The sequence below is a fragment of the Cornus florida genome, unplaced genomic scaffold, assembly GCF_030987335.1.
Source record: "Cornus florida cultivar Cherokee Brave unplaced genomic scaffold, ASM3098733v1 CherokeeBrave_3.0.0_Hap2_Chr02, whole genome shotgun sequence".
Lineage (NCBI taxonomy): Eukaryota > Viridiplantae > Streptophyta > Magnoliopsida > Cornales > Cornaceae > Cornus > Cornus florida.
Genome location: NW_026775572.1, coordinates 1868733 through 2012911, shown reverse-complemented (window position 1 = coordinate 2012911; position 144179 = coordinate 1868733). Strand labels below are relative to the sequence as shown.

The 144179-nt window shown below is 35.4% G+C and overlaps 9 protein-coding genes, 1 long non-coding RNA gene and 1 pseudogene across 13 annotated transcripts in view; 8 read left to right on the top strand and 3 right to left on the bottom strand.

Moving 5' to 3' along the window:
• The window catches only part of LOC132292113 (G-type lectin S-receptor-like serine/threonine-protein kinase SD3-1), a 3632-nt gene extending 47 nt beyond the window's left edge, over nucleotides 1-3585 (top strand). Inside the window, exons 1-3 of one of the 2 annotated variants that reach the window (XM_059790329.1) lie at nucleotides 1-300; nucleotides 794-886; nucleotides 1189-3585. The exon at nucleotides 1-300 is cut by the window's left edge and continues 47 nt beyond it. In XM_059790329.1, the coding sequence (XP_059646312.1) occupies nucleotides 1249-3531 (2283 nt within the window). In that variant the 5' untranslated portion in view covers nucleotides 1-300; nucleotides 794-886; nucleotides 1189-1248 and the 3' untranslated portion in view covers nucleotides 3532-3585. Of the gene's footprint in view, nucleotides 301-793 lie in introns of both variants that reach the window. The other variant, XM_059790328.1, reaches the window with a different exon arrangement.
• Nucleotides 3586-7854: 4269 nt separating this feature from the next.
• Nucleotides 7855-11536, bottom strand: LOC132292096 (guanylate kinase 2-like). Its single transcript, XM_059790327.1, has 11 exons — nucleotides 11318-11536; nucleotides 10906-10941; nucleotides 10641-10748; nucleotides 10433-10509; nucleotides 10216-10345; nucleotides 9691-10053; nucleotides 9143-9264; nucleotides 8924-9059; nucleotides 8738-8786; nucleotides 8527-8632; nucleotides 7855-8437 (listed from the first exon to the last, which is right to left on the bottom strand). The coding sequence occupies exons 2-11, from the start codon at nucleotides 10906-10908 to the stop codon at nucleotides 8320-8322; spliced, it is 1212 nt and encodes a 403-aa protein (XP_059646310.1). The 5' UTR covers nucleotides 10909-10941; nucleotides 11318-11536; the 3' UTR covers nucleotides 7855-8319.
• Nucleotides 11537-33294: 21758 nt separating this feature from the next.
• LOC132292080 (uncharacterized) lies at nucleotides 33295-35273 on the top strand. Its single transcript, XM_059790326.1, has 2 exons — nucleotides 33295-33925; nucleotides 34837-35273. Exons 1-2 carry the CDS (start codon nucleotides 33658-33660, stop codon nucleotides 35004-35006), a joined length of 438 nt encoding a protein of 145 aa, XP_059646309.1. The 5' UTR covers nucleotides 33295-33657; the 3' UTR covers nucleotides 35007-35273.
• A 22-nt stretch (nucleotides 35274-35295) lies between these two features.
• Nucleotides 35296-37000, bottom strand: LOC132292064 (remorin 4.2-like). Its single transcript, XM_059790325.1, has 2 exons — nucleotides 36224-37000; nucleotides 35296-35706 (listed from the first exon to the last, which is right to left on the bottom strand). Exons 1-2 carry the CDS (start codon nucleotides 36833-36835, stop codon nucleotides 35515-35517), a joined length of 804 nt encoding a protein of 267 aa, XP_059646308.1. The 5' UTR covers nucleotides 36836-37000; the 3' UTR covers nucleotides 35296-35514.
• A 10418-nt stretch (nucleotides 37001-47418) lies between these two features.
• Nucleotides 47419-49633, bottom strand: LOC132292048 (uncharacterized). The gene is made up of 2 exons (XM_059790324.1): nucleotides 48672-49633; nucleotides 47419-48569 (listed from the first exon to the last, which is right to left on the bottom strand). The coding sequence occupies exons 1-2, from the start codon at nucleotides 49272-49274 to the stop codon at nucleotides 47754-47756; spliced, it is 1419 nt and encodes a 472-aa protein (XP_059646307.1). The 5' UTR covers nucleotides 49275-49633; the 3' UTR covers nucleotides 47419-47753.
• Nucleotides 49634-51145: 1512 nt separating this feature from the next.
• On the top strand, nucleotides 51146-69649 carry LOC132292022 (putative elongation factor TypA-like SVR3, chloroplastic). Of its 2 annotated transcripts, XM_059790322.1 has the most exons (14): nucleotides 51146-51481; nucleotides 51841-51950; nucleotides 53264-53467; nucleotides 54507-54683; nucleotides 55073-55225; nucleotides 56203-56292; nucleotides 58150-58284; nucleotides 62773-62889; nucleotides 65126-65277; nucleotides 65355-65439; nucleotides 65923-66017; nucleotides 67408-67573; nucleotides 68234-68429; nucleotides 69084-69649. In XM_059790322.1, the coding sequence occupies exons 1-14, from the start codon at nucleotides 51247-51249 to the stop codon at nucleotides 69215-69217; spliced, it is 2049 nt and encodes a 682-aa protein (XP_059646305.1). In that variant the 5' UTR covers nucleotides 51146-51246; the 3' UTR covers nucleotides 69218-69649. The 2 variants fall into 2 exon arrangements, with proteins under 2 accessions (XP_059646305.1, XP_059646306.1); XM_059790323.1 differs by lacking the exon at nucleotides 54507-54683.
• Nucleotides 69650-73087: 3438 nt separating this feature from the next.
• On the top strand, nucleotides 73088-78265 carry LOC132292006 (calcium-dependent protein kinase 32-like). The gene is made up of 8 exons (XM_059790321.1): nucleotides 73088-74183; nucleotides 74577-74700; nucleotides 74804-74947; nucleotides 75469-75621; nucleotides 75743-75858; nucleotides 76014-76181; nucleotides 76986-77219; nucleotides 77805-78265. The coding sequence occupies exons 1-8, from the start codon at nucleotides 73683-73685 to the stop codon at nucleotides 77946-77948; spliced, it is 1584 nt and encodes a 527-aa protein (XP_059646304.1). The 5' UTR covers nucleotides 73088-73682; the 3' UTR covers nucleotides 77949-78265.
• Nucleotides 78266-82017: 3752 nt separating this feature from the next.
• LOC132289026 (uncharacterized) lies at nucleotides 82018-85422 on the top strand (annotated as a pseudogene).
• Nucleotides 85423-89131: 3709 nt separating this feature from the next.
• On the top strand, nucleotides 89132-89713 carry LOC132289011 (uncharacterized). The gene has a single exon (XM_059789900.1). It carries the CDS (start codon nucleotides 89132-89134, stop codon nucleotides 89711-89713), a length of 582 nt encoding a protein of 193 aa, XP_059645883.1.
• Nucleotides 89714-90831: 1118 nt separating this feature from the next.
• Nucleotides 90832-93375, top strand: LOC132291990 (small ribosomal subunit protein uS5x-like). Its single transcript, XM_059790319.1, has 2 exons — nucleotides 90832-91586; nucleotides 93033-93375. The coding sequence occupies exons 1-2, from the start codon at nucleotides 90918-90920 to the stop codon at nucleotides 93204-93206; spliced, it is 843 nt and encodes a 280-aa protein (XP_059646302.1). The 5' UTR covers nucleotides 90832-90917; the 3' UTR covers nucleotides 93207-93375.
• A 15605-nt stretch (nucleotides 93376-108980) lies between these two features.
• Nucleotides 108981-137915, top strand: LOC132291974 (uncharacterized). Of its 2 annotated transcripts, none has more exons than XR_009476758.1 (3): nucleotides 108981-111005; nucleotides 111132-111384; nucleotides 136307-137311. It is a non-coding gene; the product is annotated as an uncharacterized LOC132291974 (long non-coding RNA). The 2 variants fall into 2 exon arrangements; XR_009476752.1 differs by lacking the exon at nucleotides 136307-137311 and adding an exon at nucleotides 137319-137915 and having other exon boundaries at nucleotides 108982-111005.
• Nucleotides 137916-144179: the final 6264 nt, after the last annotated feature.

Below are 144179 nucleotides of genomic sequence, written 5' to 3'. Positions count from 1 at the left end.
TATTCTTGTCACATTCTCAACCCACTGTGAAAAGTCCTACATGTCTAGTCTAAATCTCACATCCCAAAGTTGACTGAAAAAATCTATTAAAAAATATTTGTCATTAAACATTAAGAAAAAGTTGAAAAACAAAACAAAAAAACTCAGACCTCTCTCTGACCAGCCCTCCTGTCAATAGAGTCTCTTTCTCATTCACAGACTTTCTGGCAGGGCATTTTTCTCTCTGGCCACTTTTCGTCAACTTTTCCGGCGACATTGCGTTCAAATCTACAATGGGTTTCTAACCATACTCTTTTTCTGGTGAGTTACGTCTTTGTGGCTTTATACCTCAACTATTCAACCTGGGTTGATCTTCAAATGCCACTCTTTTACTTACTTCTTCAGTCTAGGGTTTTCATTTCTTTATCTCTTCACTGAGTTTCCACCTATTTATATATATATAAATACAGATGAATGTGTTATGTATGACCTTATTTTTTATAGTCTCAATTCATTTTGGACGGTAAACAATTTCCTAAAAATGTCACTTTTGAGCTTTTAAAGTGATTACATATACCCAATTTCTCATCATATTGACCTAAATTTTGGGTCCCATTTGTGCCTGAATTTTCAAACCAGAGCCCAATCAAGTCATTATGTGTGCGTGTGTATATCTGTGTGTATTCATTTTGTTTATTTGCAGTCAGCTCGGCGTTGTCCTGCTTTGAATTTGTTGTTTAGGTCATACTTTCTTTAGTTCAATCACCATTGGTCAATTCTTCATTTGTAGCTCGTGTGCTCATTTTTCTTATAGGTTTGGAGGCCAAAACCAGCATTTCTAGGTATTGCCCATGGTGGTATTCAATCCCGGTGTCTTGAATTATTGGGCCTTTGATTGTCTTTGCGGGTACCAAACTCTCAACGTCACTTTCTTCAACTTCAATTGTTTCTACATTTACATATATATAAATACATTGCTTGATTTTGGATTTTCAACTGCTTTTACCTAATAATCATGGAAATGTGGTTATATGTACTGATTGCCATTACGATTTAAGTCTTCAGTGTCTTCTTTTTTCTTGCTACTAGAATTTCTGAGCATCTTTAGAATTTCTTGATCTTGAAAGTTTGCAAACTTAGTCCCCTGTTTTAACCTAATTATTGTTGAAATGGGATTCAATACCTTTAGCATGGTTTGGTGATTTGCAGAACTTAGAAGTGGTTGTCACTCTTATGTCTTCTTTTCTGCATCGCTAAGCAGTTTCAGAAATGCTTGGACAAGAGAGAATGCTCTTTGATTTACCTTTCCTACTCTGTATCTCCATAGCCATTTTGCTTTTTCCAGTAGTCATTTCACAAATTCCATTGGGTTCAACAATTTCTGTAATGAAAAACGATGATTGGGTTTCTTCCAATGGTGATTTTGCAATTGGGTTCTTCTACCATTCAGATCAGTATGTTGTTGGGATCCGCTTCAATTCGAAAACTATTCCAATTGATAAACAAACAGTGGTTTGGGTTGCTGGAGCTGACATTTCAGTTGGTAACAAGTCTTATTTCCAGCTGACCCAAAATGGAGAACTGGTTTTGTTTGATTCCATGAAGGGGGTTATAGCTTGGAGAAGCGAAACTAGCAACTCATCTGTTGCTTCGGCGGTTCTGCTTGACAATGGGAATCTTGTCCTGCTGAACAGAAAGAATGATATTGTTTGGCAAAGCTTTGATAATCCATCAGACACACTACTCCCAGGCCAGAATTTCACTGCTTCTCGAATGCTTCGAGCTGCTAGCAGGAATTCTATGTCGAGTTACTACAGTCTTGAGATGGCCGTGTCAGGTCAATTGCAACTCAGGTGGGAAAGCAATGTTGTTTATTGGACTAGTCAAAGCCCTTTTCAATCAAATCTCCGAGCTATATTCAACTCTGAGGGGATCCTTCAGATTCTTGACCAAAGATCCAAATCTGTTTGGTCTGTGTTCGGAGATGATCACAATGATTCAAATGTGAATTTCCGATTTCTTAGGCTAGATGTTGATGGTAATCTTCGGCTATACTCATGGCTAGAAGCTTCAAGGTCATGGAGATCGGTTTGGGAAGCTGTTGGGAACCAGTGCAACATCTTTGCTACGTGTGGCCTCTGTGGCATTTGTGTTTTCAATTCATCAGGATCCCCTGTTTGCAGATGCCCCTTCACACCTACAGGTGAGTCCAAATTGCAATGTTTGGTTCCATACCGACAGGAGTGCAAATCTGGTTCTTCCATGATTACATATGAGCACACTTTCCTGTATGGAATTTACCCACCAAATGAAACGACCTCACATCATAGTTTACAGCAATGTAAAAGCTTGTGCCAAGAAGACCCACTTTGTACTGCTGTGACCTTTAGAACTGATGGGACTGCACAATGCCAAATGATGGCAACACAATACATCAGTGGTCACTCAGACCCTTCTTTAAGTTCAATATCATTTGTTAAGAGATGCTCAGATCCGATTGCGGTTTTACCTATTTCCCCCAGGCCTCCATCATCGTCTGCTAATGATACTACCCAAAATCAGTCGAACGACTTTTGCGTTCCTTGTCTTGTTGGAGTGGCCTCAGGTACATTTGTTGCATTTCTTGTAATTCAGTTTGGAATTGGCTTCTGCATCTACAAGAGAAGACACTATATCAGGAAGAAAGCTGCTTTAGCTTACACAGGTCCTACCTCAAATTGTTTGATCATTTTATCCTATCCCGAAATCAAGGACCTCACTGGAAATTTCAAGCACCAGGTCGGACCAAAGATGTTTAAAGGCATGCTTCCAGATAACCGCCCAGTTGCAGTCAAAGAACTGAAAACTTCTATTGAGGAAAGGAAGTTCCGAAGTATAGTTTCAAAGATAGGAAGTATTTATCACAAAAGCCTTGTGAAGCTGGAGGGTTACTGTTGTGAGTCCGGTCACAGATTTTTGATTTATGAATTTGCCAATAGTGGCTCACTGGGAAATTGTATAGAAGATCCTAAGATGTGCAAGAGACTGACTTGGGGAAAGAGGATGGAGATGTGCATAACCGTGGCGAGGGCCATTTCTTACTTGCACACAGAATGTAGGGAGTTTGTAAGCCACGGAAATCTGAAATGTGAGAATGTGGTTTTGGATGAAAACTTAGAAGCAAAGGTGAGCGAATTTGGGCTAGGGCTCGTTTGTGGTGAGGCATCCTACACTGGTGGAGCAGCCGAGATGGATGTAGGAGATTTCGGCAAGATGGTGTTAGTGTTGGTAAGTGGGTGCCGAGAAGCCAATGATGTTTGCCAGTTGGCTTATGAGAAGTGGGCAGGAGGTCAGGCTGAGACGTTTGTAGATGAAAGAATACGTGGGGTGAATTTGGATGAATTGGAGCGTCTATTGAGAATTGCTTTTTGGTGTTTGCAAGCTGACAATCGAATGAGGCCTTCAATGGGGGAGGTGATAAAGGTGTTGGAGGGAACTTTGACTGTTGATCCTCCACCACCTCCTTTCGTTTCCCGCAGTCCTCCAGAGGAAGAATCAGACACAGAAATGTAGAACTCAAGCAAAACATTAGGATTAATTTCATTTATTTGATTCTATCTTCCTTTCCATCTCCTTTTGTATAGTAGAGCTAACTGCAAGGTAGAAGCAACTTAAATTCTTGTTGCAATGCATGGTTATGACATTTTGACACATACTCTTCTGAGATTGGCATGCCATTGTTTGTTCCCAACAAGTATGGGTGTTTGCGCCATTGTGAGGAATTTGTTGTTTTGATGATGGATGTATGTATCTGAACTTAATTTGTAATTGCAACAATTTTATTAGAATGTGCATTTGAACTCTGCTCCATATTTAAATGGACGAATCTGTAGAAAAATCTGCTGTTTCCGCGTAATTGCCGCCATGGTATATATTATAGAAAATTTGAAAAAGATTCACCAGGATGAGTCTGTTATGTAAGATCTGGAAGCACCCTTTCAAGCATATACATATGCAAATTTAAGTGTGTGTGTGTGATAGTGAAAGGAACGATATGAGCAGTTTTTGGGTGGTATTCCCCAAGTCTTTTCATATTTTTGAGTTGTACTCCTATTTAATCTGAAAGACTGCATATAGATTTAAGCACAATTTAATTTGGATATGCTTTTGTGAATAACATTCAGATGACCTAACCTTCTTCAGAATGTCTAGTTGGCTTTACCTGACTGGGCTATGTTCAAACAACATTTCTCTCATCGGAAGACTGCAAAGGCACAATCTGGGGACTGGTTTAAGGTCATTAAAATCATCCTGAAGCTGAAGGTACCACAGATTTTCTTCAAAACCAATTACAGGACCTAATGGGCCTGAGTAGGCCCAGTTATAAGTTGTGTCTCAGAATCGGATCAGCAAAAACATAGGCCTGGTGAACTGCAGTTTCGGCCCATTAAATCGAACATAAATCAAGTTCGGCCTCATCTGAAAGTTTCTTCTGGATCCAAAGTTGGTTTTTTTGAATTGCACCTGGGCCTTTCGTGAAAGTTTCACAGGTCCTTTAGTAAATTTTTTTTGCTGGTAAATTGAAATTAACAGACCCCTATCACAAAGCCCAAACGTTTTGTAAAAGCAATCCGTGGTCCCTTTTCTTTTCTTTTCTGTTTTTTTTTTTTTTTTTTTTGGGTTAAAGAAGTACATTTTTGGCCAAATCAATGTGACTTCAATTTGAGCAGTTCTACTTTATCAAAGTTATTCGGCTTAGCAATTCCCAATCCATCAGTTTCTTCTGAACTTCAAGTTAATTTCTACTACATAGTTTATGATACTTTGGTTACAAATGAGCTAATCGTCAATGAATAATTTAGGCTTGATTTGACAAAAGTTTGATTTGCATTTGCTTGTTAAGCAAATAATTCAAACTCAAACAATATATTGGAGATCGCTATATATTGCCCGTACTCGAATCTCTTCCCCTTATTTTTTTGGATGGAAAGAAGAGATGTAGAAAGAAAATAAGAAGCAAAGGGACAAATTTTCTTTTTTCAGTAGAGAAATGAGAAAGAAGAATAGGAAAAGTGATCCATCTTTCCTCCTTTACAAATTTTAATTCACCTAAAAATGGGCGAAAAAAATAAGGGAAGAAGACAAGTAGACTATTATAGAAGTTTTAATTAAATAATATCAACATTTATACAAATTTTAAATTATAATACTATGATCTATAAATTACAATATTATAAATATTATTGAATATAATGGTAAAAATAATTAAAACTTTCATTTTCCTTCTCTCCTAACCTAAATTATGAGTTTCTTCTTTTCTCTTTTATCAAACCGAACAAAAAGAAGGGAATATATAATCACTTCCCTAATGATGTCCCATCCATTTAATTTTTTTTCTTTCATGTCGAACAGAAAAATAAGGACAGAAAGTATATACCGTTGGGCTAATTACCTCCCATAGGTAAATAAGTTGAAATCATAATCATGTTGATAAAAATGTAACTGTGATAATGACTTTTTCAAGTTTTATTCTCAAACCAATTGAGTTTGAGCTGGTGAATATCGTAGTTTAGTTCACACTCAATATATACTTACTAATTTAAACTTGAGCTTGAACTCCAATAATAATTTAATTAATTGGGGAAAAGTAGGAACATCAGAAAAATAATATTCACATAGTTTCAGCCAATCACAATTCACAACCAACAATCTTTGCTAAGCTTAGATAGGCTAGACTTGAAAGTAACCCTAAAGACACTACCACGTGGACAAAATCCTCTCTGGCGAAACTGTAATTTTGTCTCCTCTCATTAGTAATGTACATTACCAAAATATTATTATGTGAAGCCGAATATCACAATATTTTTGTGAGATATATCATTAATTAAACGGGATATAATACCATTTGGCCTGATAGAATTTTAGTACACCAAACAAGCCTCAGAATAAGTTAGTGGAACTTTCCCAAAAAGAAAAAGGAATAAGTAATAAGTTAGTGGACCTTATAGGTTGTGTAGTCCGTTGCATGTGAGAGTGTAGGGGTCCAGTGGAGCTGACAAACGACTTTTCGAACACCCACTTGCATTCAAGGAAAAAACCAACACATCCACTTGCATTCTGCGGCTGCTGCCGATCTGATTTCAAAGTAAAGTAAATGACCGCCCAAGGAAAATTGATGGAAACTTCCGAACTGAGTACATCTTAGTTCCTTTCACACATAAACCAACTCATGCCAGCAGAGTTTGGCGCATTATGTGGAACAATTCAAACCATGTTGGTTGTGTGATGTAACCGAGCCAACCAGGGTCCCACCCACCCTTATTAGCATTCATTTCCTTTGCCAGCCAATTTTTGTTCCCATCCAAGTTGGGGTCATCGGACCGAGGGGTCGTCTAAGCTAGGCACTCACTCTCCTCCTCGTTCGGGGTGCAAATCACCTGTGCAATTTCCATGCAGCTTCCTACGGTGAGTAATAAGTGGTCTTGATTTGATTACGTTTTACTCCACTTAATAAATATTAATACGGTATTTGACAATTGCACCACTATTTATAAGTAACATTTTATCACTATTTTAAAGTAATGTCACAGAAATCTAAACATAATATCACATAGTTTAAAAAGTAACATCACCACCATTTATAAGTATCTTTCACCCTCAAAACGTGGTGATGTTACTTTTTAGATTATGTGATATTACTTTTAGACTTTTGTCACCACTTTTAATTTCAAATAATAACATAAATGATATGTTGCACTGAGTTATACTTATATGTGATATTACTTTTTAGACTATGTGATGTTACTTATATATGGTGGTGAAATGTTACTTATAAATAGTGATGTAATTGGCCAAACACGGCCTTAGTGTTCGTTAGTTGAAGAATAATGTGACTAAATATGGACCACTTAAAAGTTACAGCAAGAAACTGTATGGAAACCTCACTGTAGGTGATTCGCGCATGTTGGTGTTATGTCTATGTAACATAGTTGTTTGCACTCGCGCAATGTCGGTATGCATAGTTCTTCAAACATGTGGGAACCATATCTAATTTTCAGGAGGAGTGGGGGTTTACCGTGGAGCATCTAAAATCAAAAGATATACAATGGGTCTTGTACATGTTGGTTATGAGAACATATACCTTATAATAATTTCCGAAAATTTAAAAAACATTTACGTTTGGATGGTGGGAATTGTGGGTGGTGGGAACACAATTCTTCAACACTCAAATATAAAATTGGTTCCTTTTTGGTTATGCTGGCGACTGTTTCTCTATCCTCCACTTGCCCACAAAATTAGGTCGGTCATGACCAGCCCACCCACTCTCACTAATCCACTCTTCATTCATCCATAACTTCCAAACTACATTTTATGACCAGTGACCACCATTACGAAATAAACCTGTGTGTCACTCTTTTCAAAATTTTATTTTAAAATACGAGAAAGCATCATGTCACGAGATTTTTTAGGGAATGGTTCCAAAATTGTTTAGGATGCTCCCGTACCTTTCTAGAAATGTTTGTGGTGAACAAGGAGTAGGGTTGTCAAAAGCAATGTGACCCTTTATCTCCTTTTCTTTTTTCATATGTTACAGTTTTGGCAGTTTCACATGTATACATATGCCCTCCTACCCCAGGTAACCAAACATGCCAATCAACAAAATAAAAATTTGGAATTTTTTAAAAACAGAAAATCATTTGCAAAATATTGAACAAATCAAAGTTATCAAACCCAAAACCAATATTAATTTTCAAAAATTCTGAATTCAAGCTTAAACTATTATGCTACTACAAAAAATTATTATAGAAACTAGTCATTCTTAGAAGCTTAGCAGAGCTGACAAGGAGAAACAATGAATAATATAGCTATTACCTAAATTCAACTCCATCAATAATATGTTAAAAAGCATAAAGCCATAAATTAAATATAGACTTCAGAATCACCTTTGTTACACAAAAAAAAACAAAAAAACAAAAAAAAACCTTTAAAATCACTTAAATTTCACTGAACATTGGCCCCCCCTTTAACAAACATAAACCAACTGAAATAAAAATTCCCATCATAATATCCAGAACCATAAAGCTATTCCTCTTGTTTCGTTTGATTCTTCATGAACTAGAAGTCTAACACCCACAGGGCTTGATCTAAATAGCTGCATTCGCCATGCAAATCATAACCATCGGTCATTTCACGTCTATCGGGAAGCAACTGTCCAAATCATCTCTGTTCTCAAATAAAGAATGTTGGGCACGTAAAATGATCATACCTATAATTTCACCCTCCTTACTTCCAGTTACGAAAAAAGAGAAAATTCAAAACTGATAAACCAAGTTAGTACTGAGGACCTAGAGTAATCAGTCGTCAGCTAAGCTGTCTGATTCCATTTAAGCCATCTGCAAAAGGGTCTATGGCATAAAAATTTAGCCCCCGTGTCCGCCCTGGCGCCCCTCCTTTGAGGGAAGATACATCCAGCACAAACCTGCTTGATCCACAGGAGTGATATGAGGAATACAACTTATACTACTAACAATTAAGTAGCCGCTAGCAAATGATAACTCTGAAACTTACATGAGTTGTGATGCTTTCTCAATTTTTGCTGTTCCGCAGTTCATAAGGATTTTCTGATCAATTTTTGATATTGAATTGTCCAGAGGCAGAACGAACATTTTTGGCACTGTATTCACATTTTAAAACTTTCATTACTTCTCATGTCAAAACCCATAACAGAAAAATCAAAAGCAAAGGTAGGCAAATCGGCTCAGGGCTCCTTAGTCCTTACATGATTTAGGGGTGGTAATGCCGCTGCTTCCATCAAGACACAAAAGTTTCTACATCAAAAGGGAGATTCTTATAAGATGAATATAATATGAATGGAAGGTTGGATTATCCGGCTGTAGGAAAATGAAAAAATAAAATAAAAATAAGATGAATGTATGAATGGATGCCAATAAGGAGCAAGAACAACCTTGAGATTCTTATAGCAGGTATCGAGGTCATCATTTACTAAGATATGATCAAAAAGGCCAGGTGATTGTCCCTGTTCAAGCTCTGCCTTAGCATTTCGGAGTCGCTTTTGGATCTGTTCTTCTGTCTCAGTCCCCCTGTTATACAAAATAGAAAGATATGTTACCAATTGAAGGGGAGTACAAGAGTGAGATTGTTCAAATGTATTGCTTTAGCTAACCTTGCACGAAGGCGCTTCTCAAGTTCCTCAAACGAGGGTGGACAGATGAAGATGAAAACGGCTTCAAGAGGACTAGCCCTCACAGACCTTGCGCCTTGAACATCAATGTCAAGTATGCATCTCTACATCAAAACCAAACCAACCATTTCAACTTTGAAGAAAGGAAATATGACATAGAGAAGTGCAGCAGTTCCCTTGGTTTTTGGCATTCCACACCTTTGATCCGTGCTACAAAACTGAAACCCACCTAGTGAATTCTATTCCCACAACTATCAACTAAGTCTAGTCCTTCATTTTTGAGACATTGCATGTTCAACACACACACACACACACACAAAAGGAAAAAGATGCCTCTTGTTTAGATCTATTGGATTGTTAAACTGAACCACCTCAACGGAATTCTAGTTGGATCCATTCAAAAGGGGATGATTTTGGACAGTGTGAAAAGCTGAAAACACATCTGTGTCCCAACATTTAAATCATTAATACCAGAAATTTAATTATTTTTTATTTGAAAAAAGAAAGTAGGTAAAATGTAAAGTATATACCTTTCCTGCATCTGCAACCACCTCAACAGCTTCAGCACTGGTTCCATATAGATTTCCATGAACAGAGGCAAATTCAAGAAACTTTCCATCTTTTATATCTTTCTCCATTAGACTTCGCTCAGTGAAATGGTAATGGACTCCATCCTTCTCTTTGTCCCTCGGGCCACGTGTTGTATGGCTAACAGAAAATCCAAACATGGACGGGAATTCCTTCATGAGTTCGGATATCAATGTTCCCTTACCCACTCCAGAAGGACCACTGATAACAATGGGCTTCTCAACATCACCTTTAACTCCTCTACTCCAAGCAACCACCTCAGTTTCAAAATTATTATTGTGCTCTCTAACAAATTTTGTGTCCACCTGAACATTAAGACGACATATCTTAAAGTTCGATGAACAAAAATAAGTAGGTCACTAGATCAAAGTTAGAACTGCATAATTGAGAAGCAATCCAATAACATATAGAAGAAACTAAATACTTCCATTTTTAATCTTCAAAGTTAAGATCCTCAAAATACAAACCTCAAGAGACCAAACGCAATCATCAGGAGTGGAATCCCCCTTAACAATCAATATTCGGTCTTCATTTAAAAGAACAGCCGAATGGCCCTTAGACAGCTTTGGTTTTGTTCCCAACACAGTGGGAATGACCCTGCAAATTTGACCGGAAGTCAGTAATCCTAGTTCTAAATTGACATCCAAGTGCAACTCACTCCCATGGCTAGAGTTTAAAACTCACCATTCACCCGTAGATTTGTATAAAATCCGAACGTCAATTGTTGATGTTGATTCGTCATCGGTCCCACCAATTACATACTGATTCAAGACACGCATGCAAACACATACACATCGAATTTTCAATGGGATGTACAATTTCTTGATTAATCACTACATATCAAAAAAGACATTGTAGGACAATATCAAATCAGTATATTCAATGATCATACTATTTTATCACCGACAACGGTAGCCGTCTCCAATCCCTTGGATTTTAAATCAAACCCATCCGAAAAATCCCCCTGCAAATCTTCTTCGAAGAAAGCTGGAGCTTCCCCCTAGTAACCACAAAACAATACAGATCAAAACACAACAAAGTAACCATTTTGATCCAAATTTAGGACATCTTTTCCAATTCCACTGCGTCAAAGTTCACATTGTTTTGTAATTCTGTTTCATTTCAATATAAAGTCATAAATTTAAAAATGGACTCACCATAGAAATGGATATTCCTCCACTTCAAGAACCAACCTGATCAATATACAATGAGTGAATAGATCAGAACAAGAAGACCCAATATCTGAAGATAAGGCTTTCCATTGAATACAGTAAAGGGTGGAGATTACAATGGGAAATAGACCGGGAAAAAAAAAAAAAAATAAATAAATAAATATGCCACTTGACATCCAAATGCAATATACACTAATCAAACAACTTCGGAAACATAAACAAGAGAAATCCATATTAATTTTAGTACGCCTTTTGTGGAATCTTTCGAAACCAATATCTAATAATCGATTATATATCTATATATGAGATATATATGTATATGCATACAAATATGTTGGAGCTCCGAGGAGCTAAAAAAATCAATATAAAGTGAAGACTAATTAAAAAAAAAACCCACCTCAATCTAGTTGAAGACAACGGAGCAAACAACTGATCTGTGATGAAGAGAACGATAAAAACCAGATAAAGGTACTGATAAGCTTATGGAATTCAAAGAAAGGGTCAATCAAAGAAGAGAGTTCTTTCTTGAATCTCAGATCCCTAAATTGTCAAAGCATAACAAACTTACGTTGAAAAAGGTTGGAGAAGAAGAAGAAGTAGTTGTTACAAGAAGAATTGAGAAGCATTCTCATATATGTAGGAAGGAGAAAGAGAGTTTTGGAAGAAGGTGGCCCTCTCGGTCGCAATCAATTCACGGTATTGACTGACCGACTTTCTTAGGGTAAGATATTTTTTATACTTTTACTTTCTATTTTTATGTTATATAATTCCAATTCTTGTGAGGTACCATGTGAAGTTTTTTGGAATCTTCTTCATGAGAGAAGGAAGCCACCTCTTTTGAGGGTTTTCTTGTAGAATCAAGAATCTCTGGTCATTGTATGGTCCTCTGCGGTTTATATTTTGACGGTTTCAGCCTAATTTGTATCACTTTCTTTTGCTTTAAAAAATTATACCAAACACAGTATTTCATTTCCTTACATTATCTTTCTTTTCTTTCTCTTCCTTTACTCTCCAATCAAACAGGGTCTAAGCATTTGATTCGTATAACATTTTTGTCTTCGTAAAAGAGGAAGGGAGGTTCCAATTCCTATTCTCGCAAAGGAGATAAGGGGTTAATATCCGAGCATAGGCAAAAAGTGGGTGTAATATTTACCTATTTAAAAGAAATTTTCACTAAATTGATAATCTAATTGAAGATAAATCAGATACTTAATTTGTTTCCTAAATTGAGTTGTTGCTTTGCTTTTAAAATTCAACAAAAATCCAATTGGTCATTTAAGATAATTCGCCTAATAACTGTTATGCAAAATTCCATAACTATAAATATCTAAATACGAGTATTAATATTCATTAAACTTTTTCTCTAGTAAATAATTGAACCTCTAATTCTATTTTGGGAAGGTAAAAATGATGACACTAAATTACAACTTTGTAATTTTATGGTGTAACCCTTTAAATTTAACCCACCACACGCTTTTATTATTTCAAGATTCCATGAATCCATAGAACTCATATTTAGTTTGTGATAGGGAAAAATAAACCTAACCTAACTTAACCTAACGATAGAGGCAACTAAGTGTTGATCAGTCGCCAGACCTCTTCGACTTCCGAATGATGATATTTTCATTGGATAAGAATGATAATATTTCATTCTTATGGATAATGAAAGATGATGTGGTTTAACAGGGTAAGGATAATCTTGGCATAATCTAAATGATGGTGGACAACATGAGGAGGACCGAGAAAACAATCTTTCTCACAAGTTCGAGGTAGAACAAAGCCAAGTCGGAAACCGAAACAGAGAACTTCCTTCCCCGCTTCCGTGGAATCCCCAGTCTCAAACAGGCACAACCTTCTGTGTTAAGGAAAAGACAAAGAAAGTTACCTATTTCAACCTACAGATAGAGGATCTCAAGGCAAAAATGGAAGATGTAACGCAGGCTATGAAAGGGAAAGGTCCTGCCGCCATAGATGACCTGGTGCAGAGGACTAACTTACCGTTCAACCCCGCCATTATGAAATGCCCCCTGCCTAGCAAGTTCAGGATGCCCTCGTTTGAAAGCTTCAATGGGACCAAAGATCCCCTCGTTCACCTGGAGACCTTTTAAGCTCTTATGTATTTACACGCCGTGCCAGATGAAATCATGTGCCAAGCTTTTCCCACTACACTTAAAGGATCGGCAAGAGTTTGGTTCAACAAGCTAAAGCCAGAAACCATCAACACCTTTGAAGAATTGAGTAAGCAATTTGTGAGCCACTTCATTGCAGGTCAGAGGCATAGGAGGCCAGCCACCTACCTGCTTACCGTGAAGCAACAGAAGGGAGAGTTGATTCGGGAATACATCACCCGATTCAACACAGAGATGTTGCAGGTAGAAAAGGTGGATGACAAGGTGGTTTTGACCGCTTTCATAGGAGGACTTCAAATCTCCATATTCTTGTTCGCCTTATCTAAAGAACTTTCCACCAGTATGCCAGAGTTGTTGATCAGAGCGCAGAAACACATGAACGCTGAAAACGCTATGAATGCACGGAAGGGAAAGGAAGGAGAAGATAAGAAGAGGTCATCCCCTCTCACCAAGGATGAAAATGATACCAGCTATAAGAGATTATTCTTCAGCCAAAGCGATAGGACATATCGTGAGGAAGACTCAGATAAGTATACTGACTAACAATTGTCTCACAGTTGGAATTAGCCTTATCAAGTCATTCAAAATAAAGACTGGGGGCATCTCAGTTCATCATTTTAAATGGAAGGTAGCTCCCTCACTTGTCATTTTGTTTTCCAATAAAGTCACCATCACCAATAAGATAGATGACCCTCAATTTTTACGCAATAAAATATTATGTTTTCAGTTACCTATCTATGTGGCAATCTTAAGCTCATAGTAATCTACTTATCTTATTAAAGGGACGAGAGGTCGACTACACCTTATTAAAGGTTTTCTCATTAAAGGGACCAAGGGCCAACAACACATTCTTCCCTTATTAAAGGGACAAAGAGCCGACTACTCCTTCTGCACAGAAGGATGAGATAATTACAACTTCCTTCATTTACTAGAGAGATGAGACGACTACCTCTCGTATTAAAGGTGCCACCCTCCTTCAGACTACACATCTTTCCCCCATAAAGGAACGAAATGTCAACTTCATCTTCTTCCCTCGGTAAAGAGACAAAGGGTTAACTACTCCCTTATTAAAAGGTGAGCTCACACGCTCGAACAAATCTACTTCCTTTATTAAAAGGGGCAAGAAAGTAATCATCACGCATGCTTAGCTCAGTAGGACTTGGCATTCTCGACGCTTGACAAAAATCTAATTCCTTTACTAAAGGGACGAGCTGAGTGAAACTCGTAAAACTTAATTCCCTTACTAAAGGGACGAGCTGAGTGAAACTCGTAAAATTTAATTCTCTTACTAAAGGGACGAGGTGAGTGAAGCTCGTTTCCTTATTAAAGGAATGACAAGCTGAGTGAAACTCATAAAATTTATTCCTTTGCCAAAGGGATGGGCTGACTGAAACCCATGAAGTTTACAACTAGTATATTGGATTTTTAAAAGAAAAATCCAGTTTTACATCACTAAGAATCATTGACCGTGGGTTTGAATCCATACCCTTCCAAAAAAGAACATTGATTTGGTATCTGTATTAATTCCACCACTGGGAAGAGTACCCAAAGAACATTACCCAAGGGACGAGTACCCATGGGAAGATTACCCAAGGGAACAATACCCAAGGAAAAATTATCCAAAGGAAGAGGACCCAAAGGAAGGGTACCCACGGAAACATTACCCAAGGGAATAGTACCCAAGGAAAGATTACCCAAGGGTAGAGTACCCACGGGAACATTACCTAAGGGAAGAGTACCCAAGGGTACTAAAAAAAAAACTTTACTGATCAAGTGAACAATACCCGCGGGAACTGTTCCCGAGGAAACATTGCCCAGGGTAAAAAAAAAAAAAAGTTTACTGTTCAAGTGAACAGTACCCACGGGCACTGTTCCCGAATAGTGCCCAGGGATATATATATATTTCACATTCCCAAACTTAGATGAGCAAGTTTGGAAATGGGGGGCAACTGATAGGGAAAAATAAACCTAACCTACCTTGACCTAACTATAAAGGCAACTAAGTGTTGACCAGCCGCCAGACCTCTTCGACTTTCGAATGATGATATTTTAATTGGATAAGAATGATAATATTTTATTCTTAAAGATAATGAAAGATGACATAGTTCAACAGGGTTAGGATAACCTTGGCACAATTTGAGGAAGTCAAAAGGGTTAAATCATATCCCCGACAAATCTAGCAACAAACGGATCTCCTCTGATCTCGCATAAGCGGATCTCCTCTGATCTCGCACAAGCGGAGCTCCTCTGATCCCGCAAATGAACTGAGGGAGAGCGATGTAATGCCCTTAATTTTGTAAAGGATACAATTGGAATTAATTTTTATTTTTTGGTGCATGTTAGGTGCTTACATGATTATGTGGCTTCTTGTTTTTATGTTTAAATAAATTCATTGTTTAATTATTTGGTTTATGTGATTTATGTGTCTTAAATTAAATTATATGCTTTTGTAGATGTTCATTAATGGTAACTTAATTATTTGTTTAACTGTCATGGTTTGTTTATTTGAAATTATAGGATATGTGACTTGATGTAAATGGATACAGTTTTTACCCATGAATGGAGATACATGTATTTATGGGGATATATGTATTTTTGGGTTAGTTTAATTATTAGGAATTATTAATAATTAAATTAGAATTAATTATTATTTAATGAATATTATAATTTTAGGGTTTCGTTTAGTCTCACGAGTTAGCCGACTTAGTATAATTTTATTTTTTCCCGTCTCCTCTCAAAATTAGAATTAGGTTTTCTTTAAGCCTATATAGATACAACATTAAGTCGTCTTAAGGTTTTGAAAATAAACACAGACCCTATTCACGTATACAAGGGTTTATGTTACAGAGAGTTTTTAGAGAGAAAACAGAGAGAGAGATTATGAGGAAACCAGCTGATGTTCCGTTAGGGTTTCGGCTGTGGATTAAAGGACGAATCTAGGAGGAGGGAAGGTTTAGTAGAAGGAGGTTGATAGTGAATGGACGTTGTCGGAAAGATGTCATCGGAAAACTTAAGAAGGCGGCGAAGAGGTTTTTATTCAAAAACCACAGAGGCAAGTTCTTTCCTTTCTTTCTCCCGTTGGTCTGTGTTCTGTGCATCCAAAGATAGTCTCTAGGGTTTTAATTGGTCATTAAATTTTACATGCTTATTATATGCTTAATCAATTATCTGTATGCGTTGAATTAACTGTGGTTTCAGTTCTTGCAAATCTGGGTTTCCAGTTTGGTTTTTAATCATATCGGTAGCAGTTTTTATCACTGTATTTCATTCCAACTACTGTAAACAAACCATTGGGATGCTATTGGGTTTAAATAGGACTCTTCGGTTCAGTATTAAGATGAACAGAAGGTTGGGAATGGCCAGAGACGAAGCTGATAGTCGAAACGGAGCAAAACTGGACAGAGGAGGCTCTCAAAGAGGGAGAGCCGGCTATGAGAAACCAAGAGCCGGCTCCCACTCTTCAAGAGCAGGCTCTATACTTCTAAGAGCAGGCTCCATGCATCCAAGAGCCTGCTCTTGTGTTTTAAGAGCAGGCTCTCTCCGTTTGCGCGTTCTGGACTTTGTTTTTTTTAGAACTGTTTGGATGTTTGGACTGTATCGATTAATTTTGGGATTTTACTGGGGGTTTTAATAATTAACTTTGGATGTTATTAAGGTCTTTAATTACATAAATTACCCCGTTATATTAGTGGAATTAACAGTATAAAAATAAGCAATTTTGCATGCTGTTAACGAATAAGGAGTAAATTGTGCAAACTTGTTTTAACAATTGAACGGATTGTAGCATGGACTCAAAACATGATATTATGCTATATTAGAGCCACGTTAAAGAAATTAATGTCTTTGTGCTCATGGATTTAACCGTAGGAAAGTATATAACGGTGCGAACTGTTAACGGATGGAAGGAGTTTAATTGCCTAATTTAATTTTAGCAATTTAACGGAATCTATATTTAATTATAAATCTTATTTTGGTTGCATGCTAGGGTCATTTATTTATCAAGTTTGATCTGTGCATACCTTGGATGTTAATGGTTGAAATATTAAATTCTTTTCTGAAATACATAGATTTAAGCTTGGGATTTTAATTGCTGTATTATTAAGCACTACTCTGCAATTATTTGGATTATGATTTTGTAATACCCCTAATTTGAAAAGGTTAGTCTTGGTATTTATTTATTTGTTTTAATTTTATTTTTAATTATTTAATTTTATTTTCCTAAATAATTAATTATTTAATTGATTATTTGATTAATTGCTTATGTGTTTAATTGAATAAGGTATTACTTGATTATTTGATTATATGTTTATATATTATTTATATTTGTCTATGTGTTAATTGTTTAATTATATTATGTGCTTAAATGGTGTTTTGATTAATTGTAAATTAAATGTTTTCTTTTCTTTTATTATTTTTTTTTTATGGTTACGGTTAGTAGTAATGGGCCAACCAATTAGGTTCCATGAACTACTTGGATAGGAGATTGGATGTGTATGGATTATTATCCACGGATAGTTGTGTATGTATATATATATATATATATATATATATATATATATATATATATATATATATATAAAAGGGAAAGTAATTTATTAATTACTTTTATGATAACTTGGGTAGTAATATTTAATCTGATGTATATGTTTTATACTTAAATAATAAAAATATACATAGATTTGATACGTATTATGTTTTAAGTTACTTTATAATATTACAGTAACTTAAGTATTATTGGATAATCCATTAATAAATAATGGAATGTGTATAATTTATTTATTTAATAAAGATATACATAAATTATATACGTAATATATTTTGCTTACTTTTTTAATATATATAAAAGGGAAAGTAATTTATTAATTACTTTTATGGTAACTTGGGTAGTAATATTGAATCTGATGTATATGTTTTATATTTAAATAATAAAAATATACATAGATTTGATACGTGTTATGTTTTGAGTTACTTCATAATATTATGGTAACTTAAGTATTATTGGATAATCCATTAATAAATAATGGGATGTGTATAGTTTATTTATTTAATAAAGATATACATAAATTATATACCTAACATATTTTATTTACCTTTTTAATATATATAAAAGGGAAAGTAATTTATTAATTACTTTTATGGTAACTTGGGTAGTAATATTTAATCTGATGTATATGTTTTATATTTAAATAATAAAAATATACATAAATTTGATACGTGTTATGTTTTAAGTTACTTTATAATATTATGATAATTTAAGTATTATTGGATAATCCATTAATAAATAATGGGATGTGTATAATTTATTTATTTAATAAATATATACATAAATTATATACGTAACATATTTTACTTACATTTTTAATATTTATTTTTTTTTAAGTTGACTTGGATTGGGAAAAAGGGTTAGGGTTATTTTATTTAGTCTATAAATATATAGCTATAGGTTATAAAAGGGGGTTAGAAATATTCACGTGATATATTCTAGAGAGAGAGAGTTAGAGAGGGGAGGAGGAAAAGAAAAGAATGAGGAGAAAAACCCTGTAAAGAGAAGATCAAGGAAGAAGAAGTTTAACTTTCGATCTGAAAGTTTAGGGCAAATTCTTATTTTATCTCTTTTCCCTTTGATTCGTGTTTCTGTACATGCCTAGGAAATTTCAGGATTTATTAAACATATAAAATTAAATAATTATACATGTTTAATTGGATTGGAATATATATTTTATGAAATTGGTTCATATCTGTTCTTGTGTTATGAATTGATAAATGCATGATTTTGATTTGATTTCTGGTGTGAATTTTTACATGTTTAAATTATGAATTTTTCGTATCTGTAGAATGATGGAACGTAGAAACATGCCTAGGATTCCTGAACATTAAATAGGGACTAGGTGTGGGTTTAAATAAATTTAAATAGACTCAATCATAATGATGCTTACTATTTAAATGTTTTAAACAAACGAATTGATTTAATCTTTTAAAATGTTTTAGCAATTGAGATTAAATATGTAGGATGAATTAGATATGGAGAATGCTTATTTAACGGTATAATAAAATATCATCATGTATAAGATTCAGTTTGCGTAGGACATATGATAAAGGAAGCTTAAATAAATAATAAGCCGTTCCTATTATGTAATAACTTAATATCATATTATTATAGTTATTTCTGGAATGTTTGATGTATTTCCTTAATTGTTACATCAATTGTTGGATTGCGTGGTTTAATGCACCGGTATGGGACGGTGGGGTTCTAGGGACAGATTAACTTATCAGTTAAGTCCTACCTATTTTATATAAGGGAATGGATAAACTAAAATATTAAGTCCTACTTATATTCAAGTCAGGTCAGCTAAATAAGTTGAATGACTCATGGAGGATTAATTTATTATACAAGGAAATGGATTAACTAAAATATTAAGTCCTATTTATATTCAAGTCAGGTCAGCTGAACAAGTTGAATGACTTATGGAGAATTAATTTATACTGGATAGGATGGTTACTAAATTTTATATATATAAGTATGGTGACATGATATGAGCTTGAATCTCAGGATCAGTGGTTAGGGTGCGTATATCACCAGGGAGTGTAGCTAGATATAGTGTAGTTATGTACCCTGGTAGGTCTAGGTACTCATGCCCACTATATGTGCGTTTTGCATGTTACCTACTATTCAGGTTGAGACAACCCTATAGTCTAGTGAGGTTCATTTAGTGTGTATATATATATATATATATATACGGACTACTAGTTTTTGTTGGACTGATTAGGATGTATACGTGTATTGAATCTCTGATTGGACTGTAGCATAGTATAATTTGTTTGTGGGTCTGACCCACCATTATTTTTCAATTGTTCGTCAGGAGTAGAGGTTATTCGTGCTGAGCAGGGATCAGTCTACTTCACTCTTCCGGAGTCTACATAGGAATTTCTTTTACGTTTCAGTTTTCTGATGTAGACAGTTATTACTGTCACTTGTTTTATTTTGGATTTTTTTTCTACGGGTCCACATAGTATGGATTCCCGAGTTGTATTAATGGATAATTAATTGTATCAGAATATTTTTATTATTAATAAGAATTTATTATGAGGAGTTATTGGATTGTTATTTTAGTTTTCTTTCAGCAAATTATTTATTTCTATTTATTCTTTTGTACTCTGTGTTCGTTTATTACCGATTTGTTTTTGATATCCTCAGGTATTCGGGCGTGGGCCTGGCTAACCGGCATTCGGAAATCTGGGGGTATTACAGATTTGGACTTAAATTGCTAAACTAATACTTAGGTTTTGTCAATCTTATGGATGTTGGCCTGGAGTTAATTGAAGAATTAATTATATATTTTCTGTCAATTACCTAGATGGATGCTAGATCTTAAATTGGCGAATAATTAAACTTGGTCTCGTTAATTACATGGTTATTATTATGGATATTTAGTTGATGAACTGTTTCAACCCTGTATTTATCAACTATGTGGATTATGTGGACTTTATTTGATGTACTGCTTAAAATGTTGCATTATTTACGGATCATTTGCATGGTATGCATCGATATGGGACGGTGGCATACGGAGGGACGAATTAGGTCACAACCCTAATTCCTACACATTCATACATACAGAATGGATTAACTAGAACAGTTAAATCCTACATATGAACGGTCAACTAAAACAGTTGAACGGTATATTGGATGGTTGTTTATATTTCTGTAATAGGAAGGTTAGGGATTTAATTAAAACATTTAAATCCTAATTATGTGTCGTATCTGGACGACGAACAGTTGACCGACACAACATATTATTTGGAGGAAATTTATATACATAATTTATGTTAGTCTGTGCGGCTGAACAAGCTGAACGACTAATTAGATTTCTTATGGATGGATAGGATCGGACTTTAAATATATATTTATGGTACCGCGGTATGAGCTTGAGTCTCAGGATCGTCGGTTAGGAAGCGTACATGCAATAAGATGCGTAACATGCCCACTCAGGTGCGTTTTGCATGTTACCTTCTATTCAGGTTGAGACCCTCATCATAGTCTAGCGAGAGTCCTGTAGTGTGAATATATATCTATTTATGGACTATATAGTTATGGTTGAGATATATAGGATGTATCTGCGTATCGGGTCTCTGTTTGGATTGTAATTAGGATAGAACTTGTTCGTGAGCCTGACGCACTATTATTTTTCAGGTAACGGACGGTTCCAGGTTTTAGAGCTTGTTCGTGCTGAGCAGAGACGGCTACTCATTCTACCGACGACGTATGAGGTTTCTTCATGGTTTAGCATTGGACTTCTTTTTGGTTGTTCGCTTTCCCGTGTTGGTTTTTTTTAGGGGTCCACCATATGGATTCCTGAGTTGTATTAAAAATGGAGAAGTTGGATGTACCAGAATAATTTCTTATTTATAAAATTTTATTCTGAGATTTCAGTTTTGGATTATCTTCTTAGTTTCTTTTCAACAATTTTATTTATTCCTATTTATCTTAATTGTATTATGTGTTTGTTTATTACTAATTGGTTTGATATTATCGGGTAATTGAGCGTGGGCCTGCCCAACCCGCATCTAGAAATCCGGGGGTATCACAAGCGACTATAAGAATGAGATCCTACTAGTCAATAAAGGTACGACAAAAAACTATTATTAAACCCCTACCTTTCTTTTAGACCTCCGATGACTGACTTGATCGTCGGAGAGCTCTTAACAAGCACCACATCAGTACCGTCGAGATTCATCAATCTTTTACTCTTTTCTTTATAGGAAAACGGTATCGTATCAGATTGTATGCTTTTCTCCCTCAACAGTTTGAAAACTTAATAAGTTGATAGACACTCCACTCACACACCACTCTTAATTACATACTTATTTTACTCTTTGATGACTTGAACTCTAGATTTTTTAAAAACAAAATTAACCGCATTATTAAAATAAAATAAAATAAAATAAAATAAAAAATAACTAATTGCCAATCAAGAGTTCAAGAATCAATACCAATTTAAAGCGCGTGGGATAAAAGCAATTGAAAATGCATCTTTGTCACTTGCCGACTTGGTCAAGTTGATGTGACATAAATTGCGTAGGTAAGTCGAATGTTGAATACCATAATATATGGTCGTACAAATATATTTTTTGGCTGGACCATAGATTGCAAATTCCTTATCGAAGACCAAGTCTACAAGAAAAGAGAAAGGGAAGTTTCAAAAGATTGACATTGCAGCTAAATGTTATCTATATTTCTATTTATTCATTAGTGTATTATAAAATGTCGAGCTCAGTGTGATCTTATCTTTATATCAAATTGCCAATTTGTCATGCCTCTCCACCAATAATAACTGTGCCACAACTTATATATCAAGTTGCTTGTGGAAAAGAAGATTCCTTAATTGTTTTTGATAGGCAAGCTAGAGATTAGATTAAATAAAACAAATGAGCACACAACATCAAAAACTGACATACCACCTCCTTGTTTCCAAAAACAAATTCTAGAAAGGAGATAACTGGTTATTGAACTTGTCCCGTATGAAATGACACCTGGTAAACTGTTATTGTGATTAGCAATCATGACTTAGATATATAAATTAAGCATGTTGTTTAATATTGTGGGCCGAATTTAGTACTACGCATCACACAGTCGTTTATGATTTGTTGAATGAATTTTGTGTAGTCTCAATTTATTTTGTTTGTGAGCCGTGGACCTTGATTATTATTTTATTGTAAACTGATATATAAGGGTGCTTAAGATTTGACGTATGATTGAATTAAGACACTGAAAATTGTAAAGAAAGAAAGTAAGGGACTGAAATTTGTAATATCCTATTTTTTGCATAGTAAAAACTTTTCTCGTATTTTTATCGTGGATATAAGCTTTGCCGAACCACGTTAAATTTGTGCGTTCTTTGTGTGTAGTGTGATTACTTTTTTGTCGTATTTTTTGATTTATTCTTATGGTCGTTTCGTTTTTGTTACAAAATAATTTGAAATAATCATTTGTCTGGTTTGAGAGGATTGAATTCGCGCTTTGATCTTGAAATATGAAGAAATTTAGTATTATACTTGATTTAATTTTCTTCAATTTCAAATCTAAATAGTAAATTCAGTACTTTCAAACAAAGCACTGATTGAGAATAAATGATTTTGACAACATCCATTCATTTTTGAGTAAATGTTTTTCCCTAATATAAAGAAAATAAAATTATTTCCATCCATCCATTAAAAAAAAAAAAAGAAGTAAATAAACCAATATAATAAATTAGCATAATCATTACTATTATTGATAATCAATGTAAAATAAAAATCACAATATAAATTATCTAAGGAAAACTTCCCAAGATAGATTACAAAATTCAAAAGATTGTCTAGCGAATAGAATTGAGAGTAAACATATTATTGATAATCAATGTAAAATAAAAATCACAATATGAATTATTTAAGGAAAACATGCCAAGATAGATCACAAAATTCAAAAGATTGTCCACTAGTGAATAGAATTGAGAGTGAATAGATTTGCATGGACAAATAAAAATATTTTACTTTAGTGAGTTTACGTGGCTATTTATGTGTCAAATATATGGAACTTATTTTTAAATAGAAAATAATTAATTATTTGGAAAGTTGTAGTCTCCTTTCTAAGTTTCATCTTAATCTAGTATTTTGTTGTTATTATAGTTTCAATCACCATATATATCAAATTGTATATTTGTTTATGCGATGCACGTGAGTTAATAAAGTATAATTTGTCACAAAATTAAAAAAATGTAAATATTTTTATGTCTTTCTTACATCCATCCTAATAAAATACAAAAAGAAAAATGAGGTCCATCATATTAATTAATAATAATAAAAAAAGAATCATAATAATTAATGTTAGAAATGACTATTAAGTGAACGGGACCTTTAACAATGTTGAGCAAATAAGATGAGGTGGTGCTGGTTCCCACAAAAATAATAGCATGCAATGGTAAAATTGTTGCAATGAACTGAAAGCACACAACATATTAATATTTGTGTTTTTAAATATAATTTTTTTCTATTGGTATTATAAGGATATCTCTTGGTATGCTAAATATATGGACACATTTATTGATTTTAATATTTTTTAAAATATATTCATGATTAAAATTTTAAAATTGTATGATGAAAATCTTTGAATTTTTTTTTTTTTATTAGCACAAATAACAAATAATAGCATACCACACAAATAAAAATAATTAAACCAAATGAAATGAGTAAACATCTTTGACGCTAAGATAAAAAGTTTCACTTTTTTTCTTCTAGAAGAAATTTGACTTGAACCATTCAATACAAATATTTGATAAGATGTGAAAAACTTAATGAGAATGAAATTTGGTTGCACCAAACATATTTTCAACAAAAGTAAAACTGAATTAAATAAAATATGTTTAAATACAATTCATAAACTAATTTAATTCGCATACTTCACAATGGATATAATTGCAAGGGAAATAAAATATAATGAATATAAGTGAATTTATAAATTCATAACAAATATATAAAAATGTAATTTTATTGACATTAATATAGTAGTAGAAGTAGAAAGAGATTTAGAATGGGGTTTTTTTTTTTTTTTTTTTTTTTTTTTTTTTTTTTTGTAGATTTATTAAAATTCAATTTTTAGCAAAATGAGAATTCTGAACTGCATATATCTTATTGATGTACCAAATTGTTTTCACACTAAGCAAATATAGACATGTACAAATCTACAGATATATATATAACGCCGTATTTTGGAAGCAATTAGGAATTAGTACTCTATTGATTGTGTTTTTAACTTATTTTTATTTTGGTTACTTATTGTGTTTGTTCTTTATTGGCTAGGTGCATTAAGCCAAGGGAAGTGGCTAGGTGCATTGAGCCAAGGGAAGTGAAGTGAAGGAAAATTCTAAATCAAGGAGCTAAGTTAAGCAAATCAAAGGCACAAAAAACAAGAAATTAAAAAAATATATAAATTATGCCGGTCCGACAGTGGATAAAACCTCATCATGCAATCCCCGGAATATACTTAACAAAGCAACCCAATTCCAAATAAATCTGTTTTCACTTATTTTAGTGACAATGTGAATATAGTTTGAAAAAATGACTAAAAATAAAAGAGACACAATGAAAAAAATAAAAATACCTAACAATGCAACCCCCCGATTATACCTAACAAAGCAACCCGAATTCCAAATAAATCTGTTTTCACCAAACTTATTTTAGTGACTGTGAATATATTATGAAAAAATGATTAAAAATAAAAGAGGCACAATGAAAAAAATAAAAATACGTGGTCCATCTCTTTGTATTGAAAAAAAAGAAGAAGTTAGAACGAATTACAACCAACCCTTATTTTATCATTGATAAAAAGTTCTATTTTTTTTCCTGAAGGAATCAATAAGTTTTACTTTTGAATAGAAATTACGCCTTTGCTAAACAGAATATTGGCAATCTATTTTTTTATATGTATTTATGAAAGATTTATTTACTTAATAATATTGCATTATGAACTTAAATAATAATCAACCTAATGAAAATTCAATCCAAAAAATTATTGGAATGACTTTAATAAAAAAAAATATCTATTCTATAAAAAGAATTAATAAAATATATTTTATTAAATCAATCTCTCTCATACTATATATATGTTGTATAGAGATGTAGATTTGATCAATTTGCAAATGAGACCAATGTTTTCGTTTAAATTTTAAAACACAAACTCATTTTCTTTTAATTTATAATCTCCATTATACAAACCCATTTTTGTTTACATGAGAAAAAAGAAAACAAAATAACATGTGGTGCATCACTTTATGTTGAATGATTATCTTTTTTTTTTGCCATCAAATAAAGGTCCCTCAGTTGCAACATAATTCAATCAACATCCAATTTGATAAGTTCCGAGTTCTCAATCCTGGAATTGCAAAAATAAAAAATAAAAAAATAATAATAATAAATCATTAAAACTCAAAGATTACAAAAAGTGGCACAACTGAGTATTTTTTTTCAAACATTGAGACACAATTAAATACTTACCTTGTATTGTATTGTAATCTAATGAAAATTTCACAATCTAAACTCAATTTGCATTGAAGTAACATTTAACAATTTTAAAAATTTCATTACAAATATTGAACGTTTTGAGAAAGTAAATTTAAATCAACAATACAAATTAAAAAAAGAAAAAAAAACAAAAACAAAAAATAAACACATGCTCTCTTTCCTTTATCGCTATCAATTGGTCCCTTGCAGCATAGTTTCAATCCTGGTATCGCAAAAAAATAATAATAACAATAAAAAATAAATAAATCATCAAAACTCAAATATACAAAAAGAGGCATAACTAATACTTTACCTTATTGCGTTGCAATCTAATAAAAATTATGAAATTAACACAATCTAAACTCAATATGTATTGGACTAACATTTAACAATTTTTTTTTTGCATTACAAAGATGAATGTTTTGAGAAAAATAAATTTAAATCAATAATATAAATTGACACCCAAAAAAAAAAAAAAAAAATAGAAAAAGAAAAAAAAAACCAACACGTGGTCCATCTTTGTGTTGAATGATTACCCACCCTTTCTTTACCCTCCAGTAAGGAATTTGATCAATTGATAATTCTCAACCTCCTCTTTTTTTTCATCATTCTCGTTACCTTATATATATATATATCAATGTTTTCCTCACGGAACTTTAGTTCTATCTTATTAATATTTTGTGTCTTTTGGTTGTCTTAATTCTATCTTATTAATATTTTGTGTCTTTTGGTTGTCTTCTTCAAAAGGAAGCGTATTATACAATTATAATAACCACAATTTAATTTAAAAGGCATTGACTCGTATTAAAAATACTGTCCATCATCATAAAAGGAAACGTTTAACAATGTAATTATTACATAGGAATAAGATAGCGAAACATTTTTAACCATATAATTTTAGAAATAAGATGCTAAAGAACATTTGTGTCCTTTAAGGGTGGTCTTCACCACAAGAAAATATAGTATAAAATTAATAGTAACCTAAATTTAATTTAAAAGCTATTAACTAATGTAAAAAAATACTAAAAAATATTTGAAAATTAAAAATATCCAGCTCATATTAAAAATACAATTGTTATATAAGAATAAGATGGAAGGAAATGCATTTAAAAAAAAAATAAAAAATACATCCTTGGGGTGGTCTTCACCAAAAGAATGTAATATAAAATTAATAGTAACCAAAATTTAATTTAAAAGCTAAGCTATTAACTAATATAAAAAATAGTAAAAAATGTTTGAAAATTCAAAATGTCATACTCATATTAAAAATAGAAGTTTGTGTCCACCATAAAAGGAAATGTATAAGAATACAATTATTATATAATAATAAGATGGAAGGAAATGTAAAAAGAAAAAAAAAAAGTATGATAGAATTATAATCTTATTAATATTTTGTGTCTTTTGGTTGTCTTCTCCAAAAGGAAGCGCATTATACAATTGTAATAACCACAATTTAATTTAAAAGGCATTGACTCGTATTAAAAATACTCTCCATCATCATAAAAGGAAACGTTTAACAATGTAATTATTATATAGGAATAAGATAACGAAACATTTTTAACCATATAATTTTAAAAATAAGATGCCAAAGAACATTTGTGACCTTTAATGCTCTCTTCGTTAGGAAGGAGAGAAGATAGGTGGAGGGAAAATAGGAGAGAATGAACAAAATTCATTCGTTCCATAAAAAAGAAACACGTAGAGAAAGGAAAATAGGAGGGATGACTCATCCCTCCTTCTTTACAAATTTTCATCCGTCCAAATTTGGGCGGAAGACAGGAGAGAAAATAAGTAAGCTATTATAAAAAGTTCAAATTACATAATTATCCTTCACAAATATTAATAAACTCCACAATTTCATCTCAAGCAAAACCCTATCAAGAAGAACTCTCCTTAGTTGGACTCTGTCAACCGAATCTCTCAGCAATCTCTGTGACGCAGGTAGTGAACTCTCTCTTGCTTTCACTCAATCCATACCCACACACAGATTTACATATAAATATGGTTAGTCTCTTGATGTCGCTCTATACACATAAATCGACCAGGTTTCTTATGTTGGAAACGGGGGCATTAAAAACATAAACTTTGGATGAGATTTGGAATAGATTCCGGTAATATTTTTTGCGGATCTCTACACGAGCGCATTTCTCTCTGTAAGGAGATGAACGTGATATATTTACTTTCTCAAATCCGTTTCCGGGTAAATGAGAAATTAGCTCCAAAGTGTGGTATTTTGATAAGCTTAAATGGGTATGCAAAATGTGGGAAGTGTTTGTCCCACATGAAAAAAAAATGTTGAAACAAATTGAAATTTAAATAGAGTTTAGGATTTGGGCTTGGGCTTGGGCCTAATTGTAAAGTCCAGATTATTCTTTTTTTGGAATTTTGGATTGAGCCTAATTTTAGGCTGGGCTTATTTAAATGAGTTTCACAAATGGGTGGGTTTTTTGGGTGGTTGGTTTTTTGAATTAAAAAAACTACTTTTTAGTTTTTCTAAAAGGTTGCACCTTTTAAATTAAAAAAAAATCATATTTTAGTTTTTCTAAAGGGTTACACCTTTTAAATTAAAAAAACCACTTTTTAGTTTTTTCAAAGGGTTACACCTTTTTCCGAACCATCATAACCCATGGTTGCACCCACTCGAAAAGGCACATTGCAACCTATTGGAATGGATGTGTCTATTGGTGAACAGACCCTATGTGAACCATTGCAACCTATTGGAATAGATGTGTCTAGTGGTGAACAGACACCATGTGAACCATTGCAACCTATTGCAATGGTTGTGTCCAATAATGAAAAGATACACCCCATCCGAAAAGGCATTTCTGTTTCTATAATTACCCCCCTTTGGATCATTTGCAAGTGGTTGATTTTTCAGTTTCTTCTATCTCCCTCTTTAGACTTGAACCCAACCCAAGTGGGTTCAAACCATAGGTTAAGTGGTCCGAACCACTTCGACCCTAATCCAATTTCATCGAGCCATATTAAGATTAGTCCGAACCATTTGATTCGGATTGCATCCAATTCAGCATTTATATAGTATAGATGCATTTTTGAGTCAGAGAGAGTATTACACGGAGAAGGTTCGCCATATCCACGAGTTTGTAGTGCTGCTACTGGTGGATGTAGACCGTTGTATCCTGGGAGATAGACGCCATTGAGTCCGTTAGCACCATAGCGGGGCAAATCTATCTTAAGGACATAGTATTCAATACTAGCCTCGGTCCAGGTTCTTTATTTATTATTTATTAATTTATTACTTTATTTTTCATATTTAATTAAATATATATTTGCATATTTAATTAATCATTTGTTAGCATATTGTTAATTATCTCATAGCATATTAGTAGGGTTGTTATATCTTAAATGTCACATGAAGCATATATTTTTACGAACATCTTATTTATTGAGATTTGGGCTTTATCTTGAATGTTCTTTATTTATATATATATGACTAAATATGATTGAGCAATTGCCCACTATATGTCTCATGTTTGTTTATGAATTTATTAAATTAGGTGAGATGCTGCAATCAAAGTCGATAAACAGGAGGTGATGAACCCTTTGATGATGACCAATTGATTGATCCACGGTTAGAGTTAAGCGACCAAAAACTATAAATAAACAAAGTAAGTTGTGAGCTTCTTTTCTTCTTTTCCATTCAACCGAACGAAACGAAAGAGGTTCATAATCTCTTCCCTAGGGATGTTTCATCCTTCATTTCTTCTCTCCCTTCCATTCAATTTTCTTCTTTCGTGTCAGACGAAGAAAACATAGTATAAAATTAATAGTAACCAAAATTTAATTTAAAAGCTATTAACTAATGTAAAAAATACTAAAAAGTATTTACAAATTTAAAATATCTTACTCATATTAAAAATACAATTTTTATATAGGAATAAGATGGAAGGAAATGTATTTAAAAAAAATTAAAAAATACATCCTTGGGGTGGTCTTCACCAAAAGAACGTAGTATAAAATTAATAGTTAGCAAAATTTAATTTTAAAGCTAAGCTATTAACTAATATAAAAAATAGTAAAAAATGTTTGAAAATTCAAAATGTCCTAGTCATATTAAAAATAGAAGTTTTTGTCCACCATAAAAGGAAACGTATAAGAATACAGTAATTATATAAGAATAAGATGGAAGGAAATGTAAAAATAAAAAAAAAAAGAGTATGAATTATTAGATGAATTATTAAGTGTTGTAATTTGATATGGGTCATTAGGTGCTTTAATGAGAATTTTTATTTTTAAAAAAAAATCTAAAATGTTACGAAATTAGCTACACTTTTAGAATAGTATAGAGATATAGATATACATTTCGTTATATATAAAAGAGACTATGTAAGGACTTTTGAGATACTTCAGATTGCATCTCTTATACAAAATTAGATTGTGTATCCTTTTGTTATATATAAAAGATTGTGTCTTTGATAATTAATATCAATCTATTACTTTAGGTATTTGTTAATTGCTATAATGATTAAAACTAATGATCTGACACCCAGAAACAAAAAACAAGAAGAGAAATAAATAAAAAAAATTGTAAAGCATTAAAAAATAATAAAACATTGCCGTTTTTGTTTTAGATTTTGTACAAATCAAATATTATGTTTGAGTACCATGAAACTTGATGTGAAAACAGAAAAGAAGATGATACCGCTATGGAAAACTAAAAAAATAAGAGCATCTGTAGCAGTGTATTAAAATATTTTTGTGTATAAAATATACACGGCTACATATGATGTGTAATTTATTTATTTATTTATTTATTTTTTTATCTCCAACAGTCTGTTAAGATACATTGCCACGTCGCCAATGAATAAAATTATTATATATTTTACATAACTAATTTACACAACCACATCAACATATTTCCTTTCTTCTCCCTCTTTCTCATTTCATCAAAGCATTTCAAACCTTTGTGTATATTTTTTATTTTTTGTAAATCTAATGTATCATAATAGATTTACACTTAAAATTTGGATTAATAGTGCTGAAGATGCTCAATCGTTGTATATATATATTTTTTGTGTAAATCTATGTATCATGATAGATTTACACAAAAATTTTGGATTATTTATTATTTTATATTTTTTGCGTAAAAATATATCTCCCAATAACAATCAGCCACATGCATGTCGGAACCACATAACTTTTACAAACCCACTTAATATAGGGTTGATTATTTAATGGGAATGAGAAAGAAGGAGGAGAAATAAAATATGCTGATATGGCGGTGTGAAAAGGTTGTGTAAAATGCACAACAATTTTACACATTGATGAACATTGATGATGTGGCAGTGTATCTTAACACACTGTTAGAGATAAAAAAATTTACACATCATACGTGAGAGTGCATATTTTAACATACGGCTGTAGATGCTCTTAAAGAATCAATCCTATATTAAGTAGATTTGTAAAAGTTATGTGGGTCTGGCATGACACATGGCTAATTGTTATTAGAGATATATTTTTATACAAAATGTATAAAACAACCGCGAGAGCTAAAAATAAATAATCCAATTTTTGTATTTTTTTGTATTTTTTTTTTTTTTTTGTCTAAATCCAACTGCTGGAGATGCTCTAAGTAAATGAGTTATAAAAAACTGAAAAAATAAGGAAAGAAAAATAAAAGTATTTTATGGAAACAAATAATAATAGCAATAATGCCTATTTAAGTTGGTATTAAAGTTGCCAATAATATCATTTTTTAACATATTATTGGTAACCAATGTAAAATAAAAATCACAATATAAAACATGCCAAGATAGATCACAAAATTTACAAGACTGTCTAATAATGAATTGAGAGTAAATTAATTTTGAGAGTACTTACAAGATGTAAGTACACCAGCAGAGCAGACAAAATACACATTTCTAACATGGACAGCCTCACATTTGATTACCAAATTTTATTTTCACACAATAAGAAAGAGATCCGAAAAAGTTTGAAATACACACGAAAAAAAAAACAACAACTGTAATGCTTCTTTGTTAGGTACGAATGAAGATGAGTAAAGAGAAGATAATAAATAAAAGTAGTTTCTGCATTAATATTCACTGGCTAACAGTGAGCTGTAAAAACAAAAGCAAGTATTTAAATTGCAGGGCGAAGCAACAAATTAGATTCTTTGACACCTTGTTTTGCTTAGAAACAAGTTTAACAAAGAACCACTTCTCATTTTATATTTAGTTTACATAATAGTTTTTCATTACCAGACTAGTTTAGAAAAAAGACTAAAGGGTATCTTGCTTTTGCAACAGAAGGTTAAAATAAATAAATAAATAGAAGTGCATCTCAATTCTCAACAGTCCTTTGACTTTTTATTTTTTATTTTTATGTTTTTATGGGTATGTGAAGAGATGGATTGTCATGGAGTGGATATAAGTGGAGCTGCTATGTGATGAATATATCATATTATATAGAAGCAATTGCTGATAAGTAACTAATTAATTATTTGCCATCATATTATATATATAGAGAGAGAGATCTTGTGAATGCCATCAAGCCATGCGGCCATGCCTCTAAGCAATTTGAAGCCTGTTCTTAGAGATGTGGCTGCACCCCCATTCAAATAAGAGGATGATTATTATCATTAGGAGAATGAGAATGTGGTAGCTATACTTAAATGTTGTACTCCTAGAACGTCAAACTAGCAAGAAACAAAAAAGTGGCAAATTATTAATTATTGGGCGATAATATTGAGAATGTCACGATTTATGGGTAGAGTAGGAAACTTACAGTTACCAACTTTTGGTTAGTGAAAATACTATATATTAGGAAACTAATCAATGAACTGAAGCATTAGGTTGATATACCAAACATTATTTATGTATGTTGGTAACTACTACAAAGTGTATGGGGAAAATAAAATTAAGTTATTTATACATTTCACTAGCTTGTTACGTGCGCTTACATTTTGCTGAATTAATCTGCGAGAAAAAACTACAAATAAAATTTTTATATGCATGTGTAGTACATCATCTATATATATAATTACACTGGATATCAATCACTTTAAACCGATGATCATTTCTTTGGTGAGAATTTCCAGTGAACAGAAAGTAGCAATAGTGCTAATGAAAAAGCACAAGAAACAAAAGAATTAACGTCTCAAGGCCTCCATTTTTGTTTCTGAGTTAATATTGGGGTGGGCGTGGATTATAGAAACGTGGTCCGGGCTTCCAGGCTAAACATTCTTCATTCTCGTTGTATGGGCCTAGTAGCTGAAGTTTAAGGCAATTCCCCATTTTCTAACATTTTTGTGTCTGAGTTAATATTGGGTTCCCCATTTTCTAACATTTTTGTTTCTGAGTTAATATTGGGTTCTTCTTCTTCTTCTTCTTATCATTACTATTATTATTATTATTATTATTATTATTATATGACATGTTTTCTTTACTTTTCTCTTTCTCTCTCTACCCCACTTTTCTCTCACCTCTCTCTACCTTAGCCGCCGCTCCTCGCCTTCCTTCATCTACTTCCTCCTCACTCCCTCCATGGGTAGTTGGTTGCTGGGTCGCTCTTCTTATCATTACTATTATTATTATTATTATTATTATTATATGACATGTTTTCTTTACTTTTCTCTTTCTCTCTCTACCCCACTTTTCTCTCGCCTCTCTCTACCTTAGCCGCCGCTCCTCGCCTTCCTCCATCTACTTCCTCCTCACTCCCTCAATGGGTAGTTGGTTGCTGGATCGCTGGAGTTGGGTTTGTTTGTTTGCTTATTTTTGAAGCTTTTTGGTGTTTTGCGCTGGGAGTGGATCTGATGCATTTACGTCTTTTGTTGACGTATGTTGTCTTTGCCTACACTGGTGTGTTTGGTTCTCTCGCAGGTGGTTTTTGTCTATGATTTTTTTCTTTTGTTGTGGTGTTTTTCTTTCTGTAGCTGGTACCCTTTTTCTGGTTTGTCAAGACTGTTGATCTTGACTATAAGATGTGTTAGTTAGTTTGAGATGGTGTTTTATGTGTTTTGATCTTCTGTATCTGCCCAATGATCTTGTTGTAGATGCCCTATGGCGTATGACATGTTTTCTTGCTAGGGTTAAAAAAAAGAAAAAAGAAAAAAAAAAAGACATGTTTTCTTCTTCTTATTATTATTATTATTTATTATTATAATAATATTATGCATTCTTATGATTGTAATGCTAGCACCTATGTTATCAATAGAAATATTTCAACTATTAATGCTTAGTTTCAAAAATATTTTAAGGGTTCTTCACTTTAACCCTATTTAATTAGGTTTACTTGTGTGGAAGAGAAAAATCTTAATGCCATGAGTGGAGTCCGAAAAGTATATAGGCATGTTGCATGGATTTTTTTTCCGGTTAATTAAGGAAGCTATATTTTATTCATTGTTTTTCTCAATGTATTTAAAAATTTCCTTAGGAACATTTGCATTAATTAATCAAACCTTTTAATTTTTTGGACAAAGTAAACTATATTAACCCTTGCTTGAAAATCTTTTGAATTAAACTTTTCATTAAGTCTCAAGTATGAGATGTCTTTCAATGCTGCCCATTCTCCCAAAACTGCAAACAGTATAAGCAGGCGGCATTGGACAAATGCAATCATTGATCTGCTTGAAGGGTGAAAGTATAGTGCGTTAGCTTTATATTATTTGTTTCATTATCTCATTTTTTTGGAAATTTTAACGGCACATTATGTTAGTTTTTGGGAATTTTATAACTTTGAAAAATTTTCAGTAATTTGTTCATGAAACCCCGTTATTTTGTTTTTAATCCAGGGCTTCAACCCCAAAAAAGGTTTCTGCTGTTGGGACAGCATAACCAAACCTTGCTGATTTTGCTTCCAAAGTTGAGGACGCCATCATCAATCCTCTGCTGTTGGGAATGGATTGATGATGATGGTGCTGCAGATTCATTTAGTAGGAGGTTCCGGACTTTCTGGTTTTGACGGTGATGAAGTGTCTTCGTTAACCACAAGACCTTGAAAAATTGGTACTCACACATCTGTCTCTTTTAAGACTTAAACCTCTGACCTCTCAAAGAGAGGTAAGAGACTGATAATGCTAAGCCACTGACCCGTTGGTATCTTTTTGTTTTCTAAGCTATGTTTTCTAATATGTTAAATGTAGCTGTTGTCTAGCATATTATATCTGGCTGATATTTGTAACAATTGCCCTGTTTATCATTGGAATTCTGATTTTTTTAGTTTTGCAAATTACCATTTCATTAGCAGCAGATGCACAAAACTGAAATTCTTAAGCTTACCCATATAGGATACGGATGCTGTACAAGACAAGAAAATTGGTTCCACACTATCACTCACAGACCAAAGAAGTCCACATACTTGAATAGTTGAATCTAAATTAAAAGTATGTAGTTCTATGTTTGTTTGAAGATATTCCCCTTTATATAGAATAACTATACTTGAAAGGTGAAGGGACTCTTGTAGCATATGCTTAAAAGAAGGCCCTCTTGGCAGGAGGTCTTCCAACAGCTCTCATCAAGTTGGCTATTTCAAGAACCCTAGCCACTTTGGAACCCCTCTTGGCCTCTGCTGATGCCTTCCTTTCCTCTGCTTTCCTGTGTGCTTTTGCTACTTCGTTCTGCATTTTTTCCAACGCTCTTGCTCTTTTCTCCTCCAGCTTCCTCTACAAAGAGAAAATTCTCCATGTTATTATTTAACTGTTTTGTATCCATTAACATATCCTCTCATTATTGAGGAAGATTTACAAATAATATGCTGAGACATGGAAATTATTGAATCATCCTTCTTATTTTTCTATTTCTTTTATTCTAACAACTTCTGTAAACTTTATAGGTGAAAAAGGTAAATTTCAATTCCAATTCCAATTCCAATTCAAGGGAAGCAGTGAACAATTGGGACTGTAAAATTAGACAAATCAGATAAAAAGATGGGGAAATTAATTGGATATATAATTTCGATTGAGTTAGCAAGTAATTAAATTGAAAAGTTCGGCTTTGTCAACAAGTAAATCAATTCTTGAATACATAAATGCCACAGGTCCGTGGAAGTAAAGTGAACCTTACTCACATGTACATGTATGTAGGCACTTTGGCATGAAATATGTACATACACATATATCACATGTGACATAACATGATAAACTAATTAACAAGCATGAAGTTCCATTTATTCATACATACCTCAACTTTCTTCATCCGTGAAGTGGCCTTCTGAACCTGCTCTCTCTCCCAAACACTGATGATGGCGTCCTCACGCTTCAACCTGTTATTAATCTTGGCAATCTTAGCGGTCTGCCACGCAGATATCTTCGTCTCAGCTTCCTCTTTCTTCACTCTCTGCACAGACACCTCACTATGGCTACTTGCACTACCGGTATACCTAGGGGATGGTACAGGGTTCATAGGGTTATTATCGGGTACAATAGCCAACGGGTTGGTTTCCTCGAACATATGATCATCATCCTCGCCAATCCTAGCCAAGTTGTTTGATCCGTTGCTCGTGTCATCGTTGTTGTTGTTGTTGTTGTTGTTGTTTCCATTAATATTGTTCCCTGTTATTGCAGACCCTGCAATCACTAAAGCATTGAATTCTCTACTTATGCTTGTAAAATTCTCACTGGAAGCGCCATCACTGCCTGTGGAAAAAGATGATGATCCATGGATATTTGTTTCCCATGTTTCTCTTGGACGGACATGATTGACCGGCTGAGGTGGGGTTAGGGCATGGATGTCTCTGATATGTACATCATCATCTTCTCTGGTACTTGTGGCATCCACTTGGTCGTTCAACATGTTTGCAGGGTTAATTTTAATTAGGATGTGGATTCAACGATACTGAAACAAGATTCTGATGGAACATACAAACAAGAGAGGGCAGGAGGAAATGAAGAGTGAAGGGTTTAAGCTGTCTCAATAGGTTGTATTTATGAGCTTCACATGCCCAGTATTATTGATCAGGAAAGTTGAAGTGATAGCTCATAAAATAGACCTTGAAATGAATGTGACATTTTAGGGTTATTGTTGAATTTTCATTTTTAACTTATAAAATCAATTGCTCCTTTTTTTTTCTATTTTTTATTTTAGCCATACATGTACGTAGAAAGGTCTACAGTAACCCACATTAGAATTTTAGTTAAAATTAATTGTTGCTTTTGCTGAATTGGGTGAGGATCAAATTTGAACTTAATTTATTTGTTTAAAGAACGTGTCCAAACATAACTTTAGACAAGTTGAACACAAATTGTTCATGAATAATTTATGGGTATCCTTCTTAAAAATAACTTATTGTGTGTGATTATAGTAATTTGTACTCTTAATAAGATAAAATGCCAGTTAAAATATAATAAATCCAATTAAATGTTATCCTAAAATATCTTCTTAATTGAATTAAAGATAGTAATTAGTGGTACAGTTTAATATAGTTGTTTTACTAACAAGGAAGGGATCTTTGCGAAGGATTTAACTAGTAACAGGGTTAAATGCAAAATCACAAAAGTTAAGGGACAGTTAGCATATAACATTATTCGGAAGGAGATTCTTTGCAAAAATCCTAGTCAATCTTTTGTCCTTTTGAGTGTCGGCCAAAATATTGGGGAATCGAGGAGCCCACCCAAAGTAAGGAGTGCCGAGTGGACCAATCACACCATGCACACGCGTGACAACGTAACAATCAAAAACAATGGCCAATATTAGACGTGGCAAGATATGATCGCTTACGGGCCCAACAAAATTGCCAAGGTTGACTCCATCCATACACGTGTTCGATGGGTCTTTGGTTTTCAAGATGCCCACGTCTCAAGTGATAATTAATATTATCCGAACATAACACGGAGTAATCTAATAGTATTTATCTTTTTTGGTTTGTAAGAAAGATCAAAGTTAATGTACTAATCAAAAAAGCAAACATGAAGTAACTTTATGGATGCATTTATTCGAAGGTGTAATGTCAATCCTCTTCACTAATAAAATAATAGAGTATACTATGTAACGGTGTCAAAATATGGACAGAACTTAATATTCAAAACCGACCGGTTAAATATTTTAATATTATATAACAAAAATCAAAATTTAGAATTTGGAATTGTAGATTATTTAGTACAAATTTTTAATTAACTTTCTTTTAACTTTAAATTCAAGGTGTGGATTCAGTATTTTCAAACATGACAAAAATATTTTATTAATGTTTGGATGGAGATTTCACAAAATTAAAATCTTGAAATGTTAAACTATAATTATTAATATATTGGAATCGGAATCAATTTGATGTATTAGGCCCGGTTTAAGTGAGCTTCCAGAATCTCAAAAAGATCTTCCAGACTTAAAAAGTTCATTTGAAAAAAATTGTAACGTTTGGTTATAAATATGTAAAGGAATTTTTTGAAAAGCAAATGATTAGAAGCCCGTGCCAGACAAGTAAGAAAATGTTATTTTTGAAACCTATTATTAACAAACCAATTTTTTGTAAAGATAAATTTATTATTTTACAAATTTGTCCAAGTACTTTTCATAAATTGACAAAGGTGTCATATATTCTTTCTTGATATATCCTCTATCCTACCGTTATCTTCCATCATCACCACCGCCACCATCACCTTTCACTGCCACTGCCACCAACTATTATCACCTTCCACCATCGCCACCGCCACCATCAACCTTCACTACCAATGCCACCAACCACCACCACCGTGACCTTTCTCCTCCTCCACCACCATCACCACCACCACCACCACCACCCTTCACTACCACCGCCACCATTGCCACCAGCACCTTTCACCATCACCATCGTTGTCACCACCACCTTCCATCATTGCCACCATCACCCTTCACTACCATTGCCACCTTTCACCATCACCATCGCCACCTTCCAGGCTTCCATGCATCACTATCACCATCGCCTACATCATCACATTCAACCACCACCTTCCACCACTACCACCACCAGTGCAATTGCTTTCTGCCACCACCACTGCCAGTATTGTCATCACCTTCCACCATTACCGCCTTCACACTTTTTAATTGGAGGGTTGCAATAATTGTTAAGGACAAAGAATATTATTGTCAAGAAAAAAATATTCTAAAATTTAAAGTAAATTTAAGAAATATACTCGCCAAACTTCTTCTTCTCATGAATTTCTTCCAATAAGATTTCTTTTACAAATGCCTTTATGAATAAAGGACTTTTTTATATGAAGAAACTCCCCCAAAAAGGGTCTTAATATAGGAAATGATAGAACTATAGGAAAAACAACTTTGTTAGACGTTGAATTAGCAACATTAATAGACCAATAAGATTAAAATATTTTTGGAGTAATGATACTTGCACCGATTTGTTACATCGAATGTTTTTGATTGGTTATTTATGCATAGTACATGTAAGTGGAAGACTTCTTTACTTATGCATAAATAGACCGATTAAAATAAATAGGTTTGACAATTCATTACAACAAATCGCATAAATAAAGAAGTGGAACCTTCCACTTACATGTACTATTCATAAATAACCAATCAGAAATATTCGGTGCAACAAATCGTGCAAGTATCATTAATCATATTTTTGTAATATGTAATAAATTTCAATGACTATGCTAGTGTGGAAGAAGGAGGTGGTTTTATATTGAGGCAATTTTTTTTCTTAAAAAAACAAAATAATTAAAATTGTAGAACTCCAATATATATAGACCGGAATAAAAAATAAGATTAACATATATGACCTCATATATTTTGAACTAGATTTTGATTACTTGCAATCATGCTACTACCCCAAAATTACTAGTAAAGTAATATTGAATTTGAGAACTGAATTTACACCAATAATTCAAAAGATAAATATACTACAAATAATAATAACATATCTTCAATTGTATCATTCATTTGCACACCTAAATGAAGTTTGCACTGCATTTTGGCATCTAAAATTTCTTTGTCAGCTCCATTATTATAAATTTTTTGTATTTTTTTGTTCCTGTTATTTGTGCACCAGTGCTGTCAACAAAATTTATATAGTTTTGTCCAGTCCAACGCCATTTAAATTATCAAAGGAATTTTTATTTTTATTTAATAGATAAATGTCCAAAATAAGTCTTGTTTTGTTTAAACGCTTGTGGTTTGTTTTAGCATGTTTGATAGAGTATGGGAAAGAATGGAAAACAATGGAGATGGATGAAGTATTTCTAGATAATAGTGGAGCGTTCACAATTAATAAGGAATATTTTGTTTTGTACGACTAAAAGTAAAACTACAAATATAAAAAGGAAACACAAAAGATGTTTGTCTCTTCCTTTTAAGACCAGTGATTTAGGGAAAAATATAGGTTGTCCGGTTCAATTTCTTAAAAAATTTATCTCAAAAAATCAAGGAAAACAGCTGAGAACTATATAGAATTGATCAAATAAAATAGTTGATAATTAAAAAAAACAGTTATCTGATTTTTTATTTTTAATTGAGTTTTTCAGAAAATTGTCCAGCAATTTTTTTATAATATTTTTTTGTTCAGTTGTTAAAAAAATTGAACCAGATTGGACTCATTACTCTTTTTTCCTTCTCATTATTTCTCTCAATTTAAACTTTTACTCCATCTTTTAATGGTTCCTGGATCGAATTTTGATCCGAATCCAATTCGATAATTTGATTACGATCCGAATCTAATAATCTAATTCCTTAATAAATCGAATAAGACTTTATGCTTATCTGATCTGTTTAAATTTATAATAATAATAATAATAATAATATATTATATTATATATATACAATACTCTTATCAAATTTATATTAGATGTAACAATATATATATATATATATATATATATATATATATCATAATGTTATATGTATGAGGAGGCCCTGGATGACATGGGCCAGGTCCGACTCGCAAAACACAACCTTCAGTCCGAACAGCTGGGTCAGCCCATAAAAAGACACTGCCATATGGGCCGAGCGGGAGTAAGCCCATCAAGAGTGACCAGGGCTTACTGAGGAATAGGCCCAAGTCCAGCAATTAGTAAATATCTTGTAAATATCTTGTAAATATCTGGGAAGTATCTATAAATAGGAGTTGGAATGAAGAGGAGGGGGATCTTGATTCGGGTTGAGGTGTAAGAATTCTAGAGAGAGAAAGAATAGAAGGAGTTTCTTGCATCTTCAATTGGCGCCGTCTGTGGGAAACGCATAAAAGTTTGGTTGATCAATGAGGAGTATCGAATGGATTCAAACCAATTCGGTTGATCGAGACTCGATCTTGCGGATTTGAATCCAGATCTGAGCGATTGTGACCTACTCTGGAGGAATTACGATTCTTGAAGCTTTGGCAGGAGTGACTTCAGATCTACGCAACCGCGAGTTGCTCGATTGTGACAGGATCTGACGGATTTAGAGTCCAGGCAATTCAGATCTTGTAAACAGTGAGCATAATTCGGAGAATTAGAAGCCAGATCTAAAAATTCCTACTCACGAAGATTAGATCTACTCGCGAACTTGAGATTAATGCCTTTACTCCGTTCGGGAATAATGATAGGTGAAAGCTCCAATCCGATGGAGGCTGTCCAGCAAACAAAGCTTGAAGAGTTGATGAATTTGATTGAAGCTCTCAGAAAAGAAAATGCAGAATTGAAAGCTGGATTGCAGCATCGGCAAATACCCGCAGTCTCGCATCCGCTTCCGGTCGGAGAAGGAGGTGTTCCATCTAGTATCGCGCATCAAGGCGATCAGAACGAGAACAATCAGTCAGCTCACCACCGTGATGAAAGGATGATGGACAATTCGCCGCCAAATGTTCGTCGAGTTGAAGATCACGAAGGCTCGACTCACGTTGATCCGCAGCGGGAAAGGTTTGACCGAGAGGAAGTGATGGAGGTAGATCGCCGTCGAGTAGCGTCGCCTTGGCAGAGAGAGTTCATAGAGGAACGGTCGTTCGATCCGTCTTACCGGCCCTCCATGGTTACTGTCACTCATCACGGTTCGGAGGGCAGAACCGTAACTCACAGAGCTACCGCCGGACTCCAGAGAGAGAATGAAGCTCTCCGATCCGCAGCTCGGACGGTGGATTCACCATTCACCGACGAGATCTTGAATGCGCCGCATCCAAGGAAGTTTGCTATGCCAGTCTTTATTCTGTTTGACGGAACAACCGATCCGATCGATCATGTGTATCATGTCCAGTTGAAAATGGCCCTGAATACGGAAAACGACTCTTTAATGTGCAAATGCTTCCCTACGAGTTTGGCCGGACCGGCGCTCAGCTGGTTCAAAAACTTGCCTAGGAGCTCCATTGGCAGTTTCAGGGACCTGTGCGATCGGTTCATAAGCCAGTACTATGGGAACAAACGCCCGCCGAAGGACATCTCGAGCCTGTTCACGATGCGGCAACACAAGGATGAACGGCTCCAGGCCTTTCTTACCAGGTTTAATCTCACTAAGAGTATGGTAATCGAATGCCATCCTTCCACGGCAGTTCAAGCCTTCAAGTTAGCCATGACACGCGGAACTCCGTTTCACACCAGTCTGGTAGTGAATACGCCAGCTACCATGGATGAACTCAATGAGAGAGCCGATGGCTTTGTGCGCCTCGAAGAAGAGGAGGCAGCTAATGCTCGGACAACGTCGCTTGTGTCGACCGAGGAAAAGTCCAAGGCAAAGATCAGGCAGAAGCAGGCTCAGCCGCAACATCAGACCACTTGGAAGGCCGAAAAAAGGTCCAGGGAGGAAGAGTTGATTACTCCGCTGAAGGTCACTCTGGCGAGGTTATATCAGGAGAACAAGGACAAGTTTCATCCACCACTGCCAATTAGACAACCCCTCGAACAGAGGGATCAAACTAAACATTGTGCTTTTCATTCTGATTTCGGACATCAGACTAACGAATGCAGGAACCTGAGGAGGCAAGTGGAGATGTTGATAGCTAGAGGGGAGTTTGCGAGTTATGTTCAAGGCTCGGCGATGGAGCAGAATCAACCAGTGGAACAAATAAAAAGGAGTCATAAACAAAGCTCCCACAATTCGCAACCAGTTCGTATAATCAATGCTATCCATGGTCGACCCGAGCCTAGTGAAGAGCCAGATGAGCTGCTACGGGTGCGCCTGCGGCAGGCGCAGATGAAGAAAAGGGTCGGCAATGTGACCACTCTACACCAACAGAGCCCGTCAATGCAGATAAAGTTCGACTGGACAGACCTGCAGCGTGTCCAACTGCCTCATGACGACCCGTTGGTAGTCAGTTTGACAGTGGCAGAGTGCTTGGTGCGCAGAGTTCTGATCGATCCTGGGAGCAGTGCGAATGTTATGCCGAGGGACACATTTGACAGGCTCGACATTAAACCAGAGAGGCTCAAGCCCACCGGAAATCCCTTATTAGGGTTCGATGGGAAGAGGGTGGAACCCGTCGGGATGGTGGAAGTAGAAGTTCAAGCTGCAGAGCGAGCTCTTATGGAAACTTTTGTGGTTGTGGAAATTCACCCCTCGTATAATCTCCTGATGGGAAGAGGATGGATTCACAGAGTCCGAGGTGTACCCTCAACTCTGCATCAGGTCATGAGGTGCCTCGGGCCCGATGGAGATAAAGTGATAGACATTCGGGGGGATCAGGTCGCAGCCAAAGAGTGTTATTCCGTCACACTAAAGCATGCAGGGAAGGGAAAGGCGCCCGTCCGGTCGACAAGCCCCAGATAGCAATTACAGGAACCTCCACTCGAGCAGAATAGGGTGGAGGAGTCAGCCGACTTGACCGAGGAGCCCCTTCTGGATGTGCAGATCGATCAGTCCAGGCCAGAACGAACTACCAGAGTGGGTATAAGACTGACCAGAGAAGAGCAGCAAGAGCTAGTGGATTTCTTATCCCACAATGTCGACGTATTTGCATGGAGTCATCTCGACATGCCTGGAATTAGTCCTTCCGTCTCCTGTCATTCCCTGAATGTCAATCCTAATTTCAAACCAGTGAAACAGAAGCAGCGAAGATTTGCTCCAGAACGTAATCAGATCATAACGGAAGAAGTTGATAGGCTGCTTGATGCGGGATTTATCAGAGAGGTGCACTACCCTGAGTGGTTGTCCAACGTCGTTGTGGTGCAGAAGAAAAATGGGAAATGGCGCGTATGCATTGATTTCACCAATTTAAACAAAGCCTGCCCGAAGGACAGTTTCCCGTTGCCTAAGATTGATCAAATGGTGGATGCCACCACGGGGTATGAGCGTTTAACCTTTCTGGACGCATATTCAGGATATAATCAGATTCCTATGGACCCCGCAGATGAAGAAAAAACTTCTTTTGTCACCGAGCGAGGAACGTACTGCTACAAGGTTATGCCTTTTGGATTAAAGAATGCGGGAGCAACTTATCAACGACTTGTCAGCAAAGTTTTTAAGAATCAAATGGGTAAGATTGTCGAAGCCTATATTGATGACATGGTGGTGAAAAGTAGGAAAAAGGATGATCATCTGAAGCATCTGCAAGAGGTAGTTGATGTACTAAAGCGATATGGGATGAGGCTCAATCCGACCAAGTGCTCGTTCGGTGTGAGTTCCGGGCAGTTTCTGGGACACGTGGTCAACCGCAGGGGCATCGAAGTTAGCCCCGCTCAAGCAGAGGCTTTGATTAAGAATGCCGAGCCAAAGACGATCAGAGAGGTGCAAGCCCTAACAGGACGAATAGCTGCATTAAGTCGATTTATTTCAAAGTTGTCAGACCACTGCAAACCATTCTTTGACACGATTCGGAGCCATGGAAGGCAGGTCTGGGGGGATGAGCAACGACAGGCATTGACTCATTTGAAGCAATATATGCAGAATCCGCCAGTCCTGTCAGCCCCAGAACCGGAAGAAAAGTTATTTCTATATCTTGGAGTATCTGGTGTCGCGACGAGTGCCGTTCTGATTCGTTGCAAGGAAGGGGTGCAATACCCAGTATTTTATGTAAGCAAAACACTGATGGAGGCAGAAAAAAGATACTCAAAGGCCGAACGGGTGGTACTTGCACTTGTAAATGCAAAAAGAAAGTTAAGGCATTATTTTGAATCCCACCCCATAACTGTTCTAACAACTTTCCCAATCAGAACGCTCATGCACAAGCCAGAGCTCTCGGGCAGAATGACAAAGTGGGCCATAGAGTTGAGTTCATTTGACATAACGTACGAGCCGAGAACAGCTATTAAAGGGCAAGCGGTGGCCGATTTCCTACTAGAATGTGATGCCGAAGATACGGAAGAGGACCTTAGAAGCGGCTCTTGGAAACTTTTTGTGGATGGCTCCTCTAACCAGACGGGGGCTGGGATTGGGATCAAACTGCAAACCCCAGAGGGTACTTCCTTGAGCCAAGCACTCAGACTTGAGTTCCGAGCCACCAATAATGAAGCGGAATACGAGGCGTTGCTAAATGGATTAAAGTTGGCCAAAGAGCTACAGATCAAAAGTTTGACAGTGTATAGTGACTCGCAGCTGATTGTTCGGCAGGTAAATGGTGAGTACGCAACCAAGGATGACATGATGGGGGCATACCGTTCTGCCGTTCTGCGTAGAGCCAAGGACTTTGCAAAGATTGAATTCATACAGTTGCCGAGGGAACAGAATGCAGATGCAGACCGTTTAGCATGCAGTGCTTCAAGTTGCGGTGAAACATTGGCAAGGGTGATTCCAGTGGGAATAGTGACCCAGCCGTCCATTTTCGAAGAACCGATGGTCTCGGACCCTTGGCAAGTCAACGTCATACCGTATGAACCGAGTTGGATTGACCCAATCATTACCTATATTCGAGATGGCGTTTTGCCTATGCAAAGGGATGAAGCTAGGAAACTCAAAAAGAATGCTGCCAAGTACGCCATCGTGCGGAACCAGCTGTACAGAAGGTCCTATTCTGGCCCGTACTTGAAATGTGTCACCCCCGCGGAATCGCAGCAGGTATTGCGAGCTATTCATGAGGGTGTGTGTGGCAATCATTCTGGGGGAAGATCGTTAGCGCATAAAGCAATGACACAAGGGTATTTTTGGCCAAACATGTCAAGAGATGCGGAGGAGTTCTCTCGAAGGTGCGATAAGTGCCAACGATATGGACCAATGATCCACCAACCACCTGAAGAATTGCACGTAATGGCCTCGCCGTGGCCTTTCGCGCAATGGGGGATGGATGTGGTCGGTCCTCTGCCAACTGCAAGAGCTCAGAACAAGTATGTGTTACTGGCCACGGATTATTTCACTAAATGGGTGGAGGCAGAACCGTATTCTAGCGTGACTCAGACTCAGGTGAGACGATTTATCTGGAACAACATTATCTGCCGCTTCGGTGTTCCCAGAACAATAGTCATGGACAATGGCACAAACCTCGACAGCAGGCAAGTAAGAAAGCTGCTGGAGGAGTATGGAATCAACCAGAAGTTGGCTGCAGTAAGTCATCCTCAGGCTAACGGACAAGCAGAAATCACAAACAGAACCATTTTCGCCTGCATTAAGAAGAAGCTGGAAGATCATAAGGGGAAGTGGTTGGATGAACTCCCGAACGTTCTATGGGCTTACAGAACCACCCCAAGGCGGCCGACTGGGGAGAGCCCGTTCGCGATGGCGTATGGTACCGAAGCAGTTATACCGGTTGAGCATTTAGTCCCCACTATCAGAAGCTTAGCATGGAGTCGAGATCAGAACGACAAGATGTTAAGATTGAACCTCGACATGATAGACGAAAGGAGGGACGCAGCGGCTATAAGGCTAGCATCGTATCAGCAAGTGCTGGCGAATAGTCACAATAAGAGAGTAAAACACAGGGATTTTGCCCCGGGCGATCTGGTTCTGAAAAGAAAGGTGGGGATGGTCAAAAAAATGATGCCACCCTGGGAAGGCCCATACAGAATTGCAGAAGTCATTGGCAAAGGGGCATATACGTTGGAAACCATGGCGGGAAAGTTGGTCAGCAAGCCCTGGAACGCCACGTCTCTGAAGAGGTACTATCAATAGAAGCTAAGTTCTGGTTTTAATTGGATGTTATTTGTTGTTAATCAAATACATATGAATGAGCAAGTTACCGGAATTTACAAAAAAAGAAGAGAAGAATTTTCTTTTCCAATGGTCTACTATAAGAATTTAAAGCCAAGTGGCAAGTGGCATTCTAGCCGAGCGCCAGGCACTTAAGCAAGATAAGTGGCAGCTGACACTATAAGCCGAACGCCAGACACTTGCTAAAAATTTAAAGCCAAGTGGCAAGTGGCATTCTAGCCGAGCGCCAGGCACTTAAGCAAGATAAGTGGCAGCTGGCACTATAAGCCGAACGCCAGACACTTGCTAAAAATTTAAAGCCAAGTGGCAAGTGGCATTCTAGCCGAGCGCCAGGCACTTAAGCAAGATAGGTGGCAGCTGGCACTATAAGCCGAACGCCAGACACTTGCTAAAAATTGAAAGCCAAGTGGCAAGTGGCATTCTAGCCGAGCGCCAGGCACTTAAGCAAGATAAGTGGCAGCTGGCACTATAAGCCGAACGCCAGACACTTGCTAAAAATTTAAAGCCAAGTGGCAAGTGGCATTCTAGCCGAGCGCCAGGCACTTGCCGTACAAACACACAGCAAAACTAATATAAAAAGAAAAAGAGAGAAAAGATATATATGTACTGAAGATAAGTTGAACAGAGCACAACACATAGAGAAAAAGAGTTCGGCCATTTCATTAATATTGAACATTTAGTTTACAAAAGAGAGGTGTCCATCATTACAAGAAGATATGAACTGGAAGAATTCGAAGGAGCCCTAGCTAGACGCCTCAGTACCAACAGCATCCTGGTCCTGCCGACTCGCCTCCTCGGCCCCATCAGCCGCCTCACCTTCATGAGGTGGGGAATCCAGGTGAATAACTGAGTCGTTCGGCTGGGGTTCAGCGTCAGCAGTGGCTACAGAGGGAGCCACGGTTGACGATTGGGGAGCGGTCAGTGGCAGAGCGGTAGGAGGAGCTGTGATGATCCTTGAGGATGCGATGTCCTGGCACTCATCAAATATACGCTCCGCTTCGGTGGGTTCTGGGTCGACATAGACCCCCAGAGGCTCGATCCCCAGATCCTTGTCTACCTCATCCGGAGTGGAGCTGGTCTGTCCCTCATCCGGAACCCGGTCGGCGAAGCCTTCCCGGAATCCTTGAGCATACCGAAGAGCACCGACCCTGGAGAACCGAGCATGAAGGGCCAGCATCCCACCACCCACTCTGCTGATAGCGTCGATCAGAGCGGTACGCTCGTCCAGAGCTCTTTTTTCAAAAGCCATCCGAGCAGACTGTTCATCAGCTAGAAGACGTTGGAGTTCTGCCTTCTCTTCTCTGAGTGATTCCTGCTCAGTCTGCCAGACGCTCTTCTCGAGCTGGAGGGCGTCCTTCTCATCCTGAAGGGAATCATTCTCCTTTTTCAGGACATCTCTCTCTTGCTCGGCTTTGTCAAGCCGAACCAGCACCTCGGTATTCTTCATGGCAAGGAGGTCGTTCTCTTTATTAGCCACCTCCAGGCTGTCAGAATACTTTCGGGCCCTGGCGTTCCCCATTTCCACCTGCTTCTGCATGGCCATCATCCCAAACAATGTCTGCATAGGTGCACAATAAGAACGGTTAAACCAATAGTCAGAACGGGAGAAGGCAAGACCAAGTAATATAAGAGAATTCATGAGTTAGAAAATAAAAGTCACCTCCATAGCAGATTGGGGAAAGCGACTGAACACGTCCTTCTGGGAAAGGCCCTTTGCCGCCTCAATGTCCTTCGGAGTCCACATGCTCCTGTAGTAGGCCATAGCGGTCTGGCCATCCTTCAGCATGGTCTCGTTCGGTTTCACGAACGTCCCATCCGTTCGAGTGTACCGAGGGGCCCATGGCGGCAAGCTGGGGATAGAAGGGGGGCCTGAAGCAGAAGCAGAGCCACCAGCTGCAGGAGGCCCAGAGTGAGAAGGAGCTCTGATCGCTCGGTGCAAGAGAGTACCCGGCCCAGAGACTCGGGTCCTTCTAATAAGAGGCTCCTCCTCAGGGTCGATTTCACTGTCAGGATGAGGCCTTTTGCCTCGCTCTTTGTCCCGACCGCCCCCCGCAGCAGCAGGAGCTATGGTAGCTGGGGAGGGCGCGTTCTGGTTGGCCGCAGGGGCGCTGGCAGCAGGGTTAGTAGCCACTGCGCTCGGAACAGTGTCAGATATGGTGGCTGAAGAAGAAGCCGACGCTGGAGAGGAGGTCGCCCCAGCAGCAGGAATGACTGGGGGAGTATTTTTCCTCCTGCCAAAAGAGGGAATCTGCAGTCTGCTCATATTGTAGCCGAGTGATGAGAGCGCAAAGAGGTTGTCTGAAGTGAGGAGATCTGAGCAGGAAGGAATATCGTTCAGAACGTATCTCTTCAAGTAGTTAATCCTATCCCTGCAAACACTGTAGCTCAAGTCATCACAAGGTATTCCCAAGGAGCGGCATAAGTAAGTGCAAAAACGAGGAACGCATGTTTCACAGGGGCAGTCGTGTTTATGGGATTTGAATTTTTTATAGGAGGAGACAGAGCAGACACCAAAGGCGCTCGGGATTGGGTAATCCTCTGCAGCCGGCGAAGACCAAGCCCCACTAATACCCACTATGCTATCCCTCCAACCCTTTTCAGATTTTATTGTGTCAGTGCATATGGACATCTTCTCGAACGGATAGAGGTGGTAGAAGGGCTCGTTAGTACGGATCTTACTGACCTTATAACACAGAAGGAGGTCTATGAGGTCAAGGTCCAGATTTCTGTCACGCATCAATAAGAGCATAACAGATATGATCCTAAAGAAGTTGGGGTTGACCTGCAGAGGGGATATCCCCAATCTGTTGAAGACGTAACTAAAGAAAGGGTGCAGAGGGAACCTAACAACATTCAGTTGAAGGTTTGTGAATAAGACTTCGCCGGGCAGGAGGCCGGCGCCGGTCGTAATATTAACGTCTTGGGGGCAAACCCTAACTACGATGTTGTCAGGAAGTCTAAGTCTCATACGAAGAACACCCAGATCTACAACCATGGTGGAAGTGCAAGAAGAATCTAGAAGAGGGAAAATGGAAGCCTGCCGAAAGTAAAAAGAACGAAACTAACCTCGGAGGACTGCAAGATCGCTGGGAGAATGACTCTCGAAGGATTTCACCGGAAAAGGCTTAGCACAGTTCTAGAAAGAGGGAGATTTGGCTGATGATGGAGACGGTAAAGGGAAGTGAAGTGGAATTCGAGAGCATTATATAGGCAAGGGGGCCCGAGGGCCGAAGCGTCGGGAAGGCAAGAAATCCCTCGAACCCCGGAACATTGATTCTGGATCTGACCGTTCGCTCCCCCACGTGGTTATCTCGAGCCGTCAGCGTCATGATGAGACGCCATCAATAATTACCCCTTATTAAATAAGGGGCAATTATGGGGGCAGTTGAGGAGGCCCTGGATGACATGGGCCAGGTCCGACTCGCAAAACACAACCTTCAGTCCGAACAGCTGGGTCAGCCCATAAAAAGACACTGCCATATGGGCCGAGCGGGAGTAAGCCCATCAAGAGTGACCAGGGCTTACTGAGGAATAGGCCCAAGTCCAGCAATTAGTAAATATCTTGTAAATATCTTGTAAATATCTGGGAAGTATCTATAAATAGGAGTTGGAATGAAGAGGAGGGGGATCTTGATTCGGGTTGAGGTGTAAGAATTCTAGAGAGAGAAAGAATAGAAGGAGTTTCTTGCATCTTCAATGTACAATAGTGTTCTCAACTTCTCACCCACATGCTAATAAATTTCCCAATATACATATTAATAATATCATAGTAGTAATATTTATTATTCATTAACAAAGAGTATATGATCATTTTTTTTTTCTTCCATATTTTATTTATCTCTTGTTTTCTATCATTTTTTTTAATCATTGTTTTTTATTCTCTTTTGACATTTAATCTTTTCTTTTTTTATAAAAAAAAATATACTTTTATCGGTTAACGGGTCTATTCTTTATTTTTATTTTTTTTGGGAATGTTAAGCAAAATTAACAGGTCTATTCTTGTTATGTCTAAATTATCATAGCCACACACTTTGGGCCTTCTGGGAGGCTCATAGCCACAAGCTTTGGGCCTTTTGGGCTAGTTTGAGAAAGAAGAAGATAAAGTTATAAAAAGAAAAAAAATCCAAATAAAAACCAGCCTCTTTGTTTCTTGTTCCTAACGTTTTTCAGTAACAGCCTCTCATTTGCCCCCCATCTTCCATTGCTCCCTCTACTCTCTCTCTGGTGAGCGAGCAATGGAGATGGCCATCGGTTTCCACAGCTCACCCACTCCTTCCGTCTATATGATAAACCCTAACCCTAACCCTAGGGGTAGTTTCAGTTTCTCTTCTCCTCGTTTCACGAACCAATTCTTTGGTCGCACCTTATCTTCATCTTTAATCACCAAGAAACCCTTCAAACTACATTCGACGAACTCAATTGGCCCTGCAATCAAATGTGCAGTTTCCGAGGCTACAGAATTCTCCGCTGGTATTTCGAATGTCCTCTTTCTAAGTTTGCAGTGTGAATTTAAAGTCTGAATTTTCTTGCTTAAGTTGTTTGGGTGCATGTTTTTAAGTGTGCGTGCATATATATATATATATACACACACACACACATCAAATTAACACATGGTTGGAATATCTTTGAGCAATCTTGATCATTTCATCTAGGTTCTTTGGAGGTCAAAGTATATATTCTATATATAGTTCGCTGGGACCATCCTCCAAACATCTTTGTGTGTTCCCTAATGGTCACGTCCTTTATATAATATTGTGTGCCTACAAGAATTACATTTAGTATGGTGCATCTATAAACATCCGAGACTTGATTATAATGCCATGACACAGAGAAAAAGAGCCAATTAATGAGGAGAAGGGACATAAGGAATATAGCTATTGTTGCGCACGTCGATCATGGAAAGACGACATTAGTGGATGCAATGTTGAAGCAAGCAAAGGTAGCATTTAAGGAATTTATGTATTCAATTTGTAAATATCTTCTGCTATAAAAATTACTATTTAACTGCTTACTTTTTGGAAGAAAGACAATTGAAAAAATTTCTCCAACTAAATATGCTTTTTGAGATCATTGTCGTTTTTGTTTGAGTTGGCAAAGGTATAATAACATAATTTGTTATCTTTCACGTTGTTGTACGTTATAATGGCTAATGTATTGATTCAAGATAAACAAAAGGTAACAATGCACAACTACACAGGATGTATTGCAACTAATTAAACAAGGTCAATACTCATAGGATGTTTCAATAAAGGATGCTGAGATTGTTTCAGAGTTTTTAACACAGGTCATGCTAGAGTGTCCAACATAACCTTGTCGTAGCTCCCATATTGGTGCTTAGAAAGGGACTGCCACATGTGAAATAGGAAGCGTAGTAAAATCAAAATAGAAGAACTAGGAGATAAAACATAGGAATGGTGCCAAAAGAAGATAGGGCAGGATAACTTGGATTCAGATTATTTAGATCTGCATAGAGAAAAGGTTGTGGTTTAAGTATCTAATACAATTTTACTTATATTAAAAAAAAAAAAAGTATCTAATGCTATAGAACTTTATGAAGGTGTAACTATAAAGATGAGAAAAATAGAAAGAACAAAGATAAGAACAAAGGTCGCATTAAAAGAAAAGGCAATAATATTAGTGCTGAACTAGAATAAGAAAGAGCATAATTAGATTTTTATGTTTTTATAAATGTTGATGCAGAATTCAGATATGAATTTGTTGTGATTCTTGGGAAACTTAATGCAGTTAAATATTTAGCATTTAGAAGCAATGAGGAATAAACTTCATTTCATAATCTGGACAATGCTAATGAGAGATTGTTACACACGCATGCACATATTATATTTACTTATCAAATAAGGCAAGGATGACAATGATGATGAACAATCAAATATAGATTGTGTTCGATGGACTTCCTAATATTTCATGCACTCACTGGGCCTCGTAAATGTTCATATAAAGAATGTCCTACTGACAAGTAGCAAGTTGATGTTATATTGAGATGCTGACTTTCATTTAGAGGTGCTTTAATATACAGTTCATAGATGGATGAGAAGGCATCCCTTTAATAGTGTTAGAAATGTAGAAGAAACATGGTTTCACTAAAAGGCTATTGAGAACAGCATTTTTCCAAAAATTGTTCTAGCCACTCGTAACTTGTGAAGATTAATATCAGTGCTAACTATTCATCATCTGTGTTTTCCTTCTTCAACTGATCAGTGTAGAATGATGAAGCTAATGTTCTTTATGCAGGTATTTCGTGAAAATCAATTTGTACAGGAAAGGATAATGGACTCAAATGATCTAGAACGTGAAAGGGGAATTACAATACTTAGCAAAAACACATCAATCTTTTATAAAGATACAAAAATAAATATAATTGATACTCCAGGGCACTCTGACTTTGGAGGAGAAGTGGAACGCATCCTCAATATGGTGGAGGGTGTTCTTCTAGTGGTACTCGCCTTACAACCTTTGTTACTTGGAACTATTTAATTATGGAATCTTGTGATTTCTGATTGATGATTTTGATGACTTCTGTTTATATTTGGTTATGCTTCTAGTGATATTTGATTGGTGGCTTTCGATGACTTTTGTCAGTTGCTTTCTAAATTCAAAACTTCAAGCAAATGTGTTAAAATACCTAATGAATTGAAGTTTTTGAACAAAAATGACAGGTTGCATATTCTGGCTTGTTCAAGTGAACATGTTTTATTATGATTCTAACTAGAGAGTAAGAGGTGAACAGATCCTAGTGGGTGACTGGATAATGGGTTTCCTGGTAGCCAAACACACTGTTTCCTCATCCACAATGTAAGACCTTACACTGTATGTGATGAAATCAAACCTAAAATGTTTGAAGGGTAAGACAGAAATTTTGATATGTGCTACTGGAGAGTGAACATTAGTTTGATGGAGTAAGTGTAAGTCTTATTTTGTCTCGTTATATATATTCTAAGCACCCTACATAGAAGTGCTGGCAAATCAATCATACCATATCATAATTATTTATTAGTCTTGAATGAATTATTATATTGAATGATGACTATACATATCTATATTAGCGCTCTCTAGAAAATATGTTGGGCTTAGAATTGGTGCCTCAGGTATTTCTGTGCTATTTGAAATGTTGAGCCTGATAATGCTGCAACATTTATTTATGAGACAGAAGTGTTTTCTGGACTGTAGATTAGAATAATTTTGAATTTGATAAAATTGCATTTTTTCAATGAAAGTTGATAACCTCTTTTAAGGGAAACATTTATTTTGTTTCATTTGAAAGTCTAGAAGAATACATGACTTTTATTTGTTCTTCAAACAATACGGGCCACTCCCAAAATTAATTTCTTTATTTTCATTTTTGGGCTTCGGGTCATTTATTTATTTATTTATTTTAATATATTTTTTCTGCTATTTTTTCTATGTTATTATCTAAGTAAATTTTCAAATTGGATCATGTTACCCGAAAAATATGTATTGCACTTTTTTTTTGTAGGTAGATTCTGTTGAGGGTCCAATGCCACAAACAAGATTTGTTTTGAAGAAGGCTCTGGAATTCGGCCATGCCGTCGTTGTTGTTGTTAATAAGATTGATCGACCTTCCGCTCGTCCAGATTTTGTCATGAATTCCACTTTTGAACTCTTTATTGAACTAAATGCATCAGATGAACAGGTACTTCTGCGAGACAGAATCTTGAACTTAATCATCTCTATCTGTCAAGCTTGGACCTGGACTTTGAAACTTGTTTCATATTTCAATATAAATGTTGGAAAATCAAGCAGTTCTTGCAATCTATAGAGGGAAAACACTGTTTAGTTATTCAAAATGGAGCGTGAAACAATACTAATTTGCCGAACCTGGATATAGCCTGATTTCAAGTGATAGCCCATGTCTAAACCAATGACGCCCTTTCCAAACCTAGACAAATCTGTTTTGTAGAAGTGAAGTCGAAAGATTGCCACCTCCGTTATTGTTCCCTCTCTGAATCTATTGAGGTACTTATGTCACAATTATTTAAGATCCATAGTTTAATCACCAAGTGCTTTTCGTTTTGTTTGCAGTGTGATTTTCAAGTAATATATGCAAGTGGTATTAAGGGAAAGGCAGGACTTTCTCCTGAAAATTTGGCAGACGATCTTGGACCACTATTTGAGTGCATAATGAGATGCATACCAGGACCACAAATCGACAAAGATGGTGCACTTCAAATGCTTGTTAGTGGTTTTCTTAATATCAACATTCCTACTTTTTCACTCTTATGTTGGTTCTCCCTGTAATTTTTGCTGCCTCCTTTTTGATGTTTTATAGACTCTCCAGTTCTGCAATAATTTCATAATGACTAATTTGTATGAAGAACACAAAGTATTATTGTGGACTTCAAAAAGGTGCCATGTAAGGAGATCTGTAAGCAGTAATCTACTAATCTGTGACTCATTACTAGGATGTACAAAGAAGAGTCAAAAGGGAATAAAAATCCTATTTATTTACTTTTGGATGAGAAATGTAAACTATTGGATGGTCTGCCAATTCTGAACTATTGGTCCTGAATTGATCACATCAGATGTCACAAAACATTTAACATATGGAAAAATCCTAGACTGGAAATAATTAGCATTTCGATAATTCAGTTTGTAATTTTCTATAACATTGTTCAATTATAGCTCCATTTCTTATTAATGGACAATCCTTGTAGATCAAATCCAAGGATCGTAACTACATTTTTGGTAATGCTCTGAGGCCATAGAAGTTACTGTTGTTCTAGCTTTCTCCTTTAATTGATGTGAATTTTAAAGGAAATAAAGTATGTCTTATTCAACTCCAACTTTCAATTAATTGAAATACATTGTCGCAAACAAAATTGATCAAACAATTCAATAATAGAAGATCATAAAAAGTTAGAAATTTATGTGAATATCATAAATGAATTCAAGGTCTTTTATAGCATAATATCCTTTAGCTTCAAGTTTTTTTGTCCTGTGATTTGAAACGTAAAACTCATCACTATTTATTTTTATTTGATGCTTCTTTCTATTATATATTTTTAATATCCGGTATATTGCTTATGATGCCGTCATTTGCTGTTAAACACATCTTTAGGTCATGAATATTGAGTGGCTTCTTTCTATTATATATGTTTAAAATCCGGTATATTGATTATGATGCCGTCATTTGCTTTTAAACACGTTTTTAGGTCACAAATATTGAGTTTGACGAACATAAAGGACGAATTGGTATTGGGCGTTTGCATGCTGGGGTTTTGAAGAGAGGAACAGATGTGCGAGTAAGTGTGTTTTGGAGCTAAATTTAATTTTGTAATGATTTTACTAAGGAACTATTCCTGTTGAGTATTCTGAGTACATTAATTTCGGTCACTGGCCATTGTCACATATTTTAGTTTTTTTATTCCTTCACATGATTTCATTCTCTTAATAAAATTGCAGTCTTAATATCTCCCTTAAAATACCGACCGAAATGCACCTTGGCTGTGTAGGATTTAGGATCGTTAAAGTGAGACAAACTCACCCATCCATAAATTCGTGTGTAGAATCTGCATCTCTTTTTTCACCCCCAGATAAAAACAGCAGACTTGTGTAAAATACAACCTCCTTCACCTTTTGAACTATATATATTTATACATTGTCCACATTGTATGGCATAGTGGTGCCATGGGTTGATACTTCTAATGTTTAGTTCAATGGTAGTTTATCTGACTATAACTAGTTAAATTTTCAAAGCAGAATGAGGTCAGATTCTTGTCTTCCCTTGCCTAGTGACGGAGCCAAGAATTCACTTTGTGTGTGTGTGTTGTGGGTTGGAGAGGTGGGGACATAGAAAAACAATAATACAATTCTTTTTTTTTTTTTAAATAAAGTAATAATTTTAAGAACCTAATATTGATTGATAATATTTCCGTTAATTATATTTACAACTGTCATCCATGAAATTTCATATTATGCAAGATTTTCATACAAATTGGTGAGAAACACTATGTATATTTAAGTAACACGGTTATACAAATAAAACTTCCGGACCGGAGAAGCATTCGGGACAGGTTCCGCATTCATTTCCTTGGCAGAAACTATCCAATCCATTCGGGGCTTCGAGGAACCAAAACAAATTCAGATTGTGTGTGTGTGTATCCCTCTTATTGTTAATACTATAAAGAATTTTTCAATAATTCAATCTAGTTAGAACTCTACAAATCTAGAAAATCCTGGTTTGAAATAATTAAAAATTAATGAATGGAACTTGTCTTTGTAGTGGAAACTTGGAACTATTTTCAGTTAGGTTCTCAAAATAAAAACACAATTAATATTTAGATATAATCAAACCAACAAGGGAATTTGCGTGCTTTATAATATGGGTCTATATTTTTTCTTCTAGTGCATATTCATGATTTCCATATATACAATAAAAGATTAGACAAGTATGCTTCATTTGTGAATTTTTTTTGTACTTTCTTAGTAATTATGATCCTTCATTAAAGAGAGAATAGCTGAAAGAAAATCGTGTAGCGTAGAAAAAGAGGATTGAAGATGAAAATATGGAGTGTCCAGTGGTCAGAGAGATTAAATTGGGGATATAGATTAGAAGTGCGGAGGTAGCCTCTGTCTTTGCCCTCATCCCTCTTCTTTCTCATATCGAGTTTCAATTGGGTTTTAAATCAGAAACACTGGGTGTTTGACTTTGGCTCTGATATGCTCTATAAACTTATAAAATGTATCCTTGCACACGGTGTATGTACATCCGAATTCACATTACATACAAAGATATAAACACTTGCATTGTGCATGTGCATGTATTTTGAGCCTCCTATTCAAATGTGAATCTTTAAGTGCATTACTTACAATGTAGCTCATGTGAAGTGATGAGGCATCCACCAGAATATGTGATCCAATTTGGAGTTTAAATAAAAAATATCATGATCAAATGAGTTTTGTTTGTCTAATATGAAGATTTTCTTCTACATTTCAAAGTCCTTGCATGGTATCACAATAAAGTTGTTTTTTTGCCTGTAATAAAATCCATGTCAGAGTAAGCAAACACTTCTCCATCATTGATTGGGTATTAAGTTGTTTTATTAGTAAGCACCAGCCTATTATTCTAACATTTACTTCCATTGTTTCGATCATTTTAGGTATGCACCTCAGAAGACTCATGCAGATATGGAAGAGTTAGTGAACTTTTTGTGTACGAGAAATTCAATAGGGTTGCAGCAGAAACTGTAGAAGCTGGTGATATATGTGCTGTCTGTGGTATTGATGATATTCAGGTGGGATAATCTAGTACTGTGTGAATCAACCATTATTTTATTCTCACCAAACGGTTATTACTTAATATAATCACTGTGACGTAAAGGGATCCTTACGTCCTAAACACATTACAGACCATCCATATCATTACACATTAAATCCATAGGTTTAATGGCCTGTAACGTGGCACAACTGTAAGGTTGCTTCATTATATCCTAGAGGTCATAGGTTCGAAATGGGAAACAACCTTTCCGCATTGGAGGTAAGGCTGTGTACATATGATATGACTTAAGTCACACAATCCTTCTCAACAGGTGTTGCTCTCACGCTTCGAGCGCATTCCCGCTTTCACGCTCCGCGTGCGCTTTTGCTCAAATTCTCACTGCTTATGACTTAATTCTGCTGCTCTCACGCTCACGCTCTCACTCTCGAATTCGCTCTCGCTCCTGCTTTATGTGACTTGGCATATGACCCTTCGTAGACACCGCAATGGTGGAAGCCTCATGTATTGAGCTAGCCCTTTTTAACAGTCGTTATGGCACCATTATGGCCTCATCAAGATGTTGATTTTGTTAAAGCCCATTTTAAGCTATTTTTTATTTTTCCTCTTCTTTTTGGAAGCTTTGGAGTGCTAACAAAACAGTATATAATAATAGATCCACCCTCCAGAACAAGTTTAAAAGATTTAACTTTAGATCTTTTTTTTTTTTTTGATAAGTAAAGATGCATTAGAAAGCTTCAAAAAGGGAACGTGTCCCAAGAGCTGTACAAAAATCGAAACAAAAAAGGGGGAAAGAGGAAGACCTATGGATCCAAAGACCCCAAAAAGTCCACGATCTCATTTAAATAAATACAATCACTCCCTATTCCCCAACTAAAAAGAGAACAAATAATAGCAAACTTCAACGCCCCAATGGAAATCTCCTCCTTATCAAAAGATCTTCTATTACGCTCTTTCCAGAGACTCCACCAAACACAAAGGGGGGTCACCCTCCAGAAATCGCGAACACACGCTCCCGCCCTTTGGCCCCTCTAAATATCGATCAAGACTCTTGAAATCCGGTGCATAACCCACTGGACGCCAAAAAGACCCAAAATAAGACTCCAGCAGTCATAAGCCACGGGACAATGCAAGAAAAGGTGATCCACAGACTCTTCATTGTTCATACATAGACAACACCGGTTGACAATGACTTGTCTTCTCTTCCTCAAATTGTCGAGAGTCAAGATCTTACCCCAAGAAACAGTCCAAACAAAAAAGACCACCCTAAGAGAGCCTTCGAATGCCAAACCGTTTTTCACAGGAAGGTGGTACCGTGTGATGTGTGTCAAAATATACCACTCGCAATAGTACGAATTTTTGTAGGATAGGAGTATATAAAGGGTGTCAATCCCACATGGAGATAGATGTTATTTGTTCTATTTCTAATTAATCCGATTTTAATTCGAAGATAACTGATGATTTGATTGATTGGTTGTCACGAATGTAAAATAAATTTAAACTAAAATTAAGGTAAATAGATCAGAGAGAAAGTCTTAAGGCTTGACTTCACCACAAATCTTATACTATGGTCAACCATTCAACCTTGGGATTTTAACAATTTATATATCATATGAATTAAAACTTAATAATATTCGTTTAATTCGGTTTTAAAGATGTTTCATAAATTTCAATTAACTATAACCTATCTGCGGTTAGCAAGAACTATCCACCTACCTACTTCTAACTACTTCTAACTAATTTTGCAGTATAATTCATTTTTCCTAAGTATAGACTATGAAAATATTCATTCATGAAAAACATTGGAACACCATTGCATGATCTCCATTCTTATGTCCGATAGGCCTCCGCTAGATACCGTCTAATAAGAATGGGTTGAGAATAATTGAAGAATAATTAAATCTAAGACAAGATATTAATCATTCAAAAACTATTTAAACATTAAAATCCAATTGATGTGACTCAATTGCTCATAATCATGTAATCAAAATATATAAATCATAAAACTTCCCAAAGTTAGAAAAATCAAACCATCGTACTTAGATCGGGTTGCATCAATGCCCTAAGAGAAGAATTAGCTACTCATGACGGCGCAAGATATTATCTGTGTTGTTGTGGTCTTCATCGTCACGGACTGCACTTCTCTTCTCAGGATCTTCACATTCTAAAACTACAGAAACCCTAAAAGCTGCCACCACAATATGAGAGAATTCAGAATAAAACGAGAGAGAGATTTTCTGTGGCGTTGTGCCTTCTTTTATAGAAGAATTAACTTTTATTAAGATTCTGATGGGCTTTTAGGTCTTCTGATGTCTTCTGGCCCATCTTGGATGAAATAAGACTTAATAAGGACAAATCCCGCATCTAAAAAGTCGTTGTCATGGATAGCTAAAAAGTTTGAGTTGTCATGGATAGCTAAAAAGTCTGAGTTGTCATGGATAGCTCGAGTTTAGAAGCTTAAGCTCGAGCTTTTTGGAATAGGGCTCGAGCTTTTAGGAACAAGGCTTGAGCTTTACTTCTATATTTAGCCAAATTTCTTCAAATCTTTTTCGAATCGCCTTTTCCATCTACACTTAGAATATTTTTGGACTTTTTCTTTTAACAGTGCTCAATCCTTCCTTCATGGTGCTTGAGCCCTAGGTCTGGAGCTCGAGCTTCTTGGTTGTGGGCTCAAGCTCTTTAGCTGTGGGCTCGAGCTCTGTGGAACAGTGCTCGATCCTTCGAGTCCTGGCATGAGGTCTTGGGAGTATGGCTTTTCTAGAAACAACTCTTCAAATTTCGACGTCTCATGGGCTCGAGTTTTTAGGCAAAGGCTTAAGCATCCTGAGGTTAGGCTCGAGCACCTTGAGGTTGAGCTCGAGCTCTTGAGGTCAAGGCTCGAGCTTTGCTGCCTTAGTGTAATTTCTTATTTCTTTCTGCTGAGCTCGAGCCTTAGAATTGAGGCTCGAGCCTTGGCATTTAATTCTTCCAAATTTCACCATTTTAACTCTCAGCTTGATTCGAATGACCGGCAACGACTCTGTGCAACTCCAAAGGTCTCATATTCAATGAGTGCATACCCTTTGACACATCTATAAGCTTTGATATCAGTCTTTTCATCTTAAAGTCTCGGTTTTAACCGTTTCTTTGGGAAAGTACATACAAACACAAAATAAACATAAATTAGTCTAAAACTAAATAAAAGTACACTTAAGGTCTTAACATACGTATATTTAGGGGCTCGAATATACAATATTCAGCGCTCATCACCATGAAAGCCTGAAAGGCGGAAAAAGAGACCGGACCTGAAACGTCCCCTGTGGAGAAAGCACCCAAGTCAAGGAGTCCAAACTTCTATACAGTATGTCCAGCAAACCAGTGACATCATCCAACTCCCAATCCTGAAAAGATCGCCGAAACTGCACATCCCAAGACAACCTACCGCTATCAAGGCGATAGCAGTCAGCAACCAAAGCATGTCTATCAGCAGCAATCTTGAACAACCTTGGGTACAAGCAAGACAAAGGACGGTCCTCGCACCAAGGATCCTCCCAAAACCGGACGTCCCTTCCTTCCCGAACTCTGAATCTAATATGCTTATAGAACTCATCCCAACCCTTCCCAATGGATTTCCACACCCCCACACCGATAGCAGAATTGACCGGCCTAGCTGACCATCGCCTTCTCTCCTCCCCACACTCTAAGGCTCTAAAACACTCCGAGGCTCTAAAACATAATTCTTAACAAGCACCCCTTTGTTAGAAGTGATTCCAAACAAATCCAAAAGTCTCAATGATCATGGCACACCATATGTTCTGCCAAAACTTCAACCCCAATCATTGCACACCACATAAACTATGTGTTTCAGATAACTGTCTCCATCCTTTCTAACCTCCTTCCACAGCCCAATCCTTGAGAGCATGTAATCTCTATAAAAATCCAACTCCTGCACTATCCCGAATTTTCCCTTTACCACCTTCTCTCATGCTATGAAATTCCATCTCATACCTCCACAATTTACCCAGCAGAGCTTCATTGATTGCCAAAATGACAACCCCATGAACACCGGAACCCAGAGGAGTTGACATTGACTTCCAAGCCTGTGTCTGTTACATAATGTCCTATACAACCTGCATTCTCATCAACATGTAATCTCTATAAAAACCCAATTCCAGCACTGTCCCCAAATTTCCCTTTACCACCTTCTCTCATGCTATGAAATTCTGTCACATACCTCTACAATTACCCAACAGAGCTTCATTGATTGCCAAAATGACCAACCCCAGGGACACCGGAACCCAGAGGAGTTGACATTGACTTCCAAGCCTGTGCCCATTACATAATTTCCTCTGTAACCTGCATTTTCATCAGCATGAGTGTGACGGAGCAGTTACTTCTATGTAAAACCTTGTTTTGACTTTTCTTATGAGATCAATAATTTATGATATTACTACTTTCTGAGAAAAAAGAAAATATGTCATATAATTTTCTTGTCTAATTTATGTTAGCTATTTTTTTCTTTGCTCAGATTGGGGAAACAATTGCTGATAAAATTTGTGGGAAGCCATTACCTGCCATTAAGGTTGAAGAACCTACAGTGAAGATGGCATTTTCTATTAACACAGCACCCTTTGTTGGCCGTGAGGTATGTCCAATTATTGTAATTAACAGAAAGATTTTCCTATATTCGCCTAATAAAAATGATCTTTAAAGCATGAAGAACATTGGTATTTGTATGCTACTGAGCATATTGTCCTGTACTCCTGTTAATATAATTCCCTTCCATTGCTATATTATTTTGATTATTGTTGAAGGATTTAAATGTTAAAGTTACACCATCTCTAATAGCTTAAGCTTTTAGAGTAGGTGGTGATTAACATAGTATCTGGGCTGGCAAGGTCCAGTGGTCAAACCTCACCCTCACCCTCACCCTCACCCTGATAATTAAAATTAAAACATGTGTTGGACCAAAAGAAGGCCACACACGTGAGGGGGCGTGTTGAAGGATTTAAATATTAAAGTTTAACACTCTCTAATAGCTTAAGCTTTTAGAGTAGATGGTGGTTAACCGTTATATATATTTATATATTGGTGGATGGGGCGAGGGATTGAGGGTGGGGGTGTTGTTCCTTTGCTTTTCCAAGTCAGGAACTTAGAAATTGCTATCTGTGCAGGTTTATCTAATGATGTAATAATCACGTAAGCAATTCTAAAGAATATCTTAATATATTATTGCATATTATGAAGAATAAAAGACTATATACGAGTTAATAATTTTCCCTCCTCATACTTGGTATTCTTTTCAAGATTAAAATTTAGTTTTTCAATTGAGTATGTTGGTTTACACTCTATATTAGTGTTATAGATAGGGAAAGCATGAGCCTCTGAATAATGGAATTAGAATATCCTAATGAGTGAGGCTTAAGCCTTGCCATTTCTCAATTTTTTTTTTTTTTTTTTTTTTGCAATTTAAATTTATGAAATTAAAGGAAAATAAAAATCTTCAGATACATACGGGTGAATGGTGGTAAAACATGCATCTCTTAGCATCTTCTGTGGGAAAATGTAGAATAGAATTTTGTTAGCGATATTTTGAGAAACAAAGTACATTAAACATGAAAAATCACCACCAAGGGTTCTAGCCTGGCCGTACTTCCTTACCTTCTAAAGTAGAAGGTTGAGAATTCAAGTCCCCTATGAGCAAAGTGGGTGTGCGAGTCTCAACTAGGGGAGAAAAACATGAAAATTTGTTTTTTACTCAAATGTTGATAAAGCATGTCTGTGTACGGCATGGTTCAAGGTCTTGGTCTTGGTCACCATCTTAGGATATTGATGCATTGAAGAAATAAAGAAAAAATTACAAAAAAAAAAAAAAAAAAAAAAATTGTCGGGTGGTTATGCGTGAGATTGAAGTTTTTTGAGTTAATGGCAAACACGTTCACAAATAATGCCAAATTGTGGATATGTACTCGGTTTATCCCTTTCTTTGAGTGGGAACCACATTGAGTGATGGCCTTTTTAACAACAAACACAATGGATCCATACTGAATACTCCAACTCTGATTTTAATGCCATATTGTCATTAGGAAGCCTATAGAAGACAGTTTTGGTCCTTTTCCAGTTCTTTGAAGAATATATAAATGTTAATCATGGAATTATTGACAGTAATGAAAAAACAACACATCTGGAGATGACTCGTGATATTCTTAGGCAATAACGAGTCATCTAGTGATTTGTTGCCCATTGTTGTGCAACTCAAAGTGGAGTGCATGTTGTGGTTCCCTTTTAGTGAGGGAAAATAATATATCAATTTTTATTTTATTTTTTCAAGATTGATCCAACTTGATTTAGTCAACTTGGAGTCGGCTTGGAATCAACCGAGTCTTTGAAGTTTGAACAATGGCATACCTAGGCAGGCTTGATGTATTTTGGCAGTATTTTAATGCCACTTTCTCAGCGAGTCATCAGCATTTAGGAACGTTTTTGAGGCCCACCCTTTCTATGATGTCACCATCTATTTTGTTAGATTGATAGAATGAAAACTTGACACATGTAGCATATGCTACAGTTAATTGGGTGTAGTTTTCTGTTAGGGTGTGTGGGATCAAGAAATTGGATTGGTCCTCTGATCTTAATTCAAGGTTAAAATTAGAACTATACGGTGTTTGAATTTCTTTTGGCTGAAACTTTGTTGATTTTCAATGATTTGATCAATGGCTTTTAATCTGTTAGCAAACATTTTACCCATCACTTATCTTGATTTCTCTTAAGCCTACTGTTTGGATTTGTCTTAAGTTGTATCATTAGCATTTGTGGCAAATGAGCATTTCTTAATGGTGATCTGACTCAAAAAGTTTAAAATTTTCTATGTTTCCCTTCAGGGGAAGTACGTTACTAGTAGAAACCTAAGGGATCGGCTCTACCGTGAGCTTGAGCGGAATTTAGCCATGAGAGTTGAAGATGGTGAAACTGCTGATACGTTCATTGTTAGTGGACGCGGTACTTTACATATTACTATACTGATAGAGAACATGTAAGTTGAAGTTTAAGGAATTGGATCTCTTGTTTTATCTTCTCCTTACATATTCATCAAATCATTCTGTGTATCAGGCGAAGGGAAGGATATGAATTCATGGTGGGACCCCCCAAAGTAATCAACAAAAGGGTGGATGACAAGTTGCTGGAACCTTATGAGGTGATTTTTCCATTGATTCTTTTCCTCCTATACAAGAAAACAGAACTGTGGATGCTTCATGGTTATCACATATATGGACCTGCATTAACATTATTTAACAGCATGCTTGTGTTCTCTCTGTTCGTTTTATAAATGAACACAGAGGTTTTATTTATTTAATATATTTTTTTATAATCATAAATGAACATTCTTGTGCAATCAAGAAATGACTATGATGATGGCTTAGGAGTCGGCTTACCTAAACAACACTTAGATTGGGAGTTCAAGGATTGGTAGATAGGGAACTGAGAGTCTGAGACTGGTGATGGCTTATAGCAGAAGAGGATGCAATATCTCAATTTTGTTACGTTGTATATGTTGGAATGACATAATTGACATTCTGGAGAGGCTACCAAGCTGTTAAATTCTTAGTAATAACAGGTCATACAATCACAAGGTACCACCATTTCAAATTTATTTTTTCCTAATGTGGATTCCGTGCAGGTTGCCACTGTGGAGGTACCAGAAGAACACGTGGGCCCTGTGGTCGAACTTCTCGGTAAAAGGCGTGGGCAGATGTTTGATATGCAAGGACTTGGGTACGTCAAATATTCTCTCTGTCAGTGTTTTTCTGTTAATTCATAACCATCCTACTTCCAATTGAATTTTTTTGAAGTTGTGGAATTATGACATACAGCATTTATAATACATGACAATTATTAATTCATAACTGTTCATTCATGGTACTACTTCAACTGCCAAACTGCAATGAATGTGAACTTCCAGGAGGGAGTTCAAGATTCTGCGACCCCTTGGGGATAAAATCCATCTTATATCTTCTTTCATCACTTCTATGGTAATTTAGTTCTGTTCTTTTTCAAATTCATATGATCCAAACGGACTAATTGTAGCATCTTCTACTCAGCTTGTATCAATGTATGCATAAGTGATCCTATCACATCCAAATCATGGGATCTAGTATGGTTATCCAAGGATTTTATTTGAATCAGTCTGCCAAATGTCTGCTCCCAGGAAAATAGGGAGAAAAACAAAGAAAGAAAGAAAGAGAAAGGCGAAGGAAAAAAGAAACACATAGATTCAGTTCTATCAGATTTGAGTTTGAGGATGGCTACTAGTGTAAATAATATCAGAGTTTAGGTCTCTTACCCCTGTCCAACTAACTGCATTGGCAGGCTTAGCTAACTACTGATGGACTCTCTCTCTCTCCTGTGTGCTTGTGTTGAGCCTTTTTTTTTTTTTTCTTTTTTTCTTTTTTTTTTTGGTTTGGTGGGGTGGGGAGGGGTTAATAGTAGAAACCTGAAATTGCATCATGCACAAAATGACAGTTGCATTTTCTGAATAGCCTTTAATCAACTAGGAGTGCCCTTATGTTATGATTTTGGGGGAACATTATGTGATTAATGGTGTCATTGACAACAAAGCTTGTTCTCTTTAGTCTTTCAAAGGAAGATAGGTGTGGTTGGTCTTCAACTGCTCACTCTCAAAATTACACAGAATAGAAGACGACTTGTGTAGTCATTTGAGCTGGGGGATGAGTAACTCTGGTTTGTATAATGAATTAATAATCATAGCATATACTATTTTTTTTTTTTTTTTAACTGTTTATTTTGATTAGTATTGTTTTTCTTTTTTTACCATTGCACACCACTATACGAAAAAGGTAATAAATAAAACTAGGTTGTGATATACTCCTTTTGAGTATGTGGTTTCATTATCAGGTAGGGGGTGTACTTATAACATTGACGTGTATTGGGTGGGGGGTGTTCTTAAATCATTGACATGTATTGTTCACTCCTTTGTTAGATACTTCGTTCTTTCTGGAACTCATTACCCTTGATACTGCGGATGGTGTATCTTTCATATTTATTTCTTTTCACCGGAAATGAGTTGTAGAAGTTCTTTTTCAAATTTGTCCCTTTGTTTGTATAATATCTATCTCTTATAATCTGAACTTCATTTCTCTGCTAGGTCGGAAGGAACAACATTACTCAAGTATAAGATACCAACCCGTGGCCTTCTTGGATTGAGGAATGCAATTTTAACAGCTTCTCGAGGCACGGCAATTCTTAACACAATATTTGATAGCTATGGACCTTGGGCTGGTGATATCAGTACCCGTGATCAGGGTTCATTGGTAATTTCTTACTCTGTTTTTCAATTTTGTACGAGGTTCAAATAACAATTTAAGTGTTCCTTTTGGTGAAAGCCTTACGTCACTGTTTATTTTTATAGTAGTTATGGTGGCAAGCACCATTACTCACTTTTAGCCCTGTTTTAGTTTAATAATATTTCCACCTCCTTTTTTTTCCCCCACTGTAATGGGATAGCACGTTTTATAAACATTACAGTGCTATGTTGTGCCTTTTATTTTCGATGTTGTGATTGGGTTTTAAATTTTTTAATAGTTTTTGTAATATCTTAGGCTCTGTTTGGATAGATGGAAATTAATAGTAGAAAGTGAAAGTAAAAGAAAGTGAAGTGAATGAAAGGAGAATAAATTTTCCCTTATGTATTTGATTTGCGTAATTTTTTTCAAGAAAACTATGATAAATTACTATTTTGTGGTTTGAATAGCATGAAATTTACCATAAAAGAAAGGGCATTATTGTATCATATAAATTTCTCAAGAAATCAAAAATTTCCTATGTTTTTTTTTAGGAAAATTTTATGGGAAAGTAATTTATCCTCAAAATTTTCTTTTTGCTGCTAACCAAACTTCAAAAAATTTTAGGAATTAATCTTGCTATTTCCGTCTAACCAAATGGAACCTTGTATTACTTTTTTTTTTTTTCAGGTTGCATTTGAGGATGGAACCACATCATCTTATGCACTTTGTAGTTCACAAGAAAGAGGGCAGATGTTTGTTGGCCCTGGTATAGATGTTTATAAAGGTCAAATAGTAGGCATTCATCAGAGGCAAGGTGACCTATCGTTAAATGTGTGCAAGAAAAAGGCTGCAACCAATGTACGGTCTAACAAAGAACAAACAGGTGAGAAACTGCTTAAATACATTACTCATTTACTCCACTTTGTTTCCCTGTTCCAGAGAAAATCAGGTCACTTGATTGAACTGCTGGAAATTTACCCCAACTATGTACTGCTTATTTTAATTTATACTTTCTTTCATACACAGTCCAAGTTCATGATTTCTCTATTTGCATTCATTAAATAGTATATTATTCTTGCTATTAGTAAGAAATGTGATGCTGCCCATAAGCTGTGATTATTCTCCATAACCTCTGAGTAGTAAAAGGGCATATTTGTTGTGATTGTCCGCTCATTAGCAAAACTTCAGCTATTCGGAAAGACTGAACAAAGAAACCTGCATGAAGGTGGCACGTAGACACCGGCTAGCACATGTCAGCCATATATTTCATCCTGTTAAATTCGAAAAATCACTTTAAGATGGTTTGGACTTTTTGATATGATTGCAGTAGAAAACTCATCCCTCAAAAATTCAATGATGTGACATATTGTGCACTGTAATTGAAAGACTAGCAGAAAAAGGGTCAAATTGGAGCTTTTCTTATGTTTAGTTGTACGTTAGTTTCTTTTGGTTGCCATTGTTTTATTATGTTGGAATAGTATATATAGCTTACTTCATTTTACTTGATGACGACAAATGTCTCCCTTGATTAATGCAGTGGTTCTTGATACCCCATTGGATTTTAGTCTGGATGACTGCATAGAGTACATTGAAGAAGATGAACTGGTCGAGGTTACTCCCTTGAGTATCCGAATGTGTAAAAATCCCAAGTTTGGAAAGAAGATGAGATAAGTGCTCAATTATAGACAACACCATGAGGATTTGTTGGCTTAATTCATGCCATATACCAGTGTGATCTTTGAAGGGCACTATAAAAGTGAAGCATTCTACAACCGGCAATTCAGATAGTTGAATTAATTAGATAAAGGTAAGCAAGTTTTCCTTATTCAATGGATGTATGTAAAAGTATAGAATTAGTTGTATTACTGAAAAATGTTACAATAGTGAAATTGCGAGGTAGAGAAACTAGTCCTCTGATTTTCATCTATTTGTGACCCCATTTTCCCAAATGAGTTGCAAATAGTACATATTAAATTTCACAGCATTCTAATATCAGATATAGATCACAGGACATTTACAGTTCTCCAGGATTTTGTCTCATGAAGAAATAAACAGAGTTGATGAGAATGGTTCTGTATAAGATGTTGAAATTTTTATTTGGAATTGTGTACGTAGCCGAGCCGATGCAATTTTTTATTTTCAGAAGTATATTTCTCTTCTCCCCTGAAAATGCGTATTGAAGTAGGGTTTGTAGAAAATTTAGGGCACAGAGACTAGCACTCTTAACACCTGCTTGTATCTTATTCACTCACTGGTGGAGTGATCTCACTGTCTCTAGCGCAAGGGAGGGTCTAGGTCCAAAGCTTGATTTTGATTTTGATTTTGATTTTGATTTTAACCATTATAAATATCAAATATGCAAGTTGGTGATATTTAATTTTGATTAATTCCAAAACCTGTTCCAAAGTCAATAAGTTGGTGTTTTATGCGTGTGGATGATTAGTACATAGGTGTGTCTATCCAAAGAGAAATGTTCTAAGATCTTAGAATTGGTCATTCAGTTTATAATTTTTATCGTCGTGTGCAATTCATAGACTTTTTCCTTCTAAATTTATTGGCAATTTAATTCAAGACTTCCAGTACATCACAAACCAATAGGATATAATGACATATTATATATAGCATTACCTGTAGATTGTCGTGTACTTGTTGACTTTTTAGTTTACTGTATTTGTTAGGTTTTGGCAATGGGTCCCTGCTATTATTATATGACAGGTGGGTGGTAATTGAGGGTTTCCGCACACATACCATTCTTGACTTGGTACCAAAAGGTCCAAAATACTGAAACAGCCTCCAAAAGTAAAATATTTTTTTAAAGATATTTTATTATTTGGTGTTTGAGATTGTCTTAGGAAAAAAAAATAATAATAATTATATAATTACTAATCGGAACCTGAATTGTACTAATAATTATATATTTTGTTTTAACTATATAATTACTAATATATATATGTTATTTACTGAATATATATATATATATATAATCATTGATGCTTGTTTGACTATAAATGCGGTCCAAGGTATTGCTAAAAAATAAAATAAAGGGAAACAGAATTGAGCTGAAACGGTTCTAGTTTCATATCCCAACAGTTTCAATTTCGATTCCAATTTTTAAGAACTATTGAGAACGTTTCCGATTCTGTCAAAAATCATACCAAATCGAACCAGATATTTTGTACCCCTAGGTACAAGGCATAAAGATTAATACTCCGTAATCAAATTTAAATGCACGTTGCATCTTTCATATGAAAATTCATATCTTGACTCATTTTTTTTACTTGTACTTTAAACTCAAAACTAGAAACCAAATTCCTAAACCTGAAGTTCAATTCATTACGGACTGAATTTTGAGTCAAACTCTTCATTTAAACCCTAATTGAACTTAGTTTAACTGATTGGTAAGATGCCTTAACAAGGAGAGTTTAATTGATATATATATATATAAATTGGTCCAAGTAAGTTATTAAAATTAATCCATTGAAATGGTCATTATTTCTGAATTTGAAGTCAAATGGGCGAGTCTGACCGGCCAGCTGAAAGGACGCTGCTTACGTTGTTGGAGTCGCTGAAGAAAAAGACCAAAATTGAACTTTTCATAGGCGGAGACGTTAATTTAAACATATAATATAAATAAATGTAATATTAATATAAAAAGGAAGGGCTGTTGTTTTGAATACTTTGCTTGAGCATCGAAGTCCTCGTAGTAACAACAGATGCTGAAAACTCAAATATTTTTCCAACCACTCACAACACTCACCACAAAATTGACTACTCTTTTTTAATCACAAAATACTCCTCTTATTGCTGTCTGTAAATTGTCGCGGCCGTAAAAATGCTTATTACCAGAGGTGTATTTATGTAAATAAGGCTTCCTTTGTTAATTATTTTTGTTTATTGTTTATCATTTAATTTAAATATAATGAATGTTTATGTGTAATTTTTGTTTGTTTATCCTTAAACAGATATATTATTTGATAATATAAAAATATTTGTCTTATTTAAAAAATAATAAATTGAAAAACATGTTTATTAACCTTAAACTGTTTTTAAAAAATTACACCAGTTTCAAAATAATAATAAAAACTTATATGAAGTGTTCAATTATTTTTTACTCATAATAGTTTTCAGGTAACAAATTATTATTCCAATCAATTTTTTTTCTTTTTCTTTTTCGAGAAGATATTCATTACTTAAGTAATATTTTAAGATAGTCATTACGAATACCTAATAAAAGAATGTAAAAATGAAAATTTTGATTTATTCTTATTCTTTGACTTTATATACAAAGATAAGTTTACTGTTTAACTCACTTCCTTTCTAACTGATATTGGCAGTTTATATATATATATATTGTTTAGTATTTTGTCTCATTATTTGACCCACTTCCATTGAAATCATTGCCAGTAACATGTTGGCTCACTATCACACTGTGTATATATGTATTTGAAACTTATATATAGAATTCATAGTAGCCCATCTTTACAAAATTGACGTCCAGCGCCCATACACACACACACACACACATCCAACTCTCTTTACTTTCCCTTTTTTCATGGACTCTTATATTCTCTAATAAGGTTATTCACAACTTTATCAAATGGGATGCTCATAAAAAAAACTTACTGATCTTTAATAGAATGTATGACCCTATTGAATATCTAAAGTCGTAGAAGATGTTGTTTGTTTTGTTTCTTAGCTCCTAATTCCTTCAAGGCAGGAGAAAAAAAAAAAAAAAAAAATCTTAAACGTCATTTTGACGTTTAGAAAATTAGTTTGTGTGAACAGTAATTATATAAATGAATTTATATAATCGCTAAACAAAAAAAATATTAACAATCATATTTTTCTTTAAAAGTTGTTGTATATATACAATAAATTATAAACATAAATAGTTAGCCAACAACCCTAAAAGCAACCTGTTTGAGGCCGCTACCCATAAAATCACCGGTGTTTATTTTGAGTCCACTACTTTTACTTTTAAAAGCATTCAATGGCATGGACTTGTGAGTTAACATCCTCCCATTTATCCAGTTACAACATTTGATATGTTTTGCCCTTGTCACAAATTAACAAAGGTGCAGTAAAATCTATATGATCTAAAAATTATATAAGAAAATTTTACTTGACTAGGTAAAGGTTTTTCAATATCTCAAATAGATTACTCTTGTTTTATATCAATATTTCAAATAAATTACTCTTGTTTTATAAGAGTAAATTTATTATAATAATAAATAATTTATTATTATATAATCACACACACTTAAAATAAGTATGAAATCTATTCATGTTCAAGTATCGGACTGTTTGTCTGTAACGTCTAACTACCACATAGGATTCTCGTATTTGTACAACCCCTAAAAGAGCGAAGCAAACTAGTTGCTTTTGTCAGTACATATGGAGGGTATTTTGGTAAACAAATCCAAATAAAAATGCATAAAAACAACCATTTACAGTGATTTTATTTATTTTTTCTTCCTGAATAAATAAATTTGTAAAATTTCCGAGTTATGTATATTTTGGGAAAAAAACAAAATAACAGTAAAAAAACACCAGAGAGAGGGGTAGGAGGGAAGTCTCTCCAAGGAGGAGGCCTTCCCTTGACTTTGTCTCCTCTGTCGTCCATCATGTTGATGGGGTTCACGCGCTAAATTCCTTTTCTTATCGTCTTCTTCACCATTTCCCCTTAAATCACCACTCCATCTTCTAAATATTTCTGTGTATAACCAATTTCTCAAACTCAACCCCATTCAATTTCATTTTGTTTGTTGAAATTTTTTTCACAGCTTGAACAGGTTTGTTTCTCGTATTTGTCGATATTTTCAACCTCAATTGGCTTCCAAGATCCGGGTCTCTTAAGTTCGTCTTGTAGTCTTGAATCCTTGACGAAACTCCCACGTTTTATTCTCTTGATTTCTTTGCGTTTTGAATATTAAAGATCTGGTTTTGATCGATCTTCACCTTTAATTTGCTCAAATTTGAAGACCCATTTCGTCTAAAGATCGAGGGAGGCTGGGAATTGAAGTTTTGGCTGGTAAGAAGTCGAAGCTTTATTCTCTTGATAGATCTTGACACATATCGTGGTTGATCTAGGGCTTGATTGATTTTGTCCAAGAGTTGAAAATTGAAGCTTTAGTTCATGGGAAATTGTTGTGTGGTACCAGCTGTTTCTTCAGAGAAGAAAAAGGGTAAACATAAACCAAACCCATTTTCTATTGACTACGGTCATGTATCTGGAAATGGTGAACGCAAGTCCTGTGTGTTGGATAGCCCAACTGGTCACGAGATCGAGCAGACATACGAACTGGGTCGTGAGCTCGGTCGTGGTGAATTTGGGGTTACATATCTATGTACAGATAAATCTTCAGGAGCAGTGTTTGCTTGTAAATCCATATCTAAGAAGAAGCTGAGGACTCGGGTGGATATAGAGGATGTCAGGAGAGAAGTTGAGATCATGAAGCATTTGCCTAAGCATCCTAATATTGTGACCTTGAAGGACACTTATGAAGACGACAATGCGGTCCATTTGGTGATGGAGCTGTGCGAGGGAGGTGAATTGTTTGATCGGATTGTTGCCAGAGGGCATTACACTGAACGTGCAGCATCAGCTGTGACCCGAACAATCGTCGAAGTTATTCAGGTGAAACCTTTTTCATTGATGGATTTTGATGTTCAAATTGGTGCTGTGATCTGATTTTCATTTACCGATTTTGTGAGTGTGAATTCACTGGGTATTGATTGGTTTTGGTTTATATGATTTATAGCAAAAAAAATATCATTTCTATACAAATCTATAACTAAGCACAGAAGAAGAGCTTTATAGAAGTCCTAAAATTAGGACTCCTTGGAGTTAAAGATTTCAAACACCTTCTGCTTCAATATAGGAAACTGGAATTTTATGGTTATTTTGAGGAGTTGTCTTCTGGGTTATTGTTTACATAATTAAGTGGCTTTTGTTTGGTCCTTCTCCTTGAAGAAGTTGATTTTTGAACCTGCTCCAGTGTATGAATTAGTGTCTTCTGTTGTGTTGCAGATGTGCCACAAGCACGGAGTGATGCATCGTGATCTCAAACCTGAGAACTTTTTGTTTGCAAACAAGAAGGAAACAGCCCCATTAAAGGCAATTGATTTTGGCTTGTCAGTGTTCTTTAAACCTGGTAATGCCTTTTTGATAGCTATTGTATTTGAATAATTTGCAAATTCGGCATCACAGATTAGTGCCTTCATTGACATTGACTGTGGTTTTTATAATTTCTATAGGTGAGAAATTTAATGAGATTGTAGGAAGTCCTTACTACATGGCTCCTGAGGTTCTAAAACGAAATTATGGTCCAGAAGTGGATGTCTGGAGTGCTGGAGTAATCCTCTACATCTTACTTTGTGGTGTCCCTCCATTTTGGGCAGGTCAGTTTTCGTGTGCCACATAAGGAAAACATTATTTTTTCCTCTTTGGTGAGGGTTGTAACCCTAAACTACATGGATTGATGGATATTGGATGTCAACTATTATAGCATGTATAAAATTGTGCATGTTATGGGCGCAATTACAGAAAAACCCTTGCAGTTTCGAGTGTTTAAATGAGAGTAGTTATTTTACTTTATTGTTATTCTCCTACTTAGCATTTGCAGAAAGCTTACAAATGGTTGGAAAATGGTGAAATTTGTTAGGAGGTCAAATTAGATCCATGTTACTGCTACACTTTTGAGCTAATTTGTCAAATGAATAAGGTTGTTAAATTCACACCGCTCTCTTGTCATCTAACTAATGCTCTAGCTCACCCATGTTTTTGTCCTCAGTGTAATTGTATTTTTTAGTTATTACTTAGAAAAGAGTGCATCACTGGTTTCACGTATTTCCAACATTTCTTGTTGTCCTTGCTTCTCCAAGGCCTCTTCCTTGTTCAAACCAGTTCCCTTAATTTGCAGAAACTGAACAAGGAGTTGCTCAAGCAATCATTCGGTCCGTTGTAGACTTTAAGAGGGACCCTTGGCCTAAAGTTTCAGAAAATGCAAAAGACCTTGTGAAGAAGATGCTCAACCCTGATCCGAAACAGCGCCTTACTGCTCAGGAAGTGTTAGGTATTGTACAGTTAATAGACAGAATGTTTACAAGAATTTTTTGTTGTTCAATAAAATGACAATCTTTAGATGGAATTATGATAAAACCTAAACCGAGATTGTTGTTTTCTATTAATTACAGGTCATCCTTGGTTGCAAAATGCCAGTAAGAATTCAAATGTCTCGTTAGGTGAAACTGTGAAAGCAAGGCTCAAGCAATTTTCTGTAATGAACAAGCTCAAGAAAAGAGCTCTTAGGGTAATGTCTCCATGCTACATTAAAAATAAAAAAATAAAAATAAAATAAAAATAAAAAAAACAAAGTTTTGTCATAGCTGATAGATTTTGGTTGGATTTTATCATGTGCATATTTCTAGACATTCTTTGGTTTCTGAAATTGCTCTCAATCAACAGGTGATCGCTGAGCATTTATCGGTAGAGGAAGTGGCAGGCATAAAGGAGGGATTCAAATTGATGGATACCAGCAACAAGGGGAAGATCAATATTGATGAACTGAGAGTCGGGTTGCACAAGCTTGGCCATCAGATCCCTGACACGGATATTCAGATTCTTATGGAAGCTGTGAGTAGTATACTTTATATAAAACATTATGTTTCCTTTTTCCTTTTCTTTCTTTTTAATGCACTAGACCTCATTTACAGATTTAAAAGTGTGACCTTAACAATAATAAGAATAATAATAATTGATCTATTAAAATTGTGCTTGAAATCCTACGCCCTCTAATAAAAATCTTCTTACATTTATGGTTTTTTTTTTGCGGTGTGTTAAAATGCATCTTATATGGTTAATGCTATTTGGGGAATAGTCAGTTGTTTTTGCTTTTGCACCGAACTTATTTACCAATAAAAAATTATTCTTTCTTTAACCCATCGTTAAATATAGTGGAAAATGAGTTTTTCTTTCTAGTAAAACTGTGGATGCTTTACGAGGCGTGTGCTTTATCTGGTTTCAATTTTCTAGTCATCAAATAAACAACATTGAAGTAGTAGACTTAACCTTTTAATGAATAAAAGTAGAAATTTGTATGATATGTATACTCATATTAAATCGTGTCCAGAAAGAAAAGAACATCCAAGCATCCCATACAATCTATACTGTTTTTACAGCCACAGGCGGTACTCTTATTGTGCATTATCCCTGCCCCGTCAGTCAAATTATCTACTCCATGGTAGCAGCAATTTACCATCAGGCCACAGCAACTTAGTTTGATATACTGTTCACTCACTATGTTAATTTTACAGATATTACATCATTTATAGCTGTTGGCAATTGGAACAATTTGATTGGTTTCTTAAGTACCTTAATTTTCCAGTTTATGTTTACTTTATTTGTGAGTGTAGAAGTAATCAGAGGGTGTTTTTACAGGGTGATGTAGACAGAGATGGATATTTGAATTATGGGGAGTTTGTGGCAATTTCTGTTCACCTAAGAAAGATGGGAAATGATGATAACCACCTCCGCAAAGCCTTTGACTTCTTTGATCAAAACCAAAATGGATATATAGAGATCGAAGAGCTAAGGGAGGCCTTAGCTGATGAAGTTGATACCAACAATGAAGAAGTCATTAATGCCATTATTCAAGATGTGGACACGGACAAGGTTAGTTATTACCTTATGATTGTTTTGTTTATGTTCTCTCTTCCGTAATTATTTAATTTTTGTTTCATATAGGTAGTAAGTTATATTGACATTAGAAGTGGGGGGTTATGCAAATTGGGCTGCTTGTGCAGTTTATTGACGTAAAATATTTTTTATTTAAACTATCCGAACTTTGGGTAATAAAAATGAACAAGGATGATGGAGAGGTGAAGCTTGCAGTTGGAGATCAGTTTAAAAAAACTTGAATGTGCAATTGTACGCCTAAGTGTGTTTCAGTAGATGTGTATGGGTGCCTGATCACACAAATCTGTTTTTGCTCAAGGAGTAAAAAAAAAAAAATTGTTTCTGTTCATCATTAAGGACAATTCTGTGGTTTCATTTGGTTTTCCATAGAACTTGGGATTATTTCTTTTGTGTTCGATTCAACTCTGCTCTCCAGTAGAGGTCAATTACCAAATTAAATCGTGCCACATTGTCATTTGGGTCCTCCATATTGCCTATCCCTTCTGAGTTCTGATGGTGCAAGGTTTTTTTTGTTCTGCATGCTTGGATCCATTACTTAAATTTCATTTCATATGGTTGCAGGATGGCCGCATAAGTTATGATGAGTTTGCGGCAATGATGAAGGCCGGCACTGATTGGAGAAAAGCATCAAGACAATATTCAAGAGAACGGTATAATACTCTCAGCTTGAAATTGATGAAGGATGGATCATTGCACGCGAAATAGGGTATAGATAACTCAAGGAATTACAGTCTCTTGTTTATTTTGGCTTTGACAATTCCTCTTTTTTTTTTTTTTGGTTACCCTTTTTTTGTAATTTTTCCCTTCATTTTTTTATCCTTGCCAGACCCTTTTCCGAATATGAGGATTCGGGTCTTGGTTGTTGAAAATCATTCTGAATTCCCATATGTTGTTTTTGTTTGTCTGGATAGAGTTGCAGAAGTGTGGTGAAAGTTGGGGAGAGGTGGTTATTTGTGGGTTATTGTGATTGTAAATATGTTGGCAAATACTTTAATTAAAGAGTCATGATGTGGATTTTATTAGTTGAAATTTTTTAGACTGTTGTTTTAATTTGGATTATATGTACTGAGTCTCCACAATTTTGGGGGTATATGTTTAAGAAGCCAACTGTGGTTAATTTCATAATGTCTCCAAATAGGGAAGCAAAGTCCCTATTTAGTTGACAATTTATGTCGTTAGTCCAGCCAGAAAACACTATCTATATTTCGTAGTCAGTTTAAACACATAACTCACTTCGTCACAACATTGCTCCTTCCTGAATTTTTACCACATAAATTTTGTTGGCCCTGAGAAAAATTTTGCACAATTGGTGACCTTGAAGACCTCTACATGCAGCAGCTTATTTCAAAGTTAATGTTGACAAATAAGTTGTATAAATGATTTATCACCAAAGTCCACTTCCGAAGCTTCGGAAAATGACGTCTGCAGAAGGCATCTGTAGTTTTCAGTGGTTATGAATTTGCAAGTGGTCCATGTTTTTCATGATTAACCCATAGTGATAGTCATTTTGGCATTGAAGAAAAGTGGTATAAAAGAGAGAGGACAATTAAGGGATTAGAAAAAAGGAAAAAGGAAAAAGGAAAAGTAAGAGATAACGGGTCTTTTTTTTTTTTAAAAAAAAGGTTTGTAATAGCTCTTCAACCCTTTTTTCATTATTTTCTGTGCATTGAAGAAAAGTGGTATAAAAGAGAGAGGACAATTAAGGGATTAGAAAAAAGGAAAAAGGAAAAGGAAGAGATAACGGGTCTTTTTTTTTTTTTAAAAAAAAAAAAAAAAGGGTTTCTAATAGCTCTTCTACCCTTTTTTCATTATTTTCTGTACCATTTACTTTCTTAAAAAGAAAGCAATATTTTATTTCTAAAATTATAAAGCACATAAAATGAGTTATTTAATTTAGAGGAAAAAGAAATTAATTTAAATCGATTTGACGTAAGAATTTTACTTGTAATGTAAGTTGGTCAATCAATTGAATTAACAAAAACTAGATGACATGCACTTACAACTTACATAGCAAAAGAACCGTGTTGCGTAAAATGATACAAAATACCGACCGGTGGGCCGACTGATCGTGGTTCATGTGATGCACTTATGTGACCCATATATTAAATGTATCAAAATCGTTTTGCCTTTTGTTTTACGCCTAACACTCCTGTCTTGCAAATAATGGATGAAAGTCTTCAAACGATTAGAAAGTACAAATGGAGAGCAGATGGATGAAAGCCGTTGAAGCGAAATATCTTTCTATAGCAAAGAAAAGTAGTAATTGAAATGAGTACGGGTGTGGTGGACGCTAGGTATGCAACGACTATCAAGTTGACACTTGATCCGATTCTTTAGAGAGCATTCACACCGGCTCGGGAAGGCTCTTTCCGCGAGTCAAGCAGCCCAACCTAGTGGAAAATGGGTGGGTCCACAAGTCCGATAGTTATAATTGTTTTTTTTGGTCTTATTCGTCGTCAAAACGGCATCGCTAGCCACATTTAATTAACAATGCCATAAGGCACTGCTTGGCTGCAAGTTTTTTTTTGAAAAAAACTCAAAAATAGATTATTTTGAACTTTTTTTTAAATAAAATAAAATTTGTTACATAAAAATATATTGTTTAGGTACTGTTTGTCCAAAAATAAATTAATTTGGGCCAAAAATAAATTAAAAAATCTTTTATTTTTTATTTTTTCTCTTAAAAATTAATTTTTTTAACTTTTTTTTGTTTTAAATTTTAAAATTCTACCACAAACAATGCATTTGTAATCCTTAATCTATTTATTTTCTAATTCCAATTCATAATATTATATTGTTTAAGTTATTTATAATTATTTTGTTTAATTTATTTTTTAATTTTTTTTAGTCCATAATGAATAACGTATTGTTTAAAGTTATAATATCAATCCTAACTTTTTAAATAATTTTGCATAAATAGTATTTGATTAAAAAATATTACCGTTGAGAAACAATTTCATCATTTTTAATATTAAAAAGCCATTACATAATAAAAATTTTAGTACATGAAATGTAGCCATTATGAATATAACGGTTAGGGTCAAATAATTTATATTAATGTTTAAATAAATTATGAAGGAAAATAAAAAATAGTGATCGTATCCTTATTTGGAAAAAGATAGAGGAGAAAAAGGTAAAATAACTAAATTACTAGCATAACATTTTATAAGATGTAACTCAAGTGTCATAACAAGTTTTTTTTTTTTTTTTTTTATTGTTAAGGGTAATAATAAGATTATGAAAATATTATTTAACCCGCTGTAATTTCTCTTCAAATCTTATTACTTTTTGAATGATGGCAAATGCTATCACTGCTAACTTTCCGAAAACAAAAAATGTTATCACTGCTACTTGCTATGCCTCCAACGTCTTCAAAAAATTTATTCTCTCTCTCCCAAGGGCAACAAATACGTAGAAGTTCATATCATTTATTTTCCTTCTAAATTCTTTTATCCAAACGAAGACTAGCGATAAAGGTGTTATTTGATAACTTGCTTAATTTTAAACTGATTAAATATTTATTCAATTAAGTGCATTTTATAAGGTAATTTGAATATCGCTGAAATCGATAATCACCACTTATAATAGAGTAAATATTTATTTTTTGATTACCACTCGAGAACTTGAGTACTTAGTTTTTAATTTTATCAATCAGCACGAAAAACTTTTTATATTATTTCTCTTTATTATTCGTTTACAATCCTTCCTTCTAACTGAACGGAACTTTAGTTTCATAGGATGATTAATTTTTAAAGTAAAATCATGATATAGAAATTGAAAGTTGAAAGGTTCAATTAGTTCGAGCTATGGACTGCGCTTATCGAATTATAATATAAATCCGATATGATTATTCAATTCAATTAAAGGTATTCTGTTTTAATAATGATCCGATTCAATTAAAATTTTATATATATAATATGAATGTTATATATATAAGTTATCTATTATTAAATTTATATATATATATATATTAGTTATCTATCATTATATATATTATGTATCATCTTATATATTAATTATTTTTCACTCCGTTATATTTTATAAATTATAAATATAATTAATTTTAATTATAATTTCTCATAAATAAGATATGAATTAAAACATTCAGTTCAATACCCTTGAGTAATCTGAATTTGATAGTTTATTAATTTAACAAATTGAATATAAATTTAAGTAATAAATTAATAATTCGATAATTCATTTATTTAGCAAATCAAATACTCCTTATAAATTTACTTGATCTGATCGGTTGATAAGCTTTAAAGCTTAGCTGTACCGCTCTGACCGATCGGTCGCGTATCTTTATTTCTTGAAGAATTTTTTTATTTTATTTTTAATATTTTTTTATTATAATATTAATTTTTATCTTTCCTACCAAACGGAGCATAAAAGACCAAAAGTGTGTCATTCTTGTTTCAATTGAGATTTGAGAGGAACCAAATCTAGGCGATCTCTCTCGTTTCTTTCTCTCGCCCAGGTACAATGAAGAGTCCATTTTATGGATTGGTATCGTTTTTACGTTTAAACGGTGGAGAATTACAATCCTGACAAATGCGTCCATCCAACCAGTTCGACCAACATGCAACTCAAAAGACACAAAATCTTTGTATATTTTCTGTACATATTTTACACAGCTTTGCATATTTGGTTTTGCTGGGAGTGGAAAACGCAGAGCCTAGCTCATTTGTCAGGGTTGTGATTCTCCTTCGGTAGCGTGGAAATGATAGCAAGCTGATAATTGGATTTTCATGTGTCTGAGTCCGAGAATGAAACGATGGAATTGATCGATGATTGCGTCGGCGTTCTTTTACCAGTTGTCAGATTCAGATCGGTAACTCGGGTCTTTATGAAAGTTCCTTTCTTTTAGGGTTCAATTGTACTTTATACTATTCTGAACCCTAACCCTAGTTTTCTCTTAGGATGTCTAGATTCGTAACCTTTCATGGTCGAATACTCTCTATGTTGTTGCTCTTATTATATTCTTTTCATGTTTAGCGTCGATTGGTCGATTAGGAAGTCATTTGATGTGGATCTGTATATTTTAGGAAAATTTGAGTTTAGCTGTAAATAGATCTTACTAGCTCGTCAAATTTTGATACTGTGATTATGTTGTATTAGTATTTGTTCCTATATCTGAATTCTGAATGCTGTTATTATGTTATACAAAGTTCGATATGTGTATACAGGAATCATGTAGTTTACACTTTTCTATGGTTTTGTAGTTCCACTTGCTTAGTTACTTGTTTTTATAAAACTTCTCTATGTTTGTAACTTTGTATTGTTTTTAAGTGGTTTGAAGATGTGTTATGCTGTCAGTAATTTGGTTTGGGATATGATATTTGTACTACACAAATTATTTATATCTACGATTCTACATACAAGTCTTTGTGGGTTTGCGTGTGATGCTAACATCAAGCACTCCACTTGGGATAGGCAGGTGGATGGTCAAAAATGTTCATGAAAGAACCTTGGAACACAAATTGGTTTAAAGTACAGAGCAATAGAAGAAAAGGAACAGTATATGAAGGAGAACAATTATAATTTTAAAAACCTGATTTTTGTTCAGATTTAGAGGTGTTATGGTTCAAAAGTTCTTAATCCTAGTTTGAGTACAAGTTTTCACATTAATCATTTGAGCTGATTTAATAATTGGGCTTTATTCAGTTGAGTTGAGTTGAAGCTGCTTAAATGGTTGAGTTTGTTTTGTAGAAGTTTCCAGTGTTTTGACAACTATAACTGGGCTGTTATGCGATTTGGGGATGTATCATTATTATTATTATTATTATTTTTGTTGCCATTTTTGTTACAATTTGTGTGTTCTGTTAGGTCCATTAATGTTTTAGATGTTAAGGAAAGTGAAATTTGTTCACAAATAATCGACGCGGGGCTTTGTGGAGTTTACTTGAGTTGAAGCAAAATTAACTCAGATCAGATTAATTATGTCTGGTAGCATTTTGTTCTATTGAATGTAATGAATGCATTGGTTGTCTGGTTTTTGAACATATTATAATATAATTTGGGTTTATTTATTGTCATTTGTGTCGTTTAAGCGTTTTAATTTATTTGTATTTCATTTTAAGAGAAATCTATCCGCCCTTCAATTTTTAATACATGATGTAATTCTACTGGTTTCCTTAAATTTATGTCATTTTGTTTTAGAAATCTCTGGCAGAATCTCATGCCTAACTGATAATAAAAATTAGTCATGTGTCTTTGCTATATGTTGCATGACGAAAAAAATCATGATTTCATTATCTAATAATTGTCTCATTTTTGGTGTTCGATTATAGAGACACACTTCCTTCTTTATATTTATATTGTTGCTCTTGTTACATTTTTCCCACGTTAGGGTCGATTGTTAGACTGTGAGGTCACTTGGATCCGCTTTAATGTGAATCTGTGTATTTTAGGAAAATTTGAGTTCAGCTGATAAATAGATCTTACTAGCTATTTGAATTTTGATATTAGTATTTGTTCCTATATCCAAATGCTTTATATATAGTTTAATATGTGTATATGTATACGTGGACTATAAAATTTTCAGGAATCGTGTAGGTTGCACTTTTGAATGGAGTTATAGTTAACTTGCATAGTTGCTTGTGAATTTTTATAGCACTTCTCTATATTTGGATTATTTTTAAGTGGTTTGAGGATGTGTTATGGTGTTGGTAATTTGGTTTGGGATGTTATATTTGTGCTATACAAATTAGTTTCACATAGCTAACCTCAAAGGTGGAGTGTATGAATGCTTTTTTGAGGCAATTGTGGATTGTGAATGTTTTTTTAATACAAATTGTGTCATATGATTCATTATTACTTCAAAATCAGTGAAGAGTCCATGGTGAACGTTTTATGTAACATATGAAATATTATTTTACTCTTAAAAAAAAAAAATCCGAGTATTAAATATTATGGATATTTTAGTTTTGTATTTATGGACAGTTGCTGATATTTACAAGGGGATTGATCCTCTGGACATGTAAAGAGATCGGGAACACTCTTAGAGGGTCACCATCCTACCTTTTGGAGGAACGATCCGGTGCCTCATTATACAACTATGATGCTCCTGGTGCCGCACACACTCTCAAATGGATGTTCTACAATGAACTCGGCCTCGTCTTTGTTGCGGTGTATCAGTGGGTTCTCCATCTTCTATATGTGGATGATCTGCTTGCTATGGTGAAGAGAGTGTTCTCGGAAATATTTTATCCAAAATGGACTGTGTATGATGATTTTGACGACATAGTTAGGCAGCTTAGGGAAGTGGCTGAATATAGGGCCAAAGAAATGAAGAAATCAAAGCAGTTGGGTAAGCCTACGAATAATTACTTGGGTAGGAAAGAAGGTCAGATGAAAAAGGCTGGCCTTGATGGAGGTAATTAAAAAAAGAGTGGTGGTGAATCGGGGAATGATAGCTGGGATGGTGAAAAATGAAAAGGTCGCAAAATTCAAAATGAGCATTCGAATGGGAATTATGTTGGAATTGAGAAGTCTTCCATAATGGGTGCTGTTAGTGGTGAAGAGAATGCAAGTTCTAATTCTGTGGCTTTTGATGTACATAAGCTGCATAAGCTAAGAGCTAAAGGTGGGAAAAAGACTGATACCCTTGTCCACAAGGGTCCCAAGGCAGAGCCAAAGAAAAAGATAACGAAGAAAAATAGAGATTGGGATGATTCACCTCCAGAGTCAAAATTGGATTTTACAGATCCAGTGAGTCAGAATGGGGGCACAGGTTGTGGCAACTGATCAAGGTGAGAGTAAAGTCTGGAAGGTAAAAAGCTCAGTAATTTTTTCTTTACTCATCACCGACTTCTGCACTGTCTCTTTTACTGCTTCTGGTTGCAAAATATTAATACTATTAATTGAATTTTCTGACTACAGCAGCAATGAAAGAGGCTCTTGTTCGTATTTTAACTCCTAGAAGATATTGACATATTAAGGGACGTGCATGCTGCCGAGGAGCAAAGGAAACCATATGTAGTGGTTGTTAATGGAGTTGGAAAATCTACTATTCTTGATAAGGTTAAGCTTAATTTATATTAGTATATTTTATAGATTTTATATTTAAACGTATAGCTTCTCATTTGACTGGCTATTCCCAAATTTCATTCTGCAGGTTGCTTACTGGCTTCTGCAGCATAAGGTCAATTCCATGATGGCTGCATGCGATACGTTTTGATCTGGAGCTGTTGAGCAGCTGTGGACTCATGCACATAGGCTCCAGGTATGATTATGATGACACATCTCTCTTTTGATCTTGAGATTCTGCAGTAGCAAGCAATGATACCCAAGATGGACAGTCCTTCAGAGTATAATTGTGATAACTGACTTGTAACTAACCACCCTTGTCAGATCTCCCTATATTTATGATAATAATAAAAAAAAAATCCCTGTATTTGAGAAGGGTATGAGAAAGATCGGGCAATTGTAGCAAAGGAAGCGATTCAAAAAGCCACTCGGATTGGCTCTGATGTTGTTCTTATTGATACAGCAGCAGGTCGAATGCAGGTATTATTTAACATCACCATTCAAAGGATTTATGTGTTGTAACTGGTTAGATGGTCTGCTGTTGCAAGCAAATAATATGCACGTCTGAAGGAATTATAGGAACAGAATCCCACCATTAAATATGTCTTACTGGGTTGACCTGAGCAAGGCTTGTTGCAACAAATGTTACACCTGAACTGTGTCCTTTATAATTTTACGGAGAAATCATCTCATATGACCCTCACATCAATGTGTGGGTCAATATGGTTTAGGCATTTGTGGGCCCCCCCTGGAACATGGTGAATGGTAGAATGAGAGTGGCCATCACATCTTGTGACAGTTGCATGGATTAATTTTTCATATGGAATGGACTTCTAATTTTCATTGCATGCCGTTGCATTGTAAAGATTTGTTGTACTATATTTTACAGGATAATGAACCATTAATGTGAGCACTTTCAAAGCTTATTAATCTCAACAATCCTGATTTTGTCCTGTTCGTTGGCGAGGCACTGGTTGATCTTTCAGCCTCTCCTTATCCCAGACTGATTGATGGAATTCTGCTCACTAAGTTTGATACCGTTGATGATAAGGTAGATGATCTTATTTTACAGCTGAGTCTGAATATCTTAAGTGGTTTTCAGTTGGAAACTTCTTTTCAAAACGAAAGATGAACTGAATAATCAATGCACAATGAATACATTTCATCAATGGTTTAAGTTTGATAACATTTCATCATGTTTGCTCCATATGAATATAGGAAGTGATTATCTTCTTTAGTGGGTCTTAATTTTGGGCTTGTATAGCATAGTTCTTTTTTATTATCTTCGACTTGGTTTATGACACCTGAAATCATTTAATGTTGGAGCTGCACTGTTGATGTTTTACATATCCGGAGCACCTGTCATGTTTGTTGTCTGTGGACAGTCTTCTTATACAGACCTCATGGAGCTCAATGTCAAGTCCATTGTGAAGACACTCCTTAAATGAGATTATGTGATTTGCCCTTTCAGTTATTCAAGCACGCCACCCTTCTCTCTGTTATCAATTACCTGTATGCTACAACTTATATACTGTCCCTGTGTGATCTCATTATCTGGATGTTGGAGGTGAATTATCTGGTATGTGATTAAAGTATTTTGCTATCAGAAAGATGATTATGTTATTTTATCCTGCATCTTTGTGTTCTTTTTATTTATTTATTGCCAGGCATGCTACTTAGATATCCCAGATTTCTCAATTTGATATTTATTATTTACATCTTTCTACACGTTCAAGTGTTGCTTTTAATTTAAAACTTGGCTGGTTTTATACTTTTATAATCACATTTACATAATATGATGTTTAAACATCTATCATTTATAAGTTTAGAAGATCTTCTCTAGTTGATCAACATTTTCTAGTTCTTTAGGGTTACCCTTGTATTCTCCCATTATTAATTTATTGCACTCACAAAAAACTAGTCAATACTATAAATTTGTGTAAAGGAGGTTATTATGGGGTGGCATCTCTGTTAGGCATAATTTTGATAGGTTGGCAAATCTCAGTTACAAAATATTTAGCAGTATAGGAACAAATTGTCATAAATACATTGGAGGCTATGAAGGATTAAAGATGAATAGTTAATTTACGGAGCTTCGTTGAGAGAGTTTATAGAAAGATGAGAATAGTATGGTGATCAAATCTTAGGCTGCTCAGTTAGTGAAAGCTTGTTGCATGATGTGCAATACAGGCTGGGGCTAGAGACCTACTTTCAAAGGTTAATGGCTGTTTATGCCCTATGAAATTAAATAAAATGATCAAATTTTGTTTGGAAAGCAGTAGTTAGAAGAATTACTTCCGTCTATTACTTATGTTACAACTTTTTAATGTACTTTTCAGAAAAGGAAAAAAGAAACAGAAAAAACTTGTTTCTTGGTTTTATGACTTGTATTTTGGCCTTATAAACCAAGCAAATGTTATCAGTGTATGGTGTAACATGGGGATGACCAGCTCTTTTGTAGAGGTTCAGTCAGTATGGTGGTGCATGAAAACATGTATGTGCTATGTATTACTGTTACAAATTTAATGCAACATCACTTTATTACAAATTTAATGCAGTAAAGTTTTCAAGAGGCAGTAAGAGTTCTTGACCATTGTTTTTGTTGAGACACATCAGGCATCACTGTAAGTTGTTGGTGAGTCATCATTGATCGAATTTAATGAATAACCTTTGATCTTTTAGTTTATTTATGACATGGTGGTTATCAATAAAATTTGATAGCTCAATTGGTATTAGCATGCAGGTTAAAGCTCAAGCCTGTCATCAGAGAAAATTCAAGCCAGCACTAGGAATGATGGCTCAGCATTTCTTGCCCCGGCATAATGGACCTTTTAAAATCATATCATATGGATTCTAAAAGTCTGAGAATAAGCTTGTATTCTAGAAGCGGTAGCTTTCCACCTCCTTCCTGACAACAGCATTTCTTTCAGTGGCTGCTGAAATTTCATCCAGTAAGTCGAGAATAAGCTTGCGTTCTAGAAGTGGTAGCTTTCCTCATCCCTCACGACACATGTACTTCTTAAATTATACGCTTGATTTGTTGGATTTTGCTTGCAAGGGCATTATTAATTCCATTGGGTGACTAGTGAATTAGTTATTGCAAATTTTGGTACCCTATATACCCTATGCTTTCAATGCTGTGCTTGTGCGTTAGCGTGTTGCAATATCAAGTTGAACTTTGTTTCAGTTGATTAAAAGACATGGGTAAATTTGGGAACATAAAGTAAGCATATGCTGCTGGGCCCAGAAACTTGAGGCCTAAGATGGATTACGAAAGACCTAATCATGTATTATAGACCTAATCACATATCGTGTAAATGGACTTCAATATGATCATGGTGCAAAAGTTGGGATGAAGGGTAACATTTGAGAAAAGCATAAAAAGTAATGAGATTTGTAATTGGTAACATTCTTTTTTAATTTTAAGAGTGACCATCAAAATAATTATGTAGTAATTAATATGACAAAAGAGCATAGAAAGTAGAAGAGAAGAGAAGAAAAGAAAAGATGGTGATGGTTACTGGGTTCTCTAACGTTGAAGTGGAACACTAGGTTCCTCCTCCTCCTGCTTTCGCGTTCTCTTCATTTCTTGTTATTGCAATGCAGCACTTCGTGTGTAGTGGCCCACAATCCGTTCTTTCTTCTTTTGCTTTCGCGTTCTCTTCATTTCTTGTTATTGCAATCTAGCACTTCGTGTGTGTATGTATATGCGCATGCATATATGTATATCATATGACTCTTATATTTCTCCATTTCTTTGTGTTTTGCCCTAACTCCAAGAGCTAACCCAAACCCCCTTTGCCCAACAAACCTTTGATTTAAGTCAAAGAACAAACCCTAATTACTGAGATTGACTGCCCATGGCCATGCATACTCAAGAGTCAGTAGTAGATGCAATGAAACGAAACCACCCGTCCGAATGCAGTGGTTGTGACTGCGAAGAGCAAGTGTTCCTTTCCCACTTCCACTTCCACGAGAGAGGCACCTACCAACGTCTCTGCGCGGATTGTGTCCTCAAGAAAAGATCTGGCTACTTCTGCGCCATCTGCTTCGAAATCTACGACCGACTTCCTCCTGTTGGCGAGCGCCTCATGTGCGTGGACTGCCTTGCCATCTCTCACCTCTCCTGCGTCGGCTCCAATTTCACTCGTCTCTACAAATGCCCTCCCTGTGCGAACCCTAATTTCACTTTTTTCAACCCTAGAGGCTCATCTGAGAAGAAGAACATTGAAGGAAGTGATGGAGGAGAATCGGCGAAAACAGAGAGTAGCAGCAGAGCGATCGATAAGGATTCAGTGAAGCAATTATTGGCTACTGCAAAACTTTCATTGGCATCGATGGACAAAGCGGCGTCTGTTGCTAGAGTTGAAGTCCAGAAAAGGGTTAAGGAAGCCGTGGCGGCAAGGAAGATGGCGAAGGAAGCGGTTGAGCGAATCGCGTAGTACGACAGAGGAGAGAACTGAAAATGGTTTTGAAAGAATAGCCCTGTCAATCTGATGACCCAACGGCCAAGAGAAAGACAGTAGTAGTTCGTTGGTTTTTTTTTTTTTTTTTCATGATGTCCATGGGCACCCTTCTTTTCGTGTTCTATATAGGTTCCATGGCTCATGCTATTGCTACCTATTTGCTAATAGAATGGGGCACTTGGGTTTCTTCCTAGACAATTGTAATTATTGGGGAATGTCCCTTGAATTGTGTATAAACTAATAGTTTGAATCAACCATATGTACTTCATGACAAAAAAGACAAAAAAAAATCATATGTACTTCACCTTACTTGCTAAAAATGGAGTTAAAAATGGATTTTCAAAGTTTTTATTTATTTATTTTTATGTTGAATAGGGAAATTATCAGCTAACATTTTTTTTAAAATATATTTTCAGTAAAATTCATTTGAATATAAAAGTAAATTAACATTAAGAAAACTAAACATTATATTTCTTCCGTCTCATAATAGTTTAATATTTTAGGAAGTGTTTGACGACACGAATACATGTAATGTAGTAATGTAGTGTGAGGTTTATGATTTTAGAATGTGTGTAAGAGAATATCCATTTTGCTCTACATAAAAATTTACTATCAACCCTCCAAATATTGGACATATCATTAGGTGTACTTGTTATATATATATATATATATATATATATATATATATATATATATATATTATAAAAATGTTTTATTGAGTTTTGTACTAAAAAAAAAAAAAATGAAAGTTTTTTGTTAAGTCGTTAAGGATATGTTTTTGAACTTGAAAACTTGAAGATCAACAAATGAAACGTCAATTGTCTCCTTAAAATTTATATTTTTTACTATTAAAATTCCAGTAATGTGGCACAAGAATTGGGCTCAATTAGGGCTACCCCAATAGACCAGAGTTGAGCACATTACACAGAAATGAAGACCAGTTTAGGCCCAGCCTGACTCTTGATTGATCAAGATTATATTTATTGGGCTTTAGCCTGAATTTGTCAGTTTATTATTTCAGCCCAGCCGTCCACTAAGGCAAACCCTACTTTTTCTCTTAATCATCTACTATATAAACAAACACACAACACAAGTTCTAGGGTTCAGTAGCTGCAACTCTCGTATATATATTTACTTTTGTTACCCCCTTTCCCCAATCTCCACCAACAACAACCAAAGTATGGCTGAGAGAGGAGGAGAACGCGGTGGCTTCGGGCGAGGCTTTGGCCGTGGCGGTGGCAGGGGCGACCGCGGTCGTGGTCGTGGCCGAGGCCGTCGTGGCGGCGGCAGGGGTGGGGCGGAAGAAGAAAAGTGGGTGCCGGTGACAAAACTCGGCCGTCTCGTGAAGGAATCCAAGATTGGGAGCCTAGAGCAGATCTATCTCCACTCACTCCCAATCAAGGAGTACCAGATCATCGACACTCTGGTGGGACCTTCACTCAAGGACGAGGTCATGAAGATCATGCCGGTCCAGAAACAGACCAGGGCTGGTCAGAGAACCCGGTTCAAGGCTTTCGTCGTCGTCGGCGATGGAAATGGCCACGTCGGACTCGGTGTGAAGTGCAGCAAAGAAGTAGCCACGGCGATTCGTGGGGCTATCATACTGGCGAAGCTTTCGGTGATTCCAGTGAGGAGAGGGTACTGGGGGAACAAGATTGGTAAACCACATACGGTGCCGTGTAAGGTCACCGGAAAGTGTGGGTCAGTCACGGTGCGGATGGTTCCGGCACCACGGGGTGCCGGTATTGTTGCGGCCAGGGTGCCCAAGAAGGTGCTGCAGTTCGCTGGGATTGAAGACGTGTTCACTTCTTCGCGTGGGTCTACCAAAACTCTTGGCAATTTCGTCAAGGTTCGATCTAATCTCATTTTATTCCAAAGTATATATGTGTATATGTTAGTGATAATTGTTTACTGCTGAATTTAATTTTAGATGGGCATGTTTTGCTTTACGTATGCTTATATATGTGTTATGTTAGTGATGATCTTTGGATTTATATATGTGATAATCTTTGGATTTACTTTTAGATGGCCATTTTGATAATGAGGTATAATTAGGTATGCATGCTTCATTTATTCAAGTATATATGTGTTTGATTCATTTGTATGTATTATGTATGAGCTATGGATATGGTTTTTTTTGTTTGTTTGTTCTTGTTTATGTACTCTTTACTAAGGGAAAAGAAAAAATGTTGGCCTCAGTGATTCTGGTGGAAATCTAAATCTGATACTCCTGCAACTAACAGGCTGATTTGTTAAGAAACGGTTGAAAGTTTACATATGAATTATGTCTAGTGGTCAGTGGTGGAAAATGATTACAATATAGAAACTTGACCATCTGGATATATACTCTTGTAACATCCAGATGATCCATTTTCTTTTTGCAAGAGTAAACATTTTTGGTCTGGATTTTATGGGTGGTACTGCTGTTTGTCCATCATATATTTTAGTACAGTGTAGTTACATTTCAAATTTTTATTCTAGGATGAATGGATGAACTTGAAATATCCAGCTTTTTTGTGATATTCTATTCTAGGTTGTAGTGTGTTTTTCTTAGATGGTACATCCGTTTTTCCAATATGTTATTAAATTGGTGAAATTGGTTAAACCATCTTTTATATATACTTTTGTAACATGATCTCAGGTTTGCAGTGTTCTTCAAATTCTTAAAGCCAGATTATTATGTTAGAGTATTGCAGTGTTTAGGGAAAAAGTTTGAGTCCCAAATTGTTGTGATCATTATTATGTAATGATGTTGTGGGATTTTGTTCCTTATCATCAGAGAGGGCTCTAATTCTTGAAACTGATTTACGTTTTATTATCTCAATGTTGTTTCTGATCATCCATGGCTGTTGTAAGAGTCGAGTATCTCACTTGCAATTAAAGGTGAATTACTATTTTTTTTGACAAGTTAAACGTACTATTTATGCACATGATAGGCATAAATTTTTAATTAATTTTTCCCCTTTTCCTTTGTATATCTTGAGTTGATTGCTTGTCTATCTAATTTTATCTTTGCTGTGGTAATGCTTAAATATTGTTGCATCTCACCTGACACTCGTTGAACAGGTAATGAATAAATATCAGCAAATAAATATTAAGAATGCTGCTCTATATTTTTGGGTATTGTGAATAAAGTAGTGTGTTGCCATATTGCCACATGAAAATTTATAGACAGAAAAATGGAAGTTGGCCCATGGAAATACAGAAGACGTTTCCATATATTATGGCAACATATTTCCATTTTGTATTTTATTTTGAAATTCATGTGGGTATCCAATGAATATTTTATTTTCAGGCCACTTTCGATTGTCTTCTGAAGACTTACGGCTTCCTCACTCCGGACTTCTGGAAGGAGACTCGCTTCACAAGATCTCCATTCCAGGAATACACAGATTTGTTGGCAAAGCCCACTGCGAAGGTGGTTTACATAGAGGATGCGGCTGCAGCTGCAGCTGCACCTGAGGCTTGATTTGTTCATTGTCTAATCAGAGCACTGAGTATGTTTTTTTTATGGAACTTCTAGTATTAGATTACTTGTTAAAATTTTATCCCCTTTTGATTTCGAGGGTCGTTATTTTGATTTCTTTTTGGTTATCTAGACAACTCATGTTTTAAATCAAATGGTTTTTTCCTTGCTAGATCTTGAATGGTTGTTTTCACATCATTGTTCTCCCAACTATAACAGAGATTGTAGTTGTGATACGTTTTTATGTGTTGTATGAATTGGTTGTGGAGTAACTTAATACTGTGGTTGTTGTACCCATATGCTAGATCTTCAAAGATTGGATAGGGACATATGATTAATCTACAGTGGGACTTACTTTTTCAGGATATAAATTACTGAATTTGATGAGGCGTGTTATTTGCCCATGTGATTGGATGAAGTAACATGCTACAAACATTTTAATATGATATTTTACTTCCATGGACTGTAATCATCATCCTTCCTCATAATGGTTTTCATACAAATTTTTTTTTCACACTAGTCTACGACATCTGAACCAGTAATTCGATTGATTTGTATATGGACATTTACCATGTTGTTGACATCCAAAGAGATGTGTTGCAGTTGTAGACTCTTGTAACAAATATTTTCGATGACCAGTTGAAGTTGTGTTGATGCATTTTACTTGCCTGTAATGAATTTGGACAATATGCTTGAATGGAGGTTGTTTATGAAAATCATATTATGGATGTTAAGCTTAAAATTTTCAAAAAATAAAAATTGCTGACTTTAGGCTTTTCAACGTAAAATATATTCTTTTATTTTTAGTCGAGTCCATCGGCAGGGCGGGGCGTGTAAAATATTTTTCTTCTTTGTAGATATTTTAGACAACCAAACAGCAAAAAATATTTTTTATTTTCTGAACAATTTTATACAGAAACAAACGAGCCTTAATGTTTAGAAACTTCCCAACTCAAACCGTGCCATGAGAGGCATCCAAACGTCTACTAATAAGCAAAAGAATAATGTAATATTTCTTGACATTTTTATTGAATATATTTACAATTGTTATTATTATTTCAATATGGGTATAATATCCGTTCTTTCTTAGGTCTCAATAGTCAACCATGAATGTAAGAATTCAGCAGATACTTCATCCCCCTTCATCTCTCTACAAATTAAACAAAACTTGCTCCATTTCTCTATCAATAATACAGAACGAAAACGGTGCATGTATTCGAGATTCTAGTTGTATTCGGTTGTGATTCTTAGTGTTGATTTGGTTTAAAGGATAATAAATTGTTTATAATTCATGAGCCAATTTGCCTTGTAATTTTGAAAAGAAAAATAATATCAGTTGTTTTTATCTTTGTTCTTATAAGGTAGTAATAATTTGCTAGAAGGTTGTGATGCGGTTAATTTGGTTGCCCAAAATGCTGAGCGAGTCAAAATGAATTACTTTAGCATTTTAATTAACTTTTGGTTTATAAGAAAAATCCTGAATTTACATGCAACAAAATGTGTGAAATAATATATGGTAATTGATATTTGCGTGTATTCCATTTTTATTGGGAGAAGTAATATATAATTCTAGATTTTAAACTAAAAACAGGGATGTGCAAATGTGAAGATCAGAAAGAGTGGAGTTCAAGGAATATGAAATATAGCAAGGGAAACAGAGTCCCTACTTTTTTAGCCAAACTCTATAAAAAGCTCCTCCAAGCTATCTGACCTCAGAACCTTGCCTCAATGTCAATGTCAATGTAGCTGCTATTCTGTTTCTAATGCTTTCGTTTTCCCAGTAGAACCCGGCAATTTATTTTACACAAGAATTTGCAATTCAACAACAAAGGGTTTTTTAAGATCAAAAACATAAAAAGCAATCCTAGGCAATTTATTTTTCCATGCGGATCATAAATTATCATAGTTTAATTAGAGAAACTAATGAAATTATTTATCAATCACCTTTCAAAAAAATATTTATTTATCAATCCAATTAAACACCTATACGAAGGATCATACATGAATTAAATTTACCAATTAGGAATCAAAGAAATTTTTATTAGAAAAATAAATAAAAGCACTGCGTAGAAGACAAACCATCACCTATAACAATCATGAAGAATTGGTTGTGAATTTTCAAAACAGAAAAGTGTGCATACGACTCATGCATAGAATGGATCAAATCATACATGTACTCATGTAGTTGTATGCAAACTTCTCTGCACTGAGAATCACAACCGAACATATGCACTCTTCTTCCTCTAATATGAAGATTATATTATATATAGAGAGAGAGTTTTGTTGAAGCCTCTGCTAAATTCTTATGACTACTGAGTCTGAGAGACCCATTAAACCCGAGGAGGGGTCTCAAATTTTCGCCGCCAATATATAATGTTGCGTGAAATCAAAGTAATGTGTCCACAACCTAATCATTCAATATCTATCTCCTCCAATTTATAAGAAAGTACCGTAATGATAATTTTGTGGCCAAGACTGACTACGCAGCTTTTCACCATTTGTTCCCTCTTATAAATTTTGCAAAAAGAAAAAAAAAAAAAAAAGAAAAAAAGAAAAAAGAAGAAGAAGTTATGGCCATGCTTGGAATAGATTTATGAAAACTGTTCTCAAAAACAGTTCTCAAGAACAATTTTCAGAGAACAATTTTTAGTTTTTTCATATTTCAAGCCTGCTTGGTTAAGAGAATTTACAAAACAGTTTTCGGAAAACAAAAACTCATAAAACTACTTGGTTGTATGAATTTTTGAAAATAGTTTTCTAAACTAAGGAAATAAATAAAAATATTATTGTACACTTTTTTATTTTTTTTATTTATGATATTAATATTAATATAAATATATATATATATATATATAATTGTTGGAGGTAAATTCATTTTAATTAGTATTTTTAACTTAATAAAAGTAACTTCATCTAGCATTGCCTTTGAATGATGCCCACATTTGATTCATCAGATGAGTTCTGACGACTCCCATTTGTGCTGCACCACTATCAGATAAATTAAGTGCATTCAGTACACCAATATTTAGTATTAAAACGTGTGTATCATGCATGGATTGGAATAGAGATATTTAATAAGATGTGTGAATCAAAAGACTCATTCATTCATAAATTGCATCCATTAAAAAATAAAAAATAAAAAACTTTCTATAAAGGAAATTGAATCCAATATCCTGATATTCAAATACAATTTTTTTTTTCATTAATGGAGATGTTATATTGAACCAAAAGATCAAGCATTTAGTATATACTTAAAGAGAGTATACCCTCCATGAAAAATCAATATGGACGGCCTAACAGACCACTCAAAACAGTAAAGAAGCTTGGACACACACTCTTCGCTAATCACTTCCCTTTTTTACAATAAATCACCAAGAACAACAAATAATATACTATTATTAAACTACAAATAATTATTTCAGGATTTATTTATTAAATAAATAAATAATGTATATTAATCATGTGTGACATGGAATTTTGAACTTTTATCACTTAATTAATATAAGATAAGATGAATATATATAACCGAAATTAAATTTTTTTTATCAAGCAAACTTTTAAAGTTAAATTTTATGATCACATAATTTATTTTTAAGTGTAAACTTTGTAAAAATTAATTAACAAACTTTGAAAATTAAATTAATATTTATATTGTTGCATGAAATATATAACAGCAGACAGCTTCCATGAGTTTTTGATAAATTTATACAGTTTTTAAAAAAACATTACAGCTTCCATGAGTTTTTGATAAATTTATATAATTTTAAAAAATATATTACGTCAAAATAAATGGAGCCTTAGATTATATTTTAACAAGATTATACATTAACATTATTATTATTTCTTGTTAAGTAAGAAAATGAATGAAAAAGGAAAAACTATACAAATATACTTGGGGCATACCCCAAGACCCAACAATGGGCAGAAGAAAACCCAAAAGGCCCAAACAAACCTTAGAAATAAAAGTACATAGCCTAGGCAAAAGTCCATCCGAAAGTGAAAGAATCCCACAAACAGGCTTAATACCTAAGGCTATGTTTGGTACAATGTAAAAGAAAAGAAAAGATAAAATTAGTTAGGAGAGAAAAGAAAAGAAAGGAAAAGAGAGGATATATAGTTAACCACTTATCGTGTTTGGTTGATTAATTAATAAAGGAAAATAAAAGAAATGATAGTAATCATGTATGGGGAAAGAAATAAAAGGAAAGTATTATCATGAATTTACTATCATACTCATTTTTATAGATTTTGCCTTTTATAAAAAGAAAGGCAAATTTGGTATTAAAAAATTTTCATTAAAAAAACTAGTCTTTTCTTTCATTTTCGTCCATTTCCTCCCATTTTTGGAAGGCTAACAAAACCAACACATCTTATATATAATTGGTTTCCTTTCTTTTCTTTTAAAAACTCATCCCAAACACAATATTTGATTTCCCTCCATTACCTTTCTTTTCTTTTCCTTTCAATACCCTCCAACCAAGCTGGGCCTAAGTCACATAATGTGGGAGCACAACCACGAGCATAATAGCGGCAAGCACGAGCACAATAGTGATAAACACGAACCATCTGCTAGAAGAAAAGAGCTCGAGTAGAACAACTAGCTTATCAAGTGAACCAACAAGCCCAATATCTTTTATATATTAGATTAGATAGGTAGTAGTAGTAATTAATAGTAAAAGCAACCCCAGCGCTCGGTTTTTTTCCCATTCTACACTTTATATAAAGTGTATAGTCACATGAACAACTTTATGTAAAGTGTACATCCACATCAACAATTGATTGTACACTTATTTTGGAGGCTCCAACTTCTTGTTGTGCACTTATTTTTTCATTGTTCACTTTATTATATTATTATTTTTAAAATAATAAAATAAATTTATTATTATTATTATTTTTTTTTTTCAACAGTTTTATTCTCAACAACTATAATACTAACAACTATAATTGTTTGCTTCGATTTAGATACAAGATTTTAAATATATATATATATATATATATATATATATATATATATAAGTGCATTACATAGCTTCCTACAAATATTATGTAATAAATAAATAAATAAAATTGATAAGTCAAAGAGTACAAACTTTTTTTAAAAAAAATAATTAATTAAATTATTATACAAATTAAATGACTATTTTTATTTATTTAGAAAAAAATGACTTTTTTTTAATTAAATAAAATTTAACTATCTTTACATTAATTAATGAATCCAATACACATACAATATTTATTTTACAAATCATCACACAATATCACTTTTCCATTTTTTATTATTATCACACACAAAGGCGCACATAATGGCCAACCACGCCTGCTACGACTGCCACTGCCAGGCGCTACTCTATTCTTTAGCTGTGGAGTGTGGAGTGTGTAATATTGCATGGGTCCCACTTGTGTATAATGTGCATAAGAAATCATTTCATTCTACACAGGTTGAGATATTGTACACTTACGCTCGCGCTGGGGTTGCTCTAAGAAAGGGAATTTGACCTTCACGCCCACGCTAGGAGCCTCTTTACCTAGCTAGCTTCTTCATTTCACTTGGTATCAGGGTCGGGGCTTCACAACCTTTGTCTTTCCTAAGAAGTGGTGGCTTTGGTCGTGGTTGCGGGGCCTCTAACACTAAGCTGCGGCGGTTCATTTGCGTAATTGGCAGTTGATCAAAGACTTCTAACTCAATCCTCAATTTCAGTGATGATACAGAAGCGAATGAAGCCTCCAAATCGATCAATCCGGTAATGAAACAATTGTAGATGTCTAATTGAAGAAAAAAGGTCATTCGCATCCGTTAATCAAAGACTTTTGTGAGTATCTAAATCAATCCTTAATATATAGAGGGAATAACTCATTCCAAGATGACTATGCCTGAAGGGTTTCGAATCAAACCCACTAACGAAGAACTCAATGAATACTTGTGGAGGAATGTTCATGGATTCCAATAGCCGTCCAATGCCGTCGCAAAAAAGAACCTTCAAGAACTCGAACCATGCTTTCTTATTGGTACGTAATCACTTTTCCCTTTTCTTGATATATATATATATATATATATATATATATATATATATATATATTGGATGTCTTATATGAACTGTAAAAAGCCTTTATCTGGATGTATATGAACCGTAATAAAGCCTTTATTCGACTTCATAAGCCTTTTTGGTAAGGTCTTCTAAGAAAGATGCTAGATCTTTAATATCCCGGCCGCCCTCAGCTTTAGGAAGAGATAAGAGGCCGAAAAAAAAAAAAAAAAAAAAAAGCATTAGTATAAAAGGAAATGTGTTGGACTTGGTGGGCAAATGAACACAAATATGATACACTCACATATATTCAACTAAATTAGTAAACACACAATTCAGAAACACTCACTTCTATAAAGCTGAATTCTTTATTTTGTATTGCTCAATTGTTTGTGTGTTGAAATACACTTACATTACTCACCTATTTATACTACTCAATGGATACTTCTAGTACATGAATTTAATACATGCAATGAACCACACAATGAACCAAAATAATTCATATAAACCAAAATGTTCCATGTACTAGCAATTATAATGAGATTCTTTGCACCTTCCCAAGTATCACTTGGTTTTCTTAGATGAATCTAGACAAGTCTAGATTAATCTTGTCTAGATTAATCTTTCATGGCAGAAGCAAGCATATTAGAATCAAGTATCACTTCATTAGAGATTTGGTTAAAGATGGAGAAATTGTCATTAAACACTGTAAAACCAAAGATCAGATTGCAAACATTTTTACAAAAGCAATGAAGTGAAAAAGTTTTATCAAATTGAAGGAGAAACTTGGAGTTGCACAAGTCTAGTTTAAGGGGGGATGTTAGAAGATCTTTAACCAAATCTCTAATGAAGCGATACTTGATTCTAATATGCTTGCTTCTGCCATGAAAAATTGGATTCTTGCTAAGTGCAATTGTTGAATTATTATCACAAAACATAATAGTATCTTTCACCTGAAAATACTTCAAATCTTGTAATACCCATTTCAACCATAGTGCTTGGCAACCAGCTATGGACAGAGAAATATATTCAGCTTTTATAGTTGAAAGTGCTACTACAGGTTGCTTCTTTGATGCCCAAGATACTACACCTGAACTAATGTTAAAAACATAACCAGAAGTACTTTTGTAATCATCTCCACTACCTCCCCAATCACTTTCACTATATCCGATCAGAGTTGAATTTTGACCCCTCTTGTAATGAATTCCATGATCAATTGTACCTCGAACATATCTCAAAATTCTTTCCAACAACCCAATGACTTTGCTTTGGTGTTGCCATGAACCTGCTTAGCATGCTAACTGAAAACATTAAAATTGGTCTTGTTGTGGTTAAGTACATAAGACTTCCCACAAGACTTCTATAGATAGTATCATCAATATCTGCACTCCCATCATTTTTGCTCAACTTTAAACCTACTTCCATGGGTGTTGTACTCGGTGAGGCTTCCTCCATTTTAAACTTTGCAAGCAAATATTTTGTATATTTCTTTTGTGAAATTATGATCTAATCACTTTCTTGCTTAACTTCGATTCCAAGGAAATAATGAAGAAGATCCATATCTGTCATCTCGAACTCATTTATCATCGACATCTTGAACTCATCACACATCTTCTTACAACTGCTGGTGAAAATTAAGTCATCAACATATAAACAAACTATTAAAATATTTTCACTTTTGTCTTCCTTGGTGTAGAGAGCATGTTCATAGGGACATCTCTTGTACCCATTCTTTATGAAGAAACTATCAATGCGACTATACCAAGCCCTTGGAGCTTGTTAGAATTAATCGAACTGTCTCTAATCGAGTCACCGGAGCAGAAATTTCTTTATAATCGATGTCATGCTTTTGTTTGTAGCCTTTCACAACAAGTCTTGCCTTGTACTTGTCCACGTCTCCCTTCTCATTTAGCTTTGTTTTGTAAACCCACTTCACACCAAGTGGTTTTTTGTCTTTTGGAAGCTCGGTCAATTCCCTTTGTTTTGTTTTTTTTGATTTCATCAATTTCTTGGTCCATAGCTTTATTCCATTTCTTATCTTTTTGCGGCTTTTTCAAAATTTATTGCATCAGCAAACATCACAAAATTTATCAAGTCATCCTTATCAATTCTTCTTGCTGCTTCATAAATTTGCTGGATGCTTCTTGTTTTTAGAGGAGGCGATTCTTCATCACTTGATGATGATGAACTTGAGCTTGGAGAATCTGGTGTGTTTTCAACATGCTGAACATCTCGATCTTCTTCTTTGCTTTCCATATCCATAACAGTTGAATTCTTTTTTTGAATGGTATTTTCCTGTTTCCATGTTTCTTTTTTATTGAACTTCACATCTTGGCTGATGATTATCTTCTTTGAGGTAGGATTGTACAACCTATATGCCTTCGAGCTTTCACTGTAACCAACAAAAACACACTTTTCAGATTTATCATCTAATTTACCTCTTTTCTCGTTTGGAATATTGGAGTAAGCAATACTGCCAAAAATTCTTAGATAATTAACACTTGGCTTTAAACCGCTCCAAGCTTCATAAAAAGTTATTCCTTGAACAACTTTTGTTGTAGCTTGATTTAGTAAATATACCACACATGATACTGCTTCACCCCAAAAAATCTTTGGCATCCCCTTTGTTGTCAACATACTTCGAGCCAACTCTATGATGGTTCTATTTTTCCTTTCGGCAACTCCATTTTGTTGTGGAGTCCCTCGAACAGTTTTCTGATGTCGAATACCATGCTTGATCAAAAACTTCATATAACTGATGTACTCACCACCTCGATCAGATCGTATGGTTTTAATCTTGTAGCCACTGTCATTTTCAACAAGGGCTTTGAATGCTTTAAATCTTTCAAATGCTTCACTCTTTTCTTTCAGCAAATAAATCCATGTTTTTCTACTATAATCATCTATAAATGTCAGAAAGTAAAAATTACCTCCCATTGACATGGTTCGCATTGGTCCACACAAATCTGTATGTACCAACTCAAGTGGCTTTGAAGCTCTCCACGCATTTCCAATGGGAAAAGGCTCTCGATGATGCTTTCCCAAAATGCAGGCTTCACAAACTTCATCTTCTCTATTGATTCTTGGCAAACATTTTACCATGTTCTTTTGACACATGTAGAATAATGAGTTAAAACTCACGTGCCCATATCTGTGATGCCATAGCCACGATTCTTCATTCATCACGGCACTAAAACTGACCATCTTCTCATACATAAGCTTCAATGGAAACATTCTATTTTATGTCATTTGTATCTTTGTAATCAGCCCACCATTTTTGTCTCTGACTACACAAACATCATTGTTGAAGCATACATCATTTCCCTTTTGCAGAATCTGTCCAACACTTAAAAGATTGTATTTAAGAACTGGAGCATAATACACATCAGTAATCTTCTGCACTCCCTTCTTGCTTTTGACAAAAATGTCGCCTTTTCCTCTAACGTAGTGTCTTTTATTATCACCAATTTTGACTTCACTTTGGATAGATTCATCCAAATTTGTAAAGGTGTTCTTATCTCCAGTAACGTGATTGCTGCAACCACTGTCGATATACCATATATTTTCTAAAACTTCTTCTTGTGTATTGCAAGCCAACATGAAAACTCCTTCTTCATTTTCTTTCTCCTTGTGCATGAATGTCGAACTGTTGCTTGCTTCATTATCATTCTTTTTGAACCAGCAATCTACTTGAAAATGCCCTAGTTTTCCACAATTTAAACACTAGAGATGATATGAGTCACCACGACCTCTACCTTGTCCTCTACTTCGACCTCGGCCTCGACCTCTATTCATTCCTCTTTCTCTTCCTTTATTAGGAGGAAAATTAGCATTTTCCAAAGACTCAAAAGTTCTTCCTTTATTATTTCTTCCTCGGCCACCTCGATCACTTCTTATTCCTTTCGAACCTTCTCTAAAAGAAGTTTGAGCATGAAATGCTTGTTCTAGAGGCGTTGAATCAAAATCTTTAATCGAAGCTCATAAGATTGAAATGATCCCATCAAGCTATTTACTGACAAAGTCGACAAATCTTTCAACTTTTCAATTGCTTCAACGATGTGTTCGAATTTTCTGGGCATACTTCGGAGCATTTTTTCAACAATTCTTTGATCTTGAATATCTTCTCCATTCACCTTCAATTGGTTAATGATCGAAAGAATACGATTAAAGTATTCTTCTACATTTTCAAAATCTTTCATCTTAATCGTATCGAACTTAGCTCGAAAAGCTTGCAATCTCACCACTTTAACTTTATCTTCACCCTTATAAGTGGTCTGTAACGTATCCCACGCTTGCTTTGCTGAAATGGATATCGAGATTTTTTTAAAAATTACTTCATTAACTGCTTGATAAATGAAAAACAACGCCTTCATGTCCTTCTTTCGATTCTCCTTCAACTCATTGAGTTGTGTTTGACTCAGCCCCGCTTGATTCTCTGGTTCTTTAAAACCGTTTTCAACAATTTCCCATTAATCTGGGATCCATACAACACCTTCATTTATATACTTCACTGATTGTAATTCTTCCCACTAAACTTGGGAAGTTGGGGCTGCAACATGTTGTTAGACGCCATTTTTCTTTGCCGATCTTGTAACAAGGCTCTGATACCACTTTGTTGGAGTTGGTGGGCAAATGAACACAAATGGGATACACTCACATATATTCAACTGAATTAGTAAACACACAATTCAGAAACACTCACTTCTATAAAGCTGAATTATTTATCTTGTATTGCTCAATTGTTTGTGTGTTGAAATACACTTACATGACTCACCTATTTATACTACTCAATGGATACTTCTAATTCATGAATTTAATACATGCAATGAACCACACAATGAACCAAAATATTTCATATAAACCAAAATGTTTCATGTACTAGCAATTATTATGAGATTCTTTGCACCTTCCCAAGTATCACTTGGTCTTCTTAGATGAATCTAGACAAATCTAGATTAATCTTCCTAACAAAAGGTTGGACACCTACATACTGGTTATCGATGCTTACCACGCTGCATTACTAGATGCATATATATATATGTGTGATCATAAATTTTTCTTGATGTTCTTTAATTTATTGAATTTATTTTATTTTCTTGATATATGATGCATTTTTCTTGATATTATTTAATATATTGAATTAATTTTATTTTCTTGATATATGATGTATATGTCTTGTTTGCATTATTTTGTTTCTTAAAAAAAAAGGAAGAAGGAAAAATCTGGACTGAGCAGAGCACTTTTTTTTTTTTTTCTTAATCTACGGACTGTTTTTGTGTGATTTAATATTTTTTTGTTTCTTATGATTAATGTCAATATGGTTTCCAACTAACTAATGTGTTTTTGGATGTAACAGATCATACCAAGTGTGCAGATTATTCGGAAGGATATTATTATGTAAAAAAAGAAAAAATCTGCAAAACGAAATGGGAAGAGGCCGACAAGGAGGGTTAGAGGAGGATGGTAGAAGGCCACCCAAGGGGACAAGCTAATTCTAGAGGAATCCAAGACGTGTTATATAAAGAGTCTTAAATTTCACAGCTACAAAGATAGTAATCCAATTTTTAATAAATGTTCGAAGAGTGATTGGATTATGCATGAATTCAGACTTGACTCTAATAAAGTAAGGCAAACTATTTTTTTTTCAGAAATTTTCAATTTGCTTACAATTTTTAGTGTGATATTCGTCATCTTGTCATCTAATTGTTTTGTTTTTGTGTTATGATGTAGTTTCAAGAGTGGGTTCTTTGTCGGATCAAGAGAAAACGGAACAAACGAGGAGAGATGGAAATTCTTACAAGCAATACTCAACAGTCGGGCACAAATTCTATACATCTGTCACATGCACTGTCCGAGTAATAAATCTCAAGTCGAGCAAGAAATACTGAGCATGCAGTGGATTCAAGATGAATCTCAAGCCGAGCAAGAACTACAGTGGATTCTAGATGAAATCTCAAGCTGAGTCAAGTTAAAAGCAGCAGATACAACAGAAGATGCAAAAGCTTTAAGATCTGCTCTAAATTCTGTATGGTCTAATCTATAAACTGATGCCATTTTTGTTTTATGGAAAATTTCATGCAAATAATTTTCAATCAATACGTTAGGTTTCTCGAAGTGGGAAATCATTAGAGGAATTTAATGTGCCTAATTGTTGTATTGTTCATTTTACTTTGACAATATTGAAGAGTATCGGATGTCATGCCATACCCTATTAATTAACTGTGTCAAGTACATTTTGGTGATCATTATTTTGAGTATAATTTGTGTTTCTTGTTTTAGTATCGTTCTTCATTTTAATGCAGGATGTATACTGATAATAATAGAAGGAGAAAATTTCTAATGCAATTTTACTTACCAAAAAAGAAGTAAATAAATTTAGGGACGCGTTCCCTTTTGAACGTTTTTCTAATATACTTTTTTCTTATCAAAAAAGAAGAAGAAGAAGTAAATAAATAAAATTAAAGAAGAAAGCTATTTCTTTGGATGGCTGCCTTGGCTTACCAAGGCAATGGGTTGGCTCTGGTAGGATGTAAAACTGTCCCATCTTGGACCTGGCCCTTTCTTTTGGACATGTTCTTCAAACATAGAATAAGCTATGGGTTACTGTACAATGAACTATTAGATAATACCCAATGGATCTAAACTTTTGATTTATTAATCTTGCAACTTAAAAGAAACAAAGAAATGGACCACTATTGACCTGATTTGAAAGTTTACTCAATAGTCTGTATTACAATTAACTTTTGCACCTAGTATAGTGTTTCAACTAGTAACATTGTTACCATTCAAAAAAAACTAGTAACATTGTAGAATTTATACAACAGATAATGTTATTCGATTATGTTGTATTTTTAGCTTGAACTATCAGATAAAACATAAAACACTGAATTATATCTGAGTACTGCAAGGCTCGCAAAAGGACTAGGGAGCACATTCAATGTATTCTAATTAGTAAAAAAAGTTGCAGAACTTAATTAGCAAGCTGCCCAATTTGAAAAATTATTGATTTGAAGTTGTTCGCATCACATGATTCTGGCTGTACATACCGAAAGATTTAATATTAATCATGACTAAATTTCCTGATATACTTTGTGAGCACATGCGCATCGAGTGTAAACTTGGAATACTAAAAGTATATTCGATTGGCAGTAACGACTAAATTTCCTGATATAATCTTTGCAGTAACTTCTTCTTTTAAACACATGCACATCCAACTGTAAACATGGAATACTAAACGCATATTCAATAGTGTGAATGCATTAATTAAAATTTGCTAAAACAAAGTGCTTAGTCCAAGTGTATTTATAATTAATTATTGAATAATGCTTGCCTTAGACCATTTAAGTAGGAATTGCCTGCTTATGCTTACATGGACTAGTAAAAACACTACACATGTCAAAAACTTAAAAAAAAAAAAACAAACCTAAATCAGTCGGGTATTCTACCGGGTGATCCAAACTTGCGCTCTAACTTTCAGAGGCAAACACGATCTGCTGACACAGATTGACTGCAGAAGGCTTGAATCCGTTGTTTATAGTGACGTTGTTGGCAGCGATGTTGATCGGGTGCTTTGCCGTCGATCCCCAAATCTTTGTACCCTCCAAATGCACATCACCGATTTGATGTCCGCCACAAAGATTGGTGATTGGAGGGGTTTGGGTGATCTGAGTGGTTGTGGTGTCTTTTTTGTTTTCTGATCTGTGTGGATGATCCTGTTTCTTGATGGGTTTGTGTTTTTGGAATGATTTGTGAAGTGGGTTTGCTGAAATTGGGATTTTTTAAGCATTAAAAATAGTACAAGCGTGAATGAACGAAGAGTTACCAAATTTTTGGACCTTGTCGTGGTTGATTAAAAGTGGTTGTTCAACAAATCTAAATGTTTGAGTGAGTGAAGAACCATCAGAAACATTGATTTGCCAGAAATATTGCAGCTTGAAATGTCAATGTATTGAAGTCTTGTAGTATTTTGAGATTGTTATGAGGTCGGTCAAGAATAGTGTCTCGAAAACCAGAGAGATGAGCCAAGCTAGGGAACCTGTTGGAGGAAAGATTGTGGACTTGAATCGATTCTTTTTGGATCATCCGTAAGAAGACACAACTGATTCTTGTTTATTTCATAAAATTTTTTTTAGACATGTGCCATGTTATTAGTGGTCCATATCAGCATAAGCAAGCAATTCCTACTTATATGGCCTGAGACAAGCATTGTTCTTTCTATACAACAAAATTTCAAAAAATTCCATATATATATATATATATATCGATCGATTATCTGGCCTAAAATCAGATTTATCAATTAATCAAATCAATGATTGGAGAATTGAGAAAACACGAGTTGTGATATTTATGGTCATCGGAGTCCTGCTGGTAGTCTTCCTTGAAGATGTTGCAAGAGATTTTACAAAATAAATAAATAAATAAATAATTTGTTGCAGAGATATTGTCCTTGTTCAGTTAGGGCGTGAATGAGGAAGGAGGAGGAGGGTTGGTTTGTCACTGTGGTCGCGTGCTCACCGGTAAAGCCATGTTTGGCTTTGTCGGTCATTATAAGGAATGGGATATTGGGGTCTTAACGGTTGGAAATTAAGGCCATTCTTGTCCTTTCATGTTTGTAAAGGTAGTATTGTCTTTTAAAAAAATTCACCCAAATTTAACGTCTATTTCTCACCAAAGCTTGGCCGGATGGGGTGATTTACAATTTTTTTTTGTATAATTTAGGGGGGTTTTTTACATTTTTGAAAGTTCAGGAAATTAGTTACAAGTATTCTCATAATTCAGGGAAATTTTTTTGCACTTAATTCTATTTTTATTATTTTAATACGTTAACTATATATATACTATAATATTTATTATTTTAATACAGTAATATTTACTAGGTAATAGCAAGCCATAGATATGAAAACTGAGTGTGGGGTATATGCTTAAGACTAGACTCGCCAAACATTCTTTAAACAAGCATAGGCCGAAGCCAACCGATAACTAGCCATCTCCCTGTCCATTCTGTATCGACTGGTAGCCAAGAACCTAAAGGTCAGGTCAGACTAGGACTGAAAGGAAGCACTCTAGGCTGCTAATGAAAAACTGTTAGTGGAACGTCGGGGGAAAGAGCCCATCGGGCCTCCATTTCTTTCAGTGGAAGCTCTGAATTGTAGTAGTTCACCTTTTCATTTGATTAATGAAATCTCGTTTCAATGTTGGCCACATTTCGGCTCCCACACCAACAAGCACGTGATCAATGGATTCCCCTTTGTGAATGGATTCTACCTTGTTCATTGCTTCGACAAAGAGGAGAATCTACTCCGACCGCCCGTCTCATCACTCTCACCCGTGTAAATATTGGACCTCACAGCTCAAAAAATCAGAAGACGATATAATAACCCTGAGCGACAAAGGCCAATGACCCTTTTTATACCTAGGCCCAAAGCCCAACATAAAGTAACCGTTCTATATAAAAATAACGGAACTCAAACATTGTTTATGTCATTTGGCAATTTTTTAGCTTTTCAGAGGTGGGAAGGAGTGCTAATCCGGAGGTCGAAGAGCACATGGAGAAGGGAATTGAATGCGGGATAGGTGCTCGACAGTATGTCTGAGTGAAGAACTACCTGATGAGTGATGGAGGTAAAATGGAGGAGAGCTCGGGGAAGGGAAATGGGAAAGAGTTTGTGGAGGGAAGGACCAACAATCACCTGAAATACAATGGTTGAGAGTTTGGTTGGGAGGAATTGAGGACAGATGGCCGGTAAGTGGCTGTTCTAAGTATTTGACATGAGTTTCCACATATGTTTTAAAATTGCAGCTCTGTTTTGTGTTTCCAAGTTAGGAAAGCCTAAACCACCATATCTTTTGGGGCTGACATATAGATTTCCAAGCCACTAAACCACCATAGGAATTGTCTGAGTAACCTGTTGATCTCTGTTAAAACAGATTCAGGAAAAATGAAGCTCACTAGGACTGATTGAATTAGCTGTACTCTTCTAGCACATGAGAGAGGCTTTGTTGCCCAATGCTGAATCCTGTTATCAACCAGCACTCTACAATCTGTTTCCTTTAACCTTGTTGACATCAAGGGCTGACCCTAGAGGTAGAATCTTTTGAAGCCTCTTGTTTAAGATGCAAAGCTAATTGATAGGCTGATTTAAAGTTAAATTCAACATTAACTGATCATATGAGTTAATTAAATTTTAAAAGGACATTCCTCTCCACTAATTGATAATGAAGAACCAAGTCAAGTTATCCCCTTTTTATTTAGGAAAAAAAAAAAAAAAAGAACCAAGTCAAGTTCCTGACGAAGGCAACACCAAAATCAGCATATAATTAATTTATTTTGTCTAAGATCATTGTGCAGACCCCTTGAAGCCAGTTGATGGTGATACCTTGTTTTTTGTTTTTTGGTTGTTAGGGTGATGTTTTCTAACCCTGTTACATACTTGAAGTAGTCAAATTTTATATGTTCGTAAAGCCGATTAATGACTAGAAGGCACTTAAGTAATAAAAAATCATCAATGAAGCCTCATAAGAGTGAGATTCTTTATTTCGTTATCCATTTACGTTTTTTTTTTTTTTTTTTTTTTTTTTTTCATAGTTGATACTCACACACACATGCCTCCATGGAGGCTTGAACCCTTGACCTCCCTTTGGGAAGTAAGGGCCTGATACCGCTAGGCCACTGGCCCGTTGGTTCGTTATTCATTTACTTGCTGAAAGAAGAAAGGTGGAAGCCCATAAGAGAGAGATTTGATTGAGTAAGTTATTTCATATGCCAAACAATTTTCTAATAAATTATAGAAAAGGAGATTGTGTTATTTAATGATCATTTTAAAGGTAAATGGAAAACAATAAAAGATAAATACAGAATTTCCTTTATTGAATACCCCTGAAGAGTTAAATCAGTATAGTTTGAATGTGATAGAAGGTGTGGGGTGGATTAAATTGTACACTCCTTTTTTTGAATGCATTTGTATGGTCTGAGGCCAATTTTATCAGTTGACAATGTGAATTCAATTTTTTGAGTCTTGTAGGATTGTCAGTTAGAACAATTTTTTAAAAAGAGGGCCATTTTCAAGCACATATTGACCATATGCAATTCAAAAATTCACCTCCAGTATTAATACACAAAATTATAATTCATAAGAAAACAAAAAGAAGAAGAAACAAGTCGTCTAAATCATATCTTAGGATGTCTTAGGAACAACCCAAATTGGTGCTGGATCAATCTTCTGCACATCATCTTCACCTTCATTAATCAGTTCTATACTCTGATTTTCCATGTTAAACCTTCCTGTGTCATGACCATATTTGTCACTCTCACCCATTTGATCCCAATAATACTCATCCATGAAGAAAATCGAATTCCCTTTACAAAATGGAAAACCCTTTGCTGAGAGTGACACTGATTGATTCCCACCCAAAAACAACATGCCATCATCGCCTAATGATTTAAAGAAAGCTTTTGCTAACAATTTAATGTTTGGGATTTGAAGAAAGCTTTTGCTTTTCTTTTTCCTTTTTTCTTTTTTTTTTGGGCAGAAAGGGAAGCCATCGAATGAAATTGCACCTCACCAGCCGAATGGAAAATGGGTTACAGATGATATGGAACCAAGTGGATGGAGAAGGGAATTGAGGGTATGTGGGATAGGTACTCGACAATATGTCTGAGAGAAAAATACCTCATATAAAATGGTTGAGAGGGCCTTCTTGCAGCCAATTGTGATTCTGGAAGCGAGTTTCCGAACCATTTTGCTTTTGATCAAGGGCCTTGCTAAGGATCTCAGCTGAAGTAAGTAGCTTTCTATATATCCAACTGCTTTGTTGAGGTATATATCTGCTTCTGATTAAGTATGTTTAAGTCATAGGTTGTTTTGAGTATTTGACATGAGTTTCTACATATGTTTTAAAATTGCAGTTCTGTTTTGTGTTTCCAAGCTAGGAAAGCCTAAAGCACCATATTTCTTTTGGGGTTGACATATGGATTTCGAAGCCACTAAACCACCCTTGGAATTGTCTGAGTAACCTTATGATCTCTGTTGGAACATATTTAGGAAAAATGAAGTGACTAGACCGGTAGAACTGCATTGAAGGAGCCTAGGACTGGTTGAATTAGCTGTACTCACTCTTCCAGCAAATGAGAGACACTTTGTTACGCAGTGCTGAATCCTGTGAGTCATTTTATCAACCAACACACTACACCCAAATGATTAAAGCCATTGATTTTATATAGCTTTTACATTGTTTTGCCTTTTATGTAAGTTCTTTTGTGCTCGAAGTGCCTTCACCGTGATCACTTTGTACTCATCATTGTCATCCTTGCCTTTAATGCAATATAAATGGGATAGGCCCTAAGAAGCGCGGACATGGGTACACTAGGACACGAGCAGTTGAGCACGGATAAAAAATAGGACAAAGACATGACAATAAAATAATTATATATATATATATATATATATATATAATTATTACTCAAATTATAATTTATATTCATAACCATAACTAAATGACACGAGCAGTCATCACGATTCGCATTCCATACTGTAATATTTTGTGAACCACGGTCAACCACCCACCCAACAATGCGCCAACCACATTCCCACTAAAAAGTCACTGCCTTGAGTCTTGACCTACTAGGTCCCCATTACAAAATCTAGTAGGTGAAACTGCTGCAGCTCTAAATTAGAAGTCTCGCAAAAAAAGTAGGCTATATCCCTCTGCTTCTGCTGAGTGGAAAATGCTAAACTCCCCAACTAAGACGAATAATAATAGATATATTTGTTTTCACAAAGCAAAAGGATGATATATTAAAATGAAATAGTTACATCAGAAGACACAATTGATAGCATAAACTCTATTGCAAATGAAGACACATCAGAAGACAAAAAAGTGAAAAAGGGATTATACTAACTGATAGGCTGGCTTTGATACCCACCCAACAACGGTCCAACTATAGTGACAGCTTTGAGAATTACTCAAATCAGCCACCCTATACACTGTCTGCAAAGGCTTGTTAGTATACAATGAAGAGCAGCCTCTTGCTGCCTCCACAAGCTGTCGCAATATTGCAACTGCCTGAATCCTAATACATTCTAATGATTTGAACTGAAAAACAACATCAAGAGCATGCAAATTTTTGGACAGTATTTTGTGGAGGTCTAAAATTTTGAACAACTCTGAACTCCATGATCGACCGCTTAAGCAGATGCTTATGGCTTCCCCCAATTTGGATAATTGAGTTGTACGGTCTTTAATCATTTCACCAAAACAATTACCATCCGAGGCAGTTCCGAGACCTCCAAAGATACGCTCGTAGAGTCTCCTCTCTCTCCTGCAAAGAGCACCTTGGCATAAATCTGATTAACTTTCATCCACTGTGTAATCTTCACCTCCAACTCTTCCCACTCCAACATACGAACAATAATGGCATCCATACTTAAATTCTTGATGCCTAGTCATTCAAGACTCGCGTCCATGATAGGATCTTGCACACTCATGTACATCTTAATGCACTCGATAAGATGTCCACCAGAGTTCATTCTCTCAGCAATACTCCGGAGATCATTCTTAATTGTTACATCGAACTTCTTATAATCATAACTGCGAAAGCTACTACTAGTACCAGTACCACCCAATCTACTAGTACCATTTCCTCCATTGGATATCTTAGAAAAGTCCTTGTTCAAGTAACTTCGAGAAGCCAAGAAAGGATGATAAAAGTCTTTGAAAAAGTCCTTGCTAAACTCCCCAAATGAGTAAGATGAATAAATTTTTTTTTTTTTTTTTTTTTTCCACCAAGCAAAAGGATGATACATTAGCATGAAATAGTAATCCCTAAAGAGAGTTTAAAACAAGTCATTGAATAAGCTGGAATGGCTTGTGAAACACTCTTTATTAAAACCTCTCTACCCCTGTGTGAAAGCAAATTCCAACCTTGAACTTTGTTCTTAAACTTTTCCACAATTTTTCTTTGATTTCCAATAGCTGAAGGCAACCCCAAGTATTTACTTGTCATTCCTCCATTAGAAATATCCAGCATTGATCCGAACATATTCCTGATCCTCCAAGTCTGTTTTTACTGAAAAATAAAGCTGATTTTGCTAGGTTGATTGACTCATCACGATGTCTTTTATAAGACTTCAGAATAGTAACAAGCTGCTGCACCTCTAAATTAGAAGCCTTGCGAAACATGAGTAGGCTATCATTTACGAAAACAAATGTGACACCTTAGTCCTTCGACAGATTTGTAATTTTGAAATTAACCCACAGTCCAAAGCCGAAGCTAACATACTTGACACCCCTTATGTGAGTTGTACGTAGCAGAATATTTAGAAAGTTTTGTATTTTTAGAAACAGATCTGTGTCTTTCTAACTTTCCTTATTTCAGCAATTAATAAATTAATATCATGCAACATAAAATAAAGCAAAGTAAAAAGTTAGAGATGACACCAGGATTTTTAGCGAGGAAACCCCAGTTGATAAAACACGTCAACTGTTTGCGCGGGAAAAACCTCGTGGACTATACAGTCCAAAGTAAACCAATCCACTATGTTTGAAACAAAGTACACAGAACTTTGACTCTGGCTCACACCCTATCGTTCTACCAAATACCAATAGCTGATAATCCTCTGGCTTTGTGATGTCCCGTCCAACAACAACTTGACCTCGGGCTTATGCTTGATCTTTGTAGAAGAGTAGCAGGTAGATCAAACAACACTCCTCGAATGCTTTAACCCTTTCAAAGAGTGATCGCTTTTACTTTTGTTCTTCAATATCTGAATTCGATGTAGAAATATATCTGTTTTTCTCTGATCGATGTAGATGCAACTGTATGATCACGATCAAGATTTGAACAACACAACTCTAAACTCACTATGTGTTTATGTGTATGTTCTAGAAAGATCGGCAGATAAATCTCTTGGATTTTCTGCAAAAATAATCTTCCTATGGCTTTTAAGAATAATGAATTGATAGTGCAAAACCCATGAATAAACCTAGATGACTAACAAGGTTTATATAGAGTTTAGAATGTCCTAATCCCTCTGAAAATATAGAAAATTTCGTGCATAGGACTTGGTACAGTTCTAAACTGAATAGGAAAGAATTTTGAAACAGGAAATTAAAATTGGAATGCTGTCAGGATTTCTTGAACCGGTTCAAGAATGCTGAACCTGTTCAAGATTGGCAGAGAAAGTTTCGAGCCAATCTTGAAGGCCTTGAACCGGTTCAAGGATTCTGAATTGGTTCAAGTCTAGCAGACTTGAATTTCTGAGGCTCTGAAGGCTGAAAACACAGTTTTGGTAAGTCTGGAAAATATACCAAGTGTAGAATGTGTCCTAACCTTTTTAAAATCCTTCCTAATGTGTTGTTCTTACCTTTTTTGAATGATCTTAGTCATGGTAACTTTGAACAACTTTCCAATTCCGCAGTCGCTATCGATCCCGATATAGTAACTTGAATTACAACTCGACTAGGACTTGTTTTGTTTCCGATAATTGCCAATTACAAAATAATATCTCACACCTTCTGCACATAGAAGAACAAGGGAAGGGGAGAGAGGATCCCCTTGCCTGAACACTCTAGATTGAGTGTTAAATCCCTGTACATATCCATTAATCGAAAAAGATTACCTTACTGTTGACATACAGGACCTCATCAATTAAATTGAAGCACCATTTTAGCCCATTTTCCGCATCACAACCCCTAAATAATTTCATTCCGCTATGTCATAAGCTTTATTTACGTCTAACTTTAGTACCATATAGGAGTACTCTTTCCCTTTCTTTTTGTTCTTGAGAAAATGTTATCAACAATCAACCTTTGAGGAACATGACTAACAGCGGCACCCAAGTCATCACACCCATTGGAACAATATAGATCCTTGAAATAATTCTCCACAGCTTCACAAATTTGACCTTCTTCCTCACACTAGTTGCCGTCATCATTTTCGATTCCCAAAGTAGCGTTTTTCCTTCTTTTAATCTGTGTACAAGCATGAAAAATGCTAGTATTCAAATAAGTTAGCCAACTAATTTAGGAGTTTAATACATTTAAAATGTTAAAGTAGACTATACTGGCGATACCACTTGGCCAATAAATTGGGTTGCCATAGTTTAGTCAGTGTTGATTTTCCGTTTACGTAACATAGCTCATTATCAATAGTTTTCAAATTTAGCTTTTTCATGAACTGATTGAATTAGTTGTACTCTTCCAGCATATGGAGACACTTTGTTGCCTAGTGCTGAATCCCGTGAGTCATTTTATCAATTAGCACTCTAAAATGTGTTGCCTTTAACCTTGTTGAGATCAAAGGCACACCCAAAAGCCAAAATGGCAAGGTCTCCATTTCAAAACCTAGTAGGTGAATGACTTCAAGCTTGGTAGTAGGGTTAATTCTTGATTTAAACAGAGAGCTCTTATGCTTTTTTTTTTTTGATAAGTAGAGAGCTCTTATGCTTTAAATGTTATTATGAGAGGAAATGCTAAACTCCCCAACTGAGTAAGATGAATAATTTTTATTTTATTTTTTTCTTTTCTTCACAAAGCAATAGGATGATATATTAACAAGCAACAGTTACATCAGAAGACAGAGCACATAAAGGAATTTGAAAGATACACTATTTTTCACTCTTGTTTTTACGAGAACTCCATTGGCTTCCCAAGGCACAAAACAAACTGAAAAATCAACATGAGATTCAAGCCACCCACCTAACTATATCTTCTATTATAGAAGCTAGCAAGACATGAGATGAAATTATCTTGTTGATAGCATTGACAATCACTTCCGCGTCACTTCCAAATACGACTGTATTATTCCTCATTCCATAGCTAAACACAAAGTTGTCATCAATGTTAAAACCTCCGCCATAGAGCATCATCAACTAGCTGATAAAAGAGAGAAGTAGCAACCTGAAGGACAACACCACATTGATCATCTCTGATCACCAAAGTACCACCTGCTTCACTGTGGAGCCTTCAAAATTGCATACCCCTTCTGATCATGTTCTTCTGGCATCAACTTTTCTCTCGTATAATAATGTTTAGTAACTCACACGCTGTGTATATCAATAGTCCAAATATTTCAGTGTCACTGTCTAAGGAAAAAAAAAGAGAAAAAAATGGAAACTCAACTTACTTACCTTGCTACAACTATTTAGTTTGGACCTTGGTTAAGTTTTTGACCGAATTTGTATATACTATATGGCATATTAGGTTAAGAACAATTTTTATTAGAAATTATAAAAATGAACTTTATTAGAACATATTTTTACTGGAAATTATACGTTCATCTAATTAAGGACACTTATAGTTTTACCTAATTTAACATTTTTTTTTCTTTTCTTGCGCTAAATATATAATAAGTAATTATAAACTTGAAAGGAAAGAGATATGGAATAATATTTCTTTTCTCTGTATTAGCACACAATATTCACAAGTTTACACAGGTTCTCTTTATAGGAGAGAATACACGCACATAACTAGCTGGCCTAATTAATAATTTCCTAATTTACAACATTTAACCAATACAGCAAATATACTCCAAATATTATATTTACAGCTAATAATATTTGGTAGTATTACTACCGGATCTTTCCTTTTCAACACTCCCTCTCAAGCTGGTTTGAAGATATCCTCCATAGCCAGCTTGCCAATTAGTCTGTCGAACTGTCTTGCAGGAAGTCCCTTTGTAAGCACATCTGCAACTTGCTCAGTAGTAGGAATGTACGGCATACAGATCAATCCTTTTTCGAGCTTTTCCTTGATGAAGTGTTTATCTACCTCCACGTGTTTTGTTCTGTCATGAAGCACTGGATTGTGAGCGATCGAAATAGCAGCTTTATTGTCACAGTGCAATTTCATAGGCAACGGATTAGAGACCTTTAATTCATCCAATAGTCTCTTAATCCATAACACCTCACAAATTCCATGAGCAACTGATCTAAACTCGGCCTCTGCACTGCTTCTTGCTACCATATTCTGTTTTTTACTCCGTCAGGTGACAAGGTTACCTCCAATAAAGGTATAGTAGCCAGAAGTTAACCGTCTATCAATAGCACTCCCAGCCCAATCCGTATCAATATAGGCTTTAACTTGCAAATGCCCACGGTTTTTTAACAGTAGACCTCTTCCAGGGGTCTCCTTTAGGTATCTGAGAATTCTATAGACTGCATCAAAGTGTTCTCGTCCAGGTGAATGCATGAACTGGCTAACCATATTGACTGCAAAAGCTATATCTGAACGTGTATGTGACAAGTTGATCAGTCTTCCAACAAGTCTTTGATACTGCTCTCTATTCATAACTTCTTCATCTTTAGAAGGCTGCAGCTTAATGTTAGGCTCAATGGGTGTCTCGACTGGTTTACATCCTAGCAGACCTGTCTCACTAAGTAAATCAAGAACATATTTACGTTGATTCACAAATATACCTTATTTGGATCTAGTAAACTCCATTCCAAGAAAGTATTTTAATGCACCCAAATCCTTGATCTTAAAGTCAGCTGCAAATCTCTTTTTCAGTCTCTCCAATTCTTCATTGTCATTACCTGTCAAGACTATATCATCCACGTAGACAATTAACACTGCAACCTTGCCTTCTCTGCTGTGTTTGTAGAACATGGTATGGTCAGCTTGACTCTGACAGTAGCCACAATTCTTCACAGCTCTCCCAAATCTCTCAAACCAAGCTCTAGGGGACTGTTTGAGACCATATAAAGATTTTTTCAGTCTACAGACTTTATTAGGTCCCAATTTTCCCTTAAACCCAGGTGGTAGATTCATAAAGACCTCCTCCTCAAGATCTCCATTTAAAAAGGCACTTTTTACATCTAAGTGGTGTAATGGCCAGCTAAAATTCACAGCCAAAGATAACAAAATTCTGATTGAGTTTATCTTGGCTACAGGAGCAAAAGTTTCCTGATAATTAATTCCATAGGTCTGGGTGAACCCTTTTGCTACTAGTCTTGCCTTGTACCTCTCTATTCTACCATTAGCTTTACATTTCACAGTAAAGACCCACTTACAGCCTACTGTTCTTTTCTCCTTAGGTAAATCAACTATCTCCCAAGTACCACTTCTTCTAAGAGCATTCATCTCTTCCATCACTGCTAACTTCCAATTCAGATCATCAAGAGCTTCCTGAATGTTTCTCGGGACAAACAAGTGTGAGATTTTTGAGGTAAAAGCCCTATGAGTATGAGAGAGTTTTTCATAAGAAAGGTATTTGGCAATAGGATATTTTGAATTTGGATATTTGATTCGAATACCTTTCCTAACAGCTATAGGAATATCAAGGTCTAATGGTTCTTGGTCAGGAGAAACAATAAGAACTGAAGATGAGTTAGGAACAAAATTACCTGTGATATCTGGAGGTCCAATTCCCGGAGGTTGAGATTGATCATTTCCAAGAGGGATAAGCTGATTTTGACTCTTTTGATGAGGTATTCTCCGAGCATAAAAACTTTAGTGCCCGATTGTAGTGATTTTTCCCCTGTTTCAGATACAGTAATGTTTGGCACTATATTACTAGGATTCCCTTCATTGTTTTCATTGGTTTTATCACATTGTTTCTGACTTTGAATTTCAGGAATAACAGTACGATGAGGTGGAGTCAAAATCACATTTAGTAAAGGAGTAGGAGATAAATCCCAAAAAATGTCTTCCATCACCTTATTCTCCCCCTGAAGAGAATTTTTGGGAAAGTAGGATTTATTTTCAAAGAAAGAGACATCCATACTTACATAAAAATTTCTTGTTTGGGGATTATAGCACTTATATCCCTTTTGATTAGAAGCATATCCTATGAAAACACATTTTTCAGCTCAAGGATCAAGTTTGGACCGAGTGTTATTGGGTATATGAACAAAAGCTATGCAACCAAAAACCTTTAGAGGTAAATCCGAGTATATCCTTGATAATGGGAAAATTCTTTTGAAACATTCTAATGGCGTGCTATATTTTAAAACACGTGAAGGCATTCTATTAATCAAAGACGAAGCTGTTAAAACAGCTTCCCCCCAAAGATATTTTGGAATATTCATTGAAAACATTATAGTACGAGCCATTTCAAGTAAATGTTTATTTTTTCTTTCAGCAATTCCGTTTTGTTGAGGGGTATCCACACACGTAGACTGATGATGGATACCCTTTTCTTTCAAAAAACTCCCCAAATTTTCATTAAAATACTCGGTTCCATTATTGGTGTGAAAAATGCTAATTTTTGCTTGAAACTGAGTTTCAACCATTGTGTAAAAATTCTTAAAAAAATTTCCAACCTCAGACTTTTCATTCATCAAATAAACCCAATATAAACGGGTATGATCATCTATAAAAGTAACAAACCATTTTTTCCTAGAGATAGTAGTGACTCTTGAAGGTCTCCAAACATCACTATGTATTAAATAAAATGGTTTTGAAGAAGTATAAGGTTTTGACAAATAAGTAGTACAATGACTCTTAGATAAGCAACAACTTTCACAATAGAATGATGAACAATCCAAACCTTTAAATAAAGCATGAAACAAATGTTTAAGATATGGAAAGCTAGGATGTCCTAGTCTTAAATGCCAAAACATTATTTGTTCATAAACAGAGTTAGAACTAACACTACTAAGGCCCCGAGCCTTTTTATTACTGGAGAAGTCCCCATCAATGTAGTAAAGTCATCTATTATCTTAGCACTGCCAATCTTCTTCCCCGAGCTCCGGTCCTAAAATTCACAGTAAGAATCACAAAAAATTACACGACAATTAGATTCTTTGGTTAGTTTACTCACAGACAAAAGGTTACAGGCTAGTTTAGGGACATGGAGAACAGATTTAAGATCTATATTCTCGGATAATTTTATCAAACCTTTTCCTGCAATAGGTGAGAAACTACCATCTGCAATTCTAATTTTTTCAAGGCCAGAACATGGTGAGTAAGTGCTAAAAAGATTGGAAAGACTGGTCATATGATCAGAGGCTCCAGAATCGATGATCCATGGAGTATAATTTAAAAACAAGAAAGGGCATTAAGTGCACTACCTATTTGTGCAAGAGAAATACTAGGAATACCAGATGAGGAATTAAATTTTAGCAGCTTCAGAAGGTGTAATACCCCCTAATTTCGGAACACGAGTTGATCAAGTCCGCGCACAAAATCAGGGGATATCAAACCAATTAAAGTATTTAAACAAGCACGGATTACAAAATGAAATAAAGAATAAAATAAAACGCTGAAGAAATCCATTTAATAGTAAATCCATTAATAACTTCCAAATGGTTACAACTCGGGAATCCCGTAACTCAAGGACCCCTTAACCAAAAGTTACTATTTAGAATTTCAACCAATTAAGTACTAATATCAACTGAAACAAAACTAATATCCTACTTTTAAGTAAATAGAAGGAATGGATAAGTCCTCCAGCTGCGGATCCTCAACCTTGAGACTTGACCTTCTACAACCTGAAAAATAAATCGCGGGTTAAACCCTACGAGCAAGTTCTCTCTACCAAGCCTCTGAAAACCAATAAACAGATCATCTTTACCAAAACCATCCCTAATTAAGCTTTAACTTTAATATACGATGCTACAAATATATATAAATACTTATATATATAGTGCAAGAATCCTACCAGTTAATAGGGCATTAAATTGTCAAAACCACTCACCAATAATTAATTATTAGTCATACCTAGACCAAGCCCCCCCTTTTATAATTTTCTCATAAAGTAAACCCCACTCACCTTAACTCCATCCTAAACAGTAATTTAGTCATCTACACATATAGCAATTTAAATATGCACCGGCAAATCAACCATACCATTTATAAATATATTTATTTATATACTAGCAATTCAACCATGCTTCCTTCAATATATTTACTTTTACAATTAATTAGCAATTCAACCATGCTTCCCATATATGAAATTTATTCATAACCAATAAGGCAGTATATCAAAGCCTTTGGCAACTCATCCATGCCTACAATTCAACCATGTATTAATTTTAAACTTAACTCTAGGTATAATTATACATAGACTTCACATGCATATAATAAGCATGTCCTTAATTTAATAACCGTGTATCTATTACGATTTTAAATCAACCATACCATACACGAAACAAGTCATACCAAACAAGATTTATAATATTTAATAATCTTAAATAATATATATATACACATATATTTTGTAATATATATATATGTGTGTATCATACATTCCATACCAATCGTTGACTATTTAAAATCATATCTACATATATATACACATATATACACCTCCTTTCATTGCAAAAATATTTAATTAATTATATTTATACCACTAAATGCTACTAGGTGTCTTAGTAACACTCTGAGGCTCTCAAAATATCAAGAACACACCCTCTAATGATTAATTTTAACCCTAACAAGCTTAAGATAAATACTGGAACTTCACCGGAGTCTCAAGCAACTTTCCAGGACCTCACACGCATCCCCACGCGCCTTCACGCGCCGCCACATAGCCCTAGACTACTCCCACGCGCCTCCACGCGCTTCCCCTTACCGGCAGGCGCGTCCACGCGCCCTCACGCGCCTGAGCCACTCTCGGCGCGTGTTGGCAGCTCCTAATTGGTTGTTGTTTGGTGCTCTTGGTAAGCCGCGATGCACTGGATCCTCTCCCTTAATCAACTACATCTAACCATTGACGCCGCATGTGTATCAACTTACAATGGACCGCATCACACCAGATCAATCCAACTAAATTAAATTAATCCTATGGCCTAGATCAACGAGTGCACCCTTTTCCTACGTACGCGACCACACTGGATAAAAATCCTATTGATGCGCAAATACTAGCCGCCTCCAGTGTATTTGTTAAACAATTTAATATATATATATATATAAAACAATTTCTAAATTAACATTAAAAATATAAATTAATTTCAGAAATTGTTCAGAAATCTCAGAAAAATCCCAAAAGCTCTATTTATTATTTTGGGCATAAATGAACATATACAATTAAATTAAAATCCATTTAATTTAATTAATCGTGCTACACAAGGTTAACGCAAAATATAAAAATTTTAGCAAAAATAAAATTTAATTAACCTAACCTCACATACAAGATCTAAATTATCAGAACAATGCATACATATATTCACATGTTTAATTCTATAATTTTGTAAAGAATAAATATGCTCCTCCAATCTGAATAATAATTTAATTTAATAAAATAAAATTATAATTTCGATAATCAAGGTGATAAGTTTATGAGTTCTAAGAGGAGAAGTAGAGAGGAACTCGCCTTTTCTTTTCCAAATCCGGTCTCCTCTTACGTTCTTTGATCCGGCCTCCTCTTCGTTAGCCCTTCTTCTTCTCTCTCTAATTCTCTTATTTTTCTAACGTGGAAAAACTCCTAACCCTAAAGTCTTATGTGTCTATTTATATACATACAAAAACTAAATCCTTTTCCCATTAGGATTATCATATAAAATAAATAATATTTATCTTTTAAATAATATATATACATACATATATTTTACTATAAACATATATATATTACCTTCCATATATAACCATTAGTTAAATAAATTATATATACCTATATATATCAATATATAATTATATTGACATATATACCCCTCCACATGATTTAATAATGAATTAATATCCTCATGTAATTATATAGGTATAATTATGCAAAGATAATTATTAAATATCCTCATAACCACGGGCCTTTACCAATTAACCCAACAAGGCTTCCTTCAAGCCCAATACCACATCCGTTGGTCCAACTTCCTTTAATCCCAACCCAAATAACTTAAATACCTAAAATAATGAAATTAAATAAAGTTACACCAACATAAAATCACGCAAATCAAATAAACAATTCACTAACTAGCATTCCACAAATCAAACACCGTATAAATTTAACAAATAAAATTACAAAATATATAATTTAATTAAAACAATACAATTTACCTACGCACTTAATTAAATAAAACAAATCACAACTATCAAGCACCTAATTAAATAAAACAAATCACTTAAAAATAATAATAATAATATAATATAAATTAATTTAATTAAGAAATCCTTTTTACAATATCGGGGTATTACATTCTTCCCCCCTAATAAAAGGAATTTCGTCCTCGGAATTCACGAATCCATGAAATGAAATTTTGATTATTTGTCCCAAACTTTCATTTTCCCTTATTCCACTGTTTGCCATGTAAGATATTTAATATGTAAATATCTATAATAAAATGCTCACAATTGTGTAAATTACTTAAACACTTAGTGGTGTAATATACTAACAGTCAATGATTTGTATATATATGTATAAATATATATCACCATCATAAGCCAAAACCATCCAGATACTAATGAACATGATGCACTTATATCTACTAAGTCATTTCTACATCTACCTTGAAATAAAAAAAAACATACCTCAATTCTTCTGAGGTACCCATGCATTGCAAGGTGTGGCATTGTACACCATACCCTGATGCAACTGCTGTATAGGCTGTCCCTGTGGTGGCGGTGGTGCTGGTAAGGCCGAAAATGTCTGAGCCTGCACACGTGGAATCTGTAGAGTAGGTAATGGTTGCCACTGTCCCTGTTGCCCATGCTGTTTCTGAGCCAACCCAGGACACCGTTTGGCTGAATGCCCATAATCTCCACACTTATAGCAATGACCCCTAAATATACTTGACTGCCCCTCCTGGTGATTACCTTGTAGCTGTCCCAGTCCAGTCTGAGGTGCTCCAGTCTGCTGAGTGGAAACTCCCTCTCTCTGAACTTCTGAATTACCCTTGTGCTTCTTCCAAGGCTGCTGGCCCTGGAATCTGCCCTTGTCATTCTGTCGGTTCCCATTATCATTCACTTTCGCAGCTGGCTGATTAGCAAAATCTTTGCCACCCCGCTTCTCAGCCCTAGTCTGTCTGAAATCCTCATTCAGTTGATAAAGCTGCAAAGCTGCGTCCACCACTTGAGCATAAGTAGTGTAGGCTGGACTACCAGTAATAGCTCTCTTGATAGACCACATCAGTCCCTTGACAAAACTGTTGCGCTTCTTCTCCTCTGTATCCACCTCCTCCGGTGCAAAGAGAGATAAGCGTGTGAACTGCTGTTCATACTCCGCCACTGTCATGTTCCCTTGCTGCAGATTAAGAAATTCAATCTTCATGGCTGCCCTAACTGCATAAGGGAAATACTTTTCTTCAAAGCGTGCACTGAACTCATCATAAGTCGATGCCATCCTCTCCTCTATGGTGGTAACTGACTCCCACCACTGCAGTGCATCCCCAACTAGCTTGAAGGTAGCAAGCATCTGCTTCTGAACCTCCGTGCACTGAACCAAGCGAAGATGTCGCTCAATGTCCTGTTTCCACTGGTGAGCTGCTCTCGCATCCGTGGAGCCCGTGAACTCAGGTGGACTCCCTTTTGTGAAGGAACTCCTGGCCTTCTCCCAAGTATCAGTCTGAACAACCGGTGCTGGTAACGGTGCCGGCTGTACCTGAGGCTGATTCCGAAGTACAGCTGCTACCCCAGCTTCTATAGCCCGAGCAATGAGGTCATTGATGTAAGGAGGATACTCTGGATCCCTGCCCTGAGCCGGAGCCTGAACTTCCTCTTGCTCCTCCTGAAGCTGACCCTCATCCTGAAACTCAAGTCGTTGCTGCTCTTCCTCCATTTGCTGACGTTGCAGGTGTTCTTGCTGCCTACGTGCAGCTCTCCTCTGTCGACGGTTCAGATTCTGTCCTCTTCCAGTGTTAACCATGCTGTTAACATAGAACGACAGACATCAGTACGATTTTAACGGACCGTAAAGGAATACAATGTATCCTAAACTTAAGCTCTAAAGAAACGAGTACACAAAGCGGAATTCACATAACGAAAGACACCCTAGGGACACTTGAACCTGGAGTGCTCTGATACCAACTGTAATACCCCCTAATTTCGGAACACGGGTTGATCAAGTCCGCGCACAAAATCAGGGGATATCAAACCAATTAAAGTATTTAAACAAGCACGGATTACAAAATGAAATAAAGAATAAAATAAAACGCTGAAGAAATCCATTTAATAGTAAATCCATTAATAACTTCCAAATGGTTACAACTCGGGAATCCCGTAACTCAAGGACCCCTTAACCAAAAGTTACTATTTAGAATTTCAACCAATTAAGTACTAATATCAACTGAAACAAAACTAATATCCTACTTTTAAGTAAATAGAAGGAATGGATAAGTCCTCCAGCTGCGGATCCTCAACCTTGAGACTTGACCTTCTACAACCTGAAAAATAAATCGCGGGTTAAACCCTACGAGCAAGTTCTCTCTACCAAGCCTCTGAAAACCAATAAACAGATCATCTTTACCAAAACCATCCCTAATTAAGCTTTAACTTTAATATACGATGCTACAAATATATATAAATACTTATATATATAGTGCAAGAATCCTACCAGTTAATAGGGCATTAAATTGTCAAAACCACTCACCAATAATTAATTATTAGTCATACCTAGACCAAGCCCCCCCTTTTATAATTTTCTCATAAAGTAAACCCCACTCACCTTAACTCCATCCTAAACAGTAATTTAGTCATCTACACATATAGCAATTTAAATATGCACCGGCAAATCAACCATACCATTTATAAATATATTTATTTATATACTAGCAATTCAACCATGCTTCCTTCAATATATTTACTTTTACAATTAATTAGCAATTCAACCATGCTTCCCATATATGAAATTTATTCATAACCAATAAAGCAGTATATCAAAGCCTTTGGCAACTCATCCATGCCTACAATTCAACCATGTATTAATTTTAAACTTAACTCTAGGTATAATTATACATAGACTTCACATGCATATAATAAGCATGTCCTTAATTTAATAACCGTGTATCTATTACGATTTTAAATCAACCATACCATACACGAATCAAGTCATACCAAACAAGATTTATAATATTTAATAATCTTAAATAATATATATATACACATATATTTTGTAATATATATATATGTGTGTATCATACATTCCATACCAATCGTTGACTATTTAAAATCATATCTACATATATATACACATATATACACCTCCTTTCATTGCAAAAATATTTAATTAATTATATTTATACCACTAAATGCTACTAGGTGTCTTAGTAACACTCTGAGGCTCTCAAAATATCAAGAACACACCCTCTAATGATTAATTTTAACCCTAACAAGCTTAAGATAAATACTGGAACTTCACCGGAGTCTCAAGCAACTTTCCAGGACCTCACACGCATCCCCACGCGCCTTCACGCGCCGCCACATAGCCCTAGACTACTCCCACGCGCCTCCACGCGCTTCCCCTTACCGGCAGGCGCGTCCACGCGCCCTCACGCGCCTGAGCCACTCTCGGCGCGTGTTGGCAGCTCCTAATTGGTTGTTGTTTGGTGCTCTTGGTAAGCCGCGATGCACTGGATCCTCTCCCTTAATCAACTACATCTAACCATTGACGCCGCATGTGTATCAACTTACAATGGACCGCATCACACCAGATCAATCCAACTAAATTAAATTAATCCTATGGCCTAGATCAACGAGTGCACCCTTTTCCTACGTACGCGACCACACTGGATAAAAATCCTATTGATGCGCAAATACTAGCCGCCTCCAGTGTATTTGTTAAACAATTTAATATTTATATATATATAAAACAATTTCTAAATTAACATTAAAAATATAAATTAATTTCAGAAATTGTTCAGAAATCTCAGAAAAATCCCAAAAGCTCTATTTATTATTTTGGGCATAAATGAACATATACAATTAAATTAAAATCCATTTAATTTAATTAATCGTGCTACACAAGGTTAACGCAAAATATAAAAATTTTAGCAAAAATAAAATTTAATTAACCTAACCTCACATACAAGATCTAAATTATCAGAACAATGCATACATATATTCACATGTTTAATTCTATAATTTTGTAAAGAATAAATATGCTCCTCCAATCTGAATAATAATTTAATTTAATAAAATAAAATTATAATTTCGATAATCAAGGTGATAAGTTTATGAGTTCTAAGAGGAGAAGTAGAGAGGAACTCGCCTTTTCTTTTCCAAATCCGGTCTCCTCTTACGTTCTTTGATCCGGCCTCCTCTTCGTTAGCCCTTCTTCTTCTCTCTCTAATTCTCTTATTTTTCTAACGTGGAAAAACTCCTAACCCTAAAGTCTTATGTGTCTATTTATATACATACAAAAACTAAATCCTTTTCCCATTAGGATTATCATATAAAATAAATAATATTTATCTTTTAAATAATATATATACATACATATATTTTACTATAAACATATATATATTACCTTCCATATATAACCATTAGTTAAATAAATTATATATACCTATATATATCAATATATAATTATATTGACATATATACCCCTCCACATGATTTAATAATGAATTAATATCCTCATGTAATTATATAGGTATAATTATGCAAAGATAATTATTAAATATCCTCATAACCACGGGCCTTTACCAATTAACCCAACAAGGCTTCCTTCAAGCCCAATACCACATCCGTTGGTCCAACTTCCTTTAATCCCAACCCAAATAACTTAAATACCTAAAATAATGAAATTAAATAAAGTTACACCAACATAAAATCACGCAAATCAAATAAACAATTCACTAACTAGCATTCCACAAATCAAACACCGTATAAATTTAACAAATAAAATTACAAAATATATAATTTAATTAAAACAATACAATTTACCTACGCACTTAATTAAATAAAACAAATCACAACTATCAAGCACCTAATTAAATAAAACAAATCACTTAAAAATAATAATAATAATATAATATAAATTAATTTAATTAAGAAATCCTTTTTACAATATCGGAGTATTACAGAAGGTGATCCATCTGCTCCTTGCTTAAGGGACTTGTCTCAGCTTCATTAGCAGTAGGAACCGCACGCCTATTTCTGTCACCAGGCTTGCTACTCTTCCAATTCGCTGGTTTTCCGTGGATTTTCCAGCAGTTCTCCCGAGTATGGCGCGGTTTGTTGCAGAAGTCGCACCAGACCCGTGGTTTCTCTTCAGTTTTTCGCTGAAAATTGATCGCTTTATTAGCAGCAGTCTCTGCAACGATAAGGGCAGAACTCTCAACAAGTCTGCTGGTAGTCTTCTTCCCCAACATTACATGTCTGCGGCTCTCTTCTCTTCGAACCTCAGCAAACACTTCACCAATTGGAGGAAGTGGAGTCCTGCCAATGATCCGTCCTCGTACTTCTTCAAATTCCACGTTGAGCCTAGCAAGGAATTTGTAAATGGGATGAGCTTCTACGGTCCGTTTGTAGTGATTGGCATCTTCAGTGGACTTCCATGCATAATCATTGAACAAATCCATGTCCTGCCAAAGGCGCTTCAATGAATTGAAATACTTGGTGATCGAGTCTTCTTCCTGCCGAATCTCACTAAGTTTTAGAGTCAATTCGTAGATCTGAGACTGATTTCCCAATCAGAGTACATCTGATTCACGTTGTCCCAGAGCTCCTTGGCCGTGGAGTAGCACATATAGTTGGAGCTAATATCCTTGTCCATGGAGTTCACAAGCCAAGTCATCACCATTGAATTTTCTGCATCCCAGGTCATGTACATTGGGTCCTCTGATGCTGGTGCCTTCTTGTCTCCCGTCAGGTACCCGATCTTTCCCCGCCCTTTGATGTACATCCGAACGGACTGGGACCACCGTAAATAATTATCACCATTAAGGCGAAAATTGGTGATCTGAACCGAGTGAGAATTGGTACTAGGGGCTTGGGTTGTCGAATTGGTTGACTGGGTTGTGATAGGCGAGGTTGACATGGAGTAAACATCAGACATGGCTGATCAGCGAAGAAATTGTGCAGAAAAGAAAACTAGGGCTTTTTTTTTTTTTTTTTTTTTCTTAGGGTGGCTCTGATACAATATAAACTTGAAAGGAAAGAAATATGGAATAATATTCCTTTTCTCTGTATTAGCACACACTATTCACAAGTTTACACGGGTTCTCTTTATAGGAGAGAATACATGCACATAATTAGCTGGCCTAATTAATAATTTCCTAATTTACAACATTTGACCAATATTCTATTTACAGAAAATATACTCCAAATATTATATTTACAACTAATAATATTTGGTAGTATTACTACCGAATCTTTCCTTTTCAACAGTAATGCATGTGACGTAGCTAGGAGAAGGACTAATTCCTAATTAGGGCATTTTAGGCCTTGTTGTCATTTCTATCCGCTTGTCTATATGTTGATTCAATTTTTTGAGAAGTTAATTTTCTTTCTTTGTTGATAGAAAAGATACGAGACACGAGAAATAGAAATACTAGTAGGGAGGATTCTACCTTTGAAATGACAATTACACAACATGTGAACAAGTACTCAGGTTCTAACCCATAATTGGACATATCACCTCTTTTCTGCCCATCGAATTTTCCACCTAAGAATTTACTTTAAGATTCCATACACCAACCCACTGTTGCTTCTTACCTTGGGTTACTGCTACTTTCACCCACCCTAGAAGTAGAATCTTTTGAAGCCTCCTGTTTAATATGTAAAGCTAATTGATAGGTTGACTTTACACTAAATTCACGATTTTTAGAGTATAACCATTGCCTACCTATCCTCCCCATTTGATTTAAAAAAAAATATTCTGAGCAAATCCTTCACAAAAATACTTTTAACAATCTCCACCTTACAGTAACAGCTTTGAGAATCAATGAAATCAGTCACCCTATACACTGTCTGCAAAGGCTTGTTAGTGTACGATGAATAGTAGCCTTTCTCTGGGATCCCATTATCTTCCCAACAGTTCGCCAACCTCCCATTGGATTTTTGAAAAGTCGGTGTTCAAGTAAATTTCGAGCAGCCAATAAACTTTGGCCAAGACCCAGGATGGGTAACTCCCTTGTTTAGCTTTCTCAAAAGAGGAATGACTATCGATCTTACCATGAAATCTCCACCCTGGCTTTGCTCAAAGGGCCATATTAAAACATTCCATGTACCTCAAACCCAACCCACCTCTAACTTTTGCTTATGTCAATAGTTTCCACCCCAACCCATTGAATTTTGCCTTGTTCTAGACTGCCTTCCCACCAGAATGTTGAAATCAATTTGTTGAGGATCTAACAAGTGATCCCTAAAGAGAGTTTAAAACAAGGCATTGAATAAGCTGGAATGGCTTGTGAAACACACTATATTAAAACTTCTCTACCTCTGGCTGAAAGCAAATTCTAACCTTGAACTTTGTTCTTAACCTTTCCCACAATATAATTAAAGACCTTTTTCTTTGATTACCAATAGCTGAAAGCAACCCCAAGTATTTATCTGTCATTGATCCGAACATATTCCTGATCCTCCAAGTCTGTGTTTTTACTGAAAAATAAAGTTGATTTTGCCAGGTTGATCGACTCATCACAATCTCTTTCATAAGACTTCGGAATAGTAATAAGCTGCTGCACCTCTAAAGTAGAAGCCTTGCAAAACATGAGTAAGCTATCATCTACGAAAATAAATGTGACACCTTAGTCCTTTGACATATTTGTAATCTTGAAATTAACTCACAGTCCAAAGCCAAAGCCAGCATACTTGACATCCCTTCTGCACATAGAAGAAAGAGGTAAGGGGAGAGAGGATCCCCTTGCCTGAACACTCTAGACCGAGTGCTAAATCCCTATACACAGCCATTAATCGAATAAGATTACCTTACAGTTGACGTACAAGACCTCATCCATTAAATTGAAGCACCACTGAAGCTCATTTTCTGCATCGCAGCCCCCAAATAATTTCATTCTACTATGTCATAAGCTTTACTTATGTCTTACTTTAGTACCATATAGGAGTACTCTTTCCCTTTCTTTTTGTTCTTGAGAAAATGTTATCGACAATCAACCTTTGAGGAACATGACTAACAGCGGCACCCAATTCATCACACCTAGTGGAACAATATAGATCCTTGAAATAATTCTCCACAGCTTCACAAATTTGACCTTCTTACTCACTCTAGTTGCCATCATCATTTTCGATTCCCAAAATAGCGCATTTCCTTCTTCTAATCTGTGTACAAGCATGAAAAATGCTAGTATTAAGATAAGTTAGCCAACTAATTTAGGAGTTTAATACATTTAACATGTTAAAGTAGACTTTATTGGTGATACCACTTGACCAATAAATTGGGTTGCCATAGTTTAGTCAGTGTTGATTTTCCATTTACGTAACATAGCTCATTATCAATAGTTTTTGTTGAAACACTTATATGTATATATGTATTTATGCTGGGGTCTTATTGTAATTAGATATAGGGTTTGTGGCCATTATGTAATTAGGCCTTTATTGTATTGTATATAACTCCCTTTATGTTTTAGGGTTAAGAATGTATGGAAAATATAGGCTGGGACTCTCTCGCCATCTCTCTCTCTCTCTGTATCTCTATTCTCATTATATTCAAATCTCCATTTTTACATGGTATCAGAGCGGATCGAAATTGTGAGTGTGGGAAATCGCAATTGTATTGTTCTTGTATAGATCTGCAGATCTGTTCAGAGCTCGTGACGGTAGTGTTGGTGCCGTTTTGGTTGTCGACGAGCTCGCCGCCTTATCTTGTCGTCGCTGCTCATTGCTCGTTGCTTGGTCTCAGATCTGAAACCCAGTTTGGTTACTCGCGTTTTGTTGTCGTTTCAGTTGTCAACGAATTCACCGCCTTCTCTTGCCGTCGCTGCTTGCTGCTTGGTCACCGGCGACTGTCGTCGTCGTTGCTACTCGTTGTTTGGTCACCGACGGCTGTCACGAGGTGCATCGCTGCTTGTTGATTCCATCGTTGCTGCCACTACCGTTGCGTGCTTGCCAGAAAGCTGAGAGACGAATGGTGTTTGGTTACAGGGTGCTCGCTATCCTAATCCAGGTTAATATAAACAGGATTTGTTCCGACCCGATTTAAGGTCTAGACCTTTTGACCCGATTTAAGGTCCGAACCGTTTGACTCGATTTAAGGTCCGGCCCGTTTGACCCGATTCAAGGTCCGGACCGATTCAAGATACGAACCGTCCGACCCGATTCAAGATCCGACACGTTAAACCCTATTCAAGATCCGACTTGATTTACTTACCCGGTCTGTTTCTTTTGTTCCCGGTTCAACTCTGGTCTGGCCTTCTCAGGTGCAACAGCTTCTTTGGTTCCTCGGTACAGATTTGGCATCTTGACTTGGCGGAGATAAGTTCTTTTTTCTTTTCATTTTCAAATCTCCATGCCGGACGATTCAAATGTTGCTTCTGGGTCAACTGGAGTTAAATCTTCTGCAACATATGTTGATCCTGTTGGGCTGCAAATTACATCTATGAAATTAAGTAATTCCAATTACTTACTATGGGCTCAAGCAGTAAAGATTTCTTTAGGTGCCCGACGAAAGCTGAAGTTTATTACAACTGATCCTCCATCAAAAACATCAGCAACATATGAGGAGTGGGAAACTGATAACTATATGGTTATGTCCTGGTTGTGGAACAGTATGGAACCTTCAATTGCAGCCACATTTATGTTTGTCAACACTGCCAAGGCAATCTGGGATGCAGTTAAAGAAACTTATTCTAAGGACACAAATGTTTCTCGCATATATTCATTGTATGAAAAGATATTTCATTCACGTCAATCTGACTTCTCTGGTCAAGGCCTTGGTGAGTATTACAATAATTTCAAAAGGCTGTTAGATGAGTTAAATCAATACCACCCCTTGACTACTGATCTTGATGTTCTCAAGTGACAACGTGAGGAATTTTCTGTTTCCATTTTTCTTGCTGGTTTGCACCCGAACCTTCATAATATTCGGGACCAAATTCTTGCGGGTGATGGAGGACTCCCATCTTTGGGTAACATTTATTCCCGCTTACTTAGGGTTTCAGAACAATCACGTGTGACGCCCACTGGAGTGAAAGAAAATTCAGCTATGATGATTCCTTCTATTTTTCCACAGTCCTCACGAGGTCGTGATAATCCTAGTGGCAACAGAGGGTATGGTGGAAATTCAGGTGATACTCCTAGTGGCAACAGAGGGTATGGTGGAAATTCAGGTAGTTCTCGTGGCGGTAGTGGCCGTGATAGAAGTCGCAGTCGCCGTGGTTGTGGACGTAGTGACACTCGTATGTGCAGCCACTGTAAGGGTACTAACCATTCTGTTTAGAACTGTTGGACTTTTCATGGGAAACCAGCATGGGCAAATCAAGCAGTGTCTTCCTCTGACCTTGCGGGGTCTCATCCCTCTTTTGGTCAGACTTCTGTTTTACCATCACCTGCATCTACTAGTGACACTGTGACACTATCACTATCACGAGCTGAGTTCAGTGCATTGGTCAACCGGACACATCCCAACTCTACTGATGTAGTTAATTTTGCGCAATCAAGTAATATTGCATGTTTATCCGATTTACAGACTTCAGCATCCCCTTGGGTTATTGACTCAGGGGCTTCTACCCATCTTACAGGTGATGCCTCTCTATTTTCTAATTTTCAGAAGTCTAGTTCTTCATCTTTTGTTACTCTGGCTGATGGTAGAACATGTTCCATTATTGGCCAGGGAACAATTAAATTAACCCCATCCATTTCTTTATCCTCTGTGCAATTAGTTCCAAATTTTCCCTTTAATTTATTATCTGTAAGTAAATTGACTCAAGCTCTGAACTGTTTTGTCACATTTTATCCTTCGTCTTGTGTCTTTCAGGACCTCAACATGAAACAGACGATTGGTGGGGGCAGTAACAGAAATGGCCTATACTATTTGGATTGCAAACCTTCCACTGTTGCTTTACATTCCCAGATGTCTATGTACCAGTGGCGTTATCGGTTAGGTCATCCCTCATTGCAGTATTTGAAGCCTGCTTTGCCCTTCCTCGAGTCGGTGTCTATTTTAAATTGTGAATCTTGTCAGTTGGGTAAGCACCATAGACTGCCTTTCCCTCCTCGTATTGTTAATCGTCGGTCTTCTTTATTTGAATTAGTTCATACGGACATTTGGGGTCCCGCTTGTGACACTAGTCACTCAGGTTTTTCTTATTTTGTTACCTTTGTTGATGATTATTCAAGGATGACTTGGTTGTTTTTAATAAACGACCATTCTGAACTGTTTTCCATATTTCAAATATTTTAAAAAGAAATTGAGGTCCAATTTGGGTGTGTTATACGCACTTTACAATCTGATAATGCTATGCAGTATGTCAAAGGTGCTATTTCTAGTTTTTGCGACTCTCGTGGTATTTTGCACCAAACTTCTTGTTCTTATACTCCCCGACAAAATGGCGTAGCTGAACTGAAAAATAGGCATTTAATTGAAATAGCTCGTACATTGATGATACATATGCATCTTCCAAAAGCATTTTGGGGCGATGCTGTTTTAATTGCTTGTTATTTAATTAATCGTATACCATCTTCCGTTCTTAATTGGAAATGTCCTTATTCCTTTGTTTTTCCTACTCGACCATTATTTGCATTACCGCCTTGTGTTTTTGGGTGTGTGTGTTTTGCTCACATATGACGCCCTCGTGCCATTAAGTGTGTCTTTATTGGATACTCTTGGACTTAAAAAGGTTATAAGTGTTGGGATCCTAGCACTCGTAAGGCTTTTGTGTGCATGGACGTTACCTTTTTTGAGGATACTCCTTATTTTTCTTCACATAATTCGTCTTTAGATACCGAGCTACTGTTTCCGTTGCCTGTTGTGTCACATTCATTACCCTGTGACCCACCATAATCACCTCATGTGCCACCGCCACTTCAAGTGTACAGCAGTCGATCACGAGTAGCCCCCCCCCCCCCCCCCTCCCCCCCCAATTGTCTACTTCCATTGAGGCTCCTCCTGCTACTGATGATCTTCCTATTGCATTACGTAAGGGTGTTCGCTCATGTGTCACTGCACACCCCATATCTAACTTTGTTTCCTATAAAAAGGTATCGCCCTTATCTTCTTTTTTTTATCCACGTTATCTGCTACTGCTGTTCCAAAAACTGTGCAGGATGCTCTATCTGATACAGCTTGGCGCAAAGCCATGATAGATGAAATGGATGCACTTCATCATAATGGGACATGGGATCTTATTTCCTTACCCCCCGGTTCCAAAACGGTTGGTTGTAAGTGGGTCTACACTGTCAAATATCTCCATGATGGATCTGTTGAGCGATTGAAGGCTCGCCTTGTTGCAAAGGGATACACACAAACCTATGGTATTGATTATGACGAGACCTTTTCTCCTGTTGCGAAGATTTCTTCTATCCGAATCCTTATTTCTATTGCCGCCAATCGTAATTGGCCATTGTTTCAATTAGATGTGAAAAATGCTTTCTTACATGGTGACTTACATGAAGAGGTTTACATGGAGCAACCACCTGGATTTGTTGCTCAAGGGGAGTCTCGTTATGCTGTATGTCGGCTTAAAAAGGCCCTGTACGGATTGAAACAATCTCCAAAGGCTTGGTTTGGAAAATTCTCCGAGGTGGTACTTTCCTTTGGCCTTAACAGATGCGAGACAGATCATTCGGTATTTCACCAACATACTAAAACTGGCTTTATATTTCTTGTGGTATATGTAGATGATATTGTTATAACAGGTGATAATTCTGACGGCATTGCAAAGTTAAAATTGTTCTTACAGAATCGGTTTCACACAAAGGATCTAGGCAAACTCAAATATTTCTTGGGTATTGAGGTTGCTAGATCTAAGGAAGGTATAAGTCTATCTCAAAGAAAATATGTGTTGGACTTGTTAAAAGAAACAGGTATGTTAGGTACTCGCCCTGCTGATGCTCCTATGGACCCAAATATAAAATTATTACCTGATGAGGTTGATTTATTTGACGATCATGGTAGATATCGACGTCTAGTTGGTAAATTAATTTATCTCACTATCACCCGACCTGACATTTCATATGCAGTTAGTGTTGTAAGTCAGTTCATGAGTGTTCCTAGAGTACCACATTGGAATGCTGTTCTTCGAATTATTCGATATCTCAAACAAGCTCCAGGTTTTGGATTACTATATAAACCTAATGGTCATCTTAATGTGACAGGTTTCACAGATGTTGACTGGGCTGGTTCTCCCTCAGATAGGAAATCTACTACAGGCTATTGTACACTTATTGGTGGAAACCTTGTTACATGGAAAAGTAAGAAGCAAACAGTTGTAGCACGGTCTAGCGCTGAAGCAAAGTACAGGGCGATGGCCCATATCTCTAGTGAGTTAACGTGGATATAACATTTTCTTGAAGAACTTGGGTTAATAGTCAAGAATCCTATTCCACTGTTTTGTGATAACCAAACAGCTATTCACATCGCATCCAATCCGGTTTTTCATGAAAGAACCAAGCACATTGAAGTTGATTGTCACTTCACTCGAGAGAAAATATTAAGTGGAAACATTTCTACTCCATTCGTGAAGTCTGAAGATCAATTAGCGGATATGTTTACTAAGGCTCTTGGTCATAATCGGTTAAAAATAATTTGTTCCAAGCTGGGATTATATGATATATATTCTCTAGCTTGAGGGGGAGTGTTGAAACACTTATATGTGTATGTGTATTTATGCTGGGGTCTTATTGTAATTAGATATAGGGTTTGTGGCCATTATGTAATTAGGCCTTTATTGTATTGTATATAACTCCCTTTATGTTTTAGGGTTAAGAATGTATGGAAAATATGGGCTGAGACTCTCTCGCCATCTCTCTCTCTCTCTCTATCTCTATTCTCATTATTTTCAAATCTCCATTTTTACAGTTTTCAAATTTAGCTTTTTCATGAACTGATCATATGAGTTAATTGAGTTTTAAAAGGACATTCTTCTCCACTAATTGATAATAAACTACCCAGTCAAGTTCCCAATGAAGGTAACTCTGGTATTATTAAGACACCCAAAGGCAAGACCAAAATCAGCATATAATTTTTTCAATTTATTTTTTTATTTTTTTTTATATTTTGACTAAGATCATTATGCAGACCCCTTGAAGCTATTAGTGTATGGTAATACCTTGGATTTTTTTTTTGATTGCTATGGTGACGTTTTCTAACTCTGTTACATACTTGCAGATGCCAAATTTTATACTTTCGTAAAGCCAAATGATGATTAGAAGGCACTTGAGGATTACCAAACCATCAATGAAGCCTCATAAGAGTGAGATTCTTTATATAGTTATTTATTTACTTGCTGAAAGAAAAAAGTGAATCCCTAGAAGTGTGAGATTTGATATAGTCAGTATATCATATGCCAAATTATAGATTAGAAGAAAGGCATTATAGGAAATGAGATTGTGTTATATATGGATCATTTTAAAGGTAAATGGAAAACAATAGAAGATAAATACAGAATTTCCTTTATTGAACACCCCTGAAGAGTTAAATAAGTATTGTTTGAATGTGATAGAAGATGCACTCCTTTTTTTCTTCTACCAGGCATTTATATGGTTTCTGAAATAAAAAATGGTCTGAGGCCAATTTTATCAATGATATCTGAGTTGACAATGTGACTTTAATTTTTTGAGTCTTGTAGGATTGTAAGTGGTCACCTGTCTGTAGTATAAGCTTGAAGATACATGTATGAACAGATTCACATAAAGTCTATAAAATCAATTCATTGCAATTCAAATCTGTTGAAGTACAAGTACTGTTTAAGCAATTGCTTTAAGAGCTAGCATTTTCTATTTCACTTTTTTGTTTAATTTTTAGCATTATATATCTTTTTCTCTTTCCAACTTGCAATCTTTAAACTGTTCATTAATTTGTAATGTAAATTATGCATTTTTGGTTCATTAATTTCACAGATGAAGATCTGTTCTTGTGATATATGACATTATGTATATATTGTTTTCCCTATTTTTTCTGCTTGTATTAAATATCAAATTTAAACAAAATCTGCCTATCATTTTCTTAAAAAAAAAAAATTATAAATCTGTAAATCTGTTGAAATTTCAAGTAGATTTATTCATAAAAAAAACATCATAAAGTTAGTGTTTTTCCTTTTCAGATTAAAGGCTTATTTTTGGATTTTCTTTTTGTAATTTTGTTTTATGATCTTTTTCCATGAGATCAATTGACATTGTTTGGGACTTTTTTGTGGTGAATATTCAGTGGAATCAGCTGTGAGTAATTTTCATGTGTCTTTACCGACATTTAAGGGACTTTAGCTTCAAGTATGTCTGTTGTATGTGCTTTTTATTTTTTTATATCTATAAAAACTCTTAGATTAAGTTTTTAGACCTTTACACGAGGTAGACTATCACATGCTTCTGAAAAAAGAGTTGACCTGTTTGCTTTCTGAATCTCAAGTAGTGGGTATGATTTAACTGTTTTAAGGCTTTACTTTAATATTGTCAATTAAGATTTTTGATTCTATTTTTCAAAGGTATTTAATTTACTCTGATAGTCTCTTTTCTCTGGGCCTGCAATGGACAGGTGAGTATTTAATTTACTGATTCTGTATTTAAGAATTTTTTCTTGTCATTATTGAAGGCCATAATATATTTATCACTGGGTTTCAGTAGTTGCTATTATAAACTGGATCCAATTCTTCTTTAATTTATTCTGATTATGAAAGAATGATAATTTTTGTATTTCAGGTACATTGACATGGCAGAATCCTTATGCCAAAAGCGTGCTTTGGAAGCATTTCGGTTGGATCCTGCAAAATGGGGAGGTAATTACTGATTACATAATGATATGTGTGGCAAGAAAGCATTAACAGACATCATTGGATATATTATTAAAAGATTTGAGTGATTTTTATTTCTTTGGGATTTTTCAACACCTATTTTTTATATCTATTTAACACTAGAAGGAAAAAAGAAAGAGTGAAAGAAACCATTAATTTTGATATCCAAAGAGGGACTTGTTCATCTTAGTAGTATTCTTACCAAAGGAAATTTTATGAGAAAAAAATATTAATACTGTTTTGAAATTATGAAGGAAAAAAAAAATTTCATGTAACCTTTTAGAAGATCTAATAGCGGAGTCCTAATAAGAACTTGAGGAGAGTTGCAAAAGTAGAATGGTTACCTGCCCCCAACATCAGAGAGGGACAGAATGCGCGCATTTCTGAAACCTCCATTTCTTTGTATGACAGATGTGGTAGCTTCTTAAAATGTCTAATCACGTTTTATGATGCAGTGAACGTGCAGTCTTTGTCCGGTTCCCCAGCTAATTTTCAAGTATAAACTGCATTACTGAAACCTCATGAAAGAATCACGGCACTTGATCTTCCTCATGGTGGGCATCTTTCACACTGCTATCAGGTGACTTGCAAATTGTTTTTCCAGTTAAATAACTAATTGTCCTGGCCTGCTTCGATCTACATTATGAACAGCCAATACAAAAATACGTGCTATGTTCAATAATATTCTTTTATGATTGCACATTTTTAATGCTTTTTACTCATGCTCGAGGGGGTCACGAGCCTTTATGTGACCAATTTTGCAGTGTATAGAGGGTCACGTGCCTTAAGTGACTATTTTTTTTTTTATTATTGTGCATAAATGGAGGTCGGGAAATTGTTGTGGATGGAGTTTGGTTTTCATCATCGCATTTTAAGCTTGGTTTTCATTCATCGCATTTTAGGTAAATGTTGTTAGCCCTCAAAGATTTTTGTAATAGGCACCAGGTTTCCCTTTTAGTATTATAAAAGAAAGGAAGCAGTAGAAATATAAAAAGAAAAAAAAAAAAAAGGAGAGAATTGTGTAAAGGCTTGAATGAGATTCAATCACTCATTCACAACTATAGTCATTATAGATTAAAAAGAGCACATGCTCATATTACAAGAAAGGAAATTAGATCAAATCACAGTATATTCTATGGCTAGACACTTACACAACATGTGAACAAGGACTCAGGTTCCAACCCACAAATTGGACATATCACCACCTTTCTCCTCACCAAATAAAATGTTTCACCTTAAAATTTACTTTAAGATTTCATACAGCAACCCACTGTTGTTTCTTATCTTGGTTGCTGCTACTTTCACTGACCCTAGAAGTAGAATCTTTTGAAGCCTCTTGTTTAAGATGCAAAGCTAATTGATAGGCTGATTTTAAGCTAAATTCACCATTAACTGATCATATGAGTTAATTAAGTTTTAAAAGGACATTCCTCTCCACTAATTGATAATGAAGAACCAAGTCAAGTTCCTGACGAAGGCAAAACCAGAATCAGCATATAATTAATTAATTTTGTCTAAGATCATTATGCAGACCCCTTGAAGCCAGCAGTTGATGATGCTACCTTATTTTTTGTTTTTTTGGTTGTTAGGGTGACGTTTTCTAACTCTGTTACATAATTGAAGTTGTCAAATTTTATATGTTCGTAAAGCCGATTAATGACTAGAAGTCACTTAAGTATTAAAAAATCATCAATGAAACCTCATAAAAGTGAGATTCTGTTATTCATTTACTTGCTGAAAGAAAAAAAGTGGAAGCCCATAAGAACAAAGATTTGATTGAGTCAGTTATTTCATATGCCAAACAATTTTCTAATAAATTATAGAAAAGGAGATTGTGTTATATAATGATCATTTTAAAGGTAAATGGAAAACAATAAAAGATAAATACAGAAATTCCTATATTGAACACCCCTGAAGAGTTGAATCAGTATGGTTTGAATGTGATAGATGCATTTGTATGGTTTCTGAAAAAAATGGTCTGAGGTCAATTTTATCAGTTGACAATGTGACTTTAATTTTTTGAGTCTTGTAGGATTGTCAGTTCGAACAACTTTTTAAAAAGAGGGTCATTTTCAAGCACATATTGACCACCAGCCTGTAGCATAAGCTTGAAGATACAAGTATGACCAGACTTACATATATATGCAATTCAAAAATTCACCTCCAGTATCAATACACAAAATTATAATTCATAAGAAAACAAAAATAAGAAGAAACAAGTCTGCTAAATCATATCTTAGGATGTCTCTACTACTATGGATTAGGAAAACCCAAATTGGTGCTGGTTCAATCTTCTGCAGATCATCTTCACCTTCATTAATCAGTTGTATACTCTGATTTTCCATGTTAAACCTTCCTGTGTCATGACCATATATGTCATTCTCACCCATTTGATCCCAATAATACTCATCCATGAAGAAAATCGAATTCCCTTTACAAAATGGAAAACCCTTTGCTGAGTGTGACACTGATTGATTCACACCCAAAAAAACATGTGATCATCGCCTAATGATTTAAAGAAAGCTTTTGCTAACAATTTAATGTTTGGGATTTGAAGAAAGCTTTTGCTTTTTTTTTTTTTTTTTTTTGTCAAGAAAGGGAAGCCATCGAATGAAATTGCACCTCGCTAGCCGAATGGAAAATGGGTTACAGATGATATGGAACCAAGTGGATGGAGAAGGGAATTGAGGGTATGTGGGATAGGTACTCGACAATATGTCTGAGAGAAAAATACCTCTAATAAAATGGTTGAGAGGGCCTTCTTGCAGCCAATTGTGATTCCGGAAGCGAGTTTCCGAACCGTTTTGCTTTTGATCAAGGGCTTTCTCTAGAAGTAGCTTTCTCTATATCTAACTGCTTTGTTGAGGTATATATCTGCTTATGATTAAGTATGTTTGAGTCATAGGCTGTTTTGAGTATTTAACATGAGTTTCTACATATGTTTTAAAATTGCAGTTCTGTTTTGTGTTTCCAAGATAGGAAAGCCTAAACCACCATATTTCTTTTGGGGTTGACGTATACATTTCGAAGCCACTAAACCACCATTGGAATTGTCTGAGTAACCTTATGATCTCTGTTAGAACAGATTTAGGAAAAATGAAGTGACTAGACCGGTAGAACTGCATTGAAGGAGCCCAGGACTGGTTGAATTAGCTGTACTCACTCTTCCCGCAAATGAGAGACACTTTGTTGCCCAGTGCTGAATCCTGTTAGTCATTTTATCAACCAACACACTACACCCAAATGATTAAAGCCGTTGATTTTATAGAGCTTTTACATTGTTTTGCCTTTTATTTACATTCTTTTGTGCTCGAAGTGCCTTCACCGTGATCACTTTGTACTCATCATTGTCATCCTTGCCTTTAATGCAATATAAATGGGATAGGCCCTAAGAAGCGTGGACATGGGTACAATATGACACGAGCAGTCGAGCACGGATAAAAAAATAGGACAAAGACATGACAATAAAATAATAATATATATATATTTCAAGATTTAATTTTTACTCAAATTATAATTTAATATTCATAACCAAAACTATATGACACGAGCAGTCATCACGATTCGCATTCCATACTGTAATATTTTGTGAACCACGGTAAACCACCCACCCAACAATGCGCCAACCACATTCCCACTAAAAAGTCACTGCCTTGACCTACTAGGTCCCCATTACAAAATATAGTAGGTGAAACTGCTGCAGCTCTAAATTAGAAGTCTCGCAAAAAAAGTAGGCTACATCCCTCTGCTTCTGCTGAGAGGAAAATGCTAAACTCCCCAACTAAGACAAATAATAATATATATATATTTTTTTTCACAAAGCAAAAGGATGATATATTAAAATGAAATAGTTACATCAGAAGACACACAATTGATGGCATAAACTCTATTGCAAATGAAGACACATCAGAAGACAAAAAGGTGAAAAGGGTTTATACTAATTGATAGGCTGACTTTGATAGCCAACCAACAATGGGCCAACCATAGTGACAGTTTTGAGAATAACTCGAATCAGCCACCCTATACACTGTCTGCAAAGGCTTGTTAGTATACAATGAAGAGCAGCCTCTTGCTGCCTCCACAAGCTGTCGCAATATTGCAGCTGCCTGAATCCTAATACATTTTAATGATTTGAACTGAAAAACAACATCAAGAGCTGGCAAATTTTTGGACAGTATTTTGTGGAGGTCTAAAATTTTGAACAACTCTGAACTCCATGATCGACCGCTTAAGCAGATGCTTATGGCTTCCCCCAATTTGGATAATTAGTTGTACGGTCTTTAATCATTTCACCAAAACAATTACCATCCGAGGCAGTTCCGAGACCTCCAAAGATACGCTCGTAGAGTCTCCTCTCTCTCCTGCAAAGAGAACCTTGGCATAAATCTGATTAACTTTCATCCACTGTGTAATCTTCACTTCCAACTCTTCCCACTCCAACGGACGAACAATAATGGCATGCATACTTAAATTCTTGATGCCTAGTCATTCAAGACTCGCGTCCATGATAGGCTCTCGCACACTCATGTACATCTTAATGCACTCGATAACTGCGAGTTCATTCTCTCAGCAATACTCCGGAGATCATTCTTAATTGTTACATTGAACTTCTTATAATCATAACTGCGAAAGCTACTACTAGTACCAGTACCACCCAATCTACTAGTACCATTTCCTCCATTGGATGTCTTTGAAAAGTCCTTGTTCAAGTAACTTCGAGAAGCCAAGAAAGGATGATAAAAGTCTTTGAAAAAGTCCTCGCTAAACTCCCCAACTCAGTAAGATGAATAAATTTTTTTTTTTTTTTTTTTTTTTTTTTTTTTTTTTTCCACCAAGCAAAAGGATGATATATTAACATGAAATAGTAATCCCTAAAGAGAGTTTAAAACAAGTCATTGAATAAGCTGGAATGGCTTGTGAAACACTCTTTATTAAAACCTCTCTACCTCTGGGTGAAATCAAATTCCAACCTTGAACTTTGTTCTTAAACTTTTCCACAATATAATTAAAGACCTTTTTCTTTGATTACCAATAGCTGAAGGCAACCCCAAGTATTTAACTGTCATGCCTCCATTAGAAATACCCAGCATTGATCCGAACATATTCCTGATCCTCCAAGTCTGTGTTTTTACTGAAAAATAAAGCTGATTTTGCCAGGTTGATTGACTCATCACATTGTCTTTCATAAGACTTCAGAATAGTAATAAGCTGCTGCACCTCTAAATTAGAAGCCTTGCGAAACA

Excerpts from the sequence above, each read along its gene's own strand:
- LOC132292080 (XM_059790326.1), top strand. The coding sequence starts at position 33,658 with ATGTTTTCTTTACTTTTCTCTTTCTCTCTCTACCCCACTTTTCTCTCG. Across the intron at positions 33,926-34,836 it reads TGTGTTTGGTTCTCTCGCAG|GGCTTCAACCCCAAAAAAGG; the intron begins GTGGTTTTTGTC and ends TTTTTAATCCAG.
- LOC132292006 (XM_059790321.1), top strand. The coding sequence starts at position 73,683 with ATGGGAAATTGTTGTGTGGTACCAGCTGTTTCTTCAGAGAAGAAAAAG. Across the intron at positions 76,182-76,985 it reads TTCAGATTCTTATGGAAGCT|GGTGATGTAGACAGAGATGG; the intron begins GTGAGTAGTATA and ends GTGTTTTTACAG. Across the intron at positions 77,220-77,804 it reads AAGATGTGGACACGGACAAG|GATGGCCGCATAAGTTATGA; the intron begins GTTAGTTATTAC and ends ATATGGTTGCAG.
- LOC132289011 (XM_059789900.1), top strand. The coding sequence starts at position 89,132 with ATGGCCATGCATACTCAAGAGTCAGTAGTAGATGCAATGAAACGAAAC.
- LOC132292096 (XM_059790327.1), bottom strand. Across the intron at positions 10,510-10,640 it reads CCGTTGTCGGTGATAAAATA|TATGTAATTGGTGGGACCGA; the intron begins GTATGATCATTG and ends GTCTTGAATCAG. Across the intron at positions 8,633-8,737 it reads CATTACCACCCCTAAATCAT|TGCCAAAAATGTTCGTTCTG; the intron begins GTAAGGACTAAG and ends ATGTGAATACAG.
- LOC132292022 (XM_059790322.1), top strand. The coding sequence starts at position 51,247 with ATGGAGATGGCCATCGGTTTCCACAGCTCACCCACTCCTTCCGTCTAT. Across the intron at positions 56,293-58,149 it reads AGAGAGGAACAGATGTGCGA|GTATGCACCTCAGAAGACTC; the intron begins GTAAGTGTGTTT and ends CGATCATTTTAG. Across the intron at positions 58,285-62,772 it reads GTGGTATTGATGATATTCAG|ATTGGGGAAACAATTGCTGA; the intron begins GTGGGATAATCT and ends TTCTTTGCTCAG.
- LOC132291990 (XM_059790319.1), top strand. The coding sequence starts at position 90,918 with ATGGCTGAGAGAGGAGGAGAACGCGGTGGCTTCGGGCGAGGCTTTGGC. Across the intron at positions 91,587-93,032 it reads CTCTTGGCAATTTCGTCAAG|GCCACTTTCGATTGTCTTCT; the intron begins GTTCGATCTAAT and ends TTTTATTTTCAG.
- LOC132292048 (XM_059790324.1), bottom strand. The coding sequence starts at position 49,274 with ATGAGCAGACTGCAGATTCCCTCTTTTGGCAGGAGGAAAAATACTCCC. Across the intron at positions 48,570-48,671 it reads TTCCCCAATCTGCTATGGAG|ACATTGTTTGGGATGATGGC; the intron begins GTGACTTTTATT and ends GCACCTATGCAG.
- LOC132292064 (XM_059790325.1), bottom strand. The coding sequence starts at position 36,835 with ATGTTGAACGACCAAGTGGATGCCACAAGTACCAGAGAAGATGATGAT. Across the intron at positions 35,707-36,223 it reads CACGGATGAAGAAAGTTGAG|AGGAAGCTGGAGGAGAAAAG; the intron begins GTATGTATGAAT and ends TTCTCTTTGTAG.